At 29.2% G+C, this 144179-nt stretch overlaps 2 protein-coding genes and 2 long non-coding RNA genes across 8 annotated transcripts; all 4 read left to right on the top strand.

The window, feature by feature from the left end:
• The first annotated feature begins 3775 nt into the window (after positions 1-3775).
• On the top strand, positions 3776-9572 carry LOC129976505 (uncharacterized). The gene is made up of 2 exons (XR_008785151.1): positions 3776-3934; positions 9027-9572. It is a non-coding gene; the product is annotated as an uncharacterized LOC129976505 (long non-coding RNA).
• Positions 9573-11443: 1871 nt separating this feature from the next.
• LOC129976070 (uncharacterized) lies at positions 11444-17769 on the top strand. Its single transcript, XR_008785077.1, has 2 exons — positions 11444-11608; positions 17349-17769. It is a non-coding gene; the product is annotated as an uncharacterized LOC129976070 (long non-coding RNA).
• Positions 17770-26652: 8883 nt separating this feature from the next.
• Positions 26653-135287, top strand: LOC129975781 (talin-2-like). Of its 5 annotated transcripts, none has more exons than XM_056088996.1 (60): positions 26656-26967; positions 91418-91581; positions 93134-93231; positions 93340-93469; positions 93561-93649; positions 93956-94025; positions 94112-94254; positions 94461-94588; positions 95138-95201; positions 95296-95400; positions 95897-95986; positions 96133-96198; positions 97484-97585; positions 98516-98592; positions 98995-99089; positions 99479-99567; positions 100270-100522; positions 101436-101487; positions 101836-101989; positions 102077-102178; positions 102763-102930; positions 103663-103764; positions 104170-104397; positions 104641-104772; positions 104926-105054; positions 105353-105466; positions 106919-107032; positions 107539-107673; positions 108536-108664; positions 108976-109059; positions 109583-109810; positions 110632-110751; positions 110843-111040; positions 112086-112225; positions 112395-112488; positions 112605-112694; positions 113952-114074; positions 114162-114305; positions 114530-114691; positions 115342-115482; positions 115598-115779; positions 116622-116754; positions 116982-117083; positions 117539-117709; positions 118219-118365; positions 118449-118553; positions 118675-118794; positions 119241-119387; positions 119684-119853; positions 119947-120130; positions 120861-120986; positions 124190-124306; positions 126745-126930; positions 127317-127421; positions 127770-127875; positions 128295-128422; positions 129128-129253; positions 129347-129409; positions 129577-129759; positions 131846-135287. In XM_056088996.1, exons 2-60 carry the CDS (start codon positions 91440-91442, stop codon positions 132101-132103), a joined length of 7683 nt encoding a protein of 2560 aa, XP_055944971.1. In that variant the 5' UTR covers positions 26656-26967; positions 91418-91439; the 3' UTR covers positions 132104-135287. The 5 variants fall into 5 exon arrangements, with proteins under 5 accessions (XP_055944976.1, XP_055944971.1, XP_055944972.1 ...); XM_056088997.1 differs by lacking the exon at positions 26656-26967 and adding an exon at positions 27172-27463; XM_056088999.1 differs by lacking the exon at positions 26656-26967 and adding an exon at positions 47600-47730.
• LOC129975782 (uncharacterized) lies at positions 43224-44632 on the top strand. The gene is made up of 2 exons (XM_056089002.1): positions 43224-44416; positions 44518-44632. Exons 1-2 carry the CDS (start codon positions 43582-43584, stop codon positions 44589-44591), a joined length of 909 nt encoding a protein of 302 aa, XP_055944977.1. The 5' UTR covers positions 43224-43581; the 3' UTR covers positions 44592-44632.
• Positions 135288-144179: the final 8892 nt, after the last annotated feature.

Below are 144179 nucleotides of genomic sequence, written 5' to 3'. Positions count from 1 at the left end.
TGAAAGGAAAAGAAAGTTCAGCGGCTAAATATAACTTCACCACTGAAGGAAACAAGAACGAGATAGTAATTCATTATTTTATTATTTGAAAATAAACATAATTTTTTTTATTTATAACTTAGTTAAAAGTTATTTAATTTCCCTTAACTACTACCTATTAAATCGCATGTTAATTTGAAAAAACAAACAAACAAAAAAAAAAGACAGGAAGGTAAATCACAGCACTGATAATATTTAGATTTCTCAGCCTATATACAGCAATTATTTTTTTTTTTTTGTCTGGAATATTTCGCCTAAAACATATCATATTATTTAAGCTTTTTTTAAATATATACAAAATTATTTGTAAAATGGAAATGGATTGTTAAGATATTTATATTTGCTATGTAATTTTTAATAGTAAATTAAATAATAAAAAAATTTCTCTTAAAAATTGACAGTATTACAAATATGATTATAAAGATTATAAAAATATGACCCCATTTAGGCTTCAATTGCTCACTTTCAATTGTTTTTCATCATTAATTATCATCAAATATATGTCTTTTTATAATAATGTTCGAAAATAAAAAAACATGCCTTACTATTTTGGCCGGAAATTACATTTAAGAATTTTAACAGAGTAGCGTCTACGCTATAAAAGGAAAAATGATTACCACAATTCAGACCACTGATAATTTAATGCATTAAGATTTATAAATTTTTAACTCAATTCTTCTTTGATTCTTTAATGTGACCTTTGGTGTGCATGACCTTCTTTTTCTAAATTCATATGGCTTAGTAAATTCATTAAACTCACAACAGTCATAAAAATCTTTTTAAGAAATGTTTTTTTATACATTGAATGAAAAATATTATGCAATAATAAAGTTCCAATATTATATTTGCAAAAATGTTCTTCTAGAAGTTCACTTCGATAGTTATTGAATACCGAAAATGTAATTCGCTAAAAAAAGTTCTTTCCAATTTAAATAATGATTTTTTATAATATTTACAAATGTTTCCTCACATATTTTATATTCACATAAAGAATATAGAACAAATCTATTTCTCATCAATTGAAAAATAATCAATTTCACAAAGTACATATGCCTTGTTTAAGCAAGCTAATCGAACTGCTGCATATAACTCACATTGGTAGAGAAAGAATTTATATCAATCTTATCAAAATCGTCGGTCTATCTATCTTTCAAAAATCCGCCAAGTAACTCACTTGTGTAATTAAAAATAAATGAAAGTCAAACAGCAACTTAATGCATTCTCCATTTATTTCGAAATGCAAAGCTTTTACCGGCGCATTCACATGAGAAAGAGTATCGTTGGTTAAAACACAACATCTTTTATCCCAATTTTATAGATTTTACAAAAAGAAAAAAAAAAATGAATTTTCCAGTCAAAAAACAAATATTTTTTTTTGGGGGGGGGGGGGAGGTCGATAAAAAATAAAGGAAAGAAAGAAAACAGGTACTTGCTGTTTCTGGTTTTTTTTTTTTTTTATATACCAGATATGAACAAAAAATTACAAATATTTGTTACGGACTGAGAATTTTTTTTATTTATTTCTGTTTTTTAAATTAGCAAATGTGAAATTTATTTGCGAGGTTTTTTTATTCAGACATGAATGCAACAATAATTATTTTTAATTTAAAAAAAAAAACAATTTTTAAACGCACTTTCATTGGTGTTAAAAGATTTTTTATATGATTTATTTTTTGCTTTTTAAGTTTTAATTCATAGCTGATTATCAGAAATAATTTTGACTCTAGAAATCAGTTCTTTCCCATATTTACTTCCCAGTTGCATCATTGGTACTGAATCAAAATTTAATTGAATTAATCAATTAACTGATAATTAAATTTTGAAAATATTAACCCTCCTTTGCATGATGATGGAAACTTCCATCGTAACATTTAGTGAAAAAAAAATTGTACCCAAAATTAGTTGTTGCTGGCAACATTTTTCACAACTAATAAGAAATTGCGTAATAAGAAACGTAGCTGTGAAAAAAATCAAATATCATAATTATTAAAGCGGGTTTGAACTTGTCATTCCGCTGTTTGTTGTAGTTGGAAGAAACGTGCGATTTCTTAAATGTTTTTTATGACTAATTTGAGATTTTTTTGGCTAATAAAAGCAATAATGAGTGAAGAAATTTAGAAGAGAGGAACACTGAAGATTCTATACTGAGCTTAACATGTATATTTCCATCATACTATTTTTAATTATTTTATATTATATATTTATACTAGGATTTTGTAAAACATTTTCCTTTTAATCTAGAGCATAAATTATATCGCCCTAATTTATTTCACAAAAAAAAAAACAACCGTGAAATGCAAAAACACAAAGGTACAAAAAATTTTAACTCCTTAGTAAACAAGTAAAAAAAAAAAACGCTTATAACAAAATTCATAAACACGAAACAAATCAAGTGAAATAAAAGTATGAAATAATATGAACATTTTCTTTTTTTAAATGAGACAGAATACAAAAAGAGAGTTCAGAAAATATTTAAAAACCATAAACGATATTAAATAGGACAAAGTTATATATTTAGCGCCCACTGTCATTTTATGGATTTTGTCTGCATTAGAGGCGTATTGCTTAGCAAAATTGATACAATTTAGTATGTTTCGCAATATAACAGACTAGTTATATTTCAATACATAAATAAGAAAACTTATTCAAATAAATTTTTCGTCAATGTTTAGCAACAACCGTTATATTTCAAATGTTAATTTAGGAATTGTTCCTCAATTGCAATGAGATTGTTAAAGGACTTGCAAACAGTATTTGAAAATTTCATCGCATTCGTATGACACGGAATTGTCCAGCTGCTAATCACATTAAGGCCGGGGGGGGGGGACTCCTCAGATATGAGGATGAGGTGGTTGGTTCTCGTCACCCTAGTGGGTGCAAAAATAGTGTGCAGTCAACTACCTCCTACCGATGACAGAACGAGCTTCCCACAGGAAGGGTTTACAGTATCAAACATTTCATTTCAATCAATTATGTAATGTGTAGTTTATTGTCTTGATTTAGATGCTAACTATTTTATATTATACTTCATCAATATATATTATAAAGGCATTTTAGTACATTTGGGAAAACATGCCCTTTCACATTTTTAAAGAGGCGACACCGTTCATATTTTTGAAGAACATGCCCAAGTTATTGTGAATCAAGGTTCAATTGCGCCATGGTTCAAAACAATAAAGAATTTGAAAGGAAAATTTGATATTCCTCAACTGAATATAAAACAGAAAAAGCCAATAGAAATTTTATAAATATATTGCTGGATATGCCTTTTCAATAATATATAACATTATTAATAGCATATCCAACAGTAATTTAATCGACAGTCTTTTATTTTTAAAGGGATCAATTAATTGTAATAAATATAATGTATTTTTATATTTTGATTTTAAGATTCAATGGTGTTCTGCTTTTCATTCTTACTCGACTATTTAACATTTAACCTACAGTCTTTCGAGCAATTTCTTGTTCATTTAGATATCTTAAAAATTAAGAAATTCTCTAATGAAACTCTTGGAGTGTGATTGATAAAATATGTCTCTTTAACTCATTTCAAGAAATTAACTAGTTTCAATGGCAGAAAAATAATAAAAATTGTTTAGTAATAGTATATAATTAGAAATGCAAACGCAATTCGAAAAATCATTTAAATTAATTGCTCTAACCGGTTTTAAAGTAATTGCATTACCATGACATTATGACATTAAAAAAGTGACTTTTTTCCAATTCACAATGAAAACATAAATTACTAACACAAATACAGTTTTTTCACGAAGGTTTTCTCTCATTAGAGTGCAAGGTAACTGAATGTAGACTTATTTCAACTTGAAACACATCTTCAGAAAAACTTATAAGTTAAACACTTGCGAAAGTCGCAGATTCAGATTTGAATTTTAAGGTAAGTTTATCAAAAAGTTTGTTAATTACATAGAATTGTTTTAATCAGCGAAATTTTCCTAAATTTGTTATTAAATGCTGCTTACTTTCAATTTTATCATTAATTTCCTTTTTTATTAACTCATCGCCATTTAATAGAGAACAATAAAACATTTTGAATGATTTTTTAATTATCATACACATGTGCTGCATTCTAGCAATTAATGCTGAAATTAATTACTCAACTTCGATAACTATTTTCCTTCAATGCTTCATTATCTTTTTTTAGCAAATTCCCAAATTGAATCAATATTTCATCTTATTTATACAATATACAGTTACCAATTTCAGCAATTTATTGATTTTCTCAATTATACGAATAGACAATTGATGCAAATGTCAATAAAGTTTATATAAGGGATTTATTTTATTACTTCTTGCGTTCTCCTTTACAAAACATACAAAAAGAAACTATCTGTAATCGTCAAAAAATTTGAACACCAGATTTTGACAAATTTCCAAATTCCAGATCTACTTAAGTCCATAATTTTGGAAATACGTCTGTCTGTCTGTCTCTAAATAGGATAAATCGAAAAACGTTTTGAGCCAGGCGGATGAAATTTGAAATACGGTCTTTACGTAGATCTAGATCAAATTTTGAAAAGAATTCACTCTTAGGAAATCTGTCTGTCCAGCTGTCCGAACCTGCAAAGCGAAAAGAGCTAAGTGTATTTAGTGCACTAAAATTGACTACACAGATTTAACATCGGAAATGCAGATATACATATATCAAATTTCAAACGAAATTCGTTGACAAATTGATTATCTATCAGTTTTTTTTTCTTCGCACAAGTATATAAAAGAGATAATGTACAAATACATTGACTTAAATAAATGAAATTTGCTAGTTGAATTTGTGAGTATATTTGTTTATTCAGTAAGAAAAAAAGGCTCCAAAATGCATATTCTATTTTTTGGTTCTTGTGTATTAAGCGCATCTCAAAGACTAATCACCAAAGATCGCATTCTAATAGACTCTTTCGTAATATTGTTCGTCGATGGCACCGGTTAATAACACATCAGCTCATTTATTAAAATGTATGCGAGAAAGGTTTTGAGGAGACCATTCACGCTGGTTATTGCTGAATTTAAATTAAAGTTTCTCAACGAAATATTATTAAACGGGAATAGAAAAATAAAGTAAACCTATTTTTATGAAAAAAAAAATTCTGAAAAGTCAAAGCAATAATAATTATAAATAAAATAAAATGTGATACAAACATACTAAAACAAATTTATTATCGATAGAATAAAGGAACAATGAAACTTAAATGATTGATGACCCTTTTTTCAAAGCCTTATTTTTGAAAAAAATTTATATTATGAGAACAATGCAAATAGATAAATTATGAAAAATTAACATACAGAGAAGAAAAAAAGCGATTCGTTACTTAAAATTTCGTTACTTTGGCCGGATAACAACGTAGAACGCGATTTCGTGGGGTTTGCGCAAATGCTTGTGGATCCTAAATCGGCGAGATTGTGTCTCTAGCAAAGATTATGGATCTAGAGGTGGATAGTAACGACATCTATAAACAGGTGGGAGAACATTGCCGGAATTGCCGAAGAGCTTACGGAGCTACAGTCTCTATCACAAGCAAGAAACAGATAGCTATGAGGTTTAGTTAGAAGAAGGGGAAGCACGGCGATAACCACCAAGTTAAATAAAAAAAAGGCTGAAATAAAAAAAAATAAAAAAAATTATTGCATTGAATCTTGAGAAGCATCACTTTAGAGCCCAGTTCCCATTGCCCGTTGCTTTTACGGATATGGTCGTAAATTTTCCATCTCATCCTTTGTAGGACCATTCTCTCCTATGGACGTCGGTCAGGAGCTCCCCTCAAACTGTTGGTAAAATGAACAGGCATCAAAGAGACCCGGATAACCACAAGTAAAGGCAAAGAGGACAAAATACGCCAGATGCAAGATGCGAAATGGTCATGGGAGCGGGGCTTTATAGGCAGTAGTTATGCGAGATACACATTCATTTAACATTAATGCCATGTCTCATTTTCACCAGATTTTGAAGCACAAATGTCTTTAGACGTCATACTTGTAAAAAAAGCTTGTATTGCAAATAATAAAAGATAATAATTTTTTTTTCGGAATGAATCGCACGATTCTATTTTAGATTAGTTTTCCGAGGCCGGGATATCCCGGTGGGTAGGGTGCTGGATTTGCATCCTTTGGGTTGCGAGTTCGAATCCCGCCAGTCGAAGACTTCCCGTGTGTGTGTATGATGGCTGGCGCACGTATAAATCTGTCGTGGTCAAAAAGTCCTCCATGTGGAGAGTTATACCACTGAAGTTACTGGATCAGGGGTGATTGTTCTTTGATTCAGGTCTAAATTACGATCTGAGGAGGAGTGAAAGAAGTGCATGAATGAAGTCCGTCCCGTAAATAGGGTTGCGACGTGTGTGTAGCTAAGTCGTACGCTTGGCTCTAGATGGCGCTGCTAAAAACACAAGAGATGCACCCTTGGCTTCAAATCAATGACTTCTAAAGTCAGTGGGCTTGTCTATGACAAGTGACACTAGAAACAACAACACAACATTGATTTTCTAATCCGTTTCGTTTAACGAGGTAGATTCGGGAACAAATTATGATCATTACACGAGAACACATTGCATTTAAGGTGAATCCGAGCACGTGTGTTTAACGAAGAACAAACATTGTAGAATCGTCAGGCTTTTAAGCATACGGGACTGGAAAATTTTAATTTTCTTAGATCAGCATCTTAATGATCAGAGAAGGCTCAGGCGACTCCAAAAAATAAAGCAGGAGTACTTTAGTGGAGCACATATGTTAAAACTTTATTTCATATTTAAATAAACAAATTAATTAATTTATAAAAAAATGGTACTTGGCTGTAGAGACCATGATCGCAGAAAATTTTCTGACGTTTTGTCTCAGTGGAATCATGAGAAACATTACAATCAGAAATATATTTAGATTGTCCGGGACTCCAAATAGTTGATTTTTTACACCCCTAAAAGTCTTCATATGTTCCTTTTACATTTCAAACTGCCAAACATTCTGTTTTATAATAATACAATTTCGATTCAAATCATCACATCCGAGTTGGTTGTCCCTAGAAAGTCACTAAAATGAATAAATCCTTATGATTAAATTTTAAATAGAATCTTTTATATAAGGTAATTTGTATAATTTATTAATTAATTTTTAAAAATAATCAAGATACATCGTATTCATCAGTTTTATTTTTCAAATACACACCGATAAGCATTAACGAAAGAAGTCGGTGAATTCATATCATGAAAGGAAATGTAATTGACTCTCTTTTTAGTAAAATTATTTTTGGTCATAATTTGAATATATAACTTATTTTCTTCTCAACATTTAATGAGTAATATATTTAAAACCAGAGGGAGTAGTCTCACTGAAACGTTCTAGCATAATAAGGTTTCTCCAATAAAGATCATATCCGTTTCTTCCGTACAAAATTGTAAATTTGAATAGCATTGGTGAACGATAGTTACAAAATATAGATATTTGGCGCATATTTACTTAATTTATCGCGAGAATCCGTATTTTGGATGTTTTTTGCCGGTTGTTTGATGGCAAACTTTGACACGGAGCCACAATTGCAGTCACAAGAAACCATACTAAATTTCATTGATTTAAATAATTGCATTTATGAGTTACTGCGTTTACATTAATGCGAAAGTACAGACCGACTCATGGTAAACCCCTTGATGGATTTGATTCAAAATTTAATAAGTATCAACATATTAGATGCTAAATCTGTGTACCAAATTTTATGTACTTAATTCGTATTTTGTAGTCTAGATAGACAGACTTCTCGTGAACAGATTTTGCACAAAATTTGATAAAAATCTGCAAATTTGGCTGTAATTCCATATAATAAATTTTAGTCGCCAAACTCATAGCAATTTTTTAGTTATCGTGTTCACAGACAGATAGAAATAAACACGTTTTTCGCTAAAAAATATGCCAAAAATACGTTTTTCGGTGGCTGGAACGTCAGAAACATGGAGATTCGTCACAATCTGGAGTTTAATTTTTTTTTAACGACTACAATACTTCTTCTATACTTCGAATATGAAAAAATAAAAAGGATCAAATTTAGTAATTATTGAAGTAAAATATATATGAATTGTTTGTTTCTTATGGCACTTGCCACTGACAAGCCCGCTGTTACGAAGACAGCGATTTAAGCCGGAGGGGGAACGTCTCTTATTTTTTTTATAGCAGCGCCAACTAGGGCCAAGAGTACGACTTTGCTACTCACGCATCACTCATTCGCTTGCACAACCCCTTTTTACAGGAGGGCACATTCACACATCTCACAGATAGAATTACAGAAGAACAACCATGCCCAAACCGGGACTCGAACCCGGGACGCCCAGATCACGGGGAAGACGCGCTACCCCTATGCCAGGACGCCGGCATATATATGAATAATTCAAATAAATGAAATATTCTTTTTTAATCTTAATTTCGTGCCATTTTTTAGCTTAGGACCTTGTGAACTCAGTGTGCTTTTAGTGCCTTTTTCATCTTAAGACTTTGTGAATTTAATGTACCTTTTAGAAACTTTTTCAGCTTTAATAATTATTGAAGTAAAATATATATGAATTATTCAAATAAATGAAATATTTTTTTAAAAAAGATCTTAATTCCGTGCCTTTTTTTAGCTTAGGATCTTGTGAGCTTAGTGTGCGTTTAGGGCCTTTTAAAAACTTTTTTAACTTTAGTAATTATTGAAGTAAAACATATATGAATAATTCAAATAAATGAAATATTTTTTTAAAAAAATCTTAATTTCGTACCTTTTTTCAGCTTATGACTTTTAGTTAGAGACTAGCTTTTAATCCAAACTTGATTTCCTTAGATAACATTCAACTAAAAGTAATATATTACATAAAACAAAATTGTTGATTTTGTGATTGTAACATACATAAAAATAGTTAAATCAACGACATAAACTGGCTTATCGAGGATAGAATACCATAAAAAAAACAAAATGCCTCACAACAATTATTAACTTTAATGTGTTTTCCCTCCTTCAGATGAAGCTTCTTTGGATAATGGTATTCTGCGCTGCGGTCATCACTCTTGTTCGAAGTAAGCCTGTATCGAGGACTCTAACCAAAGAAACTCTGAAAGTCCACAATCATGCTTTAACTGGTTCTAGGATGATGCCCAAAAGATTTAAAAGATCGCCCCAAGATGTAACCCCTTCTGGAATGGATCCTCCAGAAGATATGTCTACTCCCCCAGAGGAAATGTCTACTCATCCACGACATTAATCCACTCCTCCACCGGAAACGACTACTCTATCCCCTACGACCACCACCGAAAGTGCTAACAATGGAGGAATAATAGACGACATATATGGATTTTTCTATGGTATTTTTCATTTTATCAGCGGTATTTTCGGTTTCATCTTTTGAAACGAACTACTTTTTGAAACTCCATTTCAAAGCATACGAAGCAAATGGAGTATTTTACAACTGTATAATTTATTGTGCAATTTCATTATGATTTTGAAATGTTCAAATCTAAAAAAAGTTCTGTAATAATGCTTTTAAGAACAATAAAGCTTTTAAAATTTATTCTTTTTTAAAAAAAAATTCATGTTACACTGATTTTACGATTGAAATATTTAGGAATATTATAAATGAATAATTAAAAATAAGTTGTATTTTATGTAAATAAGAATGTTTTGTATTATGATTTTGAAAAAGTTGAAATCATTTCCAAAATAATTAACTAAACATAAAATGCATTAAGTTCCAGATTGACCTTCATTATAAATGCTGTGAACTTGTGTCTTATGATATGTAGATTTAATTTTTAATATATTAAATTTTCTAATAATTAATAATATTTAATTTTCTTAAGGTAAGTAAGTTCTGTATTTTATTGTCTAATCATCAGACTTTAAATATCATCTATCATGTTTTTGTTAAAGAACATTGTATTCGACTAATTATATATTAAATATTTTCCAAGTTATAATAAGTGATGAAATATTTTAGTTTGCTGTTGGAACCGGAAAATTGCTTTTAAAGCATTTGTTAAAAAGTTTCATTTTTAAGAATATTTGATTTATATATGTAATAGCTTATATAGTTATTCCTAGCATTTAAAAAATGAGGTATGCTTTTTTTAAAGTTTTTAATAAATATAGTGTTTGCCTAAAGCATTATCAAAGCATTATAAAAAGGATGCACTCAGAATAACTGAAAAATTATTATACAAGTTAAAAAATATATTAACCTTAAATTACAATTTAAAAAATTCCGAAGACGACGAGCTAAGAAAAAAGGATACTTTCTTAGGCGAGAAGCTATAAGAGACCCGTCTGTCTACATTATGTCATAAGAGCACCAAAATTTTTTCTCTTCAGAGATTTTACTATAAGATTCTGATAGGGAGATTTCTTTGTCACATGTCGATTTAGGCAAGAAAATCTTAGGTATCTTTGAAAATTATGTGTGATTGCTTGGGACTTTTATCCCTTTCTTTCTGACGTGGGAACCACGAAATCAGCAGCTTTATCAAAAGCGTGTTAAAATTAATTAAAAAGTGGGAATTGGATCAGGAAATAATAGAAAATTTTAGAATAAAGATAAAAATTAAAAAATTAATTTGGATTTAAATCAGATTAAGGTATATCATTGTGTGTGTGTGTGTGTGTGTGTGTGTGTGTGTGTGTGTGTGTGTGTGTGTGTGTGTGTGTGTGCGTGCGTGTGCGTGCGTGCCATCATTCATTTCAAATGAATCTAGAGAAGCCATTATGTGGTTGCATTCTTCAAAAAATGTGTTTTCATCTTGCTGCTTCTAAGTCTAGAAGAATATCTCTTGAGATAAAAACTAAAGTAAGTTGATGCATTGATGTAACTCCTTCCCTCCATGATTCTATTAGACATTGGATTAATTATATTCCTCAAATTAGATAAACTCATGCATTAAGCATCCAGCTTTCCCTTCCTCGTATGCCTCACACACAGAGTAGTCTGGTCAGCCAGGATATTGCAAATATCTTAATAATGAGTCATCTACTTTAAATCACAGACGATATTCTTCAGGTCAGTAACTCAACAAAATGAAAATATTGTTTTTAAGGACTGCAGTTCTAAGTTCAATCAGAGTAATTTAAGCTGAACAATCACCATTACTTTATTAATTATTCTAAACGCATGAAATTTAAAAAATGCTTTTTAAGCGTTCTGTAAAATCAAAAATATTTTAAAAAAACTTTCAACAGAAAATTAGCTCTTGTATTTTATTGTAAATAAAACAGTCAAAACTGTTTTTTTTTTTTTTTTGCTATCAAAATGCAAAAAAGGCCTAGTAATATCTTTTAATTACTTGCGTTGAGTGTGTTCCTTTCTCCCTTATCAATATTGCTAAATCAGAGAGAAGGCGAAATAAAAAAAGAAGCATTACCATTCATGCCTCAGCAAAATCCTACTTTCTACTTTTGATTTCGCATGTTGACGAAACTTAATTCTTTTTAACGGAAGTTGAAATATGTATGTTAAAAATAAACATTTACTTTTTTCAAAATTTTTCCTCAAAAGCGCTTGCTTTACTACAACAACATGCATATATAGTGTTTTCCTAGGATCTGCATGGTTTTAAAGTAAGTTATAAGAAAATTTGCTTTTGTTTTTTCCCTATACATCAATGTACCCTTTTATAAAATAATTTGTTATTGTCATTTTATTTTTTATATTTAAAAATGTACGATACTGGTATAAAATGTAAATAGTTATATTTGCAATAGAAAGTAATTTTTTCCATAAATAATTAAAATGCTAATTTTTTTTGTAATTTTACACTTTATATTTATATAGTAGATTCTTGAAATAAGAAGGTGCGCAAGACTGCAAATTTATTTACATATTCTTTTTTGTAAATGAATTTCTTTTAGATCAAATTTCCAATAATGCATATTCATAGAATAATCCCTTTTTTAATCACCTTACATACTTGTAACTATACTAAGTATCCATTCCAATAATAACTCAATATCTAAATTTTAAATCACAAAAGATAGGAATATAGCTCCCCATGGAAAATGCTCTAAATAATGTAAACAAATATATTTCATACTAGCCACCTTTGGCGAACAGCTGGTTCACCGGGCATGGTGATAATATTTAATTTCTGTTAAATCATTTAGATATAACTTCATGTTAGTGATTCTTTCAAATTCCATATATCAATTGTCTTTTATATGTTCTGGATCTTTTCATTGGAAACCAATTGCATGACATAACACCATTTCATCAAACGTAAATGTGCGGTTCATCTATTTTGTAAATCTTACGGTAATATAATTCCTAATATAACTCAATTTTTTTATTTGTCTTGTTAACTATACAGCTTTCAATAATGAGGAAAAAAATCCCATGGTTAAATATCTGATGAAGTAATGAAAATAATTTGATTTCGAGGGCAACAATGTAATATATTATTGGAATCAAGCCAAAAAAAATTTTTAATGCCAAAATTCAGAAAAAATCTGCACGGCTATTAAATTTGTATAATTAAAAATACTTTTTTTTTAAATTATTAGATGGTGAAAACGTTTTTGTAATATTTTTGGGATTTATGGAAGACAATATTTAATATGTTGTTGTGTAATATATTGTTATATAATATATCATCGGAAACTTAAGCAAAAAATATTTTTTAAAAATTGCCAAAATTCAGAAAAAATTTGCCCGATTGTCAAAAAAAAAAATTATTTTTAAATCTTGAAATGGTTAAAAAAATTTTTGCAATAATATTTTCAGATGTTATTACTGAGAATGGCAAAATTGAGCATAATTTTATTTAATTAAAATTTTAATTAAAAATCACTCCTGGTGCATATTTTTCCCCTCCAAGGAACTTATAAGTCAAATTTGGTAACGGATGAATTTTGGAGCCTGTTGAACGTAAACACATACTCATTACATTTATCGTTATCATTGATAAAGTTAAAGATTGTTTCAATCAATTAAAGTACAGTTGAAAACTATGAAATCTAAATTTTTACAAAGTTTCCCATTCCTTTTAACCATATTTAGTAAAATATTTTTTGATAAAATCAATTTAAAAAAAAATTCATTGCTCTGCAAGTAAAGCTATGAACATTAATTTTTATTATTTTAAATCAATCAATGGATGTCTCACTGGAGCTCCATTCATTGATTGATTGACAGATGCTCCTGAAGGTGGCGATTAGATAAGGGCCAAATGAAATATATACCACAATAATGATATTTAAATTTTCATGATGAGTCAATTTTGATTATTGAGATGAAGAACTTTTTTCTTTTTTGGTAAAAGGTTAATGCGTCAAGAATATTTTACTAAATAGAACTAAAAAGAGCAAGAGACTATAAAAAAAATTTAGATTTCATAATCTTTTCAACAGTTTATGTATTCATTGTAACATTAAAAGTATAATTATTAATGCCATTTAAGGCATTTTTCCAATGAAGCCTATAAGCCTATCATAAATAGTTCTGGGGAAAAATAACTATTGGGTCAAGATTAGAGTGGAAGGTGAACATTCAAGTGGAAGTGAGTCAGAGTGGGCAAAAGAATCTAATTTTTACATATTCATGAAAATCTTGAGGTAGATTTTTTTAACGATTTCAGTATTTTGAATATAAGATTTTTCTTGAAGTCTGACATTTCTTTTATTTATAATTCATATACCAGAAAGTATTCGAAATATATTAAAAGATAAAAGAATTTGTTTGAAAATGAAATGCAAGCTACACAAACATCAACGCTAATATTAATCGATTTTAGAATGTTTCACTACAAAGTGTATCTGAATTTCAATGAGAAAGCTGTTTTACCTCAACAATGAATAAGCAGTATACGTATAATTTATTGTAATTGTGTATTAAAAAAAATTTCTCTCAATAGATCGTTTTTAACCGTTAGAATTTCGATAAATTATTCAAAAAATTAACGTTCTTAAGTTCTCAAAAAAAAAAATTGTAATGAAAAATTTGAACAAATTGAAAAAACTTTTCATTGATTAATTATTAAATAGATTGCTTACGCCTTTATTGTATTCAGGATTATTCAAGTATTCTCGCTATAATGGGATTGTATCCTTATAAAATAATCAAAATTCTTTTGGATTTCAAGCAAATTCAGGAACCAGTATTTAAGCCATTCTCCAAGAAAGAAATTCAGATTGGTTTGATTATTTGAACGGATAATTTCAACTTTGATACTATTAAAACACATTCAAAGCTGAATTATCAACTTTAAGTTAATTTGAAAATATACAGAAAGCAGTGCTTTCGCCACTTTTTTTTTTTTTTTTTTTTTTCACCATAGTGGTTGTTTTTTAGTAAAAAAGGATTTCATCAAATAAATGGTTTTGAGGGAAATAGTGATTAGATGCATTTTCGCTTCTATTGTTTGCATAGCTAAGGCTTTAATAACACTAAAAAATCTTAGACATTTTTATATAAAATAGTAACAGTGATCTTTGGATGGATAATTTCAATGTTGAGAGTATGAAAACATATTCAAATATAAATATTCCAGCTTTAGTTAATTTTAAAATACTCAGAAAGCAGCTGTTTTGCTATATTTTTTCCATACAGATTATCTTTTAATAAAATAGGAATTTTATCAAATAAATTTGTTTTTAAGAGAAATTGTCATTAGATGCATTTGTGTTTCAATTGTTTGTATAGCTAAATATTTAATGTCATTAAAAATATTTTACATTTTTACATAAAACAGGAACAGCGATCTAACAGCTTTTCTTCCTAAACAAAATTTAAGATATCGTTTAAGCCTTTTAGTTCTTTTTTATAAAATATTTAAAGGATTTTAACTTTTAATCCTGTTTATGTGCAGAACTAATGGTAATACTAGCTTTGAAGTCTCAGCATCTCTAACCTAGTCGATGTAATCAATCTCATTTAAATGTTTCAGGAAGCTTCTTGCAACAGTTAGAAACAAACTGCTGAGAAAATGAAAAAAAAAATCATGCCGGAAAGGATAAGATATGACAGCATAAATTTCATTCTAAGGAACTAAATAAGTTGCTCGTCAGATTAAGAACACAAATTAAATGATAGAGAAAAATAAATTATTAATATATAATCATTAAATGATACGATTAATTCATGCTAAACTAATGAAATCACTTGATAAATATCAAATGCTTCACTTCAATTTTATTTTGGAATCTGTTATGCATCTTGCAGATGAAGAAAGGCTGTGACAATATTTTACACAAACTACATACAGTACACTCCCGATTATCCGGTTTCATGACTATCCGGCTTCTGTATTATCTGGCTGAGTTTTCTTTTAGCGTAATTAAATGAGGAAGGCAAGGCGTTGCATTGGTCAAGACATTGGAAGCGAACGTCTGCTACGATCCTCCTACGTGTCGTGTGCAAAATGCAAGTTGTGACTGGAAAAGAGCAGCATTCTGCTCGTTGGTCATTGTCGTCTATTATTCACAGTCACCTATTAAAAACTTTTAAATTTGTAAAATTTAAAAATTTAAAAAATTTGTAAAATTTTGACTCTTATATTATGCTTACCTTTTCACATTTGTGTAATCATTTATCAGTGAAAAATAAAATCAGCTTCAGTCAATTCTCTTAAGAATTAAACCTGTGATTTAATGCTTTTTAAGTTTCCTGCATTTAAGTTAGGCATTATACAATTTATGTTAAAACGTGAACAGTTCGTGTGCTTTAACTTACTTTTACACTAATAAATTCTTGAAACGTGCAGTGCAGTATATAAACATATATAAACTACCAGTACAGAACCTTCTATTTTAACTCGACACGTTACCGGCAACTTCTATTATTCTCTGAGCCGTGGCTACACTCACATTCTACGCGGCTTGAGATAAATGAAGGCCTTTATAAGAGTTGAGAAAATACATATTAGCGTGTCCCAAAAGTTTCTTTCTCATAGCGCTATGAATGACCTTATCTGTCTCTGCTTGTGCAAGCATGCAGTCATCGGTTTCAGTCATACCAAAGCTCTTATACAGTAAGTTTCGTTTGTAACACCCAAAAAAAGTTCTCTTGTTCCATTTGGTGGGATTGGAAAGGCGTCATTTTCTAGAGCTTCTTTCTCCAGGTGAATAATAAATTCTATGAAATACTATCATCAACTGGATCAATTGAAAGCTGCCATAGCAAAAAAACAGCCTGAATTAATGAACCGACGTGGCGTTGTTTTTCATCATGGGAACGCGAAACCACATATTGCGTTAGTCGCAAGAGAGATCTTACAGTTTGATTGGGATGTTTTACCACATCCTGTATACTCTCCAGATCTCGTTCCATCTGATTATTACTTTTTTCTGTCCTTAAAAAAATATCTTCGCGATCAGCGCTTTAAATCCATCAGGGAAATAAAAGCGCACCTCGAGGATTATTTCTTGTTCAAAACACAACAATTTTGGAAAGAAGGCATAATATGGTATACTGGGAGATGGAAAAAGGTAATAGAGTAAAATGATTCTTAAATAACAAAGTAAATAACATCTTAAACAGTAAATATTATGTATTAATTTCATATTAGAAATAGAAAAAAAAATTTATGGGACACCCTAATATTATAATAGAGAGTTTTAGTATAACAAACTTTCTCTTCTGGTATTGGTGGGCAAATAAATGAGCTCATCGAACTCCGGCCTGTGCAGTTTTACTTTTATCCGGCCTTTCCTTCTACTATATTAGGCCTGATACTCGGGAGTGTACTGCATTCAAATTTACCACCGACCACTAGAAAAATTCTGTACAAAAAAACAAACAAAAAACAATAGTTAATTGTCAATAGCTATACTCAGCGATAATCCCGCCGCTGTCAAAGTTATTCAAGTTGTTTTTGTTCTTATGGCATTTGCCATAGACAATCCCGCTGATGAAGTCAGCAATTTTAAGCCTAGTTTGCGCTGTATCTTCTGAAAGTAAAGACCCCTGAGCACCCGAGGGCAGAGTCTGATTTCTAGCTCATATGAAGATGACGCTCACACACTCGCGTGCACAACCCTTTTTACAGGGAGGTTCTTTCACACACCTCACAAATAGAATACAGCGTAAAGAACAACCATGCCCGAACCAGGACTCGAACCCGGGACGCCCATGTCCCGAGGAAGACGCGCTACTCCTAGACCAGGACGCGTACATGTTATTCAAGTCGGTACTCTCTTCTCCAACACTTCGGTCTAATTAAATCGTAAATTAAAAAGAGAAAACAATCAATATAACTTTCGAATATGTTTTCCCATCTCATGACCCTGAACTATTTTATCAACTGAAATAATAATAACAATCAAATGATTATTCTGAGAAGTGTAAGTTAACATATTTTTTTTTCAGATGAAATTATTTTGGATGATTATCTTGTGGATTGCTACCTTCTGCTGTCTGCTCCAAATTAAAGCAGGAAACGCTAGGTCAATCTTGGAGCCGTTGCATGTAATCAACGAAGATGATCCTACTCTTGACCGGGTTGACATGCCTGGCATGGGCAAACGATTCGCAAGGGCTCTTGAAGATGACAACAATGTGACCACAGTCGAACCCTTGACTACCACCAGCTCCGATGATGACAATGACATTTTTGTCATCATTATTGATTGGTTCGGCTGGCTTGACTGGCTTCGTTGGTTTTGGTGGTGATTCAGCCCAATTTAAGAAATTTCGAAAATGAGGAAATTGAATATTCAGGGATATATGGATTTCAAGAATTTTAAGAAGTGTATACTTTTCTCTATATCCAAAAAAATGTGAAATTTTATTATTCTATTTCTAATTAAAAAATTTTTTAAAAAAAACCTGATTTTTCGTAAAAAGTTAAGTGTACTGCTATCCGGTCACGGTGAAAGCAATTTCTAACACATACCATCAATTATGAATATTGCACATTGTCATAAGAGTTTTCAATTTCTCTCTTCAATTTATATATCCAAGATCTGTCCGTGTGGCGTCTCATGTATTGATTCCTTTATAGTACGCATATCTTTCTATGTCTGGTTGAGTGGAAATTTAAATAAATAAATACCTGTTCATATTTCTTTAGAATCTGATTAAAAAATGCAGAGACAAATCAATGTAATTTTAAAAATGCAAAGTAATCTTGAAATATCTTAGTATGGTAATACAGTGGAATTATGCCTAACAAGTATAAGCTGTTCCTGATTGTCACTCATAATACGCAACAGTCGTTAAGTGAAACAATTATTTCTATAGAAATCCATGTAAAATAGAAAAATGCGTTCCCTTCAGAAAAAATTATGTAATTTATAATTTAAAATGGATTTTTTACAAGAGAGTTGTAAAGACAATTGCCTTTGATTACGCTTAAAAAGTTGGCGAAAATGAAACACAACATTATTGCCTGATTAGAGTGATACTTCTCAACGTATGATATAATAAATTCCCAAATTATCATATCTCCCTTGCTCCACTGGAAAGTTGTTGCCTTCCTGAGACTATCATTTTCACCTAATGACCAAATCTCATCCGCAGGTTTTTGCTGTGACATAGAATGTTGCTCCAGAAATTCTTCGATAGTTCTGGATATAATCTTCCATTAGCCTCAACAACAATGCTGCTATCCACCTCTAGTCCCATTAATCTTCGCTAGAGGCACAATTTCATCGATTAGGTCTCCACATACAATTTCTCAAACCCCTAGAACTCGAGTTCGACAACGCTGTCCAGCCAAAGTTTCATCCACGCAGAAATAGGAATTATTTTTAAATAAGAGCTAAACACAGACTGTTCACCGAGATATAGGTCAATCCCGGAAGTAATGCCATGTGACTCCCTCGTCATTCGTTCTACGAAACATCAGTTGTTAAAAGAATCTTTTTTTATATAGATATTTTGTTTTTCTTATTAAGTAAATAAGTTTTTGAGAAATGATCTTTAAGTGAGGTTTGAACTGTACTAATATATTAATATACTGTTAACATTCATTATTTATTTTACAATACTATGAGACCGGTATTTCTAAATGAATTTATATTATGATATATGAATTCATAAAATTATATTAAATAATGCAAAGCGAAATGTTTCCATTAAATGTGAATCAAGAGTATTTAAATAAATCTTAAATGTTAAATATTTTTAAAATGGTATTTTTTTTTTTTTTTTTAATAAAAGTTATCCTGTCCCAGATGACACAGCAATGAAACAGACTAATGAGCATTTCAATCCTGGATGGTGTGAATGGCATGGAATGAGTATTAAAATTATTGCACAAGCTACTGCATGTTATGTTTTGAAAAATTGAATAAAATTAGAGAAAACAAATTGCACGGGTATTAAATGGGTTTTTCTGAAAAGTCATTTTTTTTTTTAATTTTAAAGTGATGTAAAATACTTCGAAATTTCGATTGTTGACATTTCAATCAACTTCCAATTAAAAATGTGATTAAAAATTCCAAAACTTTCTTAGTGAGATCCAGCTACTCAGGAAAAAAATGCACGCCAAATTCAGCAATTCTAAGTTTTACTGTCTGTCTTGTAGTACATTTTGAATGATTCATACATCACGCATTATGCATCACACAATTTACAGATTAATATATCATTCTAAAGATTCTATATCACATCAAAAATCTTGTAAATATTTCCTTTTAGTAGTTTCATAGCACAAAAAACTGAGCACTATAGAGAAATTATTCATGTTCGAAAATTAGATATAAAAGAATACATTAAAAAATAGAATTGACTGAAATGGAATAAAACAATTTACAAAATAAATAGATAATTTATAAAATGGTTTATATTTATCTCTTTTACAAAAAAGATCGAGCTATTAGGAAAAAAACAAAGAAAGCATAAAAAGAATTTCAATCAAGCTATAGATCATTTGTTTTAAATTTGCTTTACTTCCAGTGCATTAATGATATACAATTATATCACAGAAAACTAGTCTCACTTATGCACATTTTAGAAAACAATCGTTTTCAAAATGGATATCTATCTATTATATAAAATTTTTTTTATGTAAACATTGCATTTTATTCGCTTTGTAATTCGTAGATAGTGAGTCTCTTGTCTCATGACATTTCTTGATTGTTTTGCCAATATTGTTTGAAATATTTAATGAAAATTATTATTACCACACAGTAAGTATTTATATCGCCCTTGAAAATGATACTGTGGCAAAAAAAAAAAAAAAAAGGAAAAGTTAAAGTTAAATTTAAATTTTCATTAACATCAAATGAGTTAAAAACAATATTATTTGTTAATTCTACTTTTAGACACATTGTTTGTGGCAACAATATTGAGTAGCTTTCTGCTTTGTTTATCTTTTTCGAGTAGCAAAACTTTTCTGTCTCTCTGGGATGACAGCTTTTGTTGCTAAAGCGCCCTTATCCCCCTCATTCAATCAAACAATCAATTCTGTCTCTCGGCTACCAAACGTCTGAATGCCTAAGCAATGCACATGATAATCCTGCATTGTTTTATTCTTTTAATAGTAATGGGGCGCCCAGCGATTCAGATGAAGAAAAAACGTGAAGAAAGACTGAGCGAGAATCCATCAATTTGAAAAGAAAAGCTGATGATGAAGCGGCTGTGTTTCAGGCAAAATACGAAAAATGGATTCCATATTTAGATACTGGAGATATAAATAAATAATGCTCTTACTGTGGGGTTTTCAGTTTTGAATTGGAAATATACCAATCGGAAAATGTATGTTCTCATTATGAAGATATTAACCTTCCAGCATTGAATGAATGGCCAGTAGATTTTAAAAGTTTGCTTAGTGGAACTAATGAACATCGCATACAATAGCAGATGACATCGGAATTGGAGAGCGAAAACAAGCAGGGAACGAATCCCCCTAGTAAGAGAGAGAGAGGGAGAGAGAGAGAAAACCCTGCTATATTCTCCTAAAATTGAATGTTGCAAGTATAATATATTCAAGCATTTGGTTTTGACTTATATATACAGAATACAATTTGAAAAGCTGGTGACGTGGCATAGGGGTAGCGCGTCTTCCCCGTAATCTCGGCGTCCCGCGTTCAAGTCCTAGTTTGGGCATGGTTGCTCTTTTCCCTGTTTCTATGTATGAAGAGCCCCCCCCCCTTGTAAAAAGGGATTGTGCAAGAGAATGCGTGTGTCTTCTTCATATGAGTTAGAAGTCGGACTTCTTCTCTCGGGTGCTCAGGGGACTTTTCCCTCAGAAGCTACTGCACACTCAGCTTAAATTGCAGATAGTTTGTCAGCGGGCTTGTAAAGTGCTATAAGTAACAACGATTTCAGAAAGTGAATCCAAAATCTATGAAATGGTAATTAATTGTCAGCTGCATATTTTAAATTACTTTTTGTAGATAAATTATTGAACCAAAGATTTAATTTATTAGAGTCTCAAAATGATCTTTTTCATTGCTGAATATTCTTCTCAAGATAATATTTTAACACTGGAAGAGATAGCTAAAAAGTTATCAAATTTAATTCGCGAATCAAACATTTGTAAAATAAAAAATCGTGATCGTATTGATTCTTCTTGCCCGTTATCGCCCTAGCTCCATTGATAATGTAGTAACAACTTGACACCTAGTTTTTGATAAAACTGTTAAGAATATTTTCTAGAATAACGTCCAAGATAATTTTGATAAATGTAGAGCTGTTTTAAAACTGTTAAGAATATTTTTCTAGAATAATGTTTAAGATAATTTTGATCAACGTAGAATTGTTTTAAAACTGTTAAGAATATTTTCTAAAATAATGCCCAAGATAATTTAGATCAAGGTAGAGTTTGTTTTGTTTTTAATTAAAAGAAATAAAACCATTTTTTTCTAATCTTTTGCAAGCATAGAAAAAGTTTTAAGCTGCATTTAGAAATTTTAAAGTTGGAAAGTAAATTCTGAAAATGCAATGTAATAAGTATCACATGCTTATACATTTCAATTTTTACATAAATAAGTTAGGTGTGTCCAAATTATCTTAGATGATAGATTTATCTAAACTCTGGCATAAGCAAGTTTTTTTTTTTTTTTTTTTTTTACTTTCCCTTATACAAAGTATAGAGGAAGCATCACAATCGACAAGAAATTCGAACTCGAGATTTTGACGAATCTCCACGTTTCAGGCCTCTTAAGTTTAAAAAAATTGTTGTCCTTAATCTCTTTCGCGTACAAACTGTGCGTATAATGGTTACTGTGGGTGGCCATGATTGCCACGAATGCTCAGAATTTTAATTTTAAGACCCACACCTAAGCGTTTTGTGCTCTGTAGTAAAATAAAAAAAAGTAGAGTTAGTATCTTGGAAGCCTTCTTTGTTAACTAATTAAAACAAAACTTTTACTCAGACCAAAAGTTTTAATAACAAGATCATACACCACATTTCATTGATCTAAATCTTTGCATTTTTTAACAATCGTGTTTATGTGCACAAATAAATAGACAGACAACAAATAAAAAAAATAATAGACTTTGATGGATTTGGTTCAAAATTTGATGCCATTTTAAATATTATATATTAAAATATTTTATTAATCCAGCTTTTTTTGTTTAGTAATTATAGTTTGATTTTATTTGCATTTGGACTGACAGACAGAAAAAAAAAAATTATCGTGAATGGATTTCATTCAAAATTTGATAGAAATCTGCGCATTTGATGTAAAGACCATATAACAAATTTCATCCGTCCAGCTGAGAGCAGTTTTGAGTTTTCCTGTTCGCAGGCATAATTCCAAATATGTATTTTTCGTACTCAAGCGAGTTCTGAAACTTGTTTAATTTAGCTCAGTTATATTAAGGGCTCGTTTTAAATCAACATTAGGGTTATTTTGGAACGGACCTCGTAATTTCGAACCACAGTCAGATGATAAGGACGACAAATGAACTGACGCCCCCTCTCTAAACTTCCACACCACACCAGCGGGAGGATGCTTCGCCCCCGACGGATTTAATGCACACGAGATCCACTTACACGACGGCTATTCGTTGGAATCGGGTCTCGAACCTGAAGCCTTCCGCAGTCGAGATCTTACCACCAGGTCACCGCGGCCCTTTCTGTAACTTGGAGATTTATCGATTTGTCGAGTTCGAATTACAACACTTTCTCTTCATACATTTCGAGAGAGTGAAAAATTGGAGCACAAAAGGAAGGAAAGCTGAATGAAATTATAAGCAGATATTCATATATTATCAGTAGCTGTCAATTTTTTTCAGGTAGTTATCAAAAATATTAGCCTAATTTAAATTTTCCTTCCAATTCAATGTGGGACTTTTTAAAATATTTGCACCTCTCTACAGCAGCTACTCTCAATTCCTAGAAAAATCGGACCTTAGGGATCCATTGATCTGAAGGCTTTTCAGTATAGAAGACAAAGTATTTATTAAAAAAAACAGAATTCATTATTACTGACATAAAAAAATGTGCTCTAATTTCTAATTACTTTCTCGTATACATAGTATATAGAGAAAGTATAGTAATCGTCAAAAATTCAAACTCGAGAATTTAATGAGTCTCCACGTTTTAGACCTCCCTGAACACAATTTTTGGAAACTGTCCGTCCGTCATTCGGTCTTTCTGTGAGAAAGATAATTAAAAAAATGCTTTGCGATACACGATTGAAATTTTGTATAGTGATTGTACATCGAATTTTCTGTTTTCTATAAAATTTTGAGTGAAATCTGTTCAGAGGAAATCCGTCTGTACGAATATAAATTAACACGATAGTTACAAAACGAAGAGGTCTAGATAGATAAGATTCGGCACACAGATTTAACATCTATAGTGTAGACACCCGTCAAATTTTGAGCCAAATCCAACTACGGGTTGACAGTCTGTCGGTCTGTATTTTCAGAAATATGTAAACGATATAATTCAAAAACGCAATGACTTAAATGTATCAATTAGGTGGTATTGGATTTTGTGACGACAGGTGGAATTTTGTGTCATATTTTTGTTTCAATAGGTTGCGAAAAAAGTGTTTGAAATACAAATTCGCATAGCGCATGTAAAAGATAAATCGCGAAATAACTCGGCAAGGCTAGCACGATGGATTTAGTAAAAATGCTAAATCCATGCTAAAAGTTTATATTTCGTAACTATTGTACGCCAGTACCATGCAAGGCGTTCTCTGTGGCACGACAAGTTTTAGAAAGTAAGCGAGAAAGTTTTGAGGGACCACTCCCTCTCTTTTTTTTTTTTTTTCCAAGGAACCCTATGCGTTGGTGTTTCGTTTTCTCTTCCCTGTTACAGTCTGTGTTTTCTTGGATTTTCATGAGGCCACGGTGGCCTGGTGAAGGTCTCGGCTTGTGAGCCGTAGGGTTTCAGATTCGAGACCCGATTCCACCGAAGAGCCGTCGTGTAAGGGGGTCTGTTGCACGTTAAATCCGTCATGCGAAACGTCCTCCCGCTGGTGTGGTGTGGTGTCGTGTGGAGAAAGGGGGTGCCAGCTCAGGTGTCGTCCTCGTCACCTGACAGCGGTTCAAAATGACGAGGTCCGTCCCAAAATAGCCCTAGTGTTGCTTTACAACGGGACGTTAATATAAATAAACTAAACTTGGATTTTCACGAATGCAACACACCTGTGAACTGTTACAGACTTAGAAAAGTATGCTAGGACATCGTTCAGCAACACTAAAGCTTAACGTCCCTTTTTAAAGCACCACTAAGGCTATTTTGGACGGACCTCGTAATTTTGAACCGCGGTCAGATAACGAGGACGACACCTGAGCTGGCACACCCTCTCCAAACTTCCACACCACGCCAGCGAGAAGATGTTTGGCTCCGATGGTTTTAACACGCACCAGACCCGCTTACATGATGGTTCTTGGGTGGAATCGGGTCTCGAACCTGAAGTTCTCCAGTTTCGAAGCCTTACCTTACCACCAGGCCACCTTGGCCTTCAGAAAACAAAAAGCTACCCGTAAAACAAAAATAGCTTCTCATTCAGCATTTAATGACAATAGCTACTTGAATTTTCGTCCGCAGAATTCACTTTTCTTTCTCCATTGGGAATTTCAATTTGACATCCAATGTTGTTGTTAAATTAATTTTTTTAATTCCTTTTTCTCCCTTCAATTCATTTTCCATAAAAAGATCCTAAGTCAGAAAGGCAAAATCAATGGATTTCTTTAAAATTAAATGGATTACTACCCTCCCCCTCCGAGAGGTTCGAGTGGCAGTTCCTAGTGCTTATTTCGACATTTTATCTATGAGTCAAAAATTCCGTGACAAACAAAACTGACCGCAGAGAGGAGTGATTGCTAAATAGATATGTCGGTTTGTGAGGTTTTACCATAATTGATATAAAAATAATTTTGTTTATATTTAGTTTTTAATTATTAAATTGGCACTTTTATTTAACGAAATTTTTTATTTCTGATTTTGGCTTCAGTGGTACGGCTTTCTGTTTTCGGTTCCTTTCTCAATTTTTTTTTCTTATATAACGCTCTTCTCGTGTGCTATTTCGCGTTTCTCCAAAAGAATCTCAGAATAGTAGAATCATTTCCATAAATAATGAACGAAATGAAAAAAGAAAAAAGCAATTGGAAAAACATGAAAAGAATACAATTAAGACCAACCTGCGATTTTACTTTCATTTTCGCAAATTTAATATTGCCTTTCGATTTTGAAGTAGCTAAAACTATTTTACTCTTATAAAACTGAGGTGTAATTAAGAATTTTTCATTTTTTAAAACTCCATTTCGATTACTGCAGAGGAAATAAAACTGGGATAAAATTAATTAAAAAAATATTTAGAACAAAAATTTATTTTAAAAAATTCTTTAATTATTATTGTTTGAAAAAAATGTAAATGATTTTCTTTTTTCTTATTTTCTATAAATAGCCGAAATTGAGGCTATTAAAATTGAGGCTTGAATTAATTTCATCCTTTAAATAAATACAAATAAAAAAAATTTCAATTCAATTTCTAAAAAATAGGATTTTTTTTTGTGCGTTTGAAATTGCACTACCATGCGTCACTTTAATAATCCGATAAACACTTCCCCTACAAAAAAAATACATCTAACGCGCATATTCCTACCCATTCGTTTCATCGAATGTGCTTACGACATTAATAAATGTATCAAATAACGCACGTTCTCACGCTTGAATTTTAAGATTTGAAATATGGAGAAATACAATAAAAATTAATTCTGTTAGTGTTATTTGGTAATTCTGAACGTGAAAACTAAAAGCGCGCGAAAAAATTAAGCGCGCTTCTTCCAAATATTTTCAGGCGGAGAGCAATAAAATCTCCTACGACCTTGCACTTCACGGTTTATATTTTTAAGGCAAACGAATTTCTTAACAACTTCGTTCCCATTATTTCATCCTTTATGATCAACTAAAACACTGCGAAAGGAAGTGACAAATCATTCTAAACGAAAGACAAAATGAATTTGAGAAAATAAACCGAAAACACGCACTTCAAACCCTTCACCCACATAACGCTAACTCAAAACTTTTAAACAAGAACTCTTATGATAGCGCAAGAAAATAATAATAAATATATTCAACAATTCCAAACATTCCTATTTACCACATTCCGGTTTTCATATTGTTTGTATTATGAATATATTCTTTTCAAAAGCGATTTCTGCAAGCATTCCAAATAAGGATTGTTCTATCTTTTAAGTCTGTGTTTGGTTTGGGTGTCAGTTTCGGCGAAGTAGGCCGCGTGTGTGGTGTGCTCTTGTATTCTCCGTAAACACCAGCACATGTTATAATATTTAGAACGAACAATAAATATATACTTTTAATTCCTACAACATTCATGCAAATAAAAATTTTGATTCGTATTTCTTTAATATCGTAGCGTACAGATGCCGATTTCACCACAGGATTGTAATTATTATCAATTTTTATAGACAAAAACTTAATTTAGCCCAGCGGATTGCGGCTTTTACGGCTTCCTGTGCTCTGACGTCACATGAGCGCCATCTTGTAGTAACTAGGGTGTGCCGAGAAAATCGGTAGAGTCGTGAAGGGTAAAAAGTGACCGACTAAAGATCGGTAAGTTTGAAATTTTCACTTTCGTCTATAATTTCTTTTCTTTTGTTTATACTAGAGGCGAATCGACCTTGTGCATATATGAGCAGCATTTTGAGGATTGTGCCTTGCAGTTGACAGGTGCAATAATAAAGCAACACAGCTGATTGGCATAGATTTTAAATGACCTAAGTGCAAATATACGCCGTGGGGATAGCTTAGTTTCTAAATTGAAAGCTACCAATCGAAAGATTCGTTAAACGTTCATTGTTTCAAAGACTGCGTTTGATAGAATAGTCGTATTTTTATAATTCAATAGCATTCGTAAAATTTGCGAGTTTCTTCTGTTGTAACGGTGTATGCACTGTGAACTGAGCTGCAATATAGGGTTAAAAATATGCTTTCAGTTTCTATTCCATTTAATTTTGTTCTAAATTTTTATACAGATATCGTGTTTTACTTGGAAGTTCTGTCAAATTAAATATCTGCGCTTGATTTTTCTCAGTAACGAAACATTCAGGTATTATCATCTAATATTTTATTTTACATCTATACATCATGTTTCAATATTCAGTATTTTAATGATGAAAATTTCTTAGATACCTTAATTTGTGTTTTTCAATATTTTCTTTATTCCTAAGGATCAAATTATTTCTTCATGACTATGTTTTTATAGAAATAGCTATTTAATAATCAATTTTAAACAGCATTATAATTTTTGCTTTGGTTTATTTTATTTATTGACACATCTGAATATATTTGTTGCCATATTATGTTTTGTTTTACTATTTAATACACTAAAACATTTTTTTTATTGTTTTATTACGATATAAATTTAAATGGCCCACAAAAAAAATGTTAGAATCCATCCTGTTTATTCTCGTCACTGAATCATTAGAATTCATCGGCACAGTTATATATTTTCATATTATTAAAATCATCGTTTATATGGAAAAAATGTTTAATATCTTAAATGGTAGAATATGATGAAGATAAAAATTTCAATTTTGTAGCAATATGAATTTAAAAATTATTTAAGAAATGTGTTATCTCATGAAATATGATCTTCAACATTGCTGTATGTTCAAATGGTATTATTTTGAAGGAATTTAGATTTTCAATTCAAAATTATCTTCAAATTTCTTCTAAAAGATAATGCAAATGATATCTCAGGTGAGATTTCGTTTTTTCCCTCTTTTGTAGACATGAGCTGAGTTCTTACTGTTCCAAATAACCAATAATTTTTCAGCATTATTAATCAAATTAATGCATCAAGGAGATTTTTTTTTTTTTCCTCTATCTGATTTTTAATGAAACTGGATTTGTGTGGTGCTGTTGAGATATTTGATATAAACTATTATTTATTTAAAATTTTCAGTGGTTTATGGCAAGTCTGTATGGAGATTTTTTTTAAAAAAAATAAAATGTTTTTTCATGAAAATTCATAAAAATTGTCATATATTCTTGTGCTTATCCAGTTTTTCACAATTAATAACATCTCTCCCCCTTCCCTTAAGTTCAATATATAGCTTTATGACTAAACAGTAAAAATATCTTTTGCTCTCCTAATTTTTAGAATTGACATTCTGAATGGCCTTTTATACATTAAAGTCTAAGATTGCATTTTATGTGGGACATTCCTTTGCATTATTAGTTCTCTTTTATATAACATTATTTCGTAGAATAAAAATTTTAGAATTATTTATCTAAAAAAATTAATAAATTATACATTATTATTTTTATGAAACTATTAAATATTGCAAAATTTTTAGTTGTAAATTATTTATTACTTTATATAAATAATTCTGTTTAAATGTCAATTCTTTTGTGTACAGCACTTATTTGTAATTATTTTGTTAATTGCAAAATTTGTAAAAATGTATCAAAATTAAAATTGCATTCTTTGAAATATAATCAGCAACTTATTTATATCTATTTCACTGGTTCCTTTTTATAGCTATGATTTAAATTTAATTTATAAAAATAAAATGTAAATAAATTATAGCAGTAATTTTTTGTTTTAATTACATAATGTAGCACATACTTTGGTGAAATTTTTAATTATTTGCACTCAATTGAATATTTCGCTTAGAAATATCAAATTAACTTATGCAATCTTAACAGATTTATTCTTTTTTTATTTTGCATTGTTCACAGAGACAATTGATAAATCTTCAGATCATTCATTGATAAACTTGATCGAATTGATTAATTTTCGAGGATAATTTATGTAAAATATATTTATGAATATCTTCTTATTTATTCTTGACTTATTATATTTTGTAACTTGTAAGCATAAAAAAATATGAAATTTATTCTTTTGCATACTGTAATAGCTTAAGAAAGTAGCACTAATCTATGAAAACAGAACTAGGTCCTAACGAGACATTCTTTTTTATGAGTAAATTTATTTGGGACATTAATTATTATTTTTTTATCTGGTCCCAATTATCCTCAAACTTTATGAAAGTTAGCATTAGTAAAATAAGACCATTATTCAACAAAATTTTACTATAATGCAAAAAAATGTCATTTTTTATGCATAAATTGTTAAACAAAAATTCAGTTAATCATTATTTATATTATATCGTAATCGATTATGAAATTTCCTAATTCCTTTGTTTCTTTTTTTTTTTTTAATTTAAACAGAAACAAAATTTTTATTAGAAGAGAAAATCGTTTATGAATTATTAGGGTTTATTTTTTTTTTTTTATAATGGTTTTTTTAGTTATAATGTTAAGCTTTTTTTTCACTTTTAATTTAAAAACAGCCAATTGACTATTTATTAGTTACTGATATTACTTTTTTTATGCCATATCATTGAGTATTCATTGACCTTTTCTCACCATTTTGTTAAACATTTCTAAGTTAAAATTATATGAAAAAGTTAAAGATTGCATTCAGTATTGATTATTATATTATAATCATTATAATATAGTATTGAATTTTTCTTTTTAGTGTAACCTTGGCTTGACTTACGATAGGACTTCCTCATAACAAATTTATATTTTAGAATCTTTTTTGTTCATATTTGCATTTTACTTAGTGAAGCTTTTTTAAAATGTTTTTTGTAATACTTATAATTCAACCATAATATTGTTCCGGGAACTATGGACTTGGATTAATGTTATTGAACTCTGTTTATATATATATATATATTTATTTTAAACAAAATATTTTTTAAAAAATGCTTTTGGAGGGGCAGGGGGTAATGAGAAAGAAAAGTTAAAATTATTTAATATTTTTTCGTAAGTAACCAGATTTTTAAACTTGCATGATAAAGTTTACTCTGTTTATGATATTTTTTATGGGTGCTTTATTAAATACAATAGTTTCTGAATTAAAAATCCTTTCTGTGTTAGTAATTAATAATAATTTTTTTTTTTACTGTTTGAATTTTTTTTTAATTTATAAAATTAATTTAATTATCCTGCAATTTTATTGAAAATAAGCATTCTTTAAACAAAATAGTTAGCAAGACTGCAAATTTTAAAATTAAATTGTAAGAAAAACAATATATTGTATAAAGAAATTTTGAAACTTAATTTTATTTAGAATAAAAAATTACTTTGGTGTGAATTAAAATGAAAGTATAATCACTTTTGATGCAGTATAATTTGTATAGTAAATATTCTGAAATAGTCACGGTATATCTATTAGTGATATAGACAAGTTTTGTGCTTCGTTTAAGATTCAATGAGTGAGTGGCTGGTAGTTTGCCATTTCAATGCTGGTTAATAATTTATCAAAACTTTATATCACAGCAAAACCAATTTCAAATAAAGACTAATTAAATTTGGAAAAAAAATTCTGAATATCGTTGTTAGTAATATTAGTTCATTTTAAATGCTTATCATAATTTCTATAACTTTCCAATCTCTTGACAATCATTGACGACAATCAATTTGTAAAAAGTCGTATACTTTTTAGACTAACACTTGATGGGTTTTTATTTTATTATTTACACCAGACATTTGTAAAGTTTTTGAAAGTTTTTAAAATGCTGCTTTCAGTAAGGTCTTCTATGAAAAGGAGAAAAAAATGATCTCCAGCATCATGAATATTATTTTCTTTTTCATACTGACTATCAATTAAATCGTATTAGATCAATAAAAAATGTGAAGTGAAAAACAGTTTTAAACAATTTAAATTCTTTTAAATAGTCTTTTGGCAAATTTTTTCTGTGAATTTTTCAAATTAAATATTGCTTAATAACAAATTATGTAAAGCCTAGCATATTAAGTTCATTTATGTTTATGATATTCAATGCATGCCTGGCATCAATGTATAGTTATAAAAAAAAGTCATAATGATGTCTATGGTCATTAATATGTTAAAACAACTATGCATAATTATTCATCATAGAAATCATTATCATACAAAAAAACTTTAAAAAATTAAAATTACAGATAATTTTTTTAAAAGTTATAAATTATATTTTTTTCAAAATTGTTGATTTTTTCTCTATTGTTTTTGCATAAATTATATATTTTTTCTAGTAGTTTTATTTTTTATATTTATTTCTATGTCTTATATTCAATTGACTTTATTTGTGGCCATATTCACTGTAGGAAATATAATGCAAACTAAATTCAAAATAAAACCTTATTGGAAGTTAGGTAATAGATTCACAGAGCATCATAGAATAACATAATTTGTTGGCAAGAGTTTATTACTTCTTTTTTAAATTAGAATCGTTGGCGATGACAACTTTTTTTTTGTCGTTATTTTCTGTTTCATTTATATTTCTTTTTGTGAAAGAAATCAATGGTCACCTTTGAAATGTAATAAGTATAAATAATTTTTTTAGCAAATTTTTTAATTAAATTTTTATTTGATTTGTAGAAAATGTTTATTAAAAATCCAAGACTACTGGGAAAAATTTGATTGAGATTTTTAATATATGGGATTTTATTCACTGTATTATAATAACAAGAATGCTTTTCAAAAACTATTGATTACTCTATTTTTCATATAGTTTACTTTTAGTCTTTGAAAACCAAATGGTATTAGTGATAATATAGAAAGGTAGAAAATTCTATTTTCCTTGTATAATATTCTAGGAAAAAACAGTCAAAGAGTTCATTTTAATTGCAACTTTATTCTTCATGATTTAGAAAAAATAGCTTTTAAAAGTTTTTTTTTTTTTTTTTGCTAAGTCTCTGACTTGAAATCGACATTCAAGTAAGCAAAGCAAAAAATAGGAGAAAGAGACCATGTGAATGTATTCGCAATTTATGTGCCTTCAAACGAGAATTTTCTCTAAATCTTACTGAGCAATAATTTATTTTAGTTTCGAGGTTACATTTGATATTCAGCTTCTCATAGAATTATTAAAGTAACAATGAAATTTAAATTCAAGTAATGAGAAAATAATTACTTTAAGAATGCAGATAATTTGAATTAATTTAATTTCTTTTTTCTGCTTCCCATATGTGGGATTTGAGCTCTTTACTGCTATAAGATTCTACAAAGATGGATAGATTTCAATATATATGTTCTAAACTTAATTTGCCACTGGTTATTCTTTTAGAATAAATATTCAATATGCAGAAGTAAAAAAATATTTTTTTAAATATAACAGAAACTCCAATGCAATATAGAGCCAAAAAATTCCTCAAGTTTTTGAAGAGTCTCTTTCTTTATGTTCCATTAGAAAAATATATTTTCTAATCCTGTAATGAATAGCTGTGAGTACACTAACTTAAAAATGCAAAGAACTTGGATGAAATTAATATACAGTTTTTTTTTTTGTCAAAGTTATAAATTTACATTGCATTTTGAACAGATTCCTTCCATGAGAATTCTATCTTGAGTGTAATAACTCAAAATCAACTCTAGCTAGATGGAGGAAATCTGTTGGATAGTTAACATTAGAATTGTTGTTGTATATAAGAAAAAAATCAGTCATCTAATCACTTATCTTTCTGTCTGTATGTGAATGCAATTACTAAAAAAACTGAATAGTCTAGATGCATGAATTTAAAAAAAAAAGTTTTCATCAAAATTGTTGATTAGTATTGAATTTTGAACCTAAAAAACCTTGATAAAGGGGAAAAAAAAAAAAGGCTGTTTATGAATATATGCAACCAAGAAAGTTAAACGAGAACAATCTAGCTAGTTTTCTGTTCATTTTTTAATTATTCCTGTTATAAAGTTTTATTTATTTTAGTGTTTTTTATAAAATATGGGCTATTAAAAATACTATTACATACTATAAAAAATACAAAAATAAATATAAGGTGTAATAAGTATTTAAATATTATTATTTAATATAAATGCTTTATATTTTTTGGAACAATGCATAGTTTTTTTATTACAGTTTTTTACAGCGTTTATTCTGAAAATATATAATAAAAGCTTTAAATTTAGGTATTTTGAAATAGTAAATAGTAAAAACTGTTATTGTCATAATGCATTTTATGTATAATGTATATTTACATATAGTATTATTTACTAACATATCAGGATATATACAAGATTGAGGAGGAAATTATTTTGTTCAGAATAAAGATCTGATTTTATAATTTTTTTGTTTTCATTTTTTTTTAGAATAGGAAAAAAATGTATATTATTCAATACAGTAAAATGTTACTGGGTTAAATAACAAGTAAAATCTCCATGCCATGAAACTTTAAAAAAGCCAGCATGTATTATTAGTTTGAAATTTATTTGAAATGTTTGTTAATTTTCTTTCAGTTAAGATTTAAATGTCTGATGTTTATTATTTTTTTAATTGCCAGGGACAGTATGTGTTTGTGAGGGGTGGGATGATATTGTTGTGCTTGTAACTCATATCTCTTTCCATTTGAAATTCCTGTGATTTCCTGTTTTTACTAATAACAAAGAACATCTGTTTAATGGTGTGTGTAAATTGATGGGAATGCACACTCTTAATAAATAAGTACAGGGTGTACCACTTGACCTAAAACTAAGAAATTCGATGCAAACATATATTAAAGAGTGGTAATGTACATCTTAGATTTATTCTTGTGGAATTTTGAATAATTATCTATTAAGTAAAACTTAGGTTTTTTTTTTTTTCCCCCTTGATTACTTCTAGTATATTACAGGACAAAAAATATTTTTACAATGTCTGAAAATTCAAAAAATTATCCTCTTTTTTTTTTTTTAAAGTTAATTTGATTTTTGTGAATTTTTTCTCTTATTTGAATAAGTTTTTAAAAATACTTGTCGGTAGGTACACATTTACTTATATTTATTTCATAATAGTATTTTTCATTGAGATAATGAAATCCAATTATTTGCATTATTACAACCAATATTTTATTTTGGTTCCCCTCCCTATTATATAGTATTAAAATATGAAGTTTTTACTGGCTCCATCTATATTGGAAAGATTAAAGCAGGGTTTAGTTAATTTTTTTTTTTTTTTTTTTTTTGTAATTTTAATTGGCATTTCTTAAATTAGCGGTAATAAAAATTAGCAATAATAACTATTTTATTAAAATGTTTATTGAAATTGAGTTAAACATGAAAAAATTGTAACTTTTTGCTTCTGACGAACCAGTTGATTGTGGGAGATTAGTACCTTAATAACTTTAGAAATATCTAATGCAAAGAAAAATACATTTCTTGTGTGTTATTTGGTAGTATTTCTGGTTATCCCTTATTTATCACATCAACTACATTTATATGCCAGGCGTTATTTTAAATATGCATCTATAATTGTTTTATAAATGCATAAAAATGTCAAAATATTTGTCATGGACATGTTATGAAATAACTTTGTAAAAATTTAAAATTATTGTGAATGAAAGTATTGTACGTAGTGTTATATAGACTTATGTTTATTAAAAATCTTACGTAAACTTATGTTTATTAATTGGTAAAATATTGGGAGTTATTTAACTTCATACCAACTAGCATATTAAAAACTGTTTAATCTCTTTTTACTTCTAAGGTATATTATTAATCAAAAGTTGTTATTAGAAGAAAAAAAAATGTTAAATTTATTTATGGAAATATTACTTGTGATATAAGTGCATTATGATTTGCAATTTAAATAAACTTAGGATTTCATTCAAATTATGTATGATCCTATATAAACATGACTTGTGCTTTTAAATGTGCAAGATGGATGGATCATGAGTGTCCCCCCCCTTAAACTTTTAATTCTGTAATTGTTTTAGAATATTTTTTCTCTAATCATAAATGGTTTTTTTTTTTTTTTTTGAATGACCATAAACCATAAAAAAGGAGATTTCAATTCTAAGGAGTGAGAAATACTTTCTAATTTGAACACATTTGTAATTATTTACCACTTTTTGTCATTACATTATATAGTGATATATATAGAGAGAGATATTTTGTAGAACAGATCAAAATTTATTCATAAAATAAAAAGCAAAACCAAAAAAAAAAAAAAAAAAAATCTTCCAAATACTTTAACGCTTAGGAGTTGTTTTCATAATATTGTTTTATGTGTATAAATCATTCTATCTTTAATAAATGGAAGAAGTAATACTATTGTTTGTCTGCAAATAAATTGGGATTAAACTTTTTAAACCTTTGCCTTGAAAAATAATTGTGTGACCTCTGCTTAATTTTTAAAAATTATATTTTCAACTTAGAAAGTTTATGAAATTTTGAGTCAAGCAACAACAGGAAATTATATTACATATTTCACATGAAGAAAACCATAGCAGAAACACATAGGTTGCTTTTGGGTATATTTTGGGTAAGCAGTATGCCATCGAATGCAATTTGGTAATTTAAAAATGACTTATTCGGTGCACATAACAAAAAGCATGGTAAACCACAATAAAAAAAGGCAGTTTTAGAAGCATTACTTGATGAAACCATCAATAATGAATGATACAAGCTAAAATTAGATCAAATCGAACAAAGCATTGAAAGAAAAACATTCAGAATATGGCAGAAGACAAGAGAAGATGATTTTCCAACTTGACAGTGCTGGTCCACATGTTGCCAGACCAGTGAAAGAAACATTAAAATGTTGATCTAACTACTGTATTCATTGGACGCTGCTCTTTCAGACAGAATACTGTTTGCTTCACTCCATGTATAGTGCTCTTTCTGAGAGGTAAATTTTCCCCATAAATATCAAAAATCCATTTGATAACTTGATTGTATTTAAACAGCCAGACTTCTTTCTTCAGGGAATTTAATGTTTATAACAAGTGTCCTTTTTTTCATTTAAAAAAAGGACGAAGTCATATTTATGCACCTTGTGCATTGCAGTTCTTATATAGCAATCGATAAATAAAAATTCATAATTTTAATAAGTGTTATAATAGACTTATTGCATAACAAATAGAGATGCATGTTTGTAATCTAATTATTATTATTCAGTTATTGCTAAAATAAAAGAATGTTGGCAGTTAGGAAATCACTTTAGAAAAATATTATTTGGAATCTTAATTTTTTAATTCATATATATAGATATTAATAATTTTACTATGAAAAAAACCCTATATACACGTAAATAACCATAATAATTGGATGCATTAATTTTATGGATTTTTAATTTAATGTTGTGAACTGTATCAAAGTGTAGGAAATTTTCTATACAAAATTAAACAAAATGCAAGCTGCTGCATAACAGGCTTTATTAAGTTTGGAATAAAGTTTTGTGTTTATTTTGAGCTGGAGGTATGAAGGAAATAGGATAAAAATATATTTAAGCAAATAGAAATTTTTTATATTTAAAACTAGTGCTGTGTATTTTCCTTTTGGATATTATTTTGAACAACAAAATAAATAAAGTAAAAGACGATAGCTGCTAATCATATAAAAAGGGACATGATTGTAGGCCTTTTTTTAAGTTCGAAGAGTGCGACAGTTGAGTGGAACAAGCTAGGCAGATGATATTTTATCGTAATTTTTGCCAGCATTTGCTGTTAATACCGTAACTCATCCGAGTCAAAAGAAATGTAAAGTGCAAAGAACAGTTTTTGGACTTTGGCCAAACTGGTAGAGGAAATGTTTATGATGCATGGTAAAATCTTGACCAAGAAAACTAAATATTAATCGAACCCTTTTAAAAAGATGAATTTCATGGGACATAACGCATTTGCGTCGCCTCTTTTGATAAAATCGTCGCCGAGCTCTAATGAATAGGTTTGTTTGAATTGGGATGTTTTTCGCCAGAGCATTAAATTAAATGCATTTTGGCGCCATCTTTTTAATTAATATTTTTCTTCTAGAATTTATTCACCGAAAAAAATAAGTTGTTTTGCTGAAAGCTGAAAAATCTTTTATGATTTTTTTTATTATTATTATAAACTAAAATTTGATAAGAAACGAAAGTGTATAAAATTTGTGAAAGTTTTGTTTAAATGAAAATTAGCGAATATTAAAATAGTAATGAAAGATATCAAAGTATGATGAATAGATTTTTTTATTCTGATATAAAAAATATTTATATCGGTGTATTGAATGTATACTTATGCTAAAATGTATGTATAAAAAAAGTTTTATATATATATAATTCAGTATTATTATCTGAGGGATTTAATAATATTGAAATCTAGTTGAATCAAAGTTTGAATTTAAAGAAGGAAGAAAAAAAAAATTAGGTTAATTTTTCTGAATTAAAAATTAATGCATTATTTTTGTGTTTATATTTAGATTAATCTCTTTCTATTAGTTGTATGTTTTAATATTTCGATTCATCCTGCTTTGTATGAAACATAAATTTAGAGGCAGAAATCTTTCACTGATTCTGAATGTCGCTGGAGTATAATTTTGCTTGAAGTTTCTGAATAATAAAATTACTTAAAATGTATTATGACTTTTTATTTTATAAATAATTCTGCCACTATATAGTGAAAGAGTTTCTAACCATTAGATAATCATCGATTCAGCTTCAAGAGTTTTGACTTATTTAATCATTTAATATTCTCTGCTTTATTTAACAAATTGAGCAATCAACAGATTGACAATGAAATGGTTGTTTAAATTCATCTAAATCTGTCAGAAACTATTAATAGCTTCATTTCCAATTGTCGAAATGTAAATTCTTTGAAGTATAATAATTTTCTGAATTAGAAAAACAGAAACGTGGAATGAATTGCATATATTTTAATTTTTGTATTTATCTATTGAAATCGGTTTATATTGTTGTGTGAGAGCTTTATTCTGTTGGTGATATAAATTAATTCACCTTCTCACTTACATAATCCCCTCTTTCTTAAACCATGGCAATTTGGAGTACATGCCTTTGTTTGGTGGCTGTTAGCTGTTCAAAAATTATACAGTTAAATTAAAATATCTCTTTCATGTATAATTGGCGATTCTTAAACGTCGACAATTATTATTCAGTAACAACCTGGTTAATCTCAATAAGAATATCCGATCTTTCAGCAATGTGGGATCTTCGGTTATTTTATAGGCAGGTTGAGAAAATCACTGCTTTTCCTTTAGTGGTTACTGAATTCTTGCTGCTTTAATCTTAATGTCAATGTCCAATGCTGTCTTTTAAAATTACAGATAAGCTATTTTCTCTCTCTCTTTTTTTTTTTTTTTTTTTTTAATATTTATAGAGTCAAAGCGAGTTAAAATATTATTTGACAACTTTTATGAAGGTGTTCTGATGGAATAACTACAGAAATCTCTTTTGATATTCAAATGATAGGAACGGAAGCATAAATTGAATATTTAATGAAATGTTCTTGCAAAACCGCATTTTTTCATCGCCTACGTTTTTTTACGCGTCGTTTATTTGTATACTTTTTTTTTACGTCAGGAATATAAAAAAAAAAGCCCACGTTTGCCTTTTACCATGCTTTCCACCCAGTTCGACGGCCCAGGTCTTATTTTATCATCCCTTCCTTCAACCGTAACCGTGGGCAGCCAGCAACCCTTATATGGGTCTGGGCCTTTCGAAGAGTAGGTCGGAGGCAAGGTCACTCACTGCATGGCCCTGCCTGCAGGGCCTAAAGGTGTGGGCCCTTTCATGTCGTCTAGTCGCGCTCACGGAATCGCGCCGGAAGCAGCTTCTTACGTTTGATACTTTTTTTATTGTTTATTTCCCTTCCCTTGCAGAACTTTGTGATATACGTGGAAGAGTCGAATAAAATTTGAGGGTGGAGGATGTGGAATGGGATTTATGGTCTTGTTTATGTTTTTGTTTATGTAAACATCTGGGTGTTACCTGGTGAGCTATTTTTGTAAATACACACTGAAGCTTTTTTTATTCTAGAAGAGATGAAAAGACATTTGAACGTTTTATAGGAGTGTTTTTTTTAAAATGCCTTTCTGTTTATAAGCATGTTTAGTTTCCTGAAATTCCGCTGACGATGATTATTAAAATATGCTGATGAATAATTACGTTTGTATATTTTATTGCTAATCTTCTTATCCCAACCGTCTAGAATGAGGGCTGTATCCATTTCAGTTTTGATGGCGTCTTCCATCTATTGCCTTTGAAATTTTTCTGCTCTTAAGTGAAATTTGGGGTTTTAAGTAATTAACACAGAAGTATCTGATAATGCTACTTAGATATTTTGAATTTTTAGAAGGCATATTCTCTTTATAGTATTAACAGATTACGCTTCTTCTTTAGGTTAATTAACATTATCGATTTTCTTTATTATTATATTCATATTTTCTGCGACCTATTTTTGGATTATTTCTCATTTTATTAAAGGTGCATGCACCTCAGTTTGAGAAATGCGATATCAATTCAAATAAATGCTGTGCGAAATTTTTCGATTATTGTTGTACAGTAGGAAATTGCGAGGGGCGGGGAACCTGTTGGATTCGGCAAATCTTCCGAACTTGATCTATATGTTATCCGAGCTATCTCTGTTATATTTAAATGAAATTACCGGAAAGTTAAGAGTTCATTACCTTCTGTCATTTTTTTTGCTGTTCCTTTCATTTATGGCTGCAAAAGCACCAGTAATTTAACTGAAATTCAAACAGCAGTTTAACTATGTCGTGAGCCGTAATATTTTTCCTGGGTCAAAGCCAGAATTGAGACTACGAGAAGTGCAGGATTCATATAATGCCTCTGAGACAATCTTATGAGTTTCCGAAATAAGAAAATATTCATTTTTCTTGCAATTCGAATTCCCTGTGTTGATGAATTTATCTGAAAGAAAACATTAAAAATATCAGATGTATATTGACAAGAAATAAGTCTACTAAGAAGTCATTGTAGCCTTTAGGTCTTTCTTTTTGTTGGTCGACATGATTTCAAAATAAAAATGGGAATTTTACCAAATTAAAAAGAATAAATTTTGTGCTACCTTCTTCTTACTATTTTTTCTATGATATAATAAACTTGATGTTGTTTATTATATGCCTTTGCTAACTAAATAAAAGAAACACATTTTTTTAAATTTCTTTATATCAAATACTATTTTACTAATATTTTGTCACTAATCTTGAATACTACTTGAAAAAAAATTAGACTGCCTAAATTCATTTATTAATTCATTTAAATAAGATTTTAAACTATTGCACTCTTTTTTTTTTCAAATATTTTTTTTTTAAATATGCAACCTATTAAAAAATACTATTGGAAATTATTATTTATTCTTTAATAAAACCGGAAAGTTAAAACACGGTTAATATTTGCAAATCTCCAAAAGTCTTGGGACATTTTTACTTAATTCACAAATACAAATACTTCATATTTCCACAATTAATGGAAAAGAAACACACTTCTTAATTCTCATAAACATTATCTTTTAATGAATTATACTTTAATCAACTTTATCCGACTGCATGATGTGACGTTTTCGTTAACGTTATATTTCTTCGATATCATTTTAGAACTACTATGTAAAGCATCTACAACTATCTTATGTAAAAGTTTAATAGAAAGTACGTTATAAGTAAAAATTTAAATGAATTTTATAACGTAATTTATTTGTCTTTAAATACATTTTTATTATATTTTGCTGTAAAATGCTTTAAGTTTAAATATTAAATGGTGCGAAAATGATCAGTTTTTGCTAAGTTTTAAAAGCATAATTTTGTTTTAATATTGTATTGCTATTTTTTTTTAATGCCCGTGTCTACATCTTATATGCAATTTTACTTCGCAAAGGAGTTATAAGCAGTTGATTAAGAAGAGAACTTTTCTGGTGTTCTTTGTGAAGCGCATCTTCGTTTTCGGTTTTTTTTATATTAATATTCAGATTTCTTTTTAATCATGTTAATGTTTTAATTTTTTGTTAATGTTTGTGTAATGTTCGAATATATTGTTTCTTTTAAAAAAATGATCGTCTGTTCCATTAACGTGGTGAAATCAAGCTGACTAGCGCATGCTTATAAGCGCGGAAAGTTTCCATGTCTTAAAACCGAAAGTACATATCATTTCTTTCGAATATCATCAGTTCTTGATATTGGTTATAGCAGTTCATGAAAGAACAACACGTTAATAAATAAAATTCAGTTCATAAGCTTGTGAATCAGGAGGGGGGGGGGATTGAGATAATGATTTAAAAGCGAAACGCCTTTAGGGAAATGCTGTATGGCATATCGAAGTGAGTAATCTTGTCGGTTAATGTTTTCACTCTGGTATTTTATCTGATGTTTATGCTTGAAGATATCAATATCCTTCATTAGGATAATTTGTGTAAACATCTTGTTCCGTTACTCTTTGTAATCTACTTCCCTTTGCTATCACACACAGACAACGACAATAGAGAACTATGTTCGTAAAATGATTCTTTTTTGAGTCATAATTAAGAAAAAAAAAAAAAAGTTTGGCCATTGCATGTATGCAAAAAGAACTATGTTTGTGGAGGCGGTAAAATTTTCAGATACATGAAAACATGTATTAGATTTTACAATTACAATAGACCGATTTAAATGAGCAAAAAGCGCAAATAATTTTATTTGTTTGGATTTCAAATCAAATAGTTATCCCGAAATACGGTTATGTCAGTCTTAACCCTTTAGCATACAATGGGAAACTGACTCGCACGTCGATTTAGTAAATTTTTAACTTTAAATCTGAAATGAAGTGAAATGTCATTTAAAATGTTTCAAATTTTCATATACCCATATATATTATTAGAGGAATTAAAATAATATATATCCGAAACAGGGATATATAATCTTAATTAGAAAGTGCAGTAAATTCATTGGTCTAGGGGTTAATGTGCCACCCCTAGACCAATGAATTTTTTTTAACAAAAAAATTATCGTCTTTTATTCTCTTTTTTCAATTTCTTTCTTTTATTGTATTTTGAAAAACAGTGATTAAATGAAAATAAAGAGAATGTGTAAAATAATTTTTTGATTTGGGCAAGAGGCATTTATCGTGAATGTGATTCACTGAAATCCAAAGTAATTACCGTTATTGAGGAAAACATCCGCATATTGAAGAAACGTAAGTGTGTCAAATGCTGACTCTGTGTGCATGATGAATCATGCCATGGGATAATGAGGCATCATCAATACATGAGGAGTATAATTGCCAAATATTATCAATTTACCGTTTTAAGATTAATTTTTCAAGATTATGCATTTTGTGTGTTTAAAAATTTATTTCAAGCCGAAACAACTTCAAATAAACTTTTTAAAAAAGTTTTTAATTTATAAATACTGATATGCAGAAATTAATATTTTGAATAGTTTAACATCGTTTCTGTTTATCTTTTTCTTTTTAAATGCTGCTTCTGATAAGCATCGTAGAATGATTTTGATACAAGAACTTGTTTATTGTGAATTATTTGATGTGAAGGAAAAAATATTTTGTTTTATGAATTTTTGGGTTTTACCACCAGATGAGAAAGCTCAATCTTTCTCATCTGGTGGTAAAACCCACCTCAAAACTCAATCTCAAACTCGGGATTTTCTTAAATATAAATGAAGGGTGGAATCCAAAACTGCTGCTTTTATTCTGTTTTCTGCTTCTAATATTTTTTGCGATGTATGTCGATTTGCAATTACGTGGTAACTATCTTTTCATTTGGAAGCTTGAAATTCAGATATGCAAAGAAAACAACGAGAAGAATAGAAGTAAAGTGGAACGGACCAAATCGCGAGCTAAATTAGGCTTGGCACCATATTTTATAAACATTGTACAGGGGTGTTTGTGCTCCGGGGAAACCCCGGAATTCCGGGGATTTTGAACTTCGATACCCGGAAATTCCGGGGATCGTCGTTCAAAAGGAAGTAGGAATAATAATGAATTATTTATTTTGATCTGGGTAATTTTGTTTGCTTTGAAAGCAGAAAACGCAAGGTCAGTGTGTGTGGTGAAAACTTTTCCTTTCTTTCTCCAAAGGCAGTGATAATGCGTGAAAAGGGGGGGGGGGAACTTCTTTTTTGTTCTTTCCTTATTGCGAGTTATGACTCATTCCCCCGGTTCTCGGACATTCTCTTCTGGATTCTTTTCGGCAAGTAGGCGCGGCAGAAAAAAAAAAGGGAGAGACTTCGTTCGACCAGATGTGCGATCACGTGACTCTGGGTTCAAAGGTCTTATCTCTCCAGGCGTGGCGCCAATAAGTAGAGAAGGGGGATTTTTCGCCGTATTAGCTATTTGTCATTGATCGCTTCGCAACTTTTTTTTCTCCGCTGTGTAAAATTTTCGTTTCATTTATTGATGCACGTGTGAATTTTTCGTTTCGCTTATTGAAATATTTTTTTATTTATGTACGCAAGAGAATTTCACTTTGAAATTTCAGCATATGAAACAGAAATTACCCCTTAAAAATTCATATCTAATTAGTTTTACAGCATTAGATCCAGAGCTAAGAGGTAAAACCAGTACAATATTAGCTTTTGAAAAATTATCATCTTTTATGTCCCATATTTTTAGTGATAATGAAAAGTCAAAAGTAGAAGCTGAAATAAGGTTACACCAGAGTGATATTGATATCACCAAAGAAATGCTCTACACATCTGATGAAAGTGGAAATCAAGTCAAGTGTACAGTTGATAAATATTGGCCTAAAGTTTTTAATTTAAAAGATGATTTCACAAATGATTATAAGTATCCTACATTGGCTAAATTGGTCAAAGCCTGCCTTAGCTGCTTCCATGGCCCATTAGTGGAAAGTGCATTCAACTTAATGGATACTCTTGTCACTGACTATAGAACCTCTCTTAAGATTGATTCCCTAGATGCAGTGCAGACTATTAAATATGATTTAATGGCTTCTAAAGAAACCTCATGTGAAAAATATGGCTCAAAAAATCCAATGACTGATCCAATTCACAAAGATCTCTTACTGAATATGAACAGAAGTTGGAAAACATATCAAGAGGACTTAAAAACATGTATTTCAGATGAGTCACCTATAAAAGTCTCTGAAAAATCTTCTACATTAGCAGAAAAGCAAACTGCTTCTACCTCTGCATGTGCAGTTCTCGAGGAAATTTCTTCAACTGTAAATGAGGAAAATAAAAGTCAACCTTCCTGCAATTATGAAATTCACCACAAAAGAAAGACAAGCCCACAAACATCAGAAAATAAAAAAAAGCAGCAGAAATTAGATAATTTTTTTAAAAGAATTAATTCAGGTAATTTAAAATATTTGCATAAAATGTAGTAGTTTATATGTTTGAAAGTTTATGGTTATTAATTTTGCAAAAAAAGTAATTCATTGAACTTTTATAATTAGGTCATTCAATACTTCATAATTGTAATTTTTCATTTCTCCCCTCCCCCCTTCTCGAAACTCCAAAATGCCGGTAGTAAGTCCGTAAAAGTTTCAGGGGATTTTTTGGGGTCCCACAAACACCCCTGATTGTAGGAATTGTGCCATTCCAAGGCAACTACTTAGGTGAATGAAATTCGATTGACAGACATCTTGTGGTGAATAGCTTATAATCCAGTTAACAACTACGCTGCCTGAGCAATTGCTTTTGTATCCTGGTTATGTTACTTGACTGCGAACCACAAGGTCCCAGGTTCTATCCTCGCACATCACAATCCCCTAAAATCTAAAATATAGATGCTTATCAAATTTTGAATCTGATTTGACCAATTTTCAGTCTGTAGTTTCGCAAGAAAGTAAACGCGATACTTAAAAACGTGTCTCGACCTCTCCCTCCGAAGTATTCCCAAACACGTATTCGGTTTCGGATATGTACATATTAATTATACTAACAATTAATCGCTAAAGGTAGCTTGCTAAAGACTCGTAACTAACGTTTCTCCAATGACTCAGGTACCGGTTTTGTGTACTGTCTTACGAGGCACACAACTCTCCTATAAAAATCCGAGTCTCTTGTGGCGTTCACGGCCTGAAATCCGCAATGCTATTTAGGAGGATGGGGGGGGGGGGAGTAACATTTTTATTTAATAATATGCGATAAAGTTTTGAGATCACTTCCGCTGGTTTTTTTAAAAATCATTCTTATTGATAAGCACTTTCTTTTCCCAGGAAGTCTTGGATATAAATATAAGTTGGCTTTTTTTAGTCCTTGCTTTTGACCTCTCAAATATCTAACTTCCATGTTGCGATAAACTATGCCAAACTTTTTCATGAATATTTCATTTTTTCAATAAAAAGCAATTTCTGTATATCGTATTATATTTCTATATATCGAACAAACATTTCGGTATAAAATAATAATGTATACGTAGTTAAAAAATACCCATGGATTGCATTTGTTCTGAAATAAGAAAATAAAGTAAATAAGGGAGTAGGAGACAAGATATTCACTCATTTTATTGCTATTCATGTAATAAATACTTGCCTTTTGAAACGTATGTTATTTTTAACTTTTATTTTATGATTCCTTTTTATAACTCGTTATGAGTTTAAATTCATTTAAGCTTTCGATTTCTTGTAAGACCACTGAACTGGAAGTCTTTTAAGTGTGAAACTGTTGTTCAGTTTAATTTAATAAACAGTGTGAAATTCCTGGTGGACTTGGTGATACATATATTCTATTAAAAAATTTATTATGTAAACGTTGCGTTTTATTTGCTTTGTGATTGGTAATGAGCGAGTAACCTGACTTATGACATTTAAGATTTGTTTTGCCAGTAATATTTGAAATATTTAATGAAAATTATTATTACATAGTAGTAAGCATTTATATTGCACTTGACGAAAAAGAAAAAAATAAACCTTTAATTAGCACTAAATGAATGATAATTCTGTTTAAAGTAATATTATTAGTTAATTCTACTTTTGGACACACCTTTTATGCAACATTAATGATTAGCTTTTCTGTTTCTTTACTTTTATTGAGTAATGGAAATTTTGGGTCTCTCGTCTAGCAATCGTCTGAATACTTAAATAATACACGCGTTAACCCTGCATTATTTTTTTAGGGAAACAATCCCATAGGAAACCCTACTAACCTGAAAATAACATGTTTCGAGGAAAACATTGGGGTTTGCGAGCGAAATATATATAGTAAAATTTTGGCTAGTGTAGTATCAATAATTGTAATTCCGTTACGAAAACTATTGAAATTGTTGTGAACGATTGGAAGCAGTGAAAGCCTTAAAATTTGACAAGATCGATGAAGGGCATTAAAATGTGTTAAAATGATACAAAGACAAAAACATGCCTGTTAAATTTAAGCTGCTGAATATACTGTAAATTTAGGAATTTCTAACTTCTAAGCTAACTCTAAATAGAATGACAAATTCAAATAGTAACATGACTGTTAAAAAATTTAATATCTAGGCAGGGTTGATGAAATCTTTGCACTCTTATTTCTGTTTTTCGATTTTTTTAAAAAAAACTTATTTATTTATTTTAGGAATCTTTTAAATAAGTATATAGTGGCTCGACTATGTTACATATCTGATGAAAGAGGCGATTATCAACGTTCGTGTAACGCTTTTAATTCCAAACGGATTTGTACTTAACCGTTTTTTATTATTTGCAATTGCGTATTCCAAAAGGTCATGAGACGTAAGCTATTAAATTCAATGATTGATTGAATGGGGCATTGTTTGGAAGATGTCTTAATTGATGTTGCTACTAGGAAAAATGTCGAATAAAAAGCAATTTAAATGCGATAAATTGTTATTTAATGCATTATGATGGAGATCAGTTAAATATGAAGTCGGTCTTTTGTTTCATCTAAAGATTCTCTGAGACTGTAGCTGTTAAATTTAATATTATATGGTGTTAAAGATCTATATGAGTCTCAAACTTGTCAAAATGAATTTATTAAATAAAATGGGGAAATAAAATGTCATGTTAAATTCTTTATATCATTTTTTTAAAGAAAGTATTTAAATTTTAGCACATATATAATGATTTTCAACCATTCTTATTCGTGCCTTTAATGAGTATTATTTACTATATTAATTTCCAAACAAATTGATGAATAGCTTCAGTTTCTTTCAACAAAGCCAAAGATATCACAAAGCCAAAGATATAAAGAAAACGAAAATTAATTTGCAATAAATTGCTCCGGTGCCGTTGAAAAGTTTAGAAGTAACCGAATAAATTTCATAGAATTAATAGGAAAGGGAGAGTAAAACGAAAATGATATGCGAGCATCCAAATTCCTCTTCCATCCATTAAATTTTAATCATGAACTTGGCAACCACGCCAACTTGTTGTGGAACTTCATCCCCAAGAAGGAAATCCATTTACTACGCCTCGCCCACCACCCTCGTGACGTCACGATTCCGTGGAAACCAAATTGTCAAATATCGTCTGCTTGCATAGTGAAAGATGACATCATACGGAAAAATGATCAGTTTCAGGTTTATACTACGCCGCTAGAGCGCGCAGTTGCGAAAAAGACAGCCAGGTGCTTCGATTGTGACGTCATCATTAAAAGAGTGCTGTCACCCAACCGCTTGTCACCAGTGGTCAGTCCATTACTAATTTTTTTTTCACACTTTCGACTGAAGGGTATGTTTTTCTTACCATTTTTCTTTCTTTCTTATTTCTTAATTATAGAGTTGTAAATGATGAGGATTTAATGTTGAGTGGCTGTAATTTAGTATCTTTTTTTTTTTTTTCCATTTGCTAAAATGTTAGGCTCTAATTTTCTATATACTGAAGTGGAAAAATATAATTATTAATGAAAAGATGGAGCTCGATGATAAAGGCTGTAATTATATCTCATTATGTTTCCCCCCTGTTATTCCAAAGTTATCTATTCTTACGTTGTTTTTTTTTTATCCTATAGATGAGGAGTATCCTTTTTTGCTCTCCTTATCCAAAAACATTTTCCTGTTTTTTAGAATGAGATTGTTTATTCATTTTAAGTTTGTATATCATTCTATTTTTTTTTTTTTTTCAATACTCTTCCACTTTTGTTTTCTATTTTTACTTTTTCTTACTAGAACTATACAAATCAGAATACCAAAAATCTCATCCTCGAGATTTATGTAGATCTCCAGGTTCCAGTCTTTCTCTTTCAAAAAGAGAAATTTTTAGTCGTGTTATGTGAACATGGGAGCTCAAAATTTGTAAAAGCATGATTCCTCATGCGTCGTTTCACTAAAATTGTAGATAAATGGCATAGTAACGATTTTTTTTACTTTTTTTTTTTTTTAAACTTTTATGAGACATTTTTAAGTCAATTCTAATATTTGTTTGCCTATCACCCAGGCAAAATTACTTACGATTATGAATTCTGAGTAACTTCCTTTGTAGTAATATCCAGCGAAATCGAAGGTATAAAGCTGTTGTTGTTTATTAACATAGAATTATTTAAAATGAAAATGTTCTTCTGAGAAGTGTTAATATGACATTTTTTTAGGAGTTTTGTTTCATTTTATATTCCTATTTTGTCTCACATAATTTGCATGTCACCCTCGGTTTTTTTTTTTTTTTGTTTGTCTGTCTCTCTCTCTCTCTCTCTCTGTGTGTGTGTGTGTGTGTGTGTGTGTGTGTGTGTGTGTGTGTGTGTGTGTGTGTGTCGAGAGTTTTTTTTTAAATGTGTTTTTATTGCACGTAATATTTAACTTTTTATAGGCACAGTTTGCTTAACAGAAAATATTTGTGTGCATGACTCAAAATATGTGAAATACATGATTAAATACCCAGATTCCCATTAAATCTTTTAATCGCATTAAAATTTAAATTTCATTTTTGGAATGAAAATACTTTAAGTGAAATGTTAAGACTATTATGATTCACGAATTGTGGTGACTAATTCTTCTACAAAGAAAAAAGTTTTCATTTTATTCCATAATTGGACATTCTGTAGTTCTTTCTAACATTGGTCATTGTAGTAATTGGACATTCTTTATAATGGCAACAAGGTTATAAAAGACAACCTGTTCACTTTCTACTCTGGAAACAGGTGCAGACCTTGACCGTTTCGACAGATTTTCACTGATAATATAAACAGCATGGTCATCGCGAAATGATATACAGCCATTTGTTTCATTATCATTTTTATCAATATTTCTGATATTTCATTCCAACCAAATGTCTGCGTATGCATTATTTTATGCGCTCTGTATAAAAGATTTGTATATGTATTTTTTGTATAATTCTCAGTTTATAATAATAACAATGCTTCACTTTATCTTATTTTTCCTATAACTGATATGTTATAAAATTCCCATTTTTTTCTTATAGTTATAGTTTGAGTTTGTTTGAGGTTTTATGGCGCAAGAGCCATGATTTTGACCATACTGCGCCAATTCTTATAGTTATAAGTTAATCCTAAAGAGAATCTTCGCATCTTTTCAGTATACGTTTTTAAATGATTGTGCTTATGCCGTCGTCAGCTATCTGCTGTTTTTCATCAATGAATTTAAATACTACTGCCTGCCTTGCTGATAAAATGAATGTTATCTCTTTTCCATATTGGGAAACCACGTGAAATTATTTTTGTTATCTGTGAACAAGTGTCCCAGGCTTCAAACATGCTGATAAGTTAGTTGTCTGACGCTGGTAGCTTTCTCGTGATATTAGACAGATACCAGGCTGGGAATTTAAAAATCAGACAGAATAAAATTTGAATTTCAAAAGCAGAGAAACGCATTTTTTTTTTTTTTGTCCGAATTCAGTTGCTAGGCTGTTTCGAAAGGGGGAGGAGAATTGTAGAATCTTATGTAAGAAGTGCATGTCAACTTCCGCGCAGGTTGTGACGGAAGTGGTAGGCTGCGTCATTCCAGTGAACCTGAACGTGTTTACTTTTTAAGTTGTTTGTGCGATTCGCTTTCGATGCAGTCGACGATGACTCGGTGGTTAGAAAGGCCCTTTCCGAGAAAAACGTTAGTCATTTGATTACGTATGGATTTTGCGTTTCTCGTCTTTTGCGAAATTGGTTTTTTAATATTTCTCTATAATTCAATTTTGTTCCGTATTATAATTTTGTTTTAACTGAAACAGTGCTATGAGTACCGAACATTCTTTGTAATGTGATTTAACAAACCTTCTTTATTTTCACTTTTTCTGAAACAAAATGCTAAACCAATCATATTTTTCATTAGATGCTTAGCTAATTATTTACACAGAGAATTGGTTTAAAAAATTGCATATAAATTGAAATCTATAATTTACGTTTTATTTATGGAAATATATTTGCAATAAGTGCCGTTAATCTGTACTAAGTATTGTTATTTGTATAATTTAAAAAAATATATATACATGTAAACAGTCTCTGATTCTTACATAATTATTTTTTTCAATTTCATTAAATTCGATATATATTAGGTTTTCAAGTTCATTGAAGCTATATCAAGATAAATATCGTATTTTCTAAGAATTTGAATTTTATTTGCAGGTCTGGATATATCTGACACGTCTTAAATCGGTATTCTTGTGCAGTGTAAATTAATTTCTTTCGTGTAAAATTATACAACTGGAATGCTTTATAAATTAAGCAATATAAGTGTATGTATCAATGAGTATAAATAATTCAAAATTTAGATTAAAACCGTGACCTTGTCTGAACAGAAGGCGGATATTTAGTTTCGCTCCTAGACTCGTTCAGCCTCAAACTTCATGCTGCTTAGGATTACTAAATTGGTCAGTAGCGTTTCTCAACCAGATAACGTTGATTACGAATTCTATTCTTTGTGGAATGGCTCATTTGCTCGTGACTTTGTGTGACATAGGAATTAGATAAATAATAAAAACAAATTTTATTATCAAAACTAGAAAACTTTGTACTGTCTGTTCCTTAAAAATAAATCCTTACCGATAAATCCGAAGAGTTATCAACGTTTTTGATGACTTTTGTAAACTTCATTTCAAACGCATTTTTATTCTAAATTATTATCTGAGGTTATACTTCTATTTGTATGAACATTTTAGTTGTATTATATTATGAGCGAATATTTTGGAATTTAATCGTGTGAAGCCTATCTTAGCATTTAAATTTTCGAACAGCAATCCAGCCTTTACAGCTTTCCACCTTAGTTTCTTTCCGAAAGTTATAACAAGTGTGAAAGTAAAAATATTTTGTATTCAGTCCATTATATGGTTTCGGCGAAATTTTTTGAAGTGAAGTGAGGTAAGGTGAAGTGAATCATATATTGAGAAAATTATCTTAGAAATATTTTGTCTAGTTCCGCTTGGCCTGATTTAAAATTGTTGGCCTTTGATGTGCACGCATACCGACGGATTAATAAGTTATATTCATTAATTCAAGTAAGTTAATTGATTAATAATTCATAAATAATCAAGAAATAAAATAAGATTTTGCGAAGACCATTGTAATGGTAAAAACAGTTACAAGCAATTATCTTCCTGTCCTTGTTTTAAACCAGTAGTCTTTTTATTATTATTACTATTGTTATTTTTATTATTTCTAGCCGATAAAAACTATGCACAAAATACTGTCTGTCACGAGTCAAATGCTTTTGACGATTGCAATTTGTTTTTTTTTTGGGGGGGGGGGGGATGAAGCTGGAAGTCATATTAATTGCTTCATGATTCAAATAGTAATGAAATCGACGATAATATTTGTTTTGAAGGTAATCTCTAATGAAATGACATTGTTTATAAATAATTTATTTTAATTGTTAAAACTGTATTTTTGACAATACATATTACTCTAAACGATACAAAATATTTCTTACTTTAGATTGGGATTGGTTACTCTAAAGGATAATGTAATTTTCTCAAACCAAAAAGTATTATCCAGTTTTTTAGGTCATTTGATATCACTTTTTTGAAGCAGATAAAAGATGGTTTGATGATTTTTTTTAAAAGGTAGTCAGTCACCTTTCCCATATAATTAGGATAAAAATATCGATTAGTGAATTTTATAATTTGGCTTAATACCGAAAAAAGGTCTTTTATCTCTAAAGATTTAATCGTTGCCAATGGCTAGATACGCATTTTTTTTAAAAATCTATCTTGTCTGTTAATTTTAGTGATTGCCTTGGCACTGGCAAACTTTCAAATTGTTTCTGATGGTAATCGCGTATTTTAAAATGGATGTTAAATGTATAAAAAAAGGAAAAGGAAAGTGATGTGAATCAGAGTTTCATTTGCAGACACTTTTTTATTTTTCTGATAATTATTTATTACAAAGAAATTTTCTGAGTAAATGTCTGTTTAAATTTTATTTGAAATTTTGATTGATACCGATGTTTTTATTTTATTTGCGATATAATTCTTCTCCGCCTTTTACTTTCATCTATAGAGTATATTTAAAAAAATTTCATTATATCCCGTCTCCTGTCTCCATCACTTTATGTAACACCTTTTTTTTAAATGTTTATCTTACTACCCTTGCAAATTCCGGTTTAAAAAAAAATCTCCAAAATGCGTGTTAAATAATGAGATGTACGAAAAATAATACGACATGCTACTGTAAAGCTAAATGGTTGGATTTTAAGATGTTTGTACCCATGGTTTTTTTTCATCTCTCCCCCCCCCCCCTCCCCTTCTCCACAGAGACGTAGAAATACCTCAATTAATTTTTTGGGGGTACTAAAGAATGCGTGCAGTCGGTTCGTGTCCGAATCGGCCAAGGCAAATGGAATTTTCTGTTTCAAACAAATAAGTAAACGAGCATTCAGTTATACATTTATTGATTTAAAAATACTTTTTATGATATTTATTTGTTATATTTTAGTCATTAGTGGAATTTCTGTTCAGAATATTTCAAAATAAAATACAATTTTCTGTGGGCTTTATTTTCATTACTCCTTATTAAAAAGGATATTACATTGATAGATTTATCCAAGTTCGATTTCTGATAATATCTTACGAGTTTCACGCAATATTAAGTAAAACTTCTTTGACGTAATTTACCCGTAAATTGTTTTTATTTTTAAATGGATTTTTTTTAATGTTTAAATAGAATTTTTAAAGTATTATACGCTCGAATGCAACTTTCAAGTAAAATAAATGTTTCAAGTGGAAAAAAAAAATAATTAAGGAACTGAAAAAATTAATGTAGATTGAAACATGATTCTGTAAGTTTTATTTATTAGTTTTGTTAAATTTAAATGAAATCTTTATTAAACAGAATGTTGGCAAAAATAGTTAAGAATATAAGTATTGAATATGAAAGAATGGTTTTGAAAATTCTTATGACTTTAACCGGGATTGGCGCACACTGGGCCTTCTAAACTCGAGGGCTTTAAAAATATCACAAAAAAAAAAAAAAAAAAAAAAAAATCAATCGCCCTCCCAAGTTTAAGTAGTTGCAACTATGTATTTAGAAGCTCACCGCAGGCATTTCGGCAATTTTTTATTTATTTAAAAATCCCTTGGAATAAATGTTCTTGCCTCTGAAATTCATTGCTTACCCTTGCATGTCTGTTGGATTGTCAAGAAAATGGTTGCAGCCAAGTTTTATTTTGAATTCAGCAATATAAATTTTTCTGTTATTAATAAGTTATATACTTTTAAATCGAATACCTGTCTTTTTTTTCAAATTTTACAATGCAATAATCTTTAAAATTCTTTTTAAAACTTCTTGTTTAAAATATTTATAAAGAAGGTTAATAAGTTTTAAGTCATATTTTTTTGAAAACGATTCTTTCGTATTTAGTGCTTTTATACAACTAATGTTTTCTGTAGCAGAAATGTAATTCATTCAATGTTGTATTAAGAAGCCCGATGTGAGTTCTCGAATAAGTGCAAGAAATACGCTTCTTAGTAGGTTAATTATTTTTTTATACGATGGAGTAATTCCCCATTTTTTAAGAAATCCTGTTTAAAGATACCTGTTGATATTTATATAAAAGTTTTGAGCTTCACAAAGTTATCCTACCAACATTTTCATTTTTTCCCCATTGTTTTAAAAATACCAAAGCAATTGATTATAAAATTATGTATTACACTCTGCGCCAAATTTCAAATTAAACAACAACAAAAAAAAAAAGGTTGTAACTGGTCAGTGTTTTAATGAGAAGGGCAAAAAAAAAAATATATCAATCCCATTTTTCTAAAATAAGAAGCTGCCAAGAGCTGTAAGTGCGATTCGCCGAAATCTTTCAGGGAAAGAAGGGGGGGGGGGAACTTTCAGAGAGAGAGAGAGAGCAGGTAATAGCTACTACAGAGTTTGTTTAAAAATCCAGAAGAAAGAGTTACTGTCGCGTGTTTCTTTTCAAGTACACCTAATGGCGTGCGTGGGCTTATTTTGTAACAAGGCTATTGTTCCGTTGAAATAGGGAAAACCCTTTTTTATTCTGGGAGCTCCCTCTCTTCACTGTAACTGTAACCTAACTACATTTCTCCCGAAGGTAAATGGGTAGGTGGATAGATAGGTAGTTAACTGCAGCTGCTTCCCAGAAATTGGAACAGATTGATATTTGAATATCTATTCGACTTGCAATTACAAACAAACAGCAAGCTTTCTTCCACTTTTTTTTTTTTTTTTCCTATTTTTAGACATTTATCCTAAAGCCCCATGATTACGAAAGCCATAAATCTATAAAACTTTAAAATATTTGTGTCTGATAAAATGGCTAATGATTTATTTTGTGTGTGTTTTCGTTATTATTTACCTGAATACATTATCAGGATACAAAAATTATTTATTTGAATATATTGGATTGAATAAAAATCCACGAGCGTTTTACAGATTTACTTAATTTTTTTTAAAGAAGAATTCTTCCATTTTTTGACGAAAGAGTTTTTTAGAAGAGTCACGGGTGTTAATTTGAGTCACAGGGGGGGGGGGGGAGGGTATTAAAATAAAAAAATTCTCTTCGAAGTAATTTAAAACATTTTGCAATTCAGTGGAACTTTGTTTAACGAACACAATTCGTTCTTGAATTTTACTCTTACTTACGTACACACTCGTGAAGTCAAATTTTTTCCGTAGAAATCAATGTACATTAGGGCAACGCGCTCCGTCCGCTTTGGCAAAAAAAAAAAAAAAAAAAAAAAAAACAAAAAAAAAAAAAAAACCAGTACAGAAATTTCTAATAATGCAATTAATTATTTGTAATGCGTGATTTTTTTAATTGTTTAAAATCATTTTTTTAAAATTACACTTCAAAGTTTGATAAAAATGAGACACCACATTATTGTTAAACGAATATACTGCTGTCATAGCTACTGCTTTTTTGGGCAATGTTTTTCAACATCCGATGCAATCATTTTCCATGCATTCAACATTTGCCCGATTTCACCGGAAGGTTGTCGTTCCGTTGCGTTTATTTTTTCTTATCCTGACCAAATCCTCCTTCATAACTTTTTACTTTGACATAGAATGCAGCGTTATAAGATCATCGGTGGTTCTGATTGTTCTGCCACCAGCTAGCTCATTGATATCATTGCTATCAAACTCTAACCCCGTTCATTTTGGCCACCGAGAAGTAACTCTTCTTTGCATGATGATGGAAATTTCCATAACATTTGGTGAACAAGAAATTGTACTCAAAACTGGTGTACTGTAAATTGGTTGTTGCTGGCAACTTTTTTCACGACTATTTCGTAATAAGGAACGTAGCTGTCAAAATAATAATAATAATAAATGGCACAATTATTAGCGGATTTTCATTTGTCATTTCGCTGTTTGTTGTGGTTGGAAGAAACGCGAGATTTCTTGAATATTTTTTATAATATGTTTTTTTTTTTCTCCTAATAAAAGCGATAATGATGGAGAAATTTAGAAGAGAGGGACATTGAAGACTCTGTACTGAGCTTAAGATGTAAATTTGCATGATAATGGGTATTTCTATCGTACTGAATTTTAATTATATTGCATATTTATACTAGGATTTTTTTAAACATTTTCCCTTTAATCTAGAGCATGAATTATAATATTTGACCCTATTTATGTCAAAAAAAAAAAAAAAATCATGCAAAGAAGAGTTAAGTCGCCGATTAAGGTTCCATAGGTGCTTGCTTAAACTCTTCCGAGTCGCTTTCGACAACGATTTCCAGCCAAAATTTCTTCTCTGTAAATATAAGGGTTTTCTTTAAATAAGCACTGAACGCAGACGGATACAAGCCAATCCAGCATGTTATTTCATGGTGTTCGCCGGAGCCTCGCTCGCTGAACGAATCAATTTTTTTACATTTTGTTTTGCTGTTACGCAAAGTACTTATTAAGTGAGGTTCGACTTTATTTCTGCTTAGTCTTTTAAATTAAAAAGAAATAAGTGACATTGAAATGTTCTCTCATACACCTTTAAATATATTCTCCGCTTCTTCCTTTTCCAGCCACACAGAAATTATAAACCTAGGACATGGCTATGAACGACAAAAGTGCTCAAATTTCTATTTTTAGAAATCTGCACAGAAGCTTCGTTGTATAAAAAATAAAGAGAATAATGCATTTTTTTTTGGGGGGGGGGATCTCTGGCTGATCAAAACCAACATTTTTCTCAGAATAAGCTCTTATAATAAGTAATAAGCTCACATACCAAATTTCATTTATCTTGAGTTTTTATGTTATTGCATTTACATGCATGTGAATGTACAAACCGATAGATGGTCAAACATTGAACGAATTTGGTTCAGAATTGGATACGGATCAAATTTGATCATTCTAATGTTTTGCATTTTGTAGCAATGGTATTTATTCATTTGTACTCGAACAGACAAGTTTCTGTGTGTCCGCGATTGATCGTCTATGTGGTTTCATTCAAAACTTGATTGAAATCTAAATATTTACTGTGAATATGGCAAAGTTCATTTATCTAGCACAAAAAAATTTTCATTTATAATCTCAAACCAGCAGACATAATTCTATTTTTTTGGAGAGGGGGGGGGGACTCGGGGAGGTCCGTGAAAATTCGTAAAAATCGTGATGTTATTTACATTGTATACACACTCAGTTATATTGCTTTGTATACTTTATATATATAAAAATAGGAACTTTTTGTAAACTTGACGTTCAAATTTATTTTACGTTATCGTAGCTAAATATTGACAGGATAATACGGTTGATATTTTTTATTTATTTATTTTACCTAAGAATTCGCTGACTTCAAAGTAGTATTTAGAAATGTTCGCCTTAAAAGCTCGGATAAAGATCTGGCATAATCTTAATGCTGTTTGTTTGTATCTTCAATTATTGATAGTTTTAATCGTAAGAAGTCTCGGCGAAAGTTTTTGGAACTCTAATGAAGAATGAAATGCTAAACAAGTCCTATTCAAATTGTTATTCGATCTATTTACTTCTTATTTTAAATATGTCATTTGAGTTGATGTTGCTTTAATTTTATTTCTTCTTATCATTCTGTTAGTTTTTATTTAACTAACTAGTATTTTGTAAGAATTGTATAATGCAAAGCTCATCGTACACCAAATGATTTCATTAAACTTTACACTGTACAGTGATTTATATTTTAATCACTACCATTTTTACATATTTTAAAATAATCACATAACATCATAGTCGCAATAAAAACGTGAACTTATATTCCATTAAATATCTTGCATTCTCACGCTTTTTGTCTCTTACACAATATGCAATGGATTCCAGAATCGTCGTGACTCATTCGATTGTATCACGTCTTCATGAGTGGATTTCCTTTTTACTTTGTCGTATGCAAAGAAAAAGTGATGTAATCGTCAAAAATTCGAACACCAGATTTCAACGTATCTCCATATTTCTGACCTTTCCGAATCCGGTAATGGAATTATGTCTGTCTGAAAACACGATAGCACACAAAAAGAATTCTTCAATCTGGACGCATGAGATTTAGTATGTGGCCCTTTTACCAAAATTGTAGATTTCTATCACAATTTGAATGAAATCCTTAAGCGAGGAATTCATCTATCCAAGTGGAAGAGGACGTGATAACTACAAAATTTAGAGATATAAAAATATAATTTAGCTTACAGTTTTGGCATCAAAATTGTATATCATTATTGAACTTCAAATCAAATCTGTCAAAATATTGACTGTCCGTCAGGCTCTTAACTCTCAACATGTAAATCCAAAAACGCAATTATTTTAGTAAGTGATATTAGTTATGGAATTTTGTTAGTAAAATCGTAGCTCTGTGTCAGATTTTGTTTTCTTTTGTTCGAAAAATGAAAAGATGCTCCAAGTGTTTATCTAATTTTCTTCACCATACTGTGAAGCACAAAACGCTTATGTGCGGAACTTTAAAAATAAAAATCTGAGTACTCGAGGCTTTCACCTTTTTGCCGAAGATACAAATTTATGCGGGAGGGGGAAATTGCACGTTTATTAGGAGATATGCAAGAAAATTTCAAATTGACTACGTCCGCTGTATTTGTTTTATAAAGACTTAAAATAATTTAATAATTGTTTAAGTTACTAACACATTTTTGATCTGATCAAGTTAAATAAATGAAAAGATGATTTCGATATTAATTTTTTTTTCTTGCGTTAGTAATAAATAACATTACACTCCCGAACTTCCGGTTCGCGGCTATCCGGTCTAGTTTTCTTTCATCGTAATTAAATGAAGAAGTCAAGGGATTGCAGAACCAGTCATTTATTAAAGACTTTTTCGAAACTTAAAAACTGTGTGTTTGACTCTTTCTTAGGGGGTTGCCTTTTCAAATCTGTGTAAACATATATCAATTAAAAATAAAATCCATTTGAACCAATTTTCTTAAGAACTGGACTTGTGATTTACGTTACTGTCTTGTTTGTTTCCTGCATTTAAATTGGGCATTACAGAATTCATTTTAAAATGCGAACCATTTATATCTTTTAACTTACTTTTTCTCAAATAAATTCTTGAAACATGCAGTGCAGTATATAAACTACCAATCCAGAGCTTTCTATTTTAATTCGACACGTTACCGGCCACTGCTTCTGTGATTCACTGGGCCGCATTCTATTTTGCTTGAGGTAAAGAGAGGGCTTAGTACTCAATAAGAAGTGTGAAAATACGTATTATAGCATTGTGTTTTGGTATAAAAGCTTTGTCTTCTGGTATTGGTTGGCAAAGAAATGAATTCATAGAACTCCGGCCTATCCGGCTTTTTTGGTGTCCGGCCTGCCCTTCCGCCACATTAGGCCGGATACTCTGTAGTGTACTATATACAGTTTTTGTTGAAAAAGACAAATATGCGATTTATGGTTAACATCCTTTAAGAGAAATTTGACTTGTAATTTATTAAAATGAGAATTTGATGCGAACGGGTGAACTAAGATCTAGGAATCCCTTCAGTACATTTGCAGCTTTCTGTCTCATATTTAAAAATTGAAGGCATTTGTCTCGGAAGCTGTTTCTTTCCGCAACTTCGAAATCAGCTTGCACCAACCTTGTGCGTTATTTATTTTCTCCGGAAAAAGCTGGTGACGTTTCCGGGTGCGTTGGTTTGGCTGCTTTCCTCTGTGCCGCACCCTCTGTTTGTTTGACCTTACTCGAGGTGTATTTTCAGTACTCACTCGTCAGCTCGGGACTTGGGGCTTTACCTGGCTTCAAGATGCCGGGCAGTTTATTTATTTTTATTGGGGTAATAATAATAAAAATTGCTGTGAGATTTGTTCTAAGTTCTGTTGAATGAATTTTAAAAAAATATTTTTAGAACGTGAGGCATAATTTTAAACAAGGAACAGACTTTCTTAAATTATGGGTTCTGAACGCTAAATGACGCCGTAAAAACGTGCATAACACAGCCGATTGCACCGCGAGTATTCTAAAGCAGTGTAAGTAAAAATTATAGAATAAATGCATTAAATGTTTTTTTTTTCGGGTATCGTTTTATTTGAATGCTGTCAAAAATGTTGCATTGCGAACTTTGTTATTGCTAATGTAAAATAGATCTTTCCTTCGTATGTTTTAATTGTGCTAAACGTTTTAATTTCATGGATAAAATACGGAGTGAATTAACCATGTTATGAGAGGGATGAATGCATCTTATTTTGTTTATACATCGAAGTGAGCTCGTGGGAAAATTTAAAATCGCTAAGAAATCCCGAGTAGGGAATTTCTGTGGAAACTTAACCCTTAGCACTCGGTTGGTGCCTCTCATTCAACATTCAAGACGGTGCATCATTTTGAAGTTTTATTTATTTATTTTTCAATTTTGATTGTTAAAAACACCTACGGAATGGTAAAAAGATGTAGATTACTTTTTCAGGGAAATTCAACTTAACACAATTGTATGTATTTATTTCTCGGAACAATAAACAAGCCCTTGTGTTAGATGAATAATTGTGCATCGGATTACTTTTCTGAGTGTAAAAGGCTAATTTTTAAATAATCTCTCAAAGTTATTTTTTTTCTTTCGGAATTACACTTAAAAAAAATGAGGAATATGAAAAATTTATTTATCGTTAAAATCATTGTCGACATTTTTTATGAAAAAAAATTAATCATTTTGCGTTATTGTGGCATGAGTTCGGCCATGATCATTCAATGAATTTCAAGTTGTGACTTAGTGGAATCTTTGCGATTTTATTGCCACTGAAAGAGATTCGAAACGAAGTATTTCTCGTATTTATATAGGGCTTATTATTTCCTTGCTTCGATTGATAATTATGTAGTGATAATTATTTGATATGTCCGCTTAAAATAACAATCTTTATTGGGATGATATATTGTGTGATCATTTTCCTTCTTGATTGCTTTATTTAGAAAGCTTACTTATAAAATTACTTTATTTTTATTTTTTTATTTATTTTTGTCTAAAAGAGAACGGAAAATGCGAAAGAGAACATCTTTAAATACTTTTTTTTTCTAGTTGTGACTATTTGAATATAATCTAGTTGGGGGGTTGTAGACATATTTGAATATAATCTGAAATAATATCTAAGTAGAATAATTTGATTTTTTTACTTATGTGCTTAAATATTTTGAATAGTTGAGTATTCTACGTAATATGATAAATTTTAGTCCTTTAAAGATACGCCGTGAATCTTTTAATTTCTAATGAGTAATGTGAGTGAGGCGGTAACATGATCCCGAAATGAATATGCTATTTCCAGCTAAAAAAATCGTTCATTTTATGTCATTATCTAGAATTTTTATACAGTTAAGTTTTTAACTGAATGCCAAACATATAGGCATTGTTTTGTATTACTGAGGGAAGGGGGACACATCCCAAATATGGTATGTTAAGTTAAAAGATGTAAAACTGGCTTTTCCTTGTGCTTATCCTTGTTGCCACGAAGTTTTCTTTAATTGTTGAACGATTTGTATCTTTTTTTTCCTCTACACTTTAAACTTATGTATTACAGTATAGGTTTCTATAGAAAGGACAGTATCTCTTTATTAGGTACAATATTTTCGAAAACTAGACTGAAGATTTTTAATAAGATTTCTCCCAAGGGTGGTTACATTAAAGTTTATAATCACTGCTGTATTTTTCATGAACAATTCATATATCATTGAATGTAAAAAAATAAAATAATCATAAATAAAAAAAAATACTAAATAAAAAAAATCTTATGTAATTAATATTCTCTTATCTCACGAAATAGGATCTTGAGTGAATTTTGGAACACATCTGTATTCTTATTCGTTGGTTACATTATTTTTCTCTGCAGTTCTATTTCCCATAAAATCTTTGATGCAGTACTTCATGTTCAGCAATAAATGTCATATAAAATCTACTTTTTTCGCTTTCAATGCATGCGCATTTTATATTGGTAGGCCACACAGTAATTTTGGCCTACGAATTCGTGACCTAAGTTTTCCAGTCTTTTCCTGGTTAAACTTTACAGACTACTTTTACCTTGCCTTTTTTTTTTTTTTTTTGTATTTTATTTTGTCATTTACAAGGCTTTTTACATTTGGGGCTGGGTTTACAGCTCAATTTCGTACGGAAAAAAGAAATCTCAATATTGACAGTGCTGATGTCTATATTTCGCTCTATTTTAGGTTTTACGCATTAAAAAACGGTATGAAGTAAAAGTAGTTATGCAAAAGATTACTTGATTGGTGAAATTTTTTTTCGATATTTTGTTCTTTATTCATTATTCTGAACAAATCTTCATTTCTAATTGTTTTATATGTGGCAAATATTTTTTTTGTTTTTTGTTTCGGCTAGTAACTTTCGATATACTTTTTTGTTCCAACTTTTAATACCTTCTTCGCTTTGAAGTTCTGTATATTTACAATTAGATCGCCAATTTAGAGTTTTTTCCTGTTTAGTTCTTTTAGTTGTTAATCAAATATCTTCATATAGATAGTGTTTTTACTACATTAAATAGGTTTAGGTGAAACAATGGAACTTTTCACTTCACTTCATATAAAATACAATTTTGTACACCCAAAAGAGATGTGTCTAAAAATAGACTGAAAGCACGATTCGGCGACTGGATTGTTGGAATTGGTGGCGACTGTACCCTATTCTGATTCGCGACTTTTATGTGGCGCCTTGCAACTCCTCTGCGGTAAAATGCGATTCGCCTTATAAGGGCAAATGCTTTCTTGGAACCTGCCTCCCCCTCCCTTCATTTCTTTATAAAATATCTTTGTTGCCGAAAAAAAATACAAAACATCTTTTGCATGGAAGCAATAAATAAAGACTAGAACATTTCTCTGCCACCCCCTTTATCTGTCGTCTGAGATTTTTTATTTTTTTATTGCAAATTGCCGCCTCCTATTGGTCGGAGGGATACTGTCCAGTGGCAATGCTTGGGTCCAGGGGGGTGCCCGACGTGGGATGCGCCCCTGCTCGGTCATCCCCGCCCCCTCTTCTACGCCTGCGCATTGCGCCCTCAGAATCGGGAGTACTTCGTACCCAGTGGAAGTCGAGATTCCGATGAGAGAGGGTTCCCCCCTCTGATTGTCCACTCAGCCCCGCTCTTCATTCCGTCCACCCCCCGATTCCCGCAGACGATAAAGTGTGCCGGGGCCTTGCCTCAGGAAAGATCCCAAGCAATGGTAAGATATATTTTCCTCTTCCATTTTATTCGAAAAGCGAAAGACACTTTGCAATGCGCTTTGAATTCTGCAAGTCTTGAAATGAATTTATTTTAACGCACTTTCATTTATTATCTAATATTTCCTTTCGTAAATATTGCATTGGAAGTAGTAATCTTAGATGATTCCAGGTTGATACTTTTCCTACATGTTCTATTGGAAACTTAAAATTTCTGTTTCTTGCAGTTTAATTTTGAAATAATTCTAAAATTTATAACGTTCTTGTTTGCATCAACAATTTTTCTTCTAACTGAAGAATCGCCTCTTTGCCTAAGATTAATATTTTACCGAATGTAATGAAAGTAATTTTTCATTACTATTATGAACACTTAAAGGGAAACTTCAGAATTGTTTAAAGTGTAGATTTTTGTTTAATATTATCTGCATTTGAAGCTCTGATGTGCTTTTCTTGAGTGATTCTATTAATTTTATTTTAAGTTATCTGGCTTGTTTTAGCTACTTATTTGCTTAGCTTTATTTTTAAGTTGTTCGGAACGTTTCAGTTTTCATTTTGAGATGGAAAGGTAAGAAATCCTTTATACAAATAGGCTTAGTAATGATTTTCGCTTTTAAGTCAGTCACTGAATTTTATCTTTTTTGTATCTAAGTTCCTACTAGGCAAGTATGTGCTCTATTCTGTCCTTTATAAAGTAAGATATATTTTCCCCCGGTTTTCGTTACATTTGTACTATGTGGTGAATTTTCTTCGCTTATTTTAATAATTGCATAATGACTATAATTTTTTTTTTTCGTAATATGCTTTCGTTGCAATTCACTTTTCATTTTGAATATGATATTGAATACTTTTCATGCTAAAGACGTTAATAATTTGATTCCTGTTTAAAAATATCGATCAATGCTTTCATTTTCTGTATATTGTTGCTTTCTTCGGTGGTTTTGGCACATGTTTCTTATCGAGAGTTTTCTAGAATTTCTCAATTTTTAAAGATATTTGGCAACGATAAATTCAGAATATATAGAATTAATTTAAATGTGCTGCAATTCTTTTGTGTTTTTAAAACAATAAAGCATATAAGTTTTTAGATTTCTGCGATCTTAAAATCTCTGTCATTTCTACGATTCTCCCTTCTATCTTTTCCATTTTGCTGATTTTCGTTTTTCATGAAATTTTCATTTCAAATAATTATTCAATTTTTTTTTCTCTAATATTTTGTGTACCCAAATTCCAAGGAAATCTTGATTTAAATTAATTGATATTTCTTATAAATTGCTTGAAGTTTCTTTCTTTCTTACATTTTCTTTTTTCAAAGTATTTATCGTGGGAATGAAGCTATATATTTTGCGTCTCAAATCGTTTACTAAATATATCTGTATTGTCATTTTCTTGTCACTTTAAACTGATTAGTTGTGAAAATTGCTTTATTCTTAATATAGTAAAATTTGTACGTATTCGACGCAAAAATGAGAAATGTTAACAATTTTTGCTTTCTTTAACATAAAAAAGAGAAAGATAATGGTCTAAAAAAAATATGAACTTGACGCTTCAGACCTTCCTAGTTCCAAAAACACTGCTATAGAATTATATCTGTGTCTGAACACGATAACTCAGAAAACCTTCGAGTTAGACGCATGAGATTTGGAAAACGCTTTACTCTGCATTTGTGGATTTCTGACAGATTTTGAATGAATTCCTTCACATAGAGTTCGTATGTCTGCTCTCTAATGCAAGGGAACACGGTAACACCGTAAGTCAAACAACTAGATAGGTGAAATTTAGTACATAGTTTTAGCATTTAAAGTGTAAATTCATATCGCATTTTGTACCAAATTCATCTACAGTTTGATCGACTGCTGCATTCGGCTTGCATGCAAACACGATAACTTGAGTTAAAGAATTTTGTTATGTAATTGTGAAAATGAAATTGTAGTACTGTGTCAAATTCTGGCTGTAACCAGTGGGAAAAAAATGGCATCTGTAACACATATTCGGCTTTCTTCTCTATACTACGAAGCATAAAGCACTCATGTGCGGAACTTTGAAAATAAAATATGAGTTCTCATTTCTCTGCGATCTTGTTGAGTGAGTATTCGCGGAGGTTCCGAAGAGACCCCTCCTACTCCTTTTATGCGGGAGTCGTTACTATGCTTGTTATCCTTTAGTATGTCTAAAATTTCTCCATTTTGATTTTCATGAGCATCGAATATTCCGTAGGATATTTTTTTCTTTAACATTAGAAGAAGAATTTTTGTAAAATAACAATTAAATCTCTGAATAATACAGGTAAAATGGCAATAACAATAGCTTCTCGAATAAATAAATAAAAATGCTTATAATAGGGAGTCATGCACTTTGACAATTGTAATTGAGTAAAAACGTGTTAAATATCGGCGCGTTACTATTTCCCAAGATCTTTCTTAATCCATAAATAGTATCACAAGAGTTTGTTAAATGGGTAAAAAAAATAGTATCGAGAGCAGAAAATGAAGCAGAAACTAGAACCACTTGAAATCGACACTTGCCATGATAGATCGAGAAAATATGCATCGAGTTTAAAAAGAATGGCTCCTCCGAATGGTGCTTAGAAAGCCCTTTTCCCCCCCCTTCGAAACAATCGCGAGGGTGAACAACCTATTCGTCGATATTCTTTCAGTAGTCTGGTTTTCGCGTCACCTAACTTCTTTCGATCGTTCTCTCGCGTGCGTTTCGTCATTCGTCTTCCCGAGCTTTTGTCGTTTTCTTCCTTTCTTACGTTTGTTATCGTTTGCCCGAATATGCAATAAAAATTGTATTCTTATTCGATTGGAACATGTTTTCGGGTAGAGTGGGGAAAGAAAGGTGACCTTGTGTTCGAGTTCTTCCTTTTTCGATGTGTTAAGACGAAAGAATGATTCGATAAGTGTTTCGTTCTTTTATTCCTGAATATGTTGAAAGTTTGATTTATACTCCCTTTTTATTAAATCGATGAACTTTTTTTTTTTCTAATTAAAGAGAAAAGAATTCGAAAGAATTTCCAATTCATTTTTTTGTCGTAATTCAGGGCGTTGCCCCAATTAACGTATGATTGTTGATCTGAAGTCCGGAGCTTATTGATGTAATAATTCTATGTTTTGGGCTAATATCGTGTGATGAGAACTTTGTGCTTTTGCTGGTGATCCAAATATTTATCAATGGAATTACGCGTGTTGCGAAATTTAATGAAAAATTATTATTTTTAGTTTTGCTCGTACAGTTGTATTTACTGAAATGGCTTCTTTTTGAGCTCCAATTATTTTGTTGTGATACATTTCATGGAATAATCTGCTAAAGGTGAATTCTTTAAAACTGAAATTGACTAACCTCAACTTTTTGCAGGAGTTGATGGGTTTCTCTCTCTCTCTCTCTCTCTCTTTCGATAACGATTGTTCTTTCAAAGATTATTTTCTCATTCTTTTGAAGATGACACTATTACCATCTGTACCGAACGAATATTCCTAAATAACTAAAGAGACCGTATACATCGTTTTCCCAACTTTCCCGAAGTTTTATTTGCTAGATGTTAATATATTTGATGCTTTCATTGTTTAAAATATGTCGATTCAATTACTGATTCGGGTAAATACGTTGTCGATTTGAATATTGATTTCGGTACAATTATAATTGAATTCGGTATAACTTATTCTTTATCCATTTAATTAGCATCAATCCCTTTTTAAAAGCGCATTTCTCTTCTCTCCATGATACATGTGCACAGATTGCTTTATTTGCAGATCAACTGCTGATTCCTATTCTAGTTCACAGCTGCACATTGCTTGAATTCCTGAATTTTTTCATACAGAACTAGTCTATTGCACATGTATTTATGCTCAATCGTCACATTCTGATACATGTCTAATATTCAGTGCATTTCAATTCTGGTAAGTTTTTGAAATTATGAAAGATGTTCGTATTCTAATCTTTAACTGCTGAAAGATCCGTTTAAGAGAAGTTTGAAGTTAAAACGATTGTTAATTATAATGAGATATTAATAGTTGTACTCGTAACTTCGCCATTATTTATTTGTTCACTTACATTACACAAGAAAAGGCAAAATACATTTTATTTTACGTCATACTGTTTTGATGTTTTAGAATCGCTAACCCTAATTTAGATAGTATCATTGCACAAAAGTTGTGAAATATTGATAAAATTTAGAGAAATAGTCATACCGAAATGAAGTTTGTTACTAAAAAAAACCCAATTTTTTAAAAAATGGTTTAAAAATGAAATTTGAGCAATGAAATGGCGAATAAACGTAAAATCATTCTACCCTCATTTTACCTCCTTTAGAAGGCCATAGATTTTTTTTCCCCTTTTGTGACCCCTAAATTAATTTTGTGTGTGTGTGTGTGTGTGTGCGTGCGTGCGTGTGTGTGTGTGCGCGTGTTAAGACATAGGTATGCCAAATTTTTTTCGATTCTGTCAAGGGGCGTGGAATTGTATAAAGTTCAAACAAGTAGGTATTCAATTTTATATACAGAGATAATATTCCCGCAATATTTTCATATTTAGTTTATTTTTTAAATAATCGAAAAATCGTTTTGGTCCTATTCATTTACTAGAAATAGCTTTTTTCGGTGACCGATAATGTTATAAATATTGAACCTGGTACATTGCGGAAAATTATACATCATTAGATAAATTTTTATGACTCGGTTTATCGTTTTGAGGGATGGATTGCAGAGTACTTGAACTCGAAAGTTCTTAACCTCCGGAATTTACGTTATTGAAGGAAAGGAACCAAACAGATGATATTTCAAGATTTAAAAAAAAATTTTATTTGTAGAAAGCAGATAAACCTCAAAATACTTAGCAATAAGTGTTTTTTAATGTTTATTTGCTTTCTGCCAACATTTTTCTTACGTAATTGCGTGTGTTTGATTTCTCTCTCCCTTCCAAGGAATTATTAAAAACCGAGATATAATTCCAAAATTATAATAACATTAATTATTAATCTCTTTGAGTTTCAAAAAGATCCATCACATGTCTTTTTTCCAAGGAATTACTAAAATCCGAGAAATAATTCCAAAATTATAATCACATTAATTATAATTCTCGTTGAGTTTCTGGATCTTTTTTATCTTTATCGTATTAAATATGTGTATACTGAATAATTTTTATTCAAATGAATTATGTACACCAAACAATTTTCTAAGAATCGAGTGGTTTTCAATTTAAGGTAAATAAGATTTCGATATAATTCTCGGATCCATCGAGGATGCTAAATTTTGACTTTGTTTGAAGTACGCTTTTATGTCTCGAAAAATATTTTATTATAGAAATGATATTAATTTTATTACAAATGAAAAATTGTTAAAACATTTTTATCGATCAGATGATTAGAGGAATCTAAGAGTTTTTATCATTACGAGTCATTTTTTTTAAGTATTAAAAAAAAAAAAAAAAAAGTGGAAAGGGAAATATTTGAGTCATAAGCCATTTCTAATAAACTGAGGCAAGTACAAAAATATTTAATGATGTCATTCACATATGTAGTTTGAGTTGAAATTTCAGCAAAAATATTTGATCGTTACGTGGATGGAAGCCAATAACTGGTTTGCAAACGATTTTGTTTCTTCACTTAATATCTCTTTGAGTAACGACATTTATACTTAGTAAATAAATGCATCGGTTTGGGGTCGTTTTCAGTTTGTTTTATTCAAAATTTGTGGATGCTTAATGGTATAACTACGTACTTTTTTGCGTTGGGCCAAAGTTTTATTTTTGAAATTTCTGTAATTAAAATTATTTCGGGAACATTTATTTTATAGAGAGCAATCTTTATGTAAAGAATTTTATTTCTTACTATACAAAATACAATTTGAACAGTAAATATTATTTAAAGATATTTCTTATAATTTAATATTTTTTTTTCATTTTTTTAAAATTTGTTGTATAATATTTTAATTTTATATTATACAATTTTGTACAATATAAATACAATATTATACAATTTTGTATAATATAAAATATTAAATATTTTAATATTATACAAAATGCAATTAAAAAAGTAAATTTATTTAAAAATATTTTTTTTATAATTTAATATTTTCCTTCTTTATACGGAATGTAAAAGAGGAATAGATTAATAAACTAGTATAACTATTTATAAAACTATTATTTCAAGCATCATCTTTTTTTTCTTTTTGTATTGAATTCTTTTACAATTTTAATCGCGCTAGTATTTCTTAAACTTAGTCTCCACAAATTCTTTTGTCATTGTTAGATCATTTGTCCTCTAACTCTCTGTAAGTCAAGTGGTAGTAAAAATATTTGAGAGGTGCTAATTTTAGGTTCTTCCTAATCTATAACTCTTTAGTAAAGAAAAGTGACTCCAAGTTGCTGTCTTTGTATCAAGAAAGGGGGAGGGGGAGCCAGCCGAGTGGTCTTCTCAAAACTTTCTCGGATACTGTCTAATAAAGGTTGTTATATCAGAGAACGCCTTGCATTGACGTACAATAGTTATGAAATATTAACTTTTTGCTTGAATTAGCATTTTTGCTGGATTTATCGTGTCATCTTTGGCGATTAATCCCCGGCATGCTCTTAATAATATCCGAAAATCGAATTTGGGTTTATACACATTTTTCCCACACCGACAGAAACAAAAATTTGACTCAAAACTGAACTTGTCTCAAAACCCATATCAAATTTGATATATTTGTCATCAACGCATTTACATGTTTCTGAAAGTATAGACGATCAACCCCTTGTTGTATTTGGCTCAAAATTTTATAGATGTCTACGCTATAGATGTTAAATGTGTGTACCGAATTTTACCAATCTAGCTCTCTTCGAATTGTAGTTATCGTGTTAACTTATTTTCGAACAGCAGTACAGACTGTATCTTCCTTTGATCGGATTTTGTACAAAACTTGATAGAATACAAATATGCTGTAAAGACCATATACCAAATTTCGTCCGTCTAGCTCAAAGCATTTTTGAGATCTTTATCGCAAACCGATATTTTCTAAAAATTTGTTTTTTGAACTCAAGTAGGTCTAAAACATGGAAATTCACCGAAATCTCAAGTTTGAATTTTTTAACTATTAAAATGCTTTCTCTATACTACGAATGTGAGAAAGTAAAAAGTAATCCTCGAAGGGGTTTTTTTTTTATATAAATAGTATGTGAATGATAACTGTATGCTATTCAATTTTATTGTATAAAAAGAAAAAGGGAATTTTTCCTATTAATCATTTCTTTTTGTTTATTATTTATTTTCGATTAATATTAGAAATTTCAGCGATATCAATCATTATTGAATTTGCTGATTTCCAAGTTATATGTTATAGTTTTTTCGCTGTTAAAGAATTCTAATTAAATATTTCAATTCTATTTAAGATTTCTCTAAATTTATTTTTAATCAGCAGTGAAAGAGGATTAAAATTTGCTTCACATTTTTATCATAGTCTTTATCAATTAATATACGTACCACAAGAAAGAACATGTACTTGCTACTAATTAAAGAAGATTGTAAATAATGTATGAAAGTATTTTGCCAAATAAATAATATACTAAAGTGATAATGTAAAATAATGCGATAATAAATAATGTTTTAAAGCCAAAGGTTTATGTGTTAATAAATATTTTAGAAGCATTCCCTTCTAATGTTACAGATTTTTAATCTTCATATCGTATATTTTAAAACTCATCTGCTGTATTACAAAAAAAAAAAAAAAAAAAAAAAAAAAAAAAAAAAAAGTTACAATTTTAAGTGGATTTTTGATGACCAATTTGATGGAGTGTAGGGCAGTTTTGACTTCCACTGGGTCTTCTCGATGCAAATGCTTTGGCATTTTTTAGGATGAATTAAGAATATCGTCTTGATGTCACGTAATTCAAAATTGCTGAATAGCTGTTTAGTATAATTGATATCTCGATTGGCTGTTTAACTTTGATTTTGTATTCACAACACTTTTTGGGTGGTAGATTAGAGATACCTCGTTTGAAAAAAAAAAAAAAAAAAAAAAAAAAAAAATCAGAAAAGTGTGTGTATGGGAGGGAAAAAGCTGTGCTGTGTTATAAATTCTCTGAATACATTTAAGTATAGTCGACATTTCAAAACAAATCTATTCAACTTATTAAACAGCTTTTTGCTGAAAAAATGACTGACAGAGTCTAAAAAAATAAGAAAAAAAAAAGAGAGGGGGAGGGAGAGTAGCGACAACAGCAGAAATGAACTCTCGTGTAGGAAATCCCAGAGGCCGGATATAGCCGCTCAGCATCCTTGACGAAGTACCGTCTTGACTCTGAAATAAGCGCCTAATTTTAACTTTCCCCATCCCTCGTGGCAGGAGTCGCTTCACCCACCGTATCGCGTGTCCACCCCCTCACCGGAACGCGACTCCCCCTTACTTAAATCTGTTAGAACGTACTAATGCTCCACGTGAGGTTTGAGTTGTCAGTCGATGAAGTTCTGGTTTATGTTAGTTAGCATAGGGTATAGTGGAGCAATTATATTGTCGACGACTCCATTGCTGCAATTGAGATGTACATTCAGAATGATTGAAGCGTATTCGTTCTAAATATCTTTTTATACATCAGGAGGGAAGAGGAAAATACTTGAGTTGTGTTGTTTTTCGTGAGCCAAAATCGTTATGTTAACGTCCTTGGGACAGAAAATTTATTTCGGCAGGAGTTACACAAATGAATGATTAGTGATGAGATGTGGTCATTTCGACATTTTGGTTAATTTTTTAAAGTAGGTTCCTAGTTAAAACAATTTCTGCAATTTGTAGAAATTTCGTAAATAACCGTTTCAAAGATGCTGGCGTTATTTTGAATGCGTATGTTGCCTTTTTTAATTCATATTTTTAATTTAATAGTTTTTTTTTAAATATTTGTGAAATTATGATGTTTTAAATATTATTAAAATTTATGAAATTATTTGTAAAATTTTACGTAGCGGAAAATTTTGTGCAGTAGTTTTTATTTTTCCATCAGCTGCTCAGAGATAGAATTTTGAAGTCCAAAATATGTAATTTTTAATGGGTTGTATTTCGCTATAAAACATGTGAAGTTTACTATCTTGGAAATTTGGGGGACATACTATGCACCTACTTCGAATCACCCGAATGAATGATGAGGTCTGTGTTCTATTCAATGATATTGTTTCTCATTTCATTATTTTTCGCGCAAAGGAAGTATTTGTTTCAGTAACACGAGACTACCACTTTTCGGCGATTCTACTACGTTAAGGGATGAGATGCGAAAGGATGAGGCATTTTGTCATTCTTTGATCTTGATTTCTGCCCCATTTTAAATACTTCTTCGTTCAGTTTTTTTTTTTTTTTTTTCCCCTCAGTTGTATGTGAATATCGTGTCTTCCTGACAATACCATTTTATTTTAATTCAAAATTGTGTTGATTGCTTATATAGCTAGTTCAAGTGGCAAAATAGCTTTAAGGAGTGGCCCGAAGAATATTCTCTGCAATATCGTTAAATGTGACCGAGTTTATTTATCGTTATTAATATTAAAAAAATTCAATAACAAATAAAAAGAAGAAATGCTTTAGCTTAAAAAATTATTATTTTGTATAAAAAAAAAAAAACCCACATTTTAAGAACAAATTTTTTATTGATTCTCCATAGTTTTTTGTTTAAGCCCCATCCAGTAAATAAAAATTGCTCCAAAGTATTCTATTGTGAATTAGATTACTTTGCATTAGATTACATTAGAACATTTCCCGACAATATGACGAGTTATCCGTAGTTTTTACGTCGCGTAAAATCTGAATTCACCTTATTGTTGAATGTAAATGTATCCTCCTCTTCTCTTTCCTCTCGCCCCTATTTTGACTAAATAAACGCATCCTAATGTATGCGCAAAAGCGGAGAAGGTTTTTGAATTCAAGATTGGATAGTATTTCTACTATATATAATGATTTAAAGAGTGTTCTTCTCTTCGTTACATCCCAAATGTTTCTGTTTGACAACATTTGGGAATCCTGTTTTCAAAATCTTGCCTTGAACAATTATTTAATTGTCTTAAACTCATAAGAAGTAGAGAAAAAAAAATCTTCAAAGATTTTTTAAAACAAACATAATTTTTGTCTTAAGAAATTATTTAAGCGAAAATATTGTCTGTCATGCGTTGGGTTAACAAACAAAAAAACAAAAAAGTTTTATGATTGTCCAATTTTGTATCTTGTATATTATTTCTGTCGTCGACATTTTTTTTTAATATAAAAATTACGGCGAGATTTTTTTTTTTTTCTCGATCTCAATCATAACATAGTCCTGTATATCTTATTTTTCAAAGCTAGTTTATATAAATTACTTAATTTCATTTTGGCTAACTTATGTGAAACGAGCTGTAAGCTATTGTTTTTTCAACATATATCAGTAATAGATAAAATGTCACAATCATATATATTATTTCCGTCTTTGTTATTAATAAATAATCTTTGCCGTTTTGCATATATTCTTCACTAAGTATTTATATTTTATATTACGCGCCAACAAAATCATTGGTAGGGGGGATGTAGAAAATTTCACATGATTTTACTCTTAAACAATATGTCCAAAAATTATATTAGCTGTTAATAAATAAGTTTAGCACCTAGATTTGCTAAGCTGCTGTTTAAAAATTAATGTATGTTAGTTCATCCTAATGTTTACAGCAGTGAAATTGGGTTTAGAAAATCTTTTAAGAGTCTACTCAGAAGAGCTTGGCCCTTTTAGGAAATATTATTTGTTCTAATTGTAATTTCTTGTTTTCGATTTATTCCATCGAATCTGAAGTACTGTCTTACTTAAGTAAAAATTAGAATGAAAATAGGATTTTGAAGAAATCAAGATCCATTTGAAAATTATCAATGTACTTGATTTAATGACTTTAAATTTTTAACAAAAAAAAATCCTTTTTAATACTAAATTTCCATATAGAAAAAGCATTCACCTGTTCTGAATTAATTTCTCTGGTAACGATATTAATTCGCTTTTGCTCTTGCAAATTAAATAATGCATTCCAGAAAAAATTAAATTTTAAAAATGTGGCGCCGGGCATCTAATGTGCTAATTTACATGTAAATTATAAAATAAAATTTAGGAAAAGAAAGTATAATTGTACTTTTCATAAAAAAATATTCTTTATTTTAAAAATGACAAGTTAAATTATATTATCAACTGTTAATTTTATCTCTAATTGTTTGTAAAATTTTTGAGAAATATGATTAATCTAGAATAAGGTTCCGATTTAGATCAGTTTCCAATATAAAAATTTTAAGAAGCAGGTTCCTTAAATCAATCGATTCTGTGAATTTATATAGCATTCTAGAAAATAAATCGTCATTATTTGCTCTTTGATTATTTTTGCCTTCCTCTCCCCCAATTCGAACCAACTAGTTTCTTTCATTTTATAATAAATAAAACCTCTGACTGCACTGTAAATAAAATAATTCCATTACTTCAAAATTTCCCCTGCTCATTTTCAAAGTGGCCGAACATTCGGAAAACCGCAGCACGGATGACTTAATAATAAATTAACTCCTTCCCCCGTGCCGCACGCTATCGCTTGACAGATCCGTAAATCCGGAAACGCCGAGTTATCAGTTAACGTCCTGCGAAATTCATCGCGATTAGAAACTCGCTTTTTATCTTCTTTACCTCCATTCATCGATTTTAATCTTCGTGGGCGAGGGTGTCTCTCCTGAAAAGAGACTGCCTCAATGTAGAGGGTTAACTATTGGCAGGTTTTATATTAATCTTTTCATTTCATGGCGAAGAAATTTTCTTCTTGGCTGTTTTAATTCACAAAAGTAGCGTGGTTCTTGCTTTTGATGGGAGGAATATTTTCGCCAAAACTTCGATGGCAGTATGTAGGCACAGTAAGGCTTCTGTGCCTATACTGCCATCGTCTTACCGTGCCACAAAAGCGTTCATCGCCGAATTTAGTTTGTTGTATAAGTGCATATAATTTGCTTTATTTTCGGAAATTACTTACTTTACTTTAAAATTACTTTCGGAATTCTTTAAGTGTTAAAATAACAATTGTTTCTAAAAACAGTCTTTTGAAATATATCAGTTTTGGTCATTGAAATCTGTTTGTTTTTTGCAAATAAAAAAATGTCTTAGAAAAGTAACTAATTCATAATTTCGGTTAAAATGTCAGATTGAAAAAATTGACTTACTGCCTTCGCTCTTTCGTCATAGTCTAAAATTTGAGCACATTTAAAATGCTATTCACCTGTCTAGCAAATAGACTGGCGCCGTGCATCTAATAAGTGTCTATGCATGCAGCATGGTCAGGTTCTATCTCCAAGTTCATTTACGAGTTTCAAACTGGTTTGGCGGGAATCGAGATTGAAAATCTCTAATTAAATCAATTAAAATCAGCGTCTTGAATTATTTTTTTAAAAGAAATATTAGTTTTAATCATTGCACTAACGTAAATTTGATTTTAAACTTTTTCATTCAGAATCCCTGGCGTATTGATCCAACATGAGCAGTTAAGTAATTTAGAGTTAAGAACGCTTAGATCGGATTTAGTTAAATTGTTTCATATATTTCCTTATTTTTTTAAAAGGGTTTCTAATAAAGAATTATTATGAAAGACGAAAAGCGGCTGTAAAACTGAATTCTGCTTCTGATTCCAACCGATAATCAAAAATCATCTTTTTGCAATAACTGCCGGATTATTTCTTTTTCCGATTCTCATGTTGAATTAGATTCATGATCTGCACTTTTTTAATTTATCATAATTGAAATTAAAAACCTATACAAAGCCACAAATTATGTCGGAGAAATAGAAAAAAAAACACCTATAAATTATTTATACCGTGGCTCTGGAAATTAGAATGGTCTAAATTAATTTAGTAAGCTTGCTCTTGGCTTATATCTGTACAAATGCTTATCCTGGAAATATTAAAATTTTTTACTTGATTGTTCGTGGAAGTATGGAACCTTTCTTAACCGATGCTAATTATTAATACTGTGCTGCAGCTATAAACATAATGATTGCCGTTTCTCGTGATTTGATAATTTTCTCGGGGGCACCATTCAGAGCTCTTCAAGTGGCCGCCTAATCTAGGCTATTTCATTCATCTAGATGCCTCAGCGGCAATTATATTGGCTACCCTGCACTAACTGCGGCCATTAATTTCCTCTCATTTGCTATTAAACCTATGTTTACATGCAATCGATAGGCTCAACTCGTTGTTTAAGATTTGGTGAGATAATGTCACCTTGCGAAATCGAATCGAGATTCTAGCTCTGTCTTCTGTTCCCGAGGCATGAACTAATATGTTATGTCATCCAGGCCAGGCCTAGTGTAATATCAGCAACAGCGATTGTTTTGTGATTCTTGTCTAACAACTTTTAATGCAACATTTTGCTATCTGATACACGAATTTAAATTTTATTTTTAATCGATTGCCCTTTATTTTTATGATAAATAAGTTTTTTTTTGTACCAAGCAGTTATTATTATTTTTAATTCAAATGTTGGAGATTTTAGGGGGTGGAGGGTATATATTTGTCAAATATGTGAATCATTGAAGTTTATTTAAAGATGTGGTGAAAATTTTTGATTGTATTCATTATTGCATGAACGTATTTTTAAATAAAATTAAATAAATTTACCTTTATGCCGGGTATATCTATTGAATTATTTGCTTAAAAGTTATAATTCATGAAGTTAGAAGATGTTTGTATCAGCATATCATTCAAGCTTCTTTAAAATGAAACGAACTTCAATAAGAGAGAGGGAGAAAATTATCTGAAAAAACACAATTCGCCAAGATGTATTAATTCTATCGGACATGTTGTATTTACTTAAATTTGGCATTACTTTATAAACAAATATCGTTACTATAAATATACGATAAAGATATATTTCTTAGAAATGTTCTTTTTTTTTTTTAATCCTTTTTATTTAGTTTTTTTCCGGCATGCGTCTAGAACAAAGTACTATGCCAGTTTTATCTTAGAATTATTTTATTTTTAAGAACAAACCAGTGGAAATATACTTTGTCACTTAATTCATTAGCTGCTACGGTCCCCATTATGGATTTTACGTACACCACTCGGTGCCAAAAATATATTTGGTACGCTTGAAAATTTCATTCAGTGTATATCTGTCAATATTGTGTGTAGCAGAAAGTTGGATTCTGTGCTTTTTTTTTACAATAAGGAACAATTTTGAAATTGTTGGATTATAAGTTGAACGGAGCAGAATTGTCACATTTGGAACATCATAATTATGGTTTGGCTATTATGTTATAATGAAATATCATATATAAATATGTAATTTAGAGGTTATAGTAACGATCTGTTACTTACTCAGTCTTTTGTTTTTTATTTATCTTTTTATAACGATATTCTTTTTTTCAAAAATATCAAATATGTTTAAAACAAAACAAAATTTGAATATGATTATTATATTATTGCACAACTTTTTGTGCATATATGTAACTCATCCGGCTAAAAATTTGGAAGAAAAAATTAGGTAGTTATTAGGTTAACCCTTTCTAGGGCCGTGGGAAGTATGCTTCCCACCAAATTTATCAGTCTTTATATGAAATTATGTAGGTTGGCATAAGTTCTGACAAATTTTTTTAGTAAGTCAAGAAACTTACTTCAGTTCTTTATCTCAGACAAAATGATTTGCCGTGATTTGTTACTTAATTATTAATTAACCAAATTAATTAATGAATCAAATTAAATTTATCTAATAATCTAAATGAATCCCTTTTCTTATTCTAATTTCAAGCCCAAAAATATTTTAACATAAAATGACTAAAAAAAAATGGCCCTTTAAAGGATTAAACTGGCGTCTTAAGTATGTACTTAAAGAATCATTTACGCAATACTTTTAAGGTATCTAGTAAATTATCTCTTTTTATTGCATTTTTATTGCTTTTAATCGCTGTATAATTCATCAGAAGGTAGAAGCGTTTTAAATGCCCAACGGTTGTTATTATTTTATCTATTTATTTCACGCGTTACTGATTATCAGGTCAGTTCCTCTCCTGTCCATTGTATTCTTTAAATAAACTGATTTTTTTTTTAATTCTTTAGTTTCCTATAGTTCCTCTCTTAAAGCTTAACATTTCTTGAAACATTATATCTCCCATTTTTTTAGTAAGAAAATGTATTGAATGATTTTACATCATAAACGTTGTTCTCTTAATTTCAGTTGTTTCTGCATAGCTGTTTGCAGGTTGAAAAAAAATGTATTCGGCATTCTTGCAGGGTGCAGTATTGGTTATACAGTTATGTTGGTTGCATTTCCGATGACTGCGCATACCTCATAAGGGTGGAGTTGGTGCATGGGTCAGTGGTCATTTAGTAACTTTTTCCTTATTTATTGCATCGGCGATTCAGCTATTCTGCATCGAGGTACTTCGATAGGGCGGGGTGTATCATACAGTAAACCACCTGTATATCAAATCTGAGTTTTATGCAGTTTTCTAGTAAAGAAACAGGTTTTTGATTGCAATGTTTATAAATCGGAAAATTTATACTGATCATTGTATGTAATCTAGATCGTTTGTTTCTCAATATTGTTTTACTTTTTGATATCGGATCTATTCCTTAGAAATAAGATTATTTGGTCCCAAATAATGAGAGAGTTTCGAAATTTAATTCATTCAAGGTGACGAAATAATAGTTACACCTCTAACATTAAATCATCTCTTTCCAGTTAGTTAAAATAAATTTCTGGGATTTAGCTTTCTTAATTTACCTTTCCATTTCAAGTACAGGAAGTGAATGGCATGCGATATTTGGTGTTATACTTCAAAATGTTGCATCATCTACATTTAATTATGAGTACTGACTGAGCTTCGCTTGGCAGTTTTTTGTAAAATCGTGTTTTTCCGGAGAAAATATTTAGATATGAATCCCATACTGATTACATATGAATATCTTTCAATCGTATCTACATATAAACTGATCATTGAAATAAAAAAAAAATCATGAATGCACTTAATTTAACATGTTGAATTAGGTATTACTATAATTGCATTGTTGCTATTGGATGTGAGTCGAAGGTATTCATATTCGGATAATGTCATATAACGCCATCTCGCCAAATTTTGAGGTACTAGTAGGTTATCATCCTATGCAACAATGCAAGTACTACAAAAATTTATGAAATGTCGCTATATGTTATTGTCAGCATGAGAGCAGATAGAAAAGAACTCTAATTGTTATTTTAAAAAAAATGGTGTGTGTGTAAAATCGTGCTTTTTCAGGAAAGACACCTATACAGATAAATTTAAAAAAGCAAAACCTTATATAAATATAAAATTTGATCCATATCGTTAGAGCCGTTTCCGAGATACACGAAATAAATTTTTATATATAGGAATTTATCGTTTAAAGTGATAAGATACATCAATTTAATATTTTTATTAAAGATAATTAAGAAATTCATAATGAACTAATTAGTTTCATATTTTTGAATGACTGCTTCTTCATTTTTTTTTGTAACAGTAAGGAAAGTGATGCTCCTAAAAGCTTAAGCTCTAAACTTTGCGAAGAAATGCCGCCGTATGAAAACGCGTGCACCGAAGCGTGTCCGGTGAAAATGCATGTCCATTTTCGTGATTTGAGACCGCATTCCAACCTCCCACTTGAACCTTGCACAAATAGGTCAATAAAAGCGAGAGTGGGTTTCGCGCTTGAGTAACCATTTTCGTCTCGCCGATTGTGGGTCACTACCACAAATGTCGAGAAGATTTCTGCACAATACCGAGAAGTCTTGCTGCCTCGAGGCTTCTGCTGCTGTCAGTTGATCATTTCTGATGAGTGTGGCGATCCATAATAATCCGCCAGTGTATCGTGTGTTCCGTTCGCTTCATTTGTTTTGTTCAGTTTCCTGGACTTTCACTGTATTGTTGATGGAGTTGATAATAATTTTGTGAGATATGTTGACACGAATTACTTAAGATTTTTTTTTCTTTTTTCCCGAAATAATTCAGTTCCCAATTACGTTTATCTTAAACCAAATAATAAGAATTCTTTATATTTGGTGCCTCCCCCTTTCTGTGGATTAATTTTTGGCATTTGAGTTTCATCAGTCAGTAGAGGATACCCCCCCCCCTCACCACCATTAGAATTCATATTGACATCACTATTTCTGCTTCTCAATATCTCATATCAACCAGGCGAATAAGGTATGATCCAGTAAAATTCGTTAAATGTCCCTGCTACTATATATTTTATAACTTTAATTCATATCAATTTTGAGTATATCTGTTTATGTAGCTGATAAAAACGAATTTATGATCAATATTTCCCCTCTTTTTTTAAAAAAAAGTAGACTTTTTTTGTATAGGTATATTTTTATTTCATTTGTATCTGGAAATTGCATTGTTAGCCAGAAAATTAAAATTGATATCGTAAATTTCTACAGTCATACTTTAGAGCCTCAATTTAAAGTCGGATGTGGCTTTTTTTTTAAAATTTCCTCTTGGGTTTAATTTCCAAGTACGATCTCTTAATGGTTTGTAATGTAACATTTCCGCGTAATATTTTAAATGATCATAATCTATGAATTAGTTAACGTCCTTATGTTTACTCGACTTAAACTTGTAAATTAGAGTAACAAGTGTTTGTTGTAATTCCAGCAGAAACTATCATTGTAAACAGCATCCTATTTTTATAGTGTATTTTAAATGTTTTTACTCCCATTAGCTTAGTTATCTTGCCTACCCAATAGACACTTTCTTAAAATAGACCCTTATGTCTACTCATAATTTATGAAAACATCTATTTTATTTCATAAATGAATGTATCTTAAGAATAATCTTTGCTCATAGGATCTGAAATTCAAAACTGTCTGTGACCTAAGAAAGTGATCTAAACATTTTGTCTTAGACATTTATATTTAAAGACAATTATAACGAGTGATTTTTTGACGGGATGAGGGGTCAAGCATTGAAAAGAATATTTCATTATGCGTTTAAAAAATGTTTAATCGGTTAATGCATTCTGTTCTTTACTGAACCAAACTTTATAAATAATCCTCCTCCTGTAGATTTGTAATGTTGTTCATTGCTGTTTAATTAAAAAAAAAGAATTTTGCAAAAAGAAAAAAAAAATTATTTCACCAACATTACACTTTTCAGATTAATTAAGAAAGACCATTCTCATCGATTTACACCTAGTAACATTCGAAGAATTTTAATAGCCAGTCTTCTCATTTCGGAATGGCAGCCAGAATAAAATGTGATATGCCAACGTGTTTCAAGGCGCTTAGTATTAAACAATCCCTGGCGTTTTATCTTGTGAAGGCATTTCGATGTGGTTCTTGGCTTCAGTGAATTATATCAATCGACTAATTCATCTTTCGTTCCGGCCTAACGCCAACTGAAGAACGGTGCGCAACTCTCATTTGTCTCCATCATTCATTCCAGACTGCTTCTATACGCCCCTTTTCTTCCAGGCAGGCTGTTTGGCATCGAATCTCGGATTTCCTGTTTCCTAAAAAACACATTCTATATTTTCACCAACTGTAGGACAGTTGTGTACCATCAGTGCACCACCATTGTCTTCCTATAATTCAATAGAAATCCGATTTTCCTGACTGATACTGAAGATTTGAAATTTTTCATTTCATTCCTGCACCTTTTTTTAATCATTATTTGTTTCACATTTATTTTTTGCAAGCTAATAATAAAAATAATTGAGTGCATATCAGTGAAATTTTGAATTTATCGAATTATTTTTAAAATATCTGTAAATTATCCAAATGTAAATAGTTGTTGGTGATGATGTCCTGTCCACATTTCAACGGAAAGAGGGGTGCAATACTTCTGAAGATAAGGACCCCTGAGCACCCGAGGGCAGAAGTCTGACTTCTAGCTCATATGAAGATGACAGTCACACACTCGCGTGCACGACCCCTTTTTACAAGGGGGCTCTTTCACACACCTCGCAGAACGTTATATAACGTACGTGGCATAGAAATGACCCTTATTACTTACTGTGGAATGGCAACAGTCAAATGTAAACAAACCACTATGCGGGCGTTTCAAATTGCTTCATTAAAAGTTTTTATAACTGCACTTAATTTTAAAACTCTTCGCTTAGCTGATGAATGGAGCTACAAAATATTATTAGAAATGCGCTATTATTAGAAAGCTTGCCGTATCACCAAAAATTTCAATCAGCTAAAGAAAAGATAGTATAATAAAAATCAAGATAAAAAAAATGTCATACAAAGAATTCAATCGAGCACGAAAATAGGCTTAACCCTATGGTTTGCCTATGAAAATTGATGTTAATAGCTTTTAAGACTGTTATTTCACAAAAATAATATTTGCGTTTTCTTAAATTAAAAAAAAAATTTTTAAATGGCCTTCTTATTGATATCAGTTTCATTTCCGTATATTTTTATATTCTTAATAATTTTTTAAAAATTTAATTTGATGCTCATTCTGTTACAATTTTTTAAATGCTGGGATAAAATTCAAGCTCATTCATCAAAACATTCAATCGCATGTTTTTGTAAATGTTAAAATTGAGATGGAATTATTATTATTATTTTTGAACATGAACTTCGAAGTAAAACTTTTTACTTTACTTTTATTTCGTAGTATATCACTTCTTAATTTGCACGCGCAGTAATTTTTTTGCGAATTAATTCAATTTTTTTCATGTTTTTCAATTTTATCAAAAAAAAACAAGAGGAAATTTTCATAATCCATTCTGTATTCATCGTTTAATAGCGTAAGAAGTCAATCGGGATAAACAAATTGGTCTCAAAGGCGTTTAGTTTCTTTATATTCTATTAAATTCCCATTAATAAAAAGTTATTAGTCTTGTTTTAACTACCATATATAGATCTTAAATCTAGTCTTACTTGTATATAGCAAAAGATTTAAATATTCATTGCACAAATTTTACAATTATACTTTTTCGGCATCAAGTTTGTCTGAAAATTTAATTTTAAATTTAAAAAAAAGTTTTTAGTTTTAAAATATAAACTTCTATTATTACAATCATCAGAACATTAGATCAAAAGTTCTTTTTATTAAATGATCCAATAAAATGAAGGAAAAAACACCTTTTATATACCTTTATCTGTGTGATATAAAAATTTTGTCTGTTACGCTTGCATGCAATATTTTACAATATAACTTTTGATATATTTGTTATAATTATATCTGCCTAGCTCAGTACCGATACTTAGCGTAATGTTGAACGTCGTTGGACGTAAACACGAGTTTCCTGAATTGAAAGTTTAATTTAGAAAACCCATTTAATCTCCTGGATGAATATTGTCGCACATGTGTAGTTGCCATTATGTAATGTGGCAGATGTTGGTGTCGTTATATAGTGGTTCAAAGAAGTAATTAGACGTTATAACACGCTATATGACAATTTGGGATTGTGACTGCATGTTGTTAGTTTGCAAAATTCCTAATTTTATGATATGGTCGCTATAATCGGTAAAGGAATAAATCCAAATTTCTTTCCTTATGCAGATAGTAAAATGAAATAGAAAAGACATTTTTATTACGTTACATTTCAATTTTATATTAACTATATCTTAAGAGTGGAAACTCATTTTGCAAAGACGAATTTTATCTGAAGGTGAAATAATGAAATTTTGCAATCGCATGACGCTTCTTATTTGTTTATAATGACCTTTCCTTTTTGCATCGTTACACGTAATGAACTTATGAAGAAATCGCTTGGTGAATCATTATAATTAGGTCCAATTATATTACTTATTGGCCAAAACAATTAAAATCCTAGTATAATTATTTCTGGTGTATGGTAATTCTAATTCCATTTGATGCTCTAAAATTACCTTTCATAAAAAAAAAAAATTATAAAATGTAATACGATAAAAAGCATTTGGTTATTCTGTGTTCATTTCAAAAATCATTGTCGAATTATCAAAAAATATAAACATAAGCTTCTTTAGTTTATTTCAAAGAACTTTTCCTCGTTTAAATTTAGCCATTCAGAAAGACTATTTCGGGAGTCATGAGTATTTGCTTTCAATGTTTGGCCTTGGTCTTCTCTCAGATATAGTGTTAAGAGGTTCAGTAAAAAGTCCAAATAGTATTGTGGGGTTGTTAAAGGGTTCAGTAAAAAGTCCAAATAGTATTCTGGAGTTGTTAAGGGGTTCAGTAAAAAGTCCAAATTAGTGTAACAGTTATTTATTTTCAGGTTATGTAATACACAGACAATTTATTACAATAATTTAAAGTTATAAGAGCATGGATCAAATCGTGTTGCACATGCCATCACTAGATCTGAACTGAGCGCCATAAGGCTTTAGAGGGCGCTCTCTGACGTCATCAGTCAGTTATGGTTAGTATTACTAGAGCGGCTATTTTAAAATTACTATTATTTTACTACTTTAAAAGCAGATGGTTTTTATTAGTAATGTAGATCTTTCCGAAAGGTTTTCTCAAAAGTAACTACTAGCATTTCGCAGCGTTGTCTATTGAAGTTAGAGCCACTTTTAAGATTTATCGAAACAATAAGATGGATAAGTTTTTTTTTTTTTTTAATTCTTTCTTCTGCTTAGCTTTTATTTTCTTGTATACAAAAATAGAAGAAGTATTTTAATCGTCAAAAAATTGGAACTCGAGTTTTTGACGAATTTATTTACACGTTTTTAGATCTCCCCGAGTTCGAAAAACTATTTTTTAGAAAATGTTAGTCTGTGATAAAGATAATTAAAAAACGCTTTGAATTAAACATATGAAATTTGGTATATGGTCTGTACACCAAATGTGGGAATTTCTGTCAAATGTCACGCAAAATCTATTCAGAGGAAGCCTATATCACCACTGTTCAAATGTCCTCCCACTGGTATGGTGTGTAAGTTTGGATAGGGGGATACCAGCTGAGGTGTCACCCTCGTCATCTGACCGCTGTTCAAAATTATGAGGTCCGTCTCAAAATAGCCCTAGCGTTGCTTTAAAACGGGACGTTAATGTAACTAAACTAAACTAAAACCGGCTGTTCAAATATAAATTAACACGCTAATTTAAAAATTACCGAAGGGAGGTTAAATTTGGTACACATATATAATATCTATTGTAGATACTTTTCAGATTTTAAGTAAAATCCAATGAGGGGTTGATCGTCTGTCGGGCTGTACTTTCAGAAACATGTACACGTGATAACTCAAAAACGAAGTGACTTAAATGTATCAAATGTGTTATGGGATTTAGTGACTGCAGTTATAGTTCTATGTCAAACTTTGGTTTTTAGTCGGTTGGGAAAAAACGCGCCTAAAACAAATTCATCTTTACCAGAGAGCATGCAAGAAAGTTTTGGTTAGTCCACTCCTGTTGTTTCTTCTTTTATGTTTTTCTATAATATATTTTGCAAGTTTTCAACCACTTTTATAGGAAGAAAGCGCCTAAATACCTTTCAGAAAAGAAAAGAAAAAAAAAGTGAATTCTGTGACATTGTTTAAATAGTATCGCAATCGATGCCTGGTGTATATATGTGGGGTGCTCTAGTCACTCATAAAACGCTGTGGTGAGGACGCTAGTTAAAATTTATGACCCAGGCGATCAATGCGACAAAGAATAATTAAATTTAGAGCGAGTGGAAAGCGTCCTTCATTGACGTGGGGAAAATACTTTATTTCGCATTAATATCCATTCCGCTCGCTTTTATTAATGCCTTGTTGGATCGTTGAGCTTTAAAAATGGCAGTCGTTAACGCATTTTGTTTGACTCGCCCATCTTTTCGGATTCCTTCTGGAAATAGGTTTTTGCCTGGCACTCATTTCGCACAGCGTTTTATCTGAGTGAAATTAAATACAATGTATTTTGTAAATTAAACGATTCTTGCATTTTCTAAACTGTAATTGCATGTGTGGGTTGTTTTTTTTAACCGTACAATGATTTTTTTCAAAATATTATTAAATATTGTCGTTTATTGTCAAAATATATATTAATATGCGATTTATTATAAATAGAGTTTTTTATTATTATTTTTATTATTTCTTTCATCTGATGTTTTTCATTCTCTAATTCCATTAAAAAATAATTTCCTTTACTTTTGAAGTTAACTAAGGTGAATTTACATTAAGGTGAGTAACATTAAGGTGAGTTTACATTCGGCCAGTTATAAGATTCCAATAAGTCACGCATGCGCAGAAGAAAGATTGCGCATGCGCTGAAAAAATATAGATTGCGCCAATAGCAAGTTCCTGTCTCGATGGGACAAGTACTTGCTACTGTACATGCGTGATCTTACCGGATGGTTTGTAGCTGACCGAGTGTAAACCCACCATTAATTTGATGCCAAAATTCAATTTACAAAATATATTTTTGACTTAAAGAACTTTATTTAAAAAAAAATCTGTATGAATAATGTATTCGATGGCAATTTCAAATATTGTTTCGATGGCAATTTCATAATATTTTTATTTAACGTTTAGGAGTTTTGCTCTGTTATCTAATGGTATAAACTTTGTCTAAGATTTTGGAATTTTAAAAATTCATTAATCATCATTGTAAGGGACTCGATGAATTCCATGCAGATTACAATGCCAAAATTTGCAAAGAGGCAATTAATTAAAGATGTAGCTAAAAAAAACATCAATGTTCAAATATTGTGAAAAGTAAATTTTTCACGAATAAGCTCAATAAGAATCATTCTTTTACATTTAAAAATCTTTTAAATGTAAATACTATAGATTTCATTGTTATGTTGCGATAGATTTCACTTTCTCTGCAACATTTTCATTTGTTGCTTCAACTTATGCCTTTTGTAATATCTGTGAAACTTTTGCTTCATATCTTACACTTTTTTTTTTTTTTTGTCTTACTTCCTAAAAAGTGTACAAAAATAATTACCATTATAAGTAAATATTTTATTACCGAGTAAAGTCTTATGTTCTCTTTAAGTTGTAGTTTGGAGGAAAGGAAGGACATCGCTCTTGTGTTTCCTTTTTTTATATATAGTATATAATTCAGTGATAACAAAAAACCAGATGGAATTGTCTTCCCAAAATTTTCTAGCATGGAATTGGTCTACTATGGTTAAGAAATATTAAACTTTGGCGTGAATTTGGCATTTTTACTGAATCTAATGCGTCATCATTGGCGAGTTTTTTTCACAATTAATCCCTACCATGTGGTTAACAGTATGCGAAAATCGAATTATAAGTATTTTAGAACACGTTCTTTGGAACCCATTGAAACAAATATTGACACGAAACTACAATTGTAGTAACAAAATCCCATACCAAATTTGATATATTTCAATCACTATGTCTTTGAGTTTACATGTTTCTGAAAGTACAGGACTACAGACTATCAAACAAGTACAGGACAAGACTATTTCGCTCAAAATTTGATAAGTGTCTATACTATTAATGTTAAATATGTATATAAAATTTTATCCATCTAGGTCTCTTCGTTATGTAGGTATCGTGTTAACTTATATTCGGACAGACAGACTTCCTCTGAACGGAGCTGGCTCAGAATTTCAAACAAATCTACAAATTTCATGTGAAAGCCATATACCACATTTCATCCTTCTAGTTCAAAGCATTGTTGAGTTATATTTGTCACAGACGACATATGCCAAAAATATTTTTTTCGGTCTGAGGGAGTTCTAAAACGCTGAGATTCGTCAAAGTCTAGAATTCCAATTTTTTCACAATTACAATATTTTCTTTATACTACGCATACGAGAAAGTAAAAATTAGTTATAACAAGTTTATTTTATCTTAAATCGTAACATTTGCTTTCTTGCCAGAATAGTAAGAACACATTTTGGGGAAGAGAGAGAGAGAGAGAGAGAGAGAATTCGTAATCAATGACGTTCTATTTGACAAAACAGCATTAACTACGCCATCGTTTTTTTTTTTTTTTATCTGTCAGTCTTCTCCGTAATCTAGTTTATCAGTTTGACGTAATTTTTCCGTACTTATTACTTTTTCCCCTACTCCAATAAGTATACCATTTCCCCCCTCTTCACCCCGATAGAGATTCCTTCACATTTCATCGCCGCTTTACCACCCCGACCCCCTTTTTGATATTGATTAACGATTTCACGTTCCATATATGCGTCATTAAAATAACATAATAAAAATGATCCTCTCCATGCCCCCTGTCGAATTTTTAAACAAATTTATCACCGCCTTAACATACCAGTTAGATCTTCGCTATGCTTTATAATTACGGAATTTCTCGTGCCCAGAGTGGTGGTCTGTACGATATCGAACTGTGGGAATGCTCTATTAAAAAAGAACGGAGGTGGGGGTGCAGATGGAGGGGAAAATATAAACTCTCGAAACTCATCTTCTGTGAGCGAAGTTGAGTAGTCGTTCCATCGGCTCCCGGTATCCCATGGCAACCAAAACCAAACACGCCCAAATAGATTGTCTAACAGAGGGGGGGGGGAGACGTGATCCGATCGAGTCCCCAGAAGATGGTGATGTGTTCGAAAAGGGGGAGTTGGTGAGGGAGGGAGATTATCGTCCGGCGCCTCAGTGGCGTAACTATACGTCTAGCTTGGGTTTCCAGAAATTTAGAATCCCATCCCCACACCATTTTCTTCAGGCCTTCTGTAGTTTGCACAGAAGCGGTTTGGGTTTCGCTAATGTGTTTCGTTTGTGCTTGCTTTAGTCGAAGGAAGTGATCGCTCTGTTGTTCGTGGACTTTGATCGGTGATCTTTTTTTGTGAGACAGGATCGCCTTACACTCGGTCAAGTTTTGTCCAGTATCTGCAACATCACTTTTATAGAAAGAGTGCAGGAAGAAATAAAAGAAAAAGAAAAAAATAGTCCTTTTATGGCATCGATTTCTGTCTTGGTGCCCCCCCCCCCCTTCCCTTTCTACAATAGGGTCGTGTTGACGTTGAATGCTGGTACCTCTAATAACGAGTTGTAGAATGTCAGTGTAAACGAACCCGTCGAAAATTTCCAGTTTTATTTTTAGAGCCTAACTATTATGTCTCTGTTAATTTATCTGGCCTTCATGTCCCCGTCCTTGAATTTTTCTTGTTCTTTATAATTTAATCTTATTCTTAGAATGAAATTTTTTTACTTCTGTTTAAGGAATTTCTCCAGTTAACTGGTTTTAGTGAGAAGGAATTGGTAGTTCTGGTAGCATTTTGATTCTTAAATTATCATCTCCAGATTTTAAAAGTTTGTTGAAGACAGTTTATAAATCCAAACTGGAGGGTTGTTAATAGTCTTTTCTTGTTTGATCTATTCTACTGAAGACAAATTTGTTTGAAGCTCGTTATTTACTATCTAAAATAGCACAGAACAAAGATAGACATAATTTAATTTGGAATCTTGAAGGAAAATTTCTTAACAGCATTCACCTTTTTCCCCCAATATAGCTTCCTCTTCATTCCGTCTCAAGTTTTTCAGAGTTCTTTTGATCATATTCATCTTTGTATTGATAATCGTGATTGAGAGACTTCTGGAAGTTTTCTTTTTTAAAGAGTTTACATTTTCTCATTCTAAATTTCAGAATACATCAGATAACATTTTGCCTTGATGGTTTTTACAAAATCCTTGCCTTAGTTGGAATTTATCTTTAAACTTTTTCACTGTGTATCCTTTTTGGATTTCTGGAATCCTTTTAATTTTTCCACCCGATTTCGTAACATTTAATGCAAACCGTTCTTATATATTTGATATACTTTTCTGTTTTATTTAGTTATCAGAAAAATATGACGGTATAGTGGTATTTAATTATTTTGTTTTTGATACTAAGTTTTTTATTTATTTATAAAGTAACTTTAATATGTAAAATAAAAAAGTGGGGTGTGAGAACATGGAAAATTCAAACTTAATAATGATTCATTTATTTAGTACACTACTTTTATATTTTATAGTGAAAACGCTCAATGGAATTTTGGTTTCTGAATATCAGTTCAGATAATGATAATTTTCAGATTGATAAATTTTTTTCTACTCTCTATAATTAGAAAACCCAGATTATAAATGATTATTGATAAAATGTCACCATTTTTAAAGTTTGTAAAAGTGTAATATATTGATGAACATTTTGTTACTTTAAAATGTTTTCTTTCTTGTCTCTTAGATAAAATGAATCAGAATAATTGCTTAACACTTCTAATCTTTTTTTTTGTTTTCAGATTGATTTAATATCTATCGATTTATTTAGCGTAATTGGTTAATGTTGACTACAAAACAAAAACATTTTTTTCCCGTATAGATAGACGAAATTAAATATAAATATTGACAGTATAATATAATATAGACGGATTAAATATAATTTGATGATTTTTTTAGCATTGTGAAATAATTTGAATATATCTCTTTAATTTGGAATACAGCATATTGATTAACTTTTATTTCGTTTTAATGCTTAAATATTAAAAAAATAATAGTAGTAAAAATTTAACAATTGTAATAAAGATTTAATTTTAAAAGAGTTACCATTTTATCTCATCATTCAATGTTTTATCCAAACATTCTAGATATAGCACAAAGCTAAGAAAATGAATTATTTCATATCCCCCCCCCATATGTTGACTGTAACTTCAAATAATTTTTTACTTAATATAATGTTATGTGAATGAAATATAAATACTTTAACATTTTTATTACTTTAGTGTTCTGTACTCTAAAGTTTATTTAGTACTGTTTATTTTAGATTTCCCCTGCGTAAATAGTAACTCTCTGTGCATAACATTTTATTTATTCATTGTTTATATGTATTAAAGATTGTGTAGAAGATTAAGAATAATTCTTTTCTTTAAAGCTTTTTTTTATTTAACTTTATATAAACTCCCTTAAAAAAATTCTGTAAAACCCACTTGTGTCATATTTAAATGAACTGAATTAGCTCTCTAATTTCAAATTAACTTACTGTATTGTTGTTATTATTTGTAGTTGTTTTATAAATACTTCTTCATATTTTTTTTAAATTCAATCAACTTATTATTTAGAGAAAAGATATTTTCCTATATAGAAAAATTTTACTTAGGTTTTAAGGGAGAACTTAATATCATTATTTATGGTAATCATTTACTTGATATAAAAATTCTATGTAAATAATAATATTAGAAATGATTGGATGTAGTTAAAGAATAAGGCTTTAATTTCAAAAGAAAATGCTGAGATATAATACATCTGCAGAAAAACATTTTGATGTAGCATTTTCCAAAAATTAATTATTGAATTTTAAATTCTTAGTTGTGTAGTCAATTGCAATTTCTAATTTTAGGTGAAAAGTTTTATGTAATAGGTACAGTTTTCGTTGATGAATCTGGGGGGAAAATACAATATCTCCTAACTGCATCAGTATAACAGTTGTATATATTCATAATTATTCAATGTGTTTCAATAGGGTTTAAGTATTTTTGCCAGTAATTTCCAATTTGTATGATTAGTATCTAGTTCACGAGCTTAACAGTTTAGAAGAGTTTTGGATTTTAAATTACTATTCTTTCTATTACAGGTGACATCTTCAGAACTTCAGTATGTCGCTCTCGTTGAAAGTGAGCGTTGTCGAGAAGAATGTCGTCAAAACGATGCAATTCGATCCCTCTACAATCGTTTACGATGCCTGCAGGATAATAAGGGAAAAAATCGTAGAAGGAGGCGAATCTGGATTAGGAGAATGTAAGAAAAAATTTATTCTTATGTGTCTTTGTATAAAGGAAATATACTTACAAATTTTCTTGTGTTCTGCTTAATTTGAAATCTAACAAAAAATGGTTAATTATTCCAAGTCCCGCCTATCAATTCAAGCAAAAGGTTGGGTAACTTTCAAGCTCTTTCAATTTCTGTTGACCAAAAATTTTCTTTTATATTAGCCTGACAGCTTTTATCTTCAAACATATTTTGGCTTTAACATACATTATTCCATTTACATACCAGTCACTAAATATATATAAACAGGCATGCATCATTCTATAATGTTTCTCAACAGAAGATTGGTATGTTGGAACACATTTCAGCAACTCTCTCTTATGGGAAAAATATCATATTTTGCTAATTATTTTTCTATCTTCTAAGTTAATTGAGAGGTATCAATTTGAGTGATAATTCGGGAATAAAAATTAAGAGGAATCTGAATAGTGATGCTGAATTAAATAATGTTCACACCTGACACATTTCCATGGAAATGAAGATTGCAACATTTTTTAGAATCAAATTTTATCCTTCTTGAGATGAATTCTTTTTATATAATTAATTACTCTACAATTTTTTAATATCATTAAAGTTTTTATATAAATTTGTTCATTTTATTATTCAATTAAACATCCTTTTTTATTTTGGTACTTATGTTTGGCACAGTTCATTATTTTATAAAGTTCTGCTTTGTATTTCCGACCCTTTATTGTGTATAATTGTTATATTTTCATTACTTTTATAATGAAAAAGAACAATTTTCAGAATTTATTCAATTTTATAAGCATTTTGTTTGAAGCATTATTATGTCAGTTTGATAAAGATCTTTTAATTATTGGCTATGCTGACAAGATATGAAGACAGGTACAAGACATAATATTTATTAAAAAAATTATGATGCTATTGCTTGAAACCGATTTTTGTCTACATTCTCTTTCTCATTATTTTCAAAAACTTGAGCAATCATAGTAATTGTATTTGTGTTTTTCAGTATTTTTACTCTGTGTATCAATATAGGCTCTTGCAGCTGATCAAGTGTCTGTTAAGCACAGTTCTCTTGCATTTACTTTTATTAGACTTGGGCTGATCCAGGAGATCATTTAGTCGAGTTGTACTATATAAATATTTGTTAGGAGTAATTTCAGGTTATTTAATATATTAATAAATTTATCTAATTCATTCTTTTATTATTTTCTCATTTATTTATAGCTTTTTAATTTTCAATCTTACATTCATTTAGAACAAAATTTTCATTATAAAATTTAAATAATTTTTTAACAGATTTGAAATTGTGGCAGGCAGGTCAGTGAATTGTGTTACAGTCAATTTTAATGAATTTTACTTAAAATTCCTTGTATTTCTTTCAAATTAAAATTTCAGAAATTTCACTATGTATATAGTAATTACTGTTTGTGGTCAGAATCATATTATTAGTTAATAATTTTTATCATTTTTTCAAAATATTGATTTTAAACAAACAAATAAATAAACTTAAACATTTTAAGTGAATTTTTAAATTGATTTTTTTTTCTTTCATTAGCAAAAAATTATGGCCTGTTTTTGGCTGATGAAGATCCAAAAAAAGGAGTATGGTTAGAACCTGGGAGGTCCCTTGAATATTATCTTCTTCGAAATGGAGTAAGCAATCCATTATCTTCATTGAATTATGTGATATTATCTCTGAAGAGTTACAAATAGTAGAAATTTATATTCTCTAATGATTCGCTGCTAAACCTGTCTTTATAGGATCTTCTAGAATATAAGAGAAAAATGAGAACTTTACGAGTAAGAATGTTGGATGGTACTGTAAAAACTGTTCTTGTAGATGACAGCCAAGTTGTTGCCAATTTAATGGTAGTTATATGCACAAAAATAGGTAAATTACTGTTTTTTTTTAATCTTTATTGTGATTCATAACTCAAATATTAGTTGTAAATTTTTCTAATTTGATTCTTAATAATGTACAGGTATCACCAATCATGATGAATTCTCACTAATCCGGGAATTTCCGGATGAAAATAAAGAACCAAATACAGGCACTTTGACCCTTAAAAAGGTATAATTTTCTTTCATTCAAAAATGACAATATTAACATTGTGTAGTGTATGATAAAGAAATAAGTTCTAAATAAATAAAAAATTGTTAATTAATAATCAGTTGAACAAAATCATTTAAAAAATGTGTTTGGATATTATATCTATTTAAAATTGATAGTACACTTGTAATATCAAAATTATTTCTGATTTTATGTTGTGAATTCAATATATTTAGCATGTTTTTTCTTGATGGGAAAAGAAATTTTTTTAATTTCTGTTATTTCTTATTGCTATTGTTTAAACTGATTTTCTTATTTACTTTTTAGGATAAAAAAGATAAGGACAAAGACCAAAAGATGGAACAGTTAAAAAAGAAATTAAAAACAGATGATGACTGTATGTATAATTCCCCCCCCCCCTGTCTTGATTTCTAGGTTTTTAGACCCTTAATAATGACACATTGTATTCAATTTGCTTTTTAGTAAACTGGGTTGATCATTCTAAAACTCTGAGGGAACAAGGAATAGATGAAGAAGAAACACTATTGTTGCGACGGAAGTTCTTTTTCTCTGACCAAAATGTTGATTCCAGAGATCCAGTACAGTTAAATTTACTATATGTGCAGGTTAGTGTTTTTAATTTTTAGTAATTTTTTCGTACACTATATGTAAAATATTTTTTTTTTCATTATAACTGAATATAATTATTTTATGTGTATTGAAGAGTCTTATTCATTTTAAGAATTAGAACTATTTCTTAATTCTTGAAAAAAAATGCTTTTTATAAATTTATTGATGTTTTATATGAGAATCTCTACCCTCTGTTCTCCAGGCTAGAGATGCTATTATAAATGGAACTCATCCTGTTACTGTTGAGCAAGCATCTCAGTTTGCTGGTATACAATGTCAGATACAGTTTGGAGATCATGTAGAGACCAAACATAAACCAGGATTTTTAGAGTATGTTCTTTTTATTTTTAATGTGGTTGTGTTGCATATAATATTATATTATTTTAAAGCAATTTAATATAATGAATGTATAATAGTGAAGTGTAATTTGTTTCTTGTTTTATTAAATTAATGATCATATGAAATTAAAAGTTAATATTATGAGATATGAAATTCAATCTGTTTTAATACCTTGTAAATATTGCATATATTCATAAAGTAGTCTGTCTTAAATGTATAAAAAAATTTAAAAATTAATAAACAATTCTAGTATGCTTGTCGAGTCTAATATCTATACTCCTCTTTCCAACTACTAACTTATATATATATATAAAAAATGACAGTATTCAGTTTGTAATTTAATTCTGAATTTATTTCTTGTTACTCTGAATAATAGGTAATAGTAGTTTTAAACTCTACTTTTGCTTTACTTTCCCCTCCCAAGTAAATTGACTTACAGTTCAATTCAAATGAAAATTTAAAAGGTTTCTATATATGTTTTAATAATGCTTATTGATTAATATGAATTATTTTGTTAGTAAAAAAGATTCTCTCTTTCAGTTTAAAAGAATTTTTACCCAAAGATTATGCAAAAATGAAAGGAATTGAAAAGCGTGTTTTTGCAGTAAGTGCTTTAGTTTTTAAGATATTAATTTCTATTTATGTTAAATGGTATGTTCATTCTCTGAAGATAGGTCTAATCTTTTTTGCATTTCCAGGAACACAAGAAATTTATTGGACTTTCTGAATTAGAAGCAAAAGTAAAATATGTATCTTTGGCCAGATCTCTGAAAACGTATGGAGTTGCATTCTTTTTAGTTAAGGTAAGTCTAAAATATAATAATTCTGATTATGTACATTTTCTCTTTTCACTTATCCATTTTTACTATGATGAGAAAATTATAATTATTGCTTTTGTTTATATGCATTTAATCCAATTCTTCATAATGATTTACAATTGTAATGTTGCCAAATTTGCTTTTAATTTTTCAATTAATTTTTTATAATTTATAAAATTTTTAACATATTTTTGCCTTGAAAAATGAAATTTTTTTTTTATTGATTAAACAATAAATATTTTTAATTAAATTTTATTTAAAAATATTAGAAAATTTGTTGTTAAGTTTATTTGTATAAACATAATTTATTTATATGAATGAATTATTTGCTGGAAAATAAATTAAAAAAAATAACCACAATGTAATCCAAAATGGTAGTGACACTTTTAACTTTTTTTTATTGATAAACATTTTTAATTATTTTTGTTCAACCTTGAAGAAATATTTAAATCATTAATTTTTTTATTTTGCATATTTGCAGGAAAAAATGAAAGGAAAAAACAAGCTTGTGCCACGATTGCTAGGAGTTACCAAAGATAGTGTCTTGCGTCTTGACGAGAAAACGAAAGAGGTATTTCTCAGTCCAAGAATTTCCTTTATTAGGAATCTAAACTCATTAATGTTAAAGTCTGATTATTATTTCTGTTGAACTATTTTATGATATTATAATGAGCTTTAATATTCGCCTTATAATATTTATATTCATGCAATATTTAGATTCTAAAAACTTGGCCTTTGACTACAGTAAGAAGATGGGCAGCCTCGCCTAACAGTTTTACTCTTGTAAGTTTTTTTTTTTTTTTAAGTATATATTTAGACAACTTTTTGCTATTCATTTTAATTCTTATCCACTAAAAATAGAAATAATAAAAATAAAAAATTCCAACTCTGAACATATAATATTTGTAACTGTTAAAGTGTCTAATAAGCATGATTTTGTGCGATTTGTGAAGTGAGTGTGGCTCCGTAGCTGCGTAACAATTTCATAATGATTCACTTTTGCATTTATATTCAGTACATAAGTTGTGTACAAAAAGGAAACTTATTGTATTAATATTGTTACAGAAAATTCATCTAGTGGATGTACAGAGAAAAGTCCAAAAAGTTTGATAACAAATAATGATGCTTTATTTGATAAGAAAGCATTCAGGCACATCCAAAATATACACAAACATACACTTGCATAACTTAAAAACTCATATGCACTTAATTTAAAAACTCGTATGTAAGCAAAAAAAAAAAAAAAAAAAAAAAAAAACACATTAATAAAAAATTGCAAGAGCACAAAATGCTCATTGAAAAATTGCATAGAGAAATTGGTGAAATTGCAACACTTCAAAGAGAATTTGCCTGCTTCTCTGGACTCAATTGACTGACTTGTCTATGCCCCTTCACTTATAGCTTCCATGACAGAACATTGAATGCTCTAAGAAAGATATCATATCTTTGTTCCTTTTCAATATATTGTTAAAATGATATTATTTTCATGAACTTTTGTTTTTTATCATTAAGGGTATGGGTCATTGACTTGGCATCCATCAACGGCTATTAAAATGTCTGTAAAATTCCCTTTCTTACCATTATCTACACCAAGAAGCAATATTACAAATTCATAACAATTATAGATATTTTCTTGGCTTCATTTTTACTAACCTTAAAGATGCAAAATAAGGTTTAATATCAATAGAATAAATTAAACCTATATTTATTTATTTATTTTCTTTATCTCAGTGTAAAAATATGTGGAATGCATTTATTCTGGAGTAAATTAGTCACTTCTTATATTATTTCAAATCTCCAAAGTATAACCTTTCGGAAATTTTATGCTAAAATTTTATACTTTTGGTGAATTCATTTTAGTATTTTTATTTCATTTAAGCATTTAAAAAATGTCAGTTTCATGCTTTGAGTTTTCAAACTATTTGTGATATTTGAGAGACTGTATTTACTATTAAAATGTTAAATTGAACTCTGAATAATGTTAGAAATTTTGTATTTTAAAGGATAATAAAAGTATTAATAATATTCAAAGAAGTTTCACTTAATCTTTTGTTGGTTTCTTTCATAGGATTTTGGAGATTATTCAGATTCTTATTATTCTGTCCAGACACCAGAAGGGGAGCAAATATCTCAGTTGATTGGTGGCTACATTGATATTATTTTAAAAAGAGTAAGATCTGTTATAAAACTGTCTTTTACCCTGCGTTAGATAATGAAATCAGTTCTGCATTATTGTATTGTTTTTAATTAGATATTTCTTTAATTTGAATTGGCTTATAAATAATTCTACAATATTTTTAATTCTCAAGCACATTTTGTATAAATTTATTTATTATATTGTTCACTTAGCCATACTGATTTTATTTCTCAGTGCTTATGTTCGTCATAGTTCATTAATTTATGAAGCTCAGCCCCCCCCCCTTTTTTTTTTCCTTCTAAGGCTGTGTTGTATCTACATCTCTTTTGATGTTTTTTTAATTGTATTTACTACACCTTTTGACTCTATAATTAAATGTATAATTTTTTAAAAAGTTATATCAATTATTTATTTATTTATTTATTATTATTATTTTATTTATTTTTAGTTTCAACTCCTTTATAACAAAGCATTCAAAACTTCATTTCAATCTGTAAAGTTTTTTGCTATCAAAGTTCAAAACTAAAATATTAATTTATAGATTATGTAAAATTTAATATGCGTTGTTTAGCTGATTTTTATTATTTTGAATAAATCCACAAGAAAATCCTGCAAGAACTTCCACCAACTCAGTCCTTTTCTACATTCTCTGAAGTTTAAGAAATCATTTGTATTGTTTAAAAATAATATTCTTTGTGACATTTGTATGGAAAGTAATTAAGAATAGAAGACTATTTAAAATATTTTTGGCAGATACACAGAAATAGTAAAAATTTTATTTTATAATATTTTTCATTGGATTATCATAGCATCTGGTGGAATAAATTTTTGCAGGTGTAAATTAATTTTCATAGTGTATTTTGTTTCTGTTTGACCTTAATTTTTTTTAATAAATTAATCATGAATTAATTTTTTTAATATATTAAATCCTAATGATGTTTTTTTTTTCTCCCCTTCATGTAGAAACAAGCAAAAGATCACTTTGGTATTGAAGGAGATGAAGGATCTACTATGGTTGAAGACAATGTATCTGCTGCAAAGTGAGTATCATGTTTTAATATCCTGTGGTCTTATCCAGTTTTATTAAACGTTTATTATTGGTATTAATAAAGTAATTGCGTATGAGATTATCGACAATTTTCATATACATAGCATTTAATCTGAAAGCATAATCTGCCTTACACTGCATACATACACTCGGCTAATTTCATTTCAAATGGGAAGTGACATATTTCATCTTGCTAGGAACTTATATCTAATTTTAAAAATGAGTATTGGTTTGGGGGGGGGGGGGTCAAAGCACAATAAAATACATGATGTTGTCAAAACTAAAAACTTTAGGCTTGATATTCAAATTAAATACATATTTTTTTATTCTTTTTATACAAGATTGCCATATATGAATATTTGAAATAAACCTTTTGATGAACTTCTTATTTCAGGGCTACTATTTTACAGCATCAACCACCTGCCAAAGTATCACATGGTAACTCTGTATCTGTAGTTGTTCCTGCTGTGATGCGAGCTGCTGAAAATGGTAAATTAATTTTCTTTGATAATGAAATGCACCAATTTTATAGATTAAATTGCATGTTTGAAGATTTTATAATCATGAATTATCATTTTAAGCATTTTTTTTTTTAAGATTTATCTATTGAAATTTGGTAAAGTCTATAATTGGTTAAAGTTTTTTAAATATTAGATGTACATTAAAAATTATAGGGATAAGCTCGTATAAAAGTTATAGGATATTATTGTTAATATCAGGTCAGTACCTTATAAAGTATCTTAATATCTTTTTTCAGTTTATCTTAAACAAAATAAAAGGAAACAATTTTTTTTTTTTTAAATTGATTTAGTTTTATGTTTATGTTTACTGGTGTCATAGGAAATACATTTTTTTCTCCCCCCTTCCTTTCTATATAGGAGCACGGCAGTACAACACTGGTCAAACTCCTAGTGCTCAATTTACTGAAACAAAAGGACAAGCCCATAGTGCCTATGCTGCTGTACAGGTAATATAGCTGATAATTATTTTAATTATTGTACATTCATCTTTTAAATCATTAACTGTATGTATATTATTATAATTTTTAATCATTTACTTTCTAATTGTTGAAAAGAAATTTCTTGTTTTTTATATTTGAAAGAAATTCATATGGTTCATAATTTTTATTTCAAAATATTTATATTTTATTTATTTTTGATGAATATTTAGAACTAATAATATCTTTAAATTCATTTTATTGCTATAATTCGGAGCCATGCCTGTGTGACATTTATGTTTTAAGTTACTCAGAAAAGTATCTGATCATTTAGATTATTGTCTATATTAAATACAACTGATAAGCAAATTAAATATAATGCTATGAATTGCTTCTAGTAATTAAAAAAAAAGTAAAAATTACCATTATTAGTACTTTTAGACTTATTATTTATGTGCTATGTTTTATTATTATTTCACAACAAATTTTATTAATCATATTCAAATTTTTATTCTTGATTCTTTCAACAAAAAGTTAGTGTTATACTTCTACAAGACAAGATTTAATATGAGAAATTTATCCAATTTTGTATTGATTGTATTGATTGCAATTTCACAATTTACTCAACAATTTGTCATTTTCAGCCAACTCACAGTAAATTGCTATGCTTTAAATTAACATGTTGGCTTGTTAGGATGCTTTGTAAGTAATAATGTTTTTTAATCCATTTAGCCTCAGCATCCAAAAATCCAACAGACTATGTCTGAGCCTCAAAGGGCATTATTGAGTACTATAAGTGCTGGTCGAAGTGCAGTAGAAAATGCACAAAATGATCTCTCTGTAAGAGTTAGATTCCAAGAATTAGGAAATGATCCAGCTTCTTTGCAATGGAAACAGGATCAAATGGATGTAAAGAAACAAAATGTATCATCTCAGTTAGCTGCTATGAATGCTGCTACAGCACAGGTTATAACTTTAACATCAGGTGATTGTCTATTTTATTTCTTTCAATAAGCTAAACTCTGTTAAAAAATGATCATGAAAAATATTAATAAATAAGTATTTTTTTATTAAAAACTGCAAGAAATTTATTTCTCGGGAAGTTAAGCATCAAATAAGGAATGTTGAGGAAGATTATTCTTCTACTTCATTCAAATCTTTGCATTTTATCAAGGCAATTTCTTGATTAATTTACTATTTCTGCCTTATACCATAGATTTATATGTATATATTCATAAAATTAAGAAGCACATCTGCTTCATTACTTTGAAAAGATACATTTCTTATAAATTAGAATTAGAGTGCGAAAAGTAAATTTTCATTATATAGTTTGATGTACATTATGTTAATAAATATTCACCACAATATTGCAAATAATATGGTTGTAGATGGGTTTTTTTTAAATGATTCAGACAATAACTTTGATATGGTAAAAAAAAAAAAAAAGTCGAAGAAGCACTCTTGTTTTTTAGAATAGCTTTTCATGCGAAAGAGTTATACACAATCTCTATAGGATGTGCTGAGAAATCTGTTCAATCAAACAAATCGAATGCTGTATTTTCTGTGTAACTCACAAACTCTTAAACACTGTTGCTAGATATTTAGAATGTTTTTAGTTTCATTTTTACAATTTTTTTAGATTAATAATTTATTCTTTATTCTGAAAATTATAATATTTTTCAATTAAATGAAGAAAATGGCTAAATTGTTTTCTATTACATCAATTGTAACTTGAATTTTAATTGGTAGTTTTTGTGGTGGCATGATACCACAAAATTGGTCAAGTTTCCACCAAATAAAAAGGAATCATAGATTCATACAGTTCTCTTTATAGATATTTTTATATATTGCAAAGTCAGTTTTTAAATTTTATCTCTTATTGTTTCTTAAACATTTAGGTCCTCCTGAAGAAGTAGATCATCCAGCATTTGGAGCTGCTGTTACAACTATGTTAGTATTTATTTTGTGTATAAATTATTGCTAATTTCTATGAATTCATAATTTGTTTGAATTCTTGATCTTCTGTAGATATTAATTTCAAAATTCTTCCTTAAAAATTTCTCATTTAAGAAAGATGTACATTGGGTGTCAAAAATTTAATTTCTGTATATTTTCTCTGCTGCATGATGCAATAATAATTGCATGATTTTCTTTAAATTATTGGTGATTTAAATTATCAATTAGTAATATCTTATTAGCATTATAATGCGTTAATTTTTAAAATTAGATGATTAAAGATCTTTTGAATAAATTTGTTCAATGATTATTGAGTTTAATAGTTTGAATATTATGTTACAGTGCAACAAATTTGACTGAAATGTCCAAAGATGTGAAAGTTATAGCAGCTCTTATGGATGATGAATCACAAGGGGAGAATCTTCTTGATGCAGCTCGAAATTTGTGTTCAGCCTTTTATGATCTTCTGAAAGCTGCAGAACCAGAAACTAAAGAAGTAAGATATGATAATTTAGTTACATATATATATATTTCATTATTTATTTTTAATGTAATTTTTTAATTTAATTTTTATTTTTTAAAGCCACGTCAAAATTTGTTGAATGCTGCCAGCAGAGTTGGTGAAGCTAGTCATGCTGTTCTGAGAAATATTGGTGAGGAAGATGCTATCGACAAAGAGATACAGGTACATTATATTCTAATCCTTTTTTGCTGATTACTTTTTAATTATGAATGTAGATTTGCACTATTTGCTTTTAGAAATTATACATTTGAAGTTACTATCAGTATTTATTTATTTATTTGATTTCTTTTTATTTACCCTACATAAATATTTCATGAAATGTCTGAAATATTCCATGAATTTTGGATGAAAAAAAGTTTTTTTAGAAGATAATATAGTTAAAGATAAGGCCAAATGACCGAAAGAAAAAAATAAGATTTATTTCATAAAATGATACAGGTACAATTTGTTATTAAATTGAAGTAAATCGAATATAAATCTTTAATCTTAAATATAAATCTGTTTTCTTTGCTTACAAAAACTTCAATAAATGTACAAAAATTTATTAATATTAATTAAATAATAACATTAAATGTTTCTCATTCATTAAAAATATCTATTTCAAAGAGAGGAAAGGCCTGATTTATTACATTTTGTTATTAATATAATGTCAATTTGTTGTTAGTGAATTTAATACATCATACTTATTTTGAAAAACTATATAACAGTGTTGCAAGTTCAATAATAGATACAAATTTTGTTTCTAGGATATTTTATTGGGTCTTGCCAAACGTGTTGCCAATGCTACTGCCAATTTAGTCCTTAAGTCAAAAAATGTAGCAAGTAAGTGTGATGATCCTGTACAACAGAATCGTGTGATAACTGCAGCTACACAGTGTGCCTTAACAACATCTCAGCTTGTAGCTTGTGCAAAGGTAAATTAAATATGAACTTCATTTTTTTAACCTCTTTATTCATTGTCCTATTTCTTTGTATTATATGTTATTTTTCTGTAATGTAGTTTTCTAGATTATTTTATTAAAAAAACTATCAGTACAACTACATTTGAAATATTTGATTGTTTAGGTGTTAGCTTTAATTTTGAATGAATTCCTGTTTTTTAATTTATTGTTAAAAACAAAATTTTTCAATCATTTTTTTCAGTTGCTTTTTGTTATTTGAATATTATTAAAAGAATTAGTTGCATTATAAGCTTTTTTTTGTCAAAGATATTGGTTATTTCTTGTAGTAAAATTTATATATATATTAATAATTTCAGTATTGTTTAAATTGTATTCATATCTTAGTTTTATATAATTCCATGCTATATGATATATTAACTGTAAAAATTACTCCCTATCACTAGGTATTTATATTTTGTTGCATTTATTTCTTATATATATATATATATATATATATATATATATATATATATATATATATATATATATATATATATATATATATATATATATATTCTTTTAGAAATGTGCTTTTAATATTAAATGGTTCTTGAGTTAGTTAATTATTGCATCTAAATAAAAGTTAGTAACTCTGATATAACTAAATCAGTACATAAGTTGAATTTATTGTATGAAATTTAAAATGTAATTGTATTTTATTCATATATGTTTTAAGCTGAATTTTTAATCTTTACATTTTTATAGGTTGTTGCCCCAACAATTTCTAATCCAACTTGTCAACAACAACTTATTGAAGCAGCCAAAGAAGTCTCTAGAGCAGTAGAAGGAATTAACAAAGTTTGCAATGTAAGTTACTGTTGCAATTGTTCTAATAATGAAACAAATATGTGTATATTTTAACTAAAGGAATTATGGAAAGATAGCATTTCATAAAATTCATTTTTTTTTTCTATATGTTATGTTAATTATTTTTGGAGGCTTGTAATTAATATATGAATATTATAACTGAATGTAAATAGTTCAATTTCTGCAAGAAAAATTAAATTTTTAAAATTCGTATTAAGACTTATTTTTATCTTCAAAAGATATTTTTGGTCTTTAATGATATTACTTTTATTTTTTTCACGTTGCAGTGAATTAGAGTGATAATGTTCGTATGTATTACTATTTTCTATATTTCTTTTGAAAATTTTCTTTATCCATTAATAACTTTTTATTGATCTGTTTTTAATGTGTTTTTTGTAAAATTAGGAAGCAACTAAAGATGAAAACCTATTAAATGATATGGGCCAGGCTAGTGTTCAAGTGGAAGATGCCTTGGCTGACCTTGTGAATCATATCAAGACAGCATCCAAACAAAGAGCTCAGGCTTCTGTTCATGATGGAGCAGTGGATACTATCTTGGATGCCACAGATCGTTTGTTTAGCAGCACTGGTGATGCAGGAGAGATGGTGCGACAAGCCAAAATCCTGGCAACTGTAAGAACTGTACCCTTTCATAAAACTTATATTTTCAAGTATTATTCAGCAATTAACATGATTTTGAACTGTAAAAGGAAATATTTAAATATGAATATACAATTTTTTATATATATTCACATTATGAATAAAGTGAAAATTTCACATTTCTACTTTTCTGATCTTGTGCATATACTAAATCCTTTGTTATCAAATTCATGCTTTCAAATTAATATTAGTTTTTAACAAAATATTATTATTTAGGCTACAGCCACTCTTATCCAAGCAATAAAAGGTGAAGCCAGCTCTCAAACTGATTCTGATATTCAAAAGCGTTTGCTTGCAGCAGCAAAAATGCTTGCAGATGCGACAGCAAAAATGGTGGAAGCAGCTAAGGTAAGATTTCTCCAAATAAATATTTCTTTTTAGATATTAATAATATCTTTGTATATATCAAATTAGCTGTAATGTATTGTTATTGTCATATTGTACATGTATTATTTCTTTATACGTTGACTTCAAAGCTAAGCATATGTTTTTATGCTTTAGGGATGTGCATCAAATCCACATGATTCTGCTTCTCAAGCCGCTCTTCAAAAGGCTGCTGAAGACTTAAGAAGTGCTACTAATGCTGCTGCAAATAATGCTCTCAAAAGAAAACTTATAAGAAGATTGGAGGTTTGTTGAATAATTATAATATTTCATTTGAAAAAGGAAATTTTTTTTCTTCAAGTGCCCACAAAATGTTCTTCAGGTTATTTTAGTACAATAAGATTCTTAAAGATTTTCCAGTAAAATTCTAAACAGAGATTTTCTGGAAATATTTTTTTAAATCTCAAAACTTATTGTGTAGATGCAGTTTTCTCTTTTATTAATCAATATATATTCATACTTTAACTTTTTTAAGTGACTAGTTTTTTTTTTTCTTTCAAATTCTATTATAAAGTATATATTAAGACTTATTTCAAAATTTCAGCAAGCTGCCAAACACACAGCTGCTATGTCTACACAGAATATTGCTGCTGCTCAAGGTGCTAGATTATATAATCAGAATCCTAATAGTCAGGAAGAACTTTTGGAGAGTTGCAAAGTAAGTGTTTGTGTTTATATATACTTAAATTTCTTAATCTGAAATGAAATTTTAAAAAAATGAAAATATACACCAATTCTAAAATGTATGCTTTTTTTGGGGGGGGATATTTAAAAAATATTTTTGAGGTTTATATTTTGATTTTAATACTGTTAAATAGTGCATTGTGTAAATACTGTATACTACCCTTGTAAAGAAATATTTACTTACTTAGAGGGTGGACAAAAAGTCTAAAAATTTATAAAACCCGGAAAATTAAACAAAATAAAAAATGGTTTGCAGGTGTAGCATCGATAAGTCACAGGATTTTTTTTAAGATGGAAAAAAAAATTAATTCAAAAAGAAGCTGATAGGTGGCATTTCATACATAAATGAAGGAAACGGCATGCAAATAATAAAATTAAGGTTACAAAATCATGTATAGCAATATGGGCTCCATATGTCCACCACCACAGGTGATAGCACATTGCAGGCATGTCACAAATCCAGCAGCGGCAAAGAGCAGCATGCCTAGCTGTATACATGACAACTTTTGGCGGACTGGATGGACGAAATCGAAACTTGCAATGTCGCTAAGGGCAAAAAATGAACTTCGATCTGTCCACAAGATGTTAAAGACTCAGGAGGGATCTTGTGAGAGAACCCGTCTCGAAAATGTTTCTCTCTTTACGGTATCCGAGGGTAAAGGTTCATGGCAAGACTGTAATTTGTATTGATACTGATGAAGAACTCTATGAAGAATGCTGTATCGAGGATGGTGGTAAGCCCAAGCGTCTGCCAGTTTCCCATGCCTTGCTAATCCCTGCAGCAGATTTTGGTGCTAATGTTTCCATTCCGGTTGCAACGCACACTGAACGTATTTGTCGAAGACTTAATCGTCTGGACCTTACATGATCCTCCCGCGATCCAGTTTCCTCAAATCACTGAACAAGCTTTATGAGGCCTTTCACTGTTAAAAGCTCTTTTCCAGTCTTCACACTTTTTTGAATTCGGAATTTAAACACTCAGCAACAGTTGCTGATTGTTTGATCACTTACATTGCATGCAACGAAGAACTGGTTGTAGATCAAGAGCCTGTCTCATTTGCATGTTTCCAACTAAATCGTTCGTACCAGTGCCATCGATCAGCTGTAATTTTTAAAAAAATTTCTTATCTTAAAAAATAAATTCTATATCTTATCAATGCTAAACCTGCAAAATGTTTTTTATTTTTGATATTTTTTTGGGTTTTATGAATTTTTAAAACTTTTACAAACTTTTTGCCCACTTGGTATATAAAAGTAAACATGATTCTTGCAAGAGATAAATTAACTGATTAAATATCACTTAGTTTATGCATTTGGTTAAGATATATTCAGCAATTTTTAAAAATTATATATAACAAATTTGATTTTTATGGTGTTTGTTAAGGTTATTATTGCTAATTGATATATTTTCTTTATTTGTTTTCAGGAAGTTGCTGATGCCATACCAAAATTAGTACAAGGTGTTAAAAGTACTGTTGCAGATGTTGATAATCCTTCATCTCAGCTGTCTTTAATAAGTTCATGTGAAGCTATGCTTCAGGTAATTTATATGATTTTGAATTTTTATAAAAGTAACATCAAATGCCCTTAAGTTTTTAAAAGGCTCAATCTAAAAGCAAATTTTTTTTCTTATACACTATAACGTTAATGCAGTTCTGATCAAAGACAGATCTCACTACCTGTAGCTTGGTATTCAAATGCTGATTACCAATTAAAATGTGATTATTGCCTAAACAAACATAGCAACTGTCAACAGTGTGTGTGTAGAATATTGGTAGGAAACTTAAATTTTTAAAAATTAAGTATTCTCCTATCAACAATATTGAATTTTTTATAACAAATGATGGATTGTTTTCTCATTTTGTTAGTTTTTACCTTGAACTCTTATATCCTGTATATTAATTGTAGGTTTGTTAGAAGTTGTGATAATATATTTTTCACAGCTGCTTTTTGTGTGCTTATTTCATTTCTGAATGCATATGGTATAATATGTAGATTTAATAAATCTCGCACAAACTTATTGAAATTATCTTTATTTTTTTTTAGCCTGGTAATAGAATGGTTTCTGCATCTAAAGCAGCCCTTCCTACTATCACTGATCAATCAACAAGTCTCCAACTTAGCAATGCTACTAAACAAATGATTAATGCCCTTACTGAATTGAGAACTGCTTTGATAAAGGTAAGAAATAATTTGGCACGCTATAAATGTCTTGGCAATATTTAAAAATTTGTTATCAATATATATATATAGAGAGAGGGGGGGGGGGGGAGAGAGAGAAAAGCTTATTTTTGTAATATTATTGAGAAATATTTTTTTATTATTGCCTTTTCCTGTGTTTTGCTGTTTATTATGTTAAGGATTTGTATAGAGAATTTTGATTTGATTAAATATTAATAAAATATATTCATTAATACATTGCAAGTCATGGATCTGTTTGAATTTTTTTTTTAAAATCAGAGATAGCCTGTATGATAGTATCATGAAATGTAGTCCCCTATAAGGAATGATTTTAGAATTCTGTAGAAATCATTCTTTAGTCTCCTCAGTAATCTCTCGTCAATCCTCAGTAGTCTTTTTTTTTATTATTATTTATTTGTTTCCAAATACAAAATGGTTTTATATCTATTACATTTATTGTAGAAATCTTAAATGCCCTGAGTTTTATTAAATTAACCTATTAATCTTGTATTTGTCCAGCAATTAGTTACTCTGATGATGATTTATTGATGAATTACTCTTCATAACGTTGAAGTATTTTTTTAATGGCATTAATGTACTGTAAGGAGTATTGATTGAAGATATTAACTATTGTATCTTCTACTGTAGCACGTGTCTTTTCATTGACTGGTAGAAAAACTTGATGCTATTCCAAGATTTGGATAATGTATGTTAACAAAATTGCCAATAAAATTCATTGCCTTGAAAAAAAGAATATGCTCTGTTCAGCCTAACCAGATATTAATTTTAGCTTTTTTAGTTTAAATTTGCCTTCTTTGTACATGTTAATGATTTATTTTTCTATTTATTTCATTTAAAATAGGCACAAGAAGCTTGTGGAAGCCTGGAGCTGGAAAATGCTTTAGATCTTATACGAAGCTTAGATGATGAACTTATAGCATTCAGAAAAGCTGCCGAGAACATGGAATTGAAACCTCTTCCTGGTGAAACGGTACATTATTATTATTATTATTTTTAATTTATGAAAATTAACTTCATGAATGTTGTTGTAAATAGTAGTTTAATGTTTGTACTTTTTATTTGCATAAATGTATAAGAATGTTATTTAAAAAATACATCAATTTTGTTTGAAGTATAAATTACTTGAGAGGTATTGTAATTCTGCATAGAGTTTTCAATCAAAATTTTTATGACCTTCTAAAGTTCTTTTTTTTTTGTGATTGTTGTTATTGTTATTTATTTAAAGTATTTTTATGTCTTTTTTTATATGTGTATTATATTTTCCTCTTTTCTCTTTAACAGATGGAAAATTCTGCTCTGCAGTTGGGAGCCATCTCTAAAGTTGTTGGATCTTCAATGGCCCAATTACTTACTGCTGCTTCTCAGGTAAAAATAAAGTTAAGATATAGATATATTTATTCATGGTTTATTATTTATATTTAAAATAAAGTCTTGGGGATAATTGGCAGCCTCCCTTCGGCTGAAAATAATTTTGCATTAAAATTGAGAAAACTTTAAAATCACCTAATCTATTATCATAAGATAAAGGGAAGCGCTGGTTAAATTAAATGATATGGGGAAAAAGGATCATAGTTTTATTTCTCTATTGTTTATTAAGTGATATAAAAATATTTTATTGTGGTTTTCATAAACATATAGATATGAAACATTGTGAATATTCTCAAACATTTTAAGCTTAAAATTTCTGCTAAATAGTTCCATTTAAAATAGCTGGTTCAGACACTCATAATTTAGAAATAAAGCCATTTTTTCACTTTGTTTATATGGAATATTTTTCATCACAATTTTCAATTGATTAAATTGAAAAATCGGATTGAATAAACTAGAATTTCTGTGTGCATTTTTGTATTACTTTTGACAATGGAAAACAACGAACAATTTTTTTTAGGGTAATGAAAATTACACTGGGATTGCTGCTCGTGATACTGGAAGTGCTCTTAAAATACTTACCAAAGCTGTACGTGGAGTTGCAGCAACAAGCAATGATCCTGAAGTGCAAACAAAGATTATTGATAATGCAAGAGATGTGTTGGATAAATCTACATTATTGATTCAAGAATCCCAGAGAGCTATGAATAATCCAAGTAACCCTGACATTCAACAGAGACTAACTCAAGTATGCATTCTGTACTCTCAGCCTTTATCAAATTCTATTTTTAAATATAATTTTGTTTTGTTCAACTTCCTTTCGTTTTAATCCTCGTTTTCAATGACTAATCACAAACATAAATTTATCTTTTAATGAAATGTCTGTTAAATTTTTGTTTGTTCATTTTTTTAATGAAAGTTTTGTTAAATAAAAACAGATTTTGATTGAAAATGTTTTAATATATGGATTGTGACTATGTGTTGATTTATATAATTTAATTAAAAAACGTATAAAAGTGCTTAAAATCATCTTTAAATATTAATTTCCACCTTAAATGGAGGGGAAGCATTTAAAATGTTGATATTTTTTCTGTTGAAAAAAATATTTTATACATATTCAAAATTATATCATTTACATGTATTCAAAACCTTTTTTATATTTTCATTGCTCTTTTAAGCATTCAAAATTCTAAATAAATTTCTATTAATTTAATATTGTTTAGCTAATGAAATTATGTAATTATAATAAAAGCATATTCATGCTAAGATTGTTGATAAATATCGATACCTGCCTTAACTAATGAATGCTACATCTGTATCACTTCTAAATAATGCAGATTTAGCCAAAATCTGATCTGTATTTCTAACAGAATTTTCATAAAATTGCAAGTAGATTAGAGAATGTAACTTTATATTACTTAAAGCTGAATTCAACTACGTGTTGTACAAAATTTTGTGTTTTGATTTGTGGAAGTTTGCTTTCATATATAATGCTTAATGCTACTACTTAAGCTATGCAAATGTGTAAGTTTTGTATGTTAATTTACTTATATACTTTTTAAATTATAGGTTGCCAAGTCTGTGTCAACTGCTCTTAATAACTGTGTCAACTGTTTACCTGGTCAGAAAGATGTAGATGATGCAATCAAAAGTATTACAGAAAGCAGTCAAATCCTAAATTCTCGTGATGTAAGATAATTATGAATTCCACAGGTTCTCTGATTTAATTAAAATGAAATGGTGCTTCATTTCATATATATTTTTTTTTCCATAAATTTAGTTCCCTGAAACAAATAAATCGTATGGTGAATTGCAAAGTAACCTGAGTAATGCTGCTGCAAACCTGAATGTTGCTGCTTCTGATGTAGTTGCCTCTTCCAAAGGTTCTCCTGCACAACTTGCCACTTCTTCCAAAAAATTTGGAAGGGCATTCAATGAGCTTATGGATTCTGGTGTTGAGATGATTGGTGGAACGAAAGTAATTTTCTTATATTTTTCATATTCAAAGCTAGATTACAGAGTAACAAATAAATATTAAGAAAATCTTAGATATATAGGAAATTTGTCAGATATGACATTAAGTTATAAACAAACATGTGAAATAACAAAAATTATAGAAGACTACAAAATCATATTAATATATTACTTTTCATTGTTTAAAATGTAAAGATATAATACCTATTGTTACCATTATTGAATCACATTAGTGTGCAACTACTTGAATCATGCATTATTGAGATGGATACTATGCTGGGTGTAGATCCTAATCATATATTTTATGAGAACTGAAAAATTATTTCAAAAATTTTTATTTACTGTGATTTTAAGTTTTAATGAATTTTCTTATGTTTTAATTTTTATGAATAATTTAAATTCATTAGGTCATTTTGGTTGATGCTATTTTATTGCATTATGTATAAACCAGAGTTTTCTTTTATAAAAATATATTTAACTTTTTGTGTTAAAGATATTGGGACTAAAATCTAAAATGATATTTAAACCACTTATTGAAAACACTTTATACCTTTATGCATCATTATATTTGAAATCCTTTCATTTATAGAAACTGATGTTAATCTGAGGAAGTAAAATATTATTTCACTTTATGAAATTATGATTAGTTTCTTGTTCTATGATGGAAATTGAAAATAGATCAAATGGTAGTTGATCCTATTTTTAAGTAGTTATACCTATAATTTTGCTATTTTTTTATCGGCATATTAAAAGAAATCAAAATATTGATCTGTTTACATTCTTTCTGCATTTTCTGAGTAGTAAGTTTGCATAGTAAGCCTTTTCAGTATAAATTCTAGCTTATTCTAATTTTCTATGTTTAATAATTTAATATCTTTAAAATTTCAGGCTTAAAATTAGAATCAAAGATCTTAATAAATAATTGCTAACTAGATGTCTTTTTTCATTTTAGTAACTTTTATTAATATTAGAGAGCAGCTTTCTCAATAATATATTTGTTTATTATATTCAAATTGTTTTTTGAATTTGAATTATAAAATAATTTTTAGGATACTGAAATACGTGGATCTATGGTTGTGAGCCTAAAAAATGTATCCATGGTATCAAGCAAGTTGCTTGTTGCTGCAAAATCTGTTGCAGCTGATCCTGGTGCACCTAATGCTAAAAATCAACTTGCTGCTGCTGCTAGGTATGATGTTTCTTCGTCAAAAATACTACTTAAATTATGTATTGTTTACAGTAAAATTTCAAATAATAATAATGTTAATATTAAAGAGCTGAATGTCTTAATTTCATTGTGTATTATTTTTATTTGTGAGAATTTATATATTTTTACAAGAATTGGATTTGATTTGTAGGTCTGTGACAGAAAGTATTAACAATCTAATTAATGTCTGCACATCAGCAACACCTGGTCAAAAGGAATGTGATAATGCCATTAGAAATATTCAGGTTTGTGTTTTAATTTAATTTATTTATTTTGTTATATTGTAATTGATCTTTTCAAAGTGTTTTTAATTACTTAAAACTGTTATATTAAAAGCTATTACCTTGTTGAATATTTTTAGAGTATGAGACCCTTGTTAGATAACCCAGTTGAACCAGTCAGTGATTTAAGTTACTATGAATGCCTGGATGCTGTTACAGAGAAATCAAAGGTAATGTGGTTTTTTTTTTTTTTTTTTTTAAGTTGTAGTAGTAGTACTAGTATTAGTAAAAATTCAAAATTTCATGTCTCAGTTAATAATTTTATTTATTATGACATTATATTTAATATACAAAATCAAATTTATTACTAATATTGAAAAAGTGTAATTATTAATAATGAATTTTGTTTAATTATTAATTATTAGTGGATAAATTAGAAGATTTTAAAATATTTGTATTTCAATGGAATTTTTCTGTCTTTAAGAGATATATGGGGACTTAAATACCTTGTAGTTATTTGTATTTTATCAACAACAAAATAATTGAGTTTTTCAAATCTGCTAAATTCAAGTTTAAATAGATATCAACTTTCATTACTGAAGATAAACTTGTGGATATTGTAAATGTCTTTTATTCAACTGCCTTTCCTTTTGTTTCCTCGATTGCTGAAAATTTTCTACAAGCATTTCAGTAAACTTATGTTCCTTAGGCTTCTGAAATGTAGGCAAGCTCTTTATACTATCATACCTGTTTGATTTGGGGAAAAAATTTATCACTACAGATGAACTGATTTTGTCTAAGATCATGACTGTATTTGGAGTAGTTGTACCTAAAATGCTTACATGCAGTTATTTCTAAATATATGCTATATAACAAATAGAAGATGCCTTTCAAGAACCTGCATTATAAATATATCTTTGTATAATGATTAAAATTTTGTGCATTTACCATATAAAATGCCTTGTCACCTATAAAATGTTTGGTAGATTATAGCTATACTTCAAATGTTTTAACTGAAAAGAGATAGAATTATTTTTTAAACCTTTGTGTTATTGAAATTGCAAATGTCAGCTGCCACAATATTAGTCACAAGAGTTCACATAATAAGATGATTTCTGAAAGTAGAACATATTATTATTTTGAGAACAAACAATAACGAAGCAGTTTTTTTAATATTAAAATAATAGGTATTTATTAAAAAGGATGGCAGTATTATGTTAACTATAAAAATAAGTAATATAATTTTAATTTATTGAAAATATTATAATTTTTTCCTCAAATAGTTATTTTTCCTATCAATAAGATCTATAAATATAATATGTTCCCATGATGTCCAGAATGCTGAAAAGTTTCTTGCTGGATGAAACATACTATTATATTACCTCTCAATTATAAATAGCAAATATCTGAAAGATATATAGATATCTCTATTATATATATTTCTATAAGTCTGTGCTCATTTATGTAAAATCTCTTTTTCATTTCAGAATTTAGGAGTTGCTATGACTGGAATAGCTAATTATGCTAAGGTAAATGACCAAGAGAATTTTGGATCATCTGTTAATGATGTCTCTAATGCAGTGTGTGGTCTTGTTGAAGCAGCTGCACAAGTTAGTTTCATTTCATTTATTTTCTTATTTATTTAAGAATAAAATTAGAAGCCTTTTATTGAAAACTAAACAAATTATATTTTGCAGTCTGCTTATTTAGTTGGTGTATCTGATCCCTCCAGTGTGGCAGGTCGACAAGGACTTGTTGATGTTAATCAATTTGCTCGAGCCAATCAAGCGATTCAAACAGCTTGTCAGCAACTCACTAGCTCTGCTAGCAAGAAACAGCAGGTAAATTAAGCTCCATTCACTATTATCCATTTTTTTAACAGGTTCTATGTTATTTCTATAATATAAATTTAAAGGTTTCGTAGTTTTTTTTTTTTTTTTTCAATCCTTTCCATTTTTTGATTATTAATCTAGTTTAAATGTTTGGATAATCTTGTATTAAAGGTAATTAGAAACAAAAGATGTTTATTTTTAACATTTTCATATCAATGAATCTTGTTTTATAGGTATTGGCTGCAGCTACAGTGATTGCACAACACACATCAGCTTTATGCAATTCTTGCAGGATAGCTTCATCAAAAACTTCCAATCCAGTTGCTAAAAGACATTTTGTACAGTCTGCAAAAGATGTAGCAAATGCTACTGCCAATTTAGTGAAAGAAATTAAAGTTAGTATTAAAATTTAAGAGGTTTCAATTTTTAATATGCATAATAAAAAAAGTATATAATTTGGTTTTTAAAAAGATAAATATTTAAGTCATCAATAGTGGAATTTTCTAATATAAAGTGTGTGTGTGTGTGTTTTAAATATCATAAGCTATTGGTTGCAATTTACATTATTGTGCTTCTTTTCTTTCTGGAATTTTCATATAAGTTTTTCATTTTCATGCAATTAAAATTCTCATGATTTCAACTTGATTCTACTATTCTTTTCTTAATCTGTCAATTAAAGAATTTTAAGCTGATATCTGTTCTTAATTTTCCAGTATATCTAACAGATAATTTAATTCCTTTTTTATATTATAAAATTTGAAAAATTATTAATTTTTTAATAAAAGTGATGGAAAATAATCATTCAATATTTATTAACTCAAATACTGAATTTTCAGCAATTTTTGAAATCAATATTCTAATACATGATTTTTTTTAATTTAAAGAGAATTAAATTTAATTAGAGAAACAATTTACTAATATAACCACTAGATATATTTTACATAGGAAATGTTTTTTATAATTTGTTTTAGGATTGCTTTTCTTGATCTTGTTTATTTTAAATATTTGAAAATATGTTAGTTTCATTTCAAAAATTATATTCCAGGCTTTAGACCAAGATCCATCTGAGAGGAATCGTCAGAATACATCAGCTGCCATCAAGCCATTGGTTGAAGCTGTTGAAAATCTTACAACATTTGCAAGCTCCCCTGAATTTGCAAGTGTTCCAGCTAAAATTAGCGCAAAGGTATGGAGCATCTTAATTTTTAAAAAAAATATTTGATATTTAATAATATTTGAAATGTATGAATGCTCTTGACACTGAACTTCAACTTATTATTATTTTTATTCTTTATTTACAGGCTAGGATTTCACAGGAACCAATAACTTCAGCTGGTAAGAGCATAATTGATGGCTCATGCAATATGATAATGTCTGCTAAATCATTAGTTGTTAACCCTAAAGATCCTCCAACTTGGCAAACTTTGGCAAATAACAGCAAAAATGTTTCCGATTCTATCAAGAAACTTGTTGCATCAATTAAGTAAGTTGATACTATGTCATTAAAAATTTCAACATTTTTTGCTTCGTTCTTGAGTATCTAGAATAACATTAATCTATTCTTAAAATATTTAGTGTCAAATTAATTTGCAGTTATATATGAAAAATTCTTCAAAATTGCCAGTTTCTTATTCATTATTAAATTTCCATGCATGTCTTAAAATGGGAGCTCCAAATAATATGTTGAAATACAAATAAGATTAATATTATTTTAAAGTAGTTTTTATGAAACTCCTTTTTCTTATTAGTGCTTTTACTATTCTCGTTACTAGTGAATCATATATTTTTTTCTGTAAAGGAAATTTTTAGGTTAACCAGCAAAATTTTAGATTATTATTTTTGAACATTGATATTTGTTTTCTCAGTCAGTTTTTAATTCATTCTAATATAAAGTAATTCTGATTTAAATAAAAAATATCTTAGTTTCAGAGAAAGTTTTTGGTTATTGTAATTTAGATATAACATGTTTGTTTGATAAGTTTTTAGAACTGTCATGGTAAAATTGGAGCAAATTAACAGAATTATTTCTTTTGTTGTAAATTAAAGAATGCTGTCATCATTCAGAATCAGTTTAGAATTTTTTTTTTTTTTTTTCAAAACCAGTTTAATTTAATCTTTTTTTACATGTTAAAGGTTTACTAGGAAGTATAAATAATTGCACTTTTTACTAAAAAAAAAATTAAATATCAATATGTATATATATATATATATATATATATATATATATATATATATATATATATATATATATATATATATATATATATATACATATATTATAATTATTTTTATCATAACTTATATATTTTTATTTATGAATTTTAGAGATAAGGCTCCTGGTCAAAAAGAATGTGATGCGGCCATTGAAAAACTCAGTACTTGTATTCGAGAACTTGACCGTGCTTCTCTCAGTATTATAAGTCAAAACTTGGTACCAAGAAATGATTACACTCTCAAGGTATGATATAAAATATTAATAACTTTTTTTTTTTCGCTGCTTAAGAAATTTGCTCATTTAGCTTAAATGTGGAAAATATATTTATATTTTAGATTTTTTTTTTTTTTTTTTTTTTTTTTTTTTTTTTTTTTTTGTTATTATAATTAGGATAAAATAATGTAGTAAAAATTATCATTCTATCTTTTTATCATTCAATCTAATAATATCTTGATTTATTATTTTAATAGGGTTATCAAGAGCAGATGGAAACATCTGCCTCTGAAATAATGGATAGAATAGACGGAGTAAGAAATGCTGCCAAAGGAGAAGCAGAAAAACTTGGTCATTTGGTAAGTTTTTATTTTCCATTGCTGTAATCATCCTTCATACAGTTGGAAAACACATACAAGATATATTTGTGAATTAATTTAAGGTTAATGTTGTAGTAAGTTGTTATATTGTTTTTTAATGAAAATTTTATAGAATGAGAAAAATACATAAATTCTTCCTCTCTTGATGTAAATGTCAGTTTTTCATCAAAAGTAATAGATTTGTACTTAAATTATGGATTAAAACAAATTAGTTAATATATTTGTTATCATATATTATAGCAAAAGTTTATTATTCTTATAGCTTACCATTGATGATTGAAGTATAAGGTATGACTTACGTAAATTTAATTCCTTTTCATAGTATTTAAATCACTATCTTTTAGCATAAATAAGATATAAAAAATGTATTAAATTTTATTTTTCAATATATTTGCACTTAAATTAATTACTTTTATTATTTAAAATTATTTCAGGTTACTCAAATGACATCATTCTTTGAGCCATTATGCCAAAGTGCCATTGGAAGTGCATCAAAGACACTCAACTCAAAACAGCAAATGGCTTTGTTGGATCAAACAAAAACTGTTGCAGAATCTGCTTTGCAACTTATTTATGCTTCAAAAGAGGCAGGGGGTAATCCAAAAGTAAGTTTCTTAAATGTGGTTTTAAAGTGTTCGATTATTTAAGAATATTCCGTTGTGGAATTTTACATTGAGTAAAATTAGAAAGAAATTTTTTAATAGCAAGAATAGATACTTCTATTTATTATTATGTAGCATTACTAAAAACAGTGAACATAAATAATTACTTTAAAATTAATTTGTTACAATATATGTGTAAAATGATAGAAATATTCATTTGTATATTGCATCATAAAACTAATTTTAGATTAGAATTTAGAAGTTTTGTGAAAATAATTTCAGTATTTCTTTTAGATTCTAAAACCATTGTCTTTTTTTCTATGTTATTGCAGTTATTTGTGAATTTCTTTTATGTCCCTCAAAAATGTGCGCATGGTTAATTTTTAAATAAAAAAAAAAATTCTATTGAATCCTCTTTTGAAATTTTTTTCTTCTGCAAAGAAGATAAGTTTATTTTTATTTGCAGATATTATTAAGCAAATGTTTTTACTGTATTAATTGTTATTTCGTAGGCTACTCATATTTACTGTGAATTAGATGAAGCAGCTGAAGGAATGAAAGATGCTCTGCATGACTTATTGCAAACCCTTGAATCTGCAGCCACAGAAGCTGGTGTTGTTACTGGACTAGTAGATACAATAAATAAATCAATTGTTAAGGTGAATATTTAAGATTTTATAAGCAAATAATTCTTATTTGGGAAGTATAAAAAAATATTAAGCTAGACTTTTTGATATTTTAGGTTGATGAACATCAAGGGAATGATATTTCTGAAAGCTCCTTTGTAGATTTCCAAACAAGGATGGTCACTAATTCGAAAGAAATTGCTAGAATTGCTCAAGATATGGTAAATATTTTAATAATATTTTAGAAAATATTAACTGATGGCCTTCTGTGAATGATTTTCATTCTATTGTTGATAAAAAGTTGAATACTTCAATCTGAAATGGCAATAAAATTTTATTTAGATTGTAAAATCAACCACTGATGCAGCACAATTGGGACCTCTTGCAGCCAAATTAGCTCATCTCTTTGCCAATGTTGCAAGCGATACTCGTGGTGCAGTATCCTCCACATCTAATCTTGATGTAAGTTTTAGTATGAATATATATATATATATATATATATATATATATATATATATATATATATATATGTTGAGTTTATCCTTTGATTATTGTTAATTTACAATACCTTATAAATCTGCAAAACTTTTATATTCACTGATTAAGCATATATATTTAAATTAATTTCTTGGAAAAATGTACAGAAAATCTTTTGTTAAAAATTAAATTAAAAAGAAAGTATAAAAAATGCAATGTTTTTAAATACATAATTCATTTCAGTGGATTAAAAAATCTTATTGTTGGTATCATTAAATCTAAATATAGCTATAGTTTTGCTGCAGTATTGTGTTATACAATTCTCTTGCTTCTAACAGCAAGAGAATTGTATAACACAATCATCATTTTCTTCATCATTCTTCTTCAGTCATCATTTTTCTTTTAAACATTTTCTTTCCTGGTTTTTACAGGTTGCCAACAGAATCAAGAGTAGTGTTCAAGATTTGGGTTCAGCTTGTATTGATCTAACAAAAGCTGCTGGCTCTTGTCAGAGTAATCCAACTGACACCTACAGTCAGAGAGATGTTGCCGATAATGCTCGAACTGTAACAGAAAAAGTTAGTATTTCAATTTTGACCTTTCATTTCCCTTCCCCCTTTCTGACTGATGAGAAGTACGCCATTGTTAGAAATATAATAACTTTCAGTTGAAAATTACTCTCAAAATTCTGTGCATTCTCATTCTTTTTTTTTTTTTTTTCCAGAGTACCTTTGTTCTTAAAACTTTGCCTTTAAAGACAACATATTTTTGAGTTGAAATTTGTTATATCATGTATTTTTTTATTCACGAAATAAAAGTTTTATTTCTATAATGTGATTTTTTTTTTTTTATACTTACAATGCTTTATCTTTAGGTGTCATTTGTCCTTGCTGCACTGCAAGCAGGATCAAGAGGTACTCAAGCTTGTATAAATGCTGCTAGCACTGTCAGTGGAATAATTGGAGACCTTGATACCACTATAATGTTTGCTACGGCTGGAACATTACATGCAGAAAATGAAAAAGAAACATTCTCTGATCATAGGTTGGTAATTTTTTTAAGAATAATAGCTACAAATTTAAAATTAGAATACTTTAATGGAAGAATAATGTTTTATATTAAATATCTTTTTTGTAGGGAAAATATTTTGAAGACCGCCAAAGCTCTTGTGGAAGACACAAAAACATTAGTAGCAGGAGCTGCTTCAAGCCAGGAGCAGCTTGCTGTAGCTGCACAAAATGCAGTCACAACAATCATACAACTGGCTGAAGTGGTAAAATTGGGTGCTGCATCTCTTGGTTCTAATAATTCTGATGCCCAGGTAATTGTTTTTTATATCATTAGCTATAATTGCTGTTGCAAAGTATTTAATAATATTTTAATTTCAATTTTTATTTGAATTCTTTTTATATTAGAAATTATGTTATTAAACTGTCAACCTAATCTGTTTTTGGAAAAAACTATATTAAAACTATGTAAGATTGCTTAACAGTGAATGAAGTGAATAATTCTTATCTTAGTGTGGTTTCAAAAACAAAAAACAGAAAAAATCCATTATATATTTTGCCTTATTTGGTATTATGTAAGGCCGTTCAAAAAGTATTTTTTAAATCATGAACATTTTTCAACTATGCTTTTCAACTATTTTACATATGCATAATGAGGAAAGCGTAGTTGATAGAAAATTGTCCCATAAAGAAGCAAAATTATTGTAGGATCTTTGGAAAGAGGCAGTGTTTTCTTGCTTAATGTTTGTTTTTTCTATATAGAGTATGCAAGCTTTCTTGTTATTCCCCATCTCAAATATTTTGTTGCTTGGGGCTATGAATTAGTAAAGATATCATATGTGGGTTGGAATGTTGACAATAATTAGATTTAGCTTATTTAAATAATGGATTGTTTATTAATCCTTTCAAATCATTGAAAGTTACTTAGACAAATATAATATAATTAGTTATATTGCTAACATTATTAAAGCAGATTTTTTTGCTATTTATTTTAATAACAAATAAATTGATTTCAATTTTGGGGATTTCTTCAATGTTTTATAGGTTCTATTAATAAATGCTGTGAAAGATGTGGCTACAGCTTTAGGAGATCTTGTACAAGCCACAAAAGCAGCATCTGGGAAGAGTATCCATGATCCAGCAATGATCCACCTTAGAGACTCAGCGAAGGTAAAGGATGACAAATTTTTTTATGTTTATATTTATCTATTTTTAAGATCTAAAATATTAGCAGTTATATAATTCAATAAATGTTATTGTTGATGGAATGATTTTATATGAACTATGGATGCAATTTGTTTTAATAGTTTTAAATATGCAACTAAACATTTATTTTTTAAAGTTTTTTTTTAATTACATGGAATATCTTCTTGAGTTATATTTTAAATATTTGTGTTTTACTTTATTTTATTGTGAATCTTTCTTGCCATTAAATGATGCAAATCATTCTTTGTTATGTTTTGAGTTTGAGTACAAATTTCATGACTTAGAAATCTATTTAAATGATGATTACCAAGTTATACCAATTACAGAATTATCAATTTCTTTTTACTATTCTTTCAAAATTTATGTATGTTATTTTATTTTGAAATATTTTTAATGTAATTTTTTAAAATCTTGTAAAATTTTTGGTTCTCATATTTGCTCTTTGAAAAGAATTACTCCCTTTTAACTGTATAGATGTTCAGGGTTTCTCATGTAAATGTGACATTTAAATTTAATTTTTTGTCCTTATAATATTCTTAGAAACAAATCATTAGATTTCTTTCCAGTAACCACAGTGAAACTTTTAAACTTATAATAAACTTAATAACAATTTGGTGCAATAATATCCTTAAAAACTAATTAATAAAATATTCTTAATTTTTATCATGTCTATAACTACAGTTAATTTGTCTCGAATCTCTAAACAGCTTTATTTTAATGATCATGAGGAATTATAATCATAATTAATATTAATAAGAAGTTAATGATTTAATGAGTTTAAGAATTTAATTTTATTATAGTTCAGAAATATTGGAAGGCTAGAGATCTAATGGCATCCTAGCCAATCTTCTGGGCATTTGTAATAAATAAATTTTATTCTTTAATAAAAAGTATAATTTTTTTTCATTGAAGTGACAGGTTTATTTGGTTTCTGTTTTCCCATCTTTTGTATTATTTGATTTCATTTCTTGTATAGCTGAAAAATATAAAAATAATACACCTGTACTAACTTTTAGATTATTTTAACCTAGAGCATGCACATTTTTCCATCAAATATTCTCCTTTATAATAATAAATTCCATCCTGTTATTATCTCTCGGAAATGGCAACTTACTTCTTGTTCAATATTCATATCTCTATTCCTTTCTTTCATCAGCATGTATTTGTCCAAGCTTTTCCTGCATGTTAAAATATATTGGGAGCAGAGAACACTGATGTTGCATCGCTGATTCGTCGCATGGAAGTAGATTTCTCCTCTAAGCTGTGAAGTATTTAAATAAGTGTGATCCTTACCAGAGAATGCAGTGCTTTGGATGCATGTAGCTAATGTCAACTAAAATTTAGTAATTTTAAGATAGACATCAGTGTTAGGTGACATCTTTGTTCTCTGTCTCAATGCAGGTTCTCGTCCGAGAGAGTTGTACCTCCGATGAGTGGAGATCTGATCAAGAGGATGAACTCATTCGTTTGCTTTCTGAACAATCTGAAGCAGTGGATGACGTGGATACAACACCCTTGCTTGTTCATTGAACTCGTTTTGTTTCGCCTAGTTTTAGAAAAATAACTTTATCTCCTGCTTGCAGTTGATGCTAAGATTCTTAGCAAGAATGTGTGAACTGCAACTTTAGAAACTGTTTCAAGGGCGTTTCTGTATTGCTTGTTTATTCTTGACTGCATGTTAACAGATGCAGAGATGGAAATCTATTTTTAGTGCAATATTTTTAATTCCTGTTGGGGATGAGGGGACTAAAAATATTTTTTTATGTTCTGGGATGTTTTTTGTTAATGCATAATCTGATAAATGGACCAATATATAAATTTTGTAACAAGCAGTATTGTTATGTCTTAATTATATATCTTCCTTATAAGTTAAACATGCTGCAAGTTACATTCTTAAATAAGCCATTACATTTTGGAAATAAAATGCCTGAATTTAAGAATTGGCATAAACATCCATTTTTCTTTCTTTCTTTCTTTCTTTTTTTTTTTTTTTTAAGAATAACTCATTAAAGAGTTTAAATCAATATATTTATAATAATATTTTTGTAAGATTAACACTGCCATTTCATTTATTATTCTGAACTACTCAGTTTCTTGAATTAAAACAGTAAGTAGTAGAACTCGTCATGAGTAATTAAAATTTTATTCTTTATTAATTCCAGTGTCCTAAACATTTTACTTAAAATTTGTCTGTAATTCTTCATTTTTCTCTAAAAAACACTTTTATTGATGCAGTACCTGTGTAGGAAAATGTCATAAAATAAAATTTTCAAACTTTTTTTTAAAACTGTTTCTTGCCAATTATATGATGAATAACCAAGTTGATAGAATAAGACAAGAAATTGAATGAAACTAAATAAAACCTTTAAAAAATCTGATCTTATTTTAATATTTAGTTTAAAGTAAAGTATGATAAATGGTTGCATATATACTATTCTTCTATTTTAGTCTCCCGACAGCATTCTATCTTTTTGAAAATATTGAGTAAATTCCTTTTTAAGTAATTAAAACTTAATTCTTGGAGATGAATATTTTGAATGGGGGAAAAAAACCATTTTAGTCTAGGACTTTGTTACTAGCATGTAGTGATTTATTTGTAAATATTTATATGTTTGCCATACATATCAGTTTTTTAATAATGTTAGCAGTATTAAATTTTGACTGTGATGAATCTGAAATGTTATATTGTATTTCTGCAAAGCCTGTAGTGTCTTTGTAATCTGTTACAATGATTGAGTGCAATATTGTTGCTGTTCTCATGAATTGAAAATTGCAATAAATTGCTTAGTTTATAATTGTGATTTCTTTATTTTGTGCAGTTTTGTTTCATTTGCTAGACTTTCCATAAAAAGTTAGTCAAAACTGTTCATCTTTGATTGTGCACTTAGCATTCTTGTTTTTTAATGAGAGCAACAAATTTTACCACTGGTAGTAGTTGATTAAAATTTCCTGGGGTATTTGTGAACTGAATGCATGCTCAAAAATTTATTTTGCTTCTGAATTATTTATTAAAATGGAATCCATACAATTTTTGCTTTAAATTCTTGTGTGCAACTTATGCAGAATACACTTTTGGTAAGTTTAACTGCAAATGCATGGTTTTTATTTCCGTAGCAAACGCTCAACTTTTGAATAAATCTTCATAGTATTTTCCACCCTTTCTCTAGGTAATGGTAACCAATGTGACATCTCTATTGAAGACTGTGAAATCTGTGGAGGATGAACATTCTCGGGGTACTAGAGCTTTAGAATCTACAATTGAGGCCATTGCTCAAGAAATAAGAGTAAGTTTTCTATTAACAGTTTGTATTTTGAATTAATAAAAAAGAAACAGTAACAATCTTCATTTATTACTTAATTATCTTCATTATAACAAAATTACTGATTTCCCTTTTTTACATTAAAAATTGAAACATTGTGGCTATTATATATAAATGATCAGACTTGCCTCTCCTCATGTGAAAACTAGAATAATAAAGTTGTAGCTTAGGTGTTGTACTACCACTAATATTTAATTAAAAGTCCCTAAATTATGGCCAATTTCATTATTCATGTCATCTGATTACAATGTAGCATGATGATTTCAATTTTTGATAGCTCTTAGATATTTTTCAAACTAACCTCACTGATAATACCAGTTTTCAGTTATAAGACAGATAAACCCTTTTAAAAAGGTGCATGTTTTTGTTTTTTCCTTGATACAAGAAAATTTACAAGTTCACATATTAGGCAGTTCAAAAATATAACTATGCCAAGTCTGGCAGCGTTTTTGCTATTTTATTACCAGTTCTGTAATTTGTAAGTTGTTAGGATCATTTAATTTCAAATATAAAAAATTAAATGTCACTTAAAATTTATTTTATATTATTAATCCTTTTTTTTTTTTTTTGAATAATAACTGGAAATATGAATGTTTTTTTTTTTTCTCAATGTTAATTATGTTTATATATTTTTAAACTTAACATGTTGGTATTATTTTATGTTTCAATTGTTATAAATTATTTTGATTTATTTTCTCTTCTTACCTATTTAGTATGTGATATTAATATGAAATTATCCATTTAAAAAAATAATAAGTAAGGTTATCTCTCTAATATGCGAAATAAAACAGTGGCTACTACGTGACCCCACCATCTATATGTATGGAAATTGCATTTACACAATGTTCTTAATCAATTGCTTTGTGTTTCTTTAATTGGCCAATTTTAAATTGAAAAAAGCATTCCCATTTTTTTAAAGATGCCATTATATAATTTGCGATTAATATTAGCTAATTGTAAATAAGAGTTTGCACTAAATTAATGGCAAATTATATGATCTTTTTTATTTTGATGCACTTGCACCACTTCCAAATTAAACTGTCTAAATATGTATGCATTCTTGTATCAATAAATTTTTCTCTTTCCTGAAAAGAATTTTATAAACAGATTCTACAAGATAAATCAGTGTTCTGATATCTAGGTTTGGAAACGAAATATTAATTAAAAACATGCTCTATGAAGGATATATTAAAATTAAAATTTACATATCACAACAATATGTATAATTTAGGCATTGTGACTTTGCTTAAATATATGTTAATGATAGTTATAAACAAAAAAAAAATCACTATATACATATTTTTCAATGAAGTAAATCTAGGTTTGAGTTTACTTTCAAAAAAGATTAAAGAGTTACATAAATTCTTCAAATATTCATATAATTAGCATAAATATAGCTGAAAACATATATTTTTCAATATTAATATACAGTACACTTTTGAGTATCCGGCCTAATGTGGCAGAAGGACTAGCTGAATAACAAAAAAGCCGAATAGGCCAGAGTTCTATGAATTAATTTCTTTGCCTGCCAATACCAGGAGACTAAGTTTTTTATACCAAATTCTCTGCTGTTGATACATATTTTCTCGCTATTTATTGAGTGCTAAGCCCTCCGTTTATCAAAATGTGAACACTGCTGTGGCTCGGTGAATCATAGAAGCAGTTGCAGATAATGTGTCAAGTTAAAATAAAAGGCTTTTTATTGGTAGTTTATATATGCTTGTATACTGCACTGCACGTTTCAAGAATTTGTAAAAGTAAGTTAAAGGATATAAAGTGCTCACATTTTAACATAAATTCTCTAAATGCTCAACTTAAATGCAGGTAACATAAACAAAACATTAACGTAAAACCCAGGCCTAATTCTTAAGAAAATTGGCTCAAATTGATTTTATATTTCACTGATAAATGATAACATAGATATGAAAAGGTAACACTAATATAAGAGTCAAAATTTGCAGTTTTTTTGTTTTGACGAAGTTTTTCATAGATGACTTAATATACATCTTGCCTTTCTCATTCAATTACAATAAAGTAAACTAGGCCGGATAGTATGGAAACCAGATATGCCTGAACCGGATATTCGGGAGTGTACTGTTTGTTTGATATTATTATGGTATCCAAAATACGACTTGAAATATTAATATATTACCATGAACATTTCAGCTCCAAAACTCTTTCCAGGGCAGTTTTTATTTCTCATCTCATGCTAAAAGTATTGACTTGTTTCTTAAAAAAATTTAATAACTTCACTGATATTGAAAATCTCTTTTAATCCCTTAGATTATTGCATGCCAAAAATGTCTTTTGTGCATGGTATTAAACTAATTTAGAACATGCTTCATTTAACTATAAAGCAAATTTACAGTATTTTAAAATTTATTTCAACATATTATCCATAGGCTTATGACTCTCCAGAGCCACCAATGCGTTCTGCAACTGCTGAAGATTTAGTGAGAGCCACTAAGCCAGTTACTCTGGCCACTGCAAAGGCTGTAGCTGCTGGAAAAAGCTGCAAACAAGAGGACATTATTGTAGCAGCCAACATGGGAAGGAAGGCCATTTTTGATTTACTTATGGTTTCAAAGGTAAAATTCACTTTTCAAAATATCTTCTTTTAGATTTGTAAAGTTTGTAAATATAATTTGGTTACATATTCTTTAGATGCATACAAAATTATTTCAAGTAATATTATTGCTTGCTTCATTAGATAGCAAATTTTGGCTCTAAAATTTCTTTAAAAAAATTAAGCCACATTTGAAAAAAAAAAAAAAAAAAATTATTTTGTGTGATAATAAAAAGGAAACAATTACTTGATAATGGAAATATAATTTGATTGTATATTTTAATTTTTCCTTCATTGGCATTTAAATTTTGGTACAGGACGGTCAAACTAATTCTAATACTAGCTTATTCTTAATCCAGCAAAATAATAATAACCCTCCCTCTGAATTTTTATATCCTTCTTTTTCAGGCTGCAGCATATACATCTGAAACTCAAAAACTAAAACATGAGATATTAGCATCTGGTCATAATACCGCTGTGCATTTTCGTGAGCTTCTACAAATGGTTCATCAGGTTAGTATATATGCAGAATATTTTAGATTGTTGTTGATTCTCAATAAATTATTTTACACCTTTTAGATGAAATACTATTTAATTTTATTTCTTTTAATCTTTCAGAATTATATTTAAAAAAAACCTACTTAATTTTCATAATTTTTCCATTACTTTTCTTTGTGCATTTAAAATTATCTGAAGTAAATTTTGCATTTTTGTTGCTTATTATGCATGTCTTCTATTTTACAATCATAAATACATTTTATTTACATTACAAAATAAAATAATCGAACATGATTAATTTTAATTTGTGAATTTTATTTAACATTTTTAATTTATATTGTGGTTTTAATCACTATTAATCAGGTAGTACAGAAGCCGACACATGAAAACAAACAGCAGCTGAGTACCATATCAAGGACTATTGCACAGTCTGTTCAAGAATTGGCATCATGCGCTGAGAGTCTCAAAGGTTTCAAGATTTTTCTTTTCTTCTGTCTATGAAATTCAAAGTGATTTTGCAATAAACTATTTTTTTAACCAGTTTTATGATATAGTTCACTTGATCTTTATTTTGGAGTGAGAATTCTTTCAAAACTTCATTTACTATTTTAAAAATTTACTTACATTATGGTGAATAATAAAGATTGCCTCAAAATTGTATTTATATATCTGCAAAAAGGAAATTGTAAGGATAATGGAAAGTTGACTTATGCAGGTTGTTGGCAGTTATTGATATGGATATAAACAATGGTTATATTTATAGAGAAAATATTTCATTTCCTCCTTTAGATATAATTTTCCTTACTTTATCTGTCAATATAAGTTTTTTTTTATTTCTTTTAAAATTAATTGATTTTTTTTTTTCTTTCTTTCTTTCACTTATTTTAGGTGCTGATTGGGAAGATCCAGATGATCCAATGATCATTGCAGAAAATGAGCTCCTTGGTGCTGCAAATTCTATTGATGCAGCAGCTAAAAAATTAGCCAACCTGAAACCACGTATCAGTAAACAACATGTAAGTTGCATCTTAACATTTATGGAATTGATATTTTGTTTGCAGCTACCCACGAGTTCCTTTCATATTGTATTTAGATCTACAGAGGAATGAATCCTTGGCCGTTAGATATGTTTGATATTCTTGGTTGTCTTTTATCATTTCAACCAAGAATCAGACATATACTAATGGTCTTGGATATTATCATCTGAAATCTGAAGAAATGTCATCCAGAGTTCATTCAAGATAAATTATGTTGATTTTCTCTGTATCCTTTGTTATTCTTTTAAAGTGCAAATCAGCATTAAAATATTGAGATTGTGGATTAAATGAGATTTGACATTGGATTAGATTTTCGTGGGGAGAAAAATAAATTAGTCAAAATGCTGAAAAGTTATTTTTTTATTATTATTATTATTATAAATATTTTTAATTCAGTGTATATTATATAATTTTGTGATTCAACGATCATTGTATTTTAAATTTTGATTATATTTAAAGTAAATTTAATATATTTAAAAACTGTGTTGGCATATATTTTTTTCATAGATGTTTATAGATTTTTATTTTTGAATTTTTACTTCGCATTTATAAATGGTTCCCAACAGTTTTCTCAAATATTAAATAATTAAAAATTGATAAATTTCTATGATTTGATGTCTCATCATTCTTTGAAGCTCACTTTTCTTATATTGTATTATTTATTGCAATTTATACCCTCTGTAGGAAGCAGATGAATCTCTGAACTTTGATGAGATGATTTTAGAAGCTGCCAAATCTATTGCTGCTGCAACATCTGCTTTGGTTAAGGCTGCATCGGCAGCTCAGCGGGAGCTTGTTGCAGCTGGAAAAGTAAGTTGATTTGTTGTACTGTTTTTGTTGTTGTTGTTTGTAAAGAGTAAAAAAAAAAAAAAAACGTATATTGTCATTTTATTATTTTTATAGGTTAGTTCTCATACCGTGTGTACAACAGATGATGGTCAGTGGTCCGAAGGTTTAATATCTGCTGTAAGTGAAATCATTCAATTCAATCAGATAGTTGCTTTTTTTTAAAGCTTATTTTAATATGCTAAGAATTAAGCAATGAGCATTTGATCCAATAGAACCTTTTCTATTTTCTCTGGTACTTTGAAATTTTTATTGATGTTCTGAAAATATTTATTTAATCTCTTTAGGCCAAACTTGTTGCTGCAGCTACTCACAGTCTTGTCGAAGCTGCCAACTCTTTAGTACAGGGTCATGCATCTGAAGAAAAACTCATCTCATCTGCCAAACAAGTGGCCAGTTCCACAGCTCAGCTGTTAGTGGCTTGTAAAGTAAAAGCTGATCCTGATTCTCAGTCCATGCATCGTCTACAGGTAAGAAATTTTTATTATTGGGCTGATTTCTTTTATAATTATTTGTAAGTTTATTAGTTGAAAAAATTCTACACAAATATGAAAGGATTGTAATTTTACTTTGTTCTATGTATTTACTTGAGTAATTCTGTTTAAAAATGTGATAAACAGATAGTCTCATTACAATATAATAGGTTGTAACTTATTGAAATTAATTCATAGCAAAAAAACTTTACATTGTGATATTATTTTATATATATATATATATATATATATATATATATATATAATGAAACTTGAGAATTTTTCTTTCTCCGCCATTCTTTGTACCAGACAAATATTGGATGTGTAAAGTATAACTTTGCTTAAATTGAAATATTTTTTGGATAACTTTTTTTTTAATATCATTACACTGCCTTTTATAGTCTAATTTTATTCACATTTAACTTTTTCATATTGGGAATAATTTTCTTTGGATAGATGAAATTGCAACTGAATTGCATAATTCAATTGTAGAATCTTCCAAGATTTAGAATCAAAATCCATTTTTTATAATTAATTCTATTGCATTGAAAGTTTATATTACATCTGTTAGAAAAGGAAATAATTCATCTTTTCATCATTAATTTAATATGTAAAATAGGTATTTTATGTGTAAGAAGTAAGTTTTGCATTCTATGTACTATATTGATAAACCTATAATTCCTTATAATATAAGCTTATTTCCGAAATAAATAATTGAGAAGTTAAATAAAATTATCTATTAATTGTCATTTTTTACACGGAACCTTGGCTACACTCTTCGTTAGATTATAGAATAATGCTCATAAAATCTTGACTTTGTTTTAATTTCTCAGTACTAATCTCAAGTACTGAAAATTTTCTTTTAATAATAAAGAATGTGTATTTTGTTGCATTACAAGACAAACCATTTGACAGAGAGCTATCAAATTTTGCATATATACACTTTGGAGTGAAAAATGTGCTCCTTAGTGATTTTTTTAATTAAAAAAAATTAATGAGATTTTATCTTTTTTGCAGCTACAGTGAGACATTAGTTCATGGAATAGGAATAAATATTAAGTTAATAGCCAAAGAATCAAAAAGAAAGATTAACTGAATCCGGCCCGAAGACTTTCTCAAGGGTAACCCTCGGGCAAGGATTCAAACCAGGGATTTTTTCTGTGAGGGGTCTGACTTTCGTCCAATAAACTGACCCCTCGTGACCCGAAAATCCCAGAAAATTGAGGTTTTAGAGATAAATTAGTATCACAAGATTAAAACAAGTATATTATACAAGTTCTTTTTGATTCTTTGGCTATTAACTTAATATTTATTTCTAATTTTGGTTAAGTTCATTTGTGTTTTAGTTGTAGCAGCATTAGCGCTCTCTAAATACAATGTATATTTTATTATATAGATTCAGAAAAATTATATAGGTGTTTTTGCACATTGTTTATTTATGGATTGTTGGTTTCTTCATGGAATAGGTTAAGCTTTAAAATTTGAAATACTGTCGTAATGAATCCCCATATAGTTATTTTCGCGAATTCTGGCGCAATCTTTTATTTTTAAAAAATGTTATTGTTTCATCAAATATTTAATTACAGGATTTTTTTTCCATAAGAAAGAAACATTTTACTAATTATCTGTGCAATTTTTGCATGACGAATTGAAATGTAAAATTGCATTATCACAAAAGAAACAGGTATTTTGAACAGATTATCCAGAATAATTGTTCTCGGATATTATGGGACTCTACTCCAATGGATAGGTTCTGTTAGATATAAAATGAGCAATACAAATATAAAGCTTTTAAAAAAAATCTCATATCTTTAATGTCTTTCACAATTTGATGCTTGAAAAAATTAATTGCGGAAATCGTGTGCATCAAGTTTTGCATAAAAAATTTAATTGAAATTGAACACAATCAATACCTGATGATAAACTAACTCATTACCAAATGTGACTAGTTAATACATGCAATAAGTATAAATTTTATGTGTAATCTGTTCTAATATTTCTTTATAATCTTTATTTATCATATTTTTCTAATCTTGGTATGGGTTTCAATCCAAATTGATTTTTTGCTTCTTCTCCCTTACAGCAAGCTGGAAATGCTGTGAAACGAGCAACAGACAATTTGGTTCGTGCTGCCCAGCAAGCCATTGAACATGATGAAGAGCGAAGTCTGGTTATAAATAAACGAATGGTGGGAGGCATCGCTCAGGAAATTGTTGCACGAGAAGAGATCCTAAGGAAAGAGCGAGAACTCGAGGAAGCTCGAGTGAAACTAGCTGCTCTGAGGAAAGCCAAATATGGAAATAGATCTCCTGATGAGTACCAGGGATATGGTTCTCAATGAGTGCTTCCCAAATTTTTTGTATAGCAATGACTTTTTCAGAACATATTGCTTCAAAAAAGAACACCTGCTTCCTCTTAAAATTATTGTCTTTAAAAGAAAGAAAACCATTTGCCTTACCAGAGACTGTTATATTTTAGCAAGGCTCTATCTTTTGTACAAAATTTGCATATAAATCAGATGACTGGTTGAAATGGATAATCTGAAAGAATTATTATAAATATTTTAAATATATATATATTATAAATTAATAATAATATGCACATGTATAGTGTTTTTAAATTGATGTAAATTCTTGTTGAAGTGTATTGTGAACTGATTGTTCAGAATAGAAAAGTGCACTTGTTAAGTATATATGCCTTGTTATTATATTCACTACATCACCAGTGATAAGTTTGTATATTAATCATATCAAATAGTTATGGCTTTTTTATATGTAAAGCCATAATGTTTCTCTCATTATGACCTGGTTTGTAATATTCTCTGAAAAAATAGGGCGGTTTTATTTTGTCTACACATTTTTTAAAGCAGTTCTTGTATTTTCTTTTAAGGTTAAATAAATCTGTGTTTAAAAAAATATTTATTGTAAAAATGTAAGTATTTGTGATTAATTTTGCTGTTGATTGATTTACGGATATATTAAATTGCAAATTTTTGCAGATCAGCTTATTTTGTGGAAATTATCTTTTTTTAAATAATATTGCATTGTTTTTGATGGAAATTGAAGATGAATGTCTCAAAGCAATATTCTGTGTGTAATGGGTTTTTTTTTTTCCTGCCTTTTGCCTGAAGTTTTTAAATTGTACTATTCACTTATCAGTTTTGTACTTAAATTTGCTTTGTAAACGATTTTTATCCTTAACGAATTCTATAATTTAATTTTCGTCCATTTTAATCTATTTTCATTACATTGAAAACCAGGTATATATGAAATTAAATTAATTTTTCAAACAGTAATATTTTACTAGTCGGATTATAAGCAAATGACCCCACTGGTGTTTCTATGTGGAAATATTTTAATATCTTGGTGCTATATTATAAGTCTCACAATATTTTCCTTATTATTTTTATTCACAATTTTTCAGGGAGTGATTTTGTAATGAAGGAATTTTGCATATTTCAAATATATTTCTAACAGTTATATTCTTCTTCAGGTATGCAATGCCTGATGTTGTGCTTTTATACTAACTCAATCTTAAAATGGTGTGCTTTTATTACACATAGTTTTGATTCTTGTAATATGTACTATTCATATGTTCATAGCTAGTCTTGAGTGCATAATACCGTTTGTCTCTTGAGTTTTAGATATTTATTTTGTTCTCCCTGGATTTTAGAAACATGTATTTTCAAAATTTTCATTTTTAAGAAGTTGCTGTGCCTTTAATAAAATGCTATTTGCTAATATTTAATGCAATTTTTAAATTTCAGAATATTCTTCACAAAACTCATATTTTTCTACCAGTTGTCTCTGTTTGCTTAAATGTTTATACATTCCTTGGTTTTTGTTTTGTTTTATTTTATTTTAAGATTTTTATAAAACAAATAGTATCTTTTATATATATAAATAAGGACAGTTCTTCATTAAAATAATAAAAAATAAATATCATTGGTGACTTTATTTAGAGGTTGTACTTATACATAAAATTGATATATTTAGAAAAAAGAAAAAATCCCTTTTTTTTTTTTTTTTTTTTTTTAGAAAAAAAAAATTATGAAATATCTCAATATTTTTAGAATATCCAGAAACATTCAGTATTAAGATTTTAAAAATATATGTATTAATTTCAAAAATAATTTACTTCTATTTTGTAACTTTTTTGCTTTAACTTAAATGTAGAATATATTGATCTGAACAAATCATGTTTAAAAGTTATTTTAAAAAGAAAAATCAGATGGTTTGATTATTTTAAAGTTAAACTGTTGTTCTGGAATAATAAGTTAGAAATAAAATCCATAATACCTGTTATGGTTATTTTATAGTTAATTCATATGTCTGTTACAGAAAATGCTGAAACATTGTATTATGTAGTTTTACCTTTTTTTCAGTGATTTTTTTCTCATTTTATGAGGAAGCAACATATTTTAATATATATCTGTCAATACAGCATTTTATTATAAATGCTACTATAAGCTGTTAATTAATTTACCTGTGTCAGTATTGCATATTTAAACAAAAAATGTTGAACTTCATGAAATGAACTGTCAAAGGTTACTAAAAAGTCAAGTGCCAATATTTAAAATATGCAATTTTTACTAATAGGTAAAACTTAATTTTGAAGAATGTGGAATTTTTTTTTAAAAAAAATTATGGTAGCAATATCATTGTGTTCAAGCGCATTTGCTTCAAGTTCTTATTTTGTGGAATATTTTAAATGAAGGAAAATACTTCTATCAAGTGCATTTATATCTTTTTGTGAAAAGTTGATTTATTTTAAATGTCATATCATTTTTACTATCTCTTCATACAATGTGTTTAGTGATGCATTAAGTGCCATGTTCCATATCTTTATTTTCATATCTAAATATTTTATGTTAATTGAATTTTGATCTCTTTAATTTTGTGGAGTTAAAAAGTAATTTGATCTCTTACTATTTTTTTTTTTTTCAATCTGAATTCAAGAGATACATTTAGTGACAAAACTAGTTGTCAGCTGATTTTTATAAATTGTGATTGTCTTGAAATTTGTAACTAATTTCGTGTTGTGCAATATATTTTTTCTGATAAAAGTAAAGCATTCATGCCCTGCTGTTTCGTCCAAAATAGTAAAACCACAATGTGAATATGTAACAGGTTTTTGAGAGTTATTCTATATATAGTTACAAATGTTTTTACATGACATGACTATTGAATAAAATGCTGCACAATATTGCACAATATGCTCTTAACTTTATTGAAAAATTATTCTATTCTTTTAACTAAAATCAATGTAAAATAAAAATTAATTCTCAGAAAAAAACATCATTTTCATTTATTTAATTTCCGATGAGTTTCAATTGTGTAAAACCCTTCCCCTTTTCTGTAAAATGTATTAACCAACACCTGAAGATATATGCCTATATAGACCGACTTTTAGCCGAATAGTCATACTTCAGAATTGTTTGTCAAATTTACTCATGAAAAATGCAGTAAAAAAATATGTCTACATTGGTGGAGTGCTTAAGAATAAAATGATTTGTTTCTTTCCAATGTTTTTTTTTCTATCCTTATTGTTTACAAACACACCAATCAGAACTGAACGATAATTTTACTAACAGAAAAAAAAATCATTTACAAATACAAAATGAAATCTGCTTTAAAATAAGAAAAATTCTGCTATGAAATCAAAATTGCATTAGCTCCTCATCTATAATAAAAAGAAAAATCGCTTATATGCTGGCTCAATGCTTAACTTGTAAAATAGAGAAAAAAAATGTCCCTATCAATTTTATTCTTTATTGCATTAAAAGAAAAATGCTTCAGGGGTATAAACTTTTTTAAAAAGATAGTATTAATGAATTTTGGAAATTTTTGTGGCAAACAGTTTCATATACATCAAGCTGTTTAAGAAAAATGCCGCCTTTCTCTTTTTTAAAAAATTTTTTGAAAAATTACAAGAGGCATGTGTACATATAATGTATCCAATAGATGAATTTCTCGTGTTTAATATTATTTTTGAATTACAGAGCATTTTGTTGAATGTATGAGGAATTTTAAAAAAATGTTAAAAGTAAATATTGGCAATAACGTTCATAACAAGTCGCCTATAGCATCATTCCTTAGTAATCCGTGTCCATACTATTTAAAAATAAGCGAAAGGGTGTTTTATGGAAATAAAGTTCGATACTTCATAATTCAACAAAAAGATTTCCGTGAAGAGGGCAAAAAATAATTATTGCAAAATACGTATTTAATTAAAATAAATTGTTTTGAAATTATAATAATGAGTCACTGTTTTATAACCAGTTGAATATTAATACGCAAAATTCGTACTTTCGCTCTCTGACACACGGTATGATCGATGTGTTGTTCGAAGGAAGAAAGGTGGGGGGAGACAGCTTCATATATATCTTTTAAAATAAAAGACCCCTTAAAGCATAAAATCCTATCAGTAATAGGAGCTGGGCTTTAATAAGGCCTTATTTTCCCATAATACGCAAAACCATTGCTAATTATGTCGATAACTTGAAAAAAAAAAGTAAGCAAAAAATTTCAACGAAAATATTATATATTTATACATATGTGCAGATATAGTGGTTAATCTTTCTCTTCCAAGGTCTGTTTTAAACTATCAGCAAAAGTTTGATTTTCATTAGCTGCCAACGATGTTTCATACTACTTATGAAAAAAATATCATGTTCGATAAAAAGTGCCGATTTATAAAAAAATTTCCAGTTTTATATTAAATCTTCCGGAATACTCCGATGTTTCCCGATCGGCTGGCTATTCTATTTCATCCATACGCTTAGTTTTTACTCTAAAGATTTTATTTCTAAATTGCAGGCTAAATCTGCTGAATTATCTGAATGGGTTTTTTGTTGTTGTTGTGTCTAATTTTTCATTTCTCATTGCTATTTCTATCAATGCTACCATTTTCTATCAATTTAGAGTAAATATATATCTTTCATTAAACGGGCTCTTCTGTCATCTCCGTTTATTTAAATATATACAGGGTGTCCCAAAAAATGTATACACACTTTAAATAATTGTAAATTTGGGGTTTATTATAATTCGAATAATTTTCAACATGTAAAAGATTCTACAAATATCATTCTATTGTCTTGTTATCGCATGTTCTCAAACTGATGTCCGTTCTGCTCCAGACACTGCTGACAACGCGAAGCGATGGAATAGCACACATGATGGAACAATTCCCTTGGGATCGTACATTCATGTTCAATGGTTGCCCTCAATTGAACAACTGTTGCAGGTTTATGGACGTCCTGAACAGTTCCATCAGCTTCAAACTGATCTCTAATTCGAGTGATGGTAACTCGTGTAGGTGGTTCTTTGTTAAACTCCCTCTTAAATTGTCTTTGCACTTCCACTGCATTTTCATACTTCTAGTAGCATTTTAGAATAAATTTCCTTTCTTCAAATTCAAGTCTGTCTGTCATCACTCGGTTCAATGGGTTCAGTTTGTAAAGAAAGAAGAAATAACTTAGTTATCAGCTGCTAAAATGTGTATACATTTTTTTGGGACACCCTGTATATAACAAATCTTAATTAATTTCCAAATCTTTATCTTAATTTAACTCATATTAACTAAATTCTAAAGTTCTCTTATTTTCTGATCCCATTCCACCTTTCTTATTTAATTAATGCAACAGAAACTCTGTAAAATTGCTGAAATCGACAATTTCCCACACTCCGAGTAAAGGGATAAAAAATTTTCGATCTAACATTCTTTTAAAAGATCCCTATAATTCCCTTACCTAAATCGATACATGTAAAGAAATCCCTGTCAGAATCTCACAGTATATAATCATGGAGATAACTATTTCGTTCGCTCTTGTATTGTAATGTAGATTGGCGTACCTCGTCGCTTCTTGCTTGTACATAAATAATGCATCCCGGGATGGAATAAAGCAAAGTTTTAAAATAACAAAAATTTCTTCTCTCCGACCACGAAACTACTCAAAAATTATCTGCTTACATATACATGTATTCAGAAATGATGCAATTTTTTTTTTAATGACTTCAGTTTCATGTTGCTTTTTTTTTTCATGTAGTTGCTTCTTCCTCGAGCATTTGTTTATTATATTTCAACATTATTTTTACTGCAAGTAATTTTTGTGCAAAACTTTTAGAACTCTCTTCCATTATATCGGGGAAATATTATTTAATTCACTGGAGACTTTCAAAAGTGAATACACTGAATGATTGAAAGGTTGCAAAAATTAAAGTAGTAGACCATACTAAAAAAATTGAGAATATCAGGAACATTACCCCATTCAAAATATCACCTATTTTTGGAAGTACAAAAGGCTAAGAAATTACTGCTAATAACGTGAAGAAAGTAAAAAAGAATCTGGAATTTTTGCCTTTTCCACCAAAAAAAGAAATCCCACATAGAAAAGGAAATTGGTGAAATTGAATGTAAAGCTAACAAAAAAACTGAACAAAAGAAGGTTAGATCGTAAAATTTCTATAAAGGAATCAGAAAACTTTATTTACATAATTAAAAAAAATATTGTTAATTTTTATAATGTTGATATTGTTATGAAATTTCCGGGTTCCTTTGGATAGTGGGAGCTATATGGTGTGGAGAACGCTCAATCACCAGGTGGCAGTATAAAATAAAACAACGACGTTTATTTACACGAAGACACACAGAACAGCACAAAGACGACAACTATATACAGCACAGAAGACGATTATCTACAGCCGAGATGTGCAGCAACAGCAGCATATAACAAGACAGACAAACAGTAGCGCACAGCTTAGTTCCGCACTAGCTTCACTCCGTCGCTGCTCCGCTTATTTCTGGAAGGCCAGTTTATTATTGTCGATTCCGACTACTGTGCCCTAGCAGCTGCTGCCGCTTCCTTTTATAGGTCTCAGGAGGCGGAGCTAGACGCCTCTCAACCAATCAGGAACGTTCGAGGCGTATCTCCGTTCCTACTGAACGGATCGGGAAAATTCTCGATGTTTCGGGTATAATCTATTTTGGCGCCAAAGTCTCCAAATTCGTCGCCGATGTCGCCAAGCTCCGGGACCCTCCGACGCGACACCGGACTCCGCCCAGTACCGATGACTGTAAAACATTCTTTCCGATGGTGGAACCAACTATGCTGGGAAGAAGCATTACAGATTCGTAACAATATGTTTATGCATAATCATAACCTTTATTTAAAAAAAAAACTTTTTTAATAATACAGCTAATTGCAATGTAATAAAGTAATTTGAAACATACCGTAAAAGTGCTTTAATAAGATTTTTCATTAGAAACTTGTAGAAATACATTTTAGATAATTTTAATTCAATATTTGTGAAAAATATTCATTAGTTATTGATAATTTGTGTTCATATTTGTATAAAAATGGGATCATCTCTTTTCCAAATTGGTGAATTTCATTGAATGCATAGTTCTATAATCAAAAATATAATTAATAGTAGTTCTTTTTATTTTCACTCAGGTTATTTATTTTTCAAGATAAAATTTCATTGATCTTGAATTTGATTTATAGATATACATATAATTTGAAAAAAAATTCAATTAGCAAATCTAAAATTATTATTTTTACTTTTCTGTTACAGTATATTAAGAGAAAATATTGTAAATGTAAAAAAAAAAAAAAAAAAAATTAAACTACAAAATTTTGACTCTTCAGACTTTTTTCAGTCCAAGAAAAAATACTTTGGAATTATGTCTAATCTGAAGCAAAAAAAGCAGAGATCTTGATGGAGGAAATACTATGTTAACTTTGCAAAAAAAAAATATCAACTAAATGAAATTAATGTAAAATAGAGGAATAATGAAAGACTTGACGTTTTGTCACTCAAGAATATAATACTTCGTACTATCTGTCTTTTGCCCCACTAAAGGGGAAGTACAAAGTCTTTTGAAATGTCTTTATCGAATAACAGTGTCTTGCATTACAACCCTCAAGCTTCTTTTATTTATATTTTCTTTGATAAAATTGGGGGCTTATTTTTTTTACTGTGACTTATAATTAACCCTTTTTCCTCGGGGCCGTTTTCGAGCGGACGAACCAGCGACTCGAGATGTTTTGTAGTGAGCGCTCTTAGTGAATTTATTACCTCTAACTTAAAATGATTATGCACACAATTTAGCTTATAAATCTTTTATATTCAAACACACTATTAATCTTTAAACCAACAAGCGATATTTCAAATGTATGCTGAGTGGTTTTATTTAAAAAAAGAAACAATAGTTATAATCGCGCATCGAATTTCCGCACCAAACAAAGTAGTGATCGAGAGCTACCTCCCGAGTTGAGGCATTACATCATGTGATGAGTGAGAGTCACCTTTCGAGGGCAAAGGGTTAATATATGACTCCTAAATAAATCAAATCTTAAAGCGAATGATTGTTTGCATGTAACGCTATAGTAATTTGAACCACCAAAAAGTTATGACAAATTTTTAAAGTAATACAGGGTGTTCATTAATTATTGTCGGGGTTTCCGTACCTCATAACTTTCGATTAAAAACTATTACGCAAAAACCGATTACATATTCGTAAATTACAACTCAAAGAATTTTATTAATGATATTAAAGTGTAAAGCTTGCATAATTTGCACTTTGTAGGTATTCAGCTGAAGGCGATTCTTTGAGTTGTATTTTACGAATACATAATTCTTTGAGTTGTAATTTACGTATTCATAATTCTTTGAGTTGTAATTTACGTATTCATAATTCTTTGAGTTGTAATTTACGTATTCATAATTCTTTGAGTTGTAATTTACGAATACATAATCGCCTTCAACTGAATGCCTACAAAGTGCAAATTGTGCAAACTTTACATTTTAATATCATTAATAAAATTCTTTGAGTTGTAATTTACGAATACGTAATCGGTTTTTGCGTAATATTTTTTAATCAAAAGTTATGAGGTGCGGAAACCCCGACAATAATTAATGATATAAAAATATAAAATTTTATATAAAAGACCTGTATATAAAAGACAAATTTTTTTAAGTAAAAGATAAGTAAGGGAATTTTCAGTCCAGAGTAAAAGATTCATTTAACTAATACGATTATTGTAGCAAAGAACTAAACGGACTACAAACAAATTAGCAACACTTTCATTAAAGATTTTTATATTCGGACAATAAACGTTTTGCCACAGAACAAACATGAGAAACAATACAGTGTTTAAAATTTGTAGAGCTGCATTTTACTACCTGTATTGAGGCTGACATAGGTTAGAGAAATAGATATTTATGGATATAAGAAGAGAAAAAATTCAGATGAAGGGTATAAATAACGAAGGAAAATAAAAACATAAGATATGTAGATAGAGAAAAAAAATTTTTGAAAATTAGTGTAAAATTACAATTTTTGACAATGTTCTTGTTTAGCGCCCATCTGCTAAAAATATTTTACTCTGATGCATTCTGAAGCATTGTAGTTGCAAATCAGTGTAATCATCTTTTGACATTTCCCTATACTAAAAACAATGGCATGCATCCTTTATTGACAACAGCTGGTCGGTGAATGCAGTCCTTCATTTAGTGACGGTTCAGATTGCAACAGTCTTAACAGTTCTTTTTTTTTTTTTTTTTTTTTCCTGCCAAGATTTGAAGTGAACAAAAAGCTCCGTTGAAGTCTCGACTCTTACATGATGGATCTGCCGCTATCGATTTCAAACAACTCTCGTATCAAATGGCTCTCTAAGCAACTACGCGTATTCTATCGATTTCTTTTTGGCACGAAACTTCACCTCAGCCAAAAAAGAAATTATCTAATAATTTGGACTTCGGTGAGAGAAAAAAAAAATTCTGTTTCATAAACAAAATAACTTTTAAAAGAATTTAAATCAAAAACAAATTCTAAGTATTTTGTGAGTCGACGGAACACTTCTTATTTTTAATGGAAAATGTCAAAATTAATAGGATGTTTAATTAAATACGATTCCTGTTTCTTCCTTTTGATGACGAATTTTCTTTTGTAGCTAAGACTAGAAAATTTTCTTATTTTTAATTATAAAATCATTTTTTACGTATCGGTATCTTTAATGTAATGAATGCATGATTTTTATCCCAATTAACAGAAATTAAATAATTTTTTTAAAATTTGTTCAGAAAATTGTTAAAGAGCTCATTGAACAAAACTCGGAAAGAACTGGTATTTATAAAGAACTTATTTTAGGCACTTTTAAAATGAAAAGAAAAATTTGAAAAGTTTAATAGTTTAGATCATTATACATTTTTTATGGATTCTAAGTTACTATGCAAAATGAAAAAAATAAGGTTATGAAAGTATGCCGAAATAAAAAAAAAAATGGAAATTAATTATTTCTATACATTTTCCTTGTGCCAATTAATGAAAATATAATTCTGTTAACTGTTCTTATATAATGCTTTTTTTTTCTGTATTTCTTTATTCTCTTCTTCTTCTTCTTCTTCTTTTTTTTTTTTTTTGAATTGATATTTTTAGTATACAAAATATTCAAATTTTATAATTAATTGATGTAACTAAAACTATTAGTATGATAGGCAATGGTTCATTTAGGTATCTTGCGACTGTATGTAGTACACATTATGAGGCTCCTCTTTTAATAAGGGTGATTTAAGTTTCATATTTTTAACATATTAATGATTAATTATCTCTTTTGGCGACCAGGGGGTTCATGGAGGATGTTAGTTATATTTAATTCCAATTTAATCACTTAGATATATTTTCATGTTTGTGATTCCACCAAATAGTAAGGCATTAAAACCTTGCCATATTACTTTTTTCTGTTCATTATGTGCATGAAACATTCTAATGGAAGCGTGTCCCGTTGCATCATAACGCTAGTAAAAGCGTAAATGTGTTTTTAGTCTTCTTCTAAATTTCACAACACAATAAATTCCTTTTTTTTTTTTTTAATTTTTTTTTATTCGTCTTGCAAACTGCATAAACTACAAACTACATTCTTTAGTTTTCAACAATGGAAGAAAAACACGCGATAAAATATTTGATGAATCAATGAAAGCAATTTGAATTTCAGAACGAAAAAGTAATCGTTAGCTAAAAATTAGGTGAAGTAATATTTTTTTAAAAAAAATTGCCAAAACTCAGAAAAAATTATGAAAATAATACTATTAAAAAGACATTTTTTTTTTTTTAATTTTCAAATTGTGTAAAATGTATTTTTGCACGATAATATTTTCTGAAACTATCGTGGGAAAACGTCAAAACTGAGTTTAATTTTTAATTACTTAAAACTTTAATTAAAAGTTCAAGAAAATCGCTCCAAAGTGTCCTTTTATTTATATGCTACATTTGGTAGCTGCAGTGAAACAATCTGGCCTATAGAGCGCCAACGCATATACGCACACACACACACATTCATCTGTATTTTAGTAAATACAAACATGATGTAAGATTGCTTGGAATCCATGTTTATGCAAAAGATCTTAAGACATAAAACTTGGAACAAAAGCAAAGCATTTAAAATATAGGTTCCTTTCGTGTTAGGGCCAAACGCGTCAATTCATTGACCCTCTGCCAGTCTATACTTTCACATTTCTGCAAATAGCACTAATTCAATAACATTATGACTTAAATAAATATAATTTGGTATGCGACCTTGCGACACCAATTATAATTCTATGTCAAATTTTGGTTCCAATCGGACGTTGAAAAAGACGTCTACGATGGATATTCGATTTTTTAGTACTTATGTATTAACCACAAGTTATTATGTAGTAATCACCAAAGATAGCAAGCTAGATTTAGAGAAAGCGTTAGATTCAGTCCAAGGGTCGATGTTTCGTTACTACTATTCGCGGTATCATGCAATTGATACACAAGTGCCGGTTTTCCTTAATATACTTTCACAACTCTCAAGTGTGTGAAACTCTGAAAATAAAAACCTCAGCAGACATGGCATTCGCGGCCCTGACCAAAGTATACAATTTTATGAGAGAAGGATAACACCTTTTTTAGTATGCATGAACATTTTGGAAAGGGCCACTCCAGACGGTTTATTATCCTTTGCGATATTTGATAGTTTTAAACAGATATCAGAGCCCACGGCCTGATCTTGATGCACATGTAGCGCCTGCTCAGTTATTCTCCCACTTTCCACTGACTTCAATAATTAATATTCGTTGATTACTTTTTGAATGCTCTTGATATGGAATCTTAGTGTCCCGCCGGTCTTTGTTTTCCACATTCCAATTTCATCAAAAGAAAATAAGAAGTCAATTCAAAATTTAAACAAGCACGAAAGTCATAGCCTGATCTTTTGATTATACTGAATGGTTGAAGCAACAGTATTGTATCAACAGGTACGATAGTACCATGTGTCATCACATCTATCTACACAAGAATATTTTAAGCCATGGAAGTTTTTATTGACGTTTTTAGGTATACTAATTGCTTCAATGATCTGTGTGCATCATAGCAGACTATCTTTTTTACAT

This window comes from Argiope bruennichi, chromosome 7, assembly GCF_947563725.1.
Source record: "Argiope bruennichi chromosome 7, qqArgBrue1.1, whole genome shotgun sequence".
Lineage (NCBI taxonomy): Eukaryota > Metazoa > Arthropoda > Arachnida > Araneae > Araneidae > Argiope > Argiope bruennichi.
Note: the sequence above shows the minus strand (reverse complement) of the source record. Positions and strands in the feature narration are given on the sequence as shown.

Bases quoted from the DNA above. Each gene is read 5' to 3' on its own strand.
- LOC129975782 (XM_056089002.1), top strand. From the start codon at position 43,582: ATGAAACAGAAATTACCCCTTAAAAATTCATATCTAATTAGTTTTACA. The intron at 44,417-44,517 runs GTAATTTAAAAT...TTTTATAATTAG, and splicing joins TTTTAAAAGAATTAATTCAG to GTCATTCAATACTTCATAAT.
- LOC129975781 (XM_056088996.1), top strand. From the start codon at position 91,440: ATGTCGCTCTCGTTGAAAGTGAGCGTTGTCGAGAAGAATGTCGTCAAA. The intron at 119,388-119,683 runs GTTAGTATTTCA...CTTTATCTTTAG, and splicing joins CTCGAACTGTAACAGAAAAA to GTGTCATTTGTCCTTGCTGC. The intron at 129,410-129,576 runs GTAAGTGAAATC...TAATCTCTTTAG, and splicing joins CCGAAGGTTTAATATCTGCT to GCCAAACTTGTTGCTGCAGC.